This window comes from Akebia trifoliata, chromosome 2, assembly GCF_017979445.1.
Source record: "Akebia trifoliata isolate Shusen 1 chromosome 2, ASM1797944v1, whole genome shotgun sequence".
NCBI classification, from domain to species: domain Eukaryota; kingdom Viridiplantae; phylum Streptophyta; class Magnoliopsida; order Ranunculales; family Lardizabalaceae; genus Akebia; species Akebia trifoliata.
Window position 1 is genome coordinate 7,056,818 of NC_141376.1, and position 127,136 is coordinate 7,183,953.

The 127,136-nt window shown below is 34.6% G+C and overlaps 10 protein-coding genes across 11 annotated transcripts; 7 read left to right on the forward strand and 3 right to left on the reverse strand.

Moving 5' to 3' along the window:
- The first annotated feature begins 3,418 nt into the window (after positions 1-3,418).
- Positions 3,419-5,181, forward strand: LOC147409203 (U-box domain-containing protein 26-like). The gene has a single exon (XM_086426405.1). The coding sequence runs from the start codon at positions 3,706-3,708 to the stop codon at positions 4,948-4,950; it is 1,245 nt and encodes a 414-aa protein (XP_086282531.1). The 5' UTR covers positions 3,419-3,705; the 3' UTR covers positions 4,951-5,181.
- Positions 5,182-8,787: 3,606 nt separating this feature from the next.
- On the reverse strand, positions 8,788-14,608 carry LOC147409204 (NAC domain-containing protein 72-like). Its single transcript, XM_086426415.1, has 4 exons — positions 14,045-14,608; positions 10,520-10,843; positions 9,592-9,920; positions 8,788-9,470 (listed from the first exon to the last, which is right to left on the reverse strand). Exons 1-3 carry the CDS (start codon positions 14,510-14,512, stop codon positions 9,768-9,770), a joined length of 945 nt encoding a protein of 314 aa, XP_086282541.1. The 5' UTR covers positions 14,513-14,608; the 3' UTR covers positions 8,788-9,470; positions 9,592-9,767.
- A 21,437-nt stretch (positions 14,609-36,045) lies between these two features.
- LOC147409205 (caffeoyl-CoA O-methyltransferase-like) lies at positions 36,046-37,393 on the forward strand. Its single transcript, XM_086426434.1, has 5 exons — positions 36,046-36,224; positions 36,331-36,410; positions 36,515-36,659; positions 36,740-36,871; positions 36,957-37,393. Exons 1-5 carry the CDS (start codon positions 36,132-36,134, stop codon positions 37,248-37,250), a joined length of 744 nt encoding a protein of 247 aa, XP_086282560.1. The 5' UTR covers positions 36,046-36,131; the 3' UTR covers positions 37,251-37,393.
- Positions 37,394-46,665: 9,272 nt separating this feature from the next.
- On the forward strand, positions 46,666-53,224 carry LOC147409206 (F-box/RNI-like superfamily protein). Its single transcript, XM_086426446.1, has 5 exons — positions 46,666-46,838; positions 46,954-47,100; positions 49,713-49,848; positions 52,271-52,369; positions 52,584-53,224. Exons 1-5 carry the CDS (start codon positions 46,744-46,746, stop codon positions 52,782-52,784), a joined length of 678 nt encoding a protein of 225 aa, XP_086282572.1. The 5' UTR covers positions 46,666-46,743; the 3' UTR covers positions 52,785-53,224.
- Positions 53,225-55,241: 2,017 nt separating this feature from the next.
- LOC147409207 (small ribosomal subunit protein uS9-like) lies at positions 55,242-55,966 on the forward strand. Its single transcript, XM_086426460.1, has one exon. The coding sequence runs from the start codon at positions 55,307-55,309 to the stop codon at positions 55,757-55,759; it is 453 nt and encodes a 150-aa protein (XP_086282586.1). The 5' UTR covers positions 55,242-55,306; the 3' UTR covers positions 55,760-55,966.
- A 7,656-nt stretch (positions 55,967-63,622) lies between these two features.
- On the forward strand, positions 63,623-71,224 carry LOC147409208 (uncharacterized). The gene is made up of 12 exons (XM_086426471.1): positions 63,623-63,832; positions 64,060-66,643; positions 66,751-66,858; positions 66,960-67,060; positions 67,154-67,244; positions 67,334-67,444; positions 67,532-67,597; positions 68,973-69,032; positions 69,153-69,710; positions 70,287-70,406; positions 70,512-70,631; positions 70,779-71,224. The coding sequence occupies exons 2-12, from the start codon at positions 64,115-64,117 to the stop codon at positions 70,842-70,844; spliced, it is 3,930 nt and encodes a 1,309-aa protein (XP_086282597.1). The 5' UTR covers positions 63,623-63,832; positions 64,060-64,114; the 3' UTR covers positions 70,845-71,224.
- A 2,732-nt stretch (positions 71,225-73,956) lies between these two features.
- LOC147409209 (wax ester synthase/diacylglycerol acyltransferase 5-like) lies at positions 73,957-81,120 on the forward strand. The gene is made up of 6 exons (XM_086426493.1): positions 73,957-74,984; positions 79,648-79,720; positions 79,827-79,894; positions 80,037-80,249; positions 80,448-80,585; positions 80,661-81,120. Exons 1-6 carry the CDS (start codon positions 74,220-74,222, stop codon positions 80,823-80,825), a joined length of 1,422 nt encoding a protein of 473 aa, XP_086282619.1. The 5' UTR covers positions 73,957-74,219; the 3' UTR covers positions 80,826-81,120.
- Positions 81,121-81,253: 133 nt separating this feature from the next.
- On the reverse strand, positions 81,254-99,083 carry CLF (SET domain-containing protein). Its single transcript, XM_086426482.1, has 17 exons — positions 98,834-99,083; positions 98,302-98,403; positions 97,876-98,201; positions 97,496-97,657; positions 96,564-96,648; positions 94,080-94,235; positions 93,910-93,957; positions 93,650-93,721; positions 92,810-93,531; positions 91,023-91,179; positions 90,714-90,934; positions 90,117-90,248; positions 89,204-89,294; positions 82,680-82,727; positions 82,481-82,609; positions 82,323-82,400; positions 81,254-82,237 (listed from the first exon to the last, which is right to left on the reverse strand). The coding sequence occupies exons 1-17, from the start codon at positions 98,897-98,899 to the stop codon at positions 82,046-82,048; spliced, it is 2,787 nt and encodes a 928-aa protein (XP_086282608.1). The 5' UTR covers positions 98,900-99,083; the 3' UTR covers positions 81,254-82,045.
- A 4,155-nt stretch (positions 99,084-103,238) lies between these two features.
- On the forward strand, positions 103,239-107,625 carry LOC147409211 (protein IN CHLOROPLAST ATPASE BIOGENESIS, chloroplastic-like). Its single transcript, XM_086426522.1, has 11 exons — positions 103,239-103,456; positions 103,804-103,887; positions 105,438-105,512; positions 105,617-105,659; positions 105,817-105,874; positions 106,025-106,192; positions 106,273-106,335; positions 106,438-106,532; positions 106,624-106,705; positions 107,004-107,114; positions 107,245-107,625. Exons 1-11 carry the CDS (start codon positions 103,342-103,344, stop codon positions 107,383-107,385), a joined length of 1,035 nt encoding a protein of 344 aa, XP_086282648.1. The 5' UTR covers positions 103,239-103,341; the 3' UTR covers positions 107,386-107,625.
- A 647-nt stretch (positions 107,626-108,272) lies between these two features.
- Positions 108,273-116,124, reverse strand: LOC147409212 (filament-like protein (DUF869)). 2 transcript variants are annotated; one of them, XM_086426510.1, is made up of 6 exons: positions 115,557-116,124; positions 113,464-113,575; positions 112,298-112,439; positions 109,779-112,158; positions 109,607-109,667; positions 108,273-109,069 (listed from the first exon to the last, which is right to left on the reverse strand). In XM_086426510.1, exons 2-6 carry the CDS (start codon positions 113,560-113,562, stop codon positions 108,563-108,565), a joined length of 3,189 nt encoding a protein of 1,062 aa, XP_086282636.1. In that variant the 5' UTR covers positions 113,563-113,575; positions 115,557-116,124; the 3' UTR covers positions 108,273-108,562. The 2 variants fall into 2 exon arrangements, with proteins under 2 accessions (XP_086282636.1, XP_086282627.1); XM_086426501.1 differs by having other exon boundaries at positions 113,464-113,579; positions 115,558-116,123.
- Positions 116,125-127,136: the final 11,012 nt, after the last annotated feature.

The window sequence follows — 127,136 nt, forward strand, 5'->3', positions numbered from 1 at the left end:
ACATTTACATTCACTTTCCTCAAAAAATAATTATATTTTGAAAAATCCTTGACTGCTTTTGTTGGATACTGGGTTCAACACTAAGCTAACCTAGCAATGCATAGAGAATTGTTTATTTATCACATGTATCTCAAGAAAATAAATTTATGATTATATGTGCACTGTCAAATCAACTCAGTGTTCAATCTAGTGTTGAACACATGTAGTATAGTAACTCTTATATTTTTGATAGATTTTTTAATTTACTTACAATAATTTAATACTCTTTTTTCAAATACCCTAGTCACTCCCTGACTTAGCAGTTACAAAATCATAAATGAAAAAAGAGCATCAAATTATCACAACTTTTTTTAAAACATCACAACTTTTAGTTGGTTAGGTTGGTTAGTAAAGCTATATACCAATGACTTTAAAGTAATATTCATATTATATACTTAATTTTTAAATATAATATTATTATAATAAATTTCTTACTTTAAAAGTTCAAAGATTATTCTATCAATGCGTATATCTTCTTGTTAAATATTTTGATAGTATCTTTGAAAAAAATCATAGTATTCACATCAGCAACGCTGATGGGAAAAAAAAAAATAGAATGATTTAGACGTTCCCCTTCACGTTTTGGTCAAATATTAGACGTACCCCAATGTATTGGAAAATGAATGACTTGCATCTTGACCTAAGTCTTCTTGGCGAGACTACCATAAATAAAAAGTTCTTACCCTTGAATTCAACCTCAAAACCTGAAGAACAAGATAAGATTTTTACAGAAATAGAAAATCAATATTTGGGTTGAAAAATCAAAAGTTTCAATAAGAGATCGCAAACAATGGATTGAAGAAAAGTTTGACAAGGTTGATTGAAAACAATTGCCCCTAAAAGGTTAATAGGTTGAAAATGACAAATTTTTAAGACAGGTTTTTACCCTCATCATCAACCTAACATCAAGATAGGACTTTTGAAGAAGAATGATGGATTTTTGAGTAGAAATAATATACAGAGATTTCTACATGACATTAAAGACGAGGTTGAATATGTTAATAGTTTGAAAATAACTTTTTCTAGAAAAAACAATATGGTTTATGGGCTAAATACCGGAAAACACTTTGAAGGAACCCTGCTTGTTACAAGACACGTGACATTTTAAATTTATTTCACACCCTTACATTTTTACCAAAATTTGAAATACCTCCAAAAAAATGCCATGTGTAATCCAACGGAGAGGTTTTCTTCAAAATTTTGAAGCGGCCTGCCTGCTGCAAAGTTAGACTGCTAAAGACTAGGCATATAAGTCATTTTATTTTGTTAATCTCTCCTACAAAACTCAGGTCAAAGGGTATCTCATCAGTTTGAAAACACAGGAGCTTACCAAAAAGGACATGTCTAAATCACCACTCAAAATATTACTTAACGCACATGTGTTAACAAGTCACGCCCCGAAGCTTATCCAAATCCATATATGGATGTAGAGAAAAGCTGAGACGTTTGTATACCATAAATGGGGGAAACAACGGGAAGGCCACAAGAGCCACGCAGTACTTATTTGCTGATAAAATCAAAACTAGATTCTTTCCAACATGTTGGAGGAAAATGATTAAAAAATAAATAAAAAAATTTGGAACAAAAGACGATTATACTTTGAATTACAAATAATACATAATCATGTTAATAAAGATAGACAAATCATTTAAATTTAAGTAAGAGGTTATTTTTTAATTATTAAAGATTAGTTTCAACTATCATTGAACTCGAAAGTGAATAGTACCCTGTTTCGAAGTTGAGAACTTGCAAACTAGGGAGGAGTAATGATCATCTCGAGATTTGGTTATTGATCGTCTTCAATCGAGATGAGGTAAATAATTACCTTTGGAATCGAGACATAATATCGAGCCTGCTATCTTAACAAATCTCGATCATAATTAAATTTATGAATTTTTTTTTTCTTGATATATATATATATTCATGTATCGATTTAGACTGCAAATTTTTATTACTCGTATCTATTGATTTTATTGTACAATATGTTTTACTTTATAAGATTATTTAGATTGAGAAAAGTCAAAGGTCATAATATGACATTGTTGATTTAACCTTATACATTACATCACCTAAGAGAGAAGTGTGAATGAGGCAAATCTATATTAATTAATAAATTTTAAATTGTCAAAATTTACATTTATTAATTATTATAATAACTGAAGGGTGGGCATTCATCATGAAAATCCACATTATTATTATTATTATTAAATATAAAATTATTATTAGACATAACAATATAAGAAAAGATCATTTTTGTTATATTTTAACAAGCCATCACATGCCATGCCTCCTTATCCAAGTGAATTAAAAATATTGTCTGATGCAAATACACACTACTATTTTTAGGGAGCAGCTATTGCCACATCATTTCTTATGTAAATCATCAGAGAATTGTACATAATTGGTGTGGCAATAGTAATTCTCTTTTTTAAAATCGCAACGTTATTCCTAAGAATCCATCTGTACTCTGTAGTAATATAAGGAAAAGAAAAGATAATTTTTTATTGGACGAATCTTTACTATGGAATCACGTGCACAGCACGTGTTTTTAACCCATTGAGCTTAATGCATATATGTTCCCTTGTTTTAGGAGGATCCAGTTGCCAAACGACGTCTTTAGAGTCCAAAATGTTGGACAGTCCTAAAGGATTAAGATAATTTCTGTTTGTAAACCATCGTACGACTTAGACCTAAGGAAAACGTCTTCCTGAGGTGGACAACAACAGAAGGCGCAAATCACAATGCGGTCAAGTTTCAGCAGCAAATGGTCAAAATGCTTAGCTGGGAACACGTGCGAAGGAATTTCAGCACGTGCATTGGGAAGCAGGGTTGTAGTGTGGCCCGGCAATCTTGCCTGCTTGACTGGGGACATAAGGCACGTAGGGGCGTGGCTCGTGGGGCGCACTGTCGCTACAGACCGCACGCGTGTGTGCGCCGCTACACGACACTATCGCTCCTCCGTTCTGCACATGTGACTCTCAACGCGTGTAGATCTGACTCACTCGATTCACACTTTATCCACAAAAACAGAGGGTCCCACTTCTACTCACTAAACCAAACACTAGCAGTGGCCGTTGTTCTATCAGCAAATTTTGCTGTTTCATGACGTAGCAAATACTCTTTTGACTGTTTGACCTTTGACCACCACCTGTAGTAAATGTGATATTTAATTTGGTGGGATATGAAAGTTGATCCAATACGACCGATGTTTATTAATAAGTACCTACGAGATTTTTCAATAATTCCGCTGATGTAAACAGGAGTGTGATCTTAGGCAAATTAAAAAAAAAAAAAAAAAATCCAACTTTATTTAATTGGAATATAACTTATATTTAAAGAAAGTTGAACTAGGGTTAGAGTTAGGTATAGGGTTAGAAAAATGAAGACACGTGTGGGAGAGTCAGATAAGAGCAGGTCCACGGCTGTTGGTATATTTTGGATTCCATCGTATAAGAGAAGCGCGAGCAAAACACACCCAACATAGTGTGTGAGATAAAAGAGAATTTGCAGAGAGGTTTTCAGTGGTGGACTGGCAGACGTAAAGAGGTGTGTCCTTTTGGAATGTCTGAGTAGAAGAGAAGAGAAGAGAGAGAAACAGAAGTAAAACAACAACAACAACAACAATAACAGATCTCAGAGAGAGAGAGAGAGAGAGAGAGAGAGAGAATGCCAGGAAGCTTAGAGCCATTGGACGTTGGAGTCCAGGTCCCATACCACTTCAGATGTCCGATCTCATTGGAGCTGATGCGCGATCCGGTAACCGTCAGTACGGGCCAAACCTATGATCGAACAAGTATCGAGTCATGGATCGCAACCGGAAACACTACCTGCCCCGTGACCCGTGAACCTCTTTCAGATTTCACTTTCATACCAAATCACACCCTCCGCCGCCTCATTCAAGACTGGTGCGTCTCTAATAGATCTCTTGGTGTGGAGAGGATCCCCACCCCCAAACAACCCGCTGATCCGGTCCTGGTTCGTAGCCTACTCACTCAAGCTTCCTCCGAGTCTGGTCCTCTTCACTCTCGCCTCTCTGCACTTCGTCGACTCAGGGGTCTCGCTAGAGATTCGGATAAAAACCGTTCGATCATCTCCTCACACAACGCTCGATATAATCTCCTCCGTATTGTTTTCTCTAACTGTGATGAGTCGAACGAGTTGACTCACGAGTCACTCGCTCTTCTTTCAATGTTCCCACTCACTGAGACCGAGTGCGAGTCTGTAGCTTCACAGCCAGAACGAATCACCTTTCTTGCTTCGCTCCTCTCCCACAATTCGATTGAAGTCCGAGTTAACTCTGCATCACTGATTGAAAGCGTCGTCGCTGGGACTCGATCGTTAGATCTACGGATTCTCATTGGAAATGCAGATGGATTATTCGAAGGAATTACAGGAATTTTAAAGTACCCACTCGCCTATCCAAGAGCCCTCAAAGTTGGAATCAAATCCTTATTCGCTTTGTGCCTGGTCAAACAGAACCGACACAAAGCTGTATCGGCTGGAGCAGCAGAAGCCCTAATTGACCGATTAGCCGATTTCGAGAAATGCGACACAGAACGAGCTCTCGCTACGGTTGAATTGCTGTGCAGGATCCCAACAGGTTGCGCAGCTTTCGCCTCGCACGCGCTAACAGTACCTCTTTTAGTGAAGATTATTCTAAAAATATCAGAAAGGGCAACAGAGTACGCAGCAGGGGCTCTGCTATCTCTATGTTCCGTATCGGAACAGTTACAGAGAGATGCAGTGGCGGCAGGAGTGGTGACTCAGCTTTTGCTTCTCGTACAAAGCGATTGTACGGATCGAGCAAAGAGAAAGGCACAGTTACTTCTTAAACTACTACGTGATTCGTGGCCTGACGATTCAATTACAAATTCTGACGATTTTGCTTGCAGCGATGTCGTTCCATTTTGATTTAAGGAAAAAATAAAATTAAAGTTCTGTTATTTGGTATATAAACAAGTGTATTTATGTAATTTTGTACGTATTAAGTTTTGTTTGAAGTTTGAAAAAAAAAAAAAGATATTGAGCCCCAGAGTTAGAGCTGTTTATTTGTTTGATTGACTGAGGAGTGAGTGAGTGAGTGAGGGAATGAGGCAAGGATGATGCTTTAAATTGCTTAATAATAAGTTATTGTTGACATGTCATGGTTGTTTCGGTGAGATGGGATTGGTTTTGACTAACAATTAAAGTTAGAGAAAAGTAGTTCCACTTTGGTGGCTAATAATTAATTTGATTATAGTGAGAGAGAGATGGGGAGGCATATTTTCTATTGTGGGGTTGATGGTGGGGGAAAGGGTTTCCTAGCTTTTCTCTACTTGGATGTTGATAGGGTTGTGGAGAAATTATGGGTGTGTGAATGTGACTACTTTTGTGTTTAATTTGGATTAGCTAAAATTCATAGCGCAGAACCGCATGCATCTCTATCTATGTAGGCATGGATGATAGGATGTTTTAGGCTCCCAAGAACAGAGAAAACAGGGATTGGGTTGCGGGTATAATTGGTGGAAACTGAGGTGTGAGAACAAATTTGATTCATGGTAGGATGTAAGGGCCTCTTAACTAGTTACCTTACTATCCTTGGTAGCATTAGGTTGGATCCTCTAAATCTCCCTACTAATTTTAAGACCATCATATGTAAGGATGTATGTGGGCATGTCTATGAAAGAATGTAAAGGCCTTCTATTTTTTGATTGGGGTCTGCCTAATACCCTCTTAATTTTCAAAAAAATGTTTGGAAAGGAAAGGTGGTGGTAGTCACATGCTTATGGTCATGGTTATGGTTATGGACGTTACCCATTGCATCACATGGTTCCGTCTTTTCTCTTATCTTTTTTTTTGTTTTTTTAAGTTTGTCTTCTTTTATTTATCTATTGGTGGGACACATCAACTGGGGCTAGCACACGTAGTAATCAAACTTTCCTATTTGTCCCAAATAAATTCTTTGAAGAGTCGTGTTGGAGTAACACTGAAATTGAACTATAGATGCTTCTCATCGTGTATTGATGAAAAGCATTTAACAATGATAAGCACATCCACATCAGTAATGTATGAAACAATGTCACTTGAGAGCATTTTTCTTCTTTGAAAGAATTTATTTGGGACAAATTACAAAGTTTTATAGATATGAGATTCGCAGTTATGTCTTGCCAAAAAAAAAAATAAGAGAAAAAACGGAACCATGTGTTACTGTGGTTCAGCACAGAAACAGTCTTTTTAAGTCCTCCTGGTCCATACAAACAAGGTCTAAATGTGTTGGACCACCTAAAACATCTATCATGAATTATTGTTCTCAGTTGAGATCAAAAGAAACGAAGAAGAAAAATCCAGGGAACCTATTTTGTAAGTTGCCTTCCCTGAATTGTAGACCAAATCCTTTTAGTATACTTTTAAAGGAAATTGATGCTTTAACGCAAAAAGAAAAGGAAAAAAAAAATTCAAGAAAAGAAACAAAAGGTAAGTTTTTATTTTTTTTCTTGGAGCAGGTTTTATTGGTGGGAAGTAGGTCAATTCAAGCTAGTTTGCATTTGGAATCTGTAAATAAATGGTGTTCAAAATTAGATTGGAATCATTGAATGTTTTATGGGATTTAATTAGTTATCAAGAAGTGAGAGAAGGGAAGGTTTCACCAACATTCAGAGGAACACTCATCTAAGAATAGAGACCAAAAATTAGATGGAGGGAGACCTCTCCTAAGATGGCTTCAACACAAAGGAGTTCTAAATCCTATAAATAAACATCAACTTAAAGGCAAATGCATGTAATTTTTCATTTTGAAATCCTAAATTTTCCAATGAGAAATCAGTTCAAGCTCAAATCGGTAGAATTGCATAAACAAAAGGCTAGTCCACATTTTGTACCTAAAAGATCTGTTTAATTTAAGGGTGTGTTTGGAAGCGGTAGTTAGTTGAAATTGGAGTGGGAGTTGGTTGGAGTTGAAATTGTTGGGATTCATTCTAACTCCTTAAATAAATTCCAATGTTTGGTTTCATATAGGAATTCAACGGATGAATTGTTCACATTTGACTGAGATCCAATATAACTCCTCTATTACTTGAAAAATATTTTCATAGTTAATAAAACTCAATCGAGTGAGCTAGGTTTTATATATTTTGATAAAATAATTACTTTTTGATAATTTAAATATTTATTATCTTAAATAAATATGATTTTGTGATAAAATATATTCTAATATAGGACTTAAATGGGTTGGGTTCGGTTCAGGCCGGTTCTAAGTATATCCTTATCCAGATTTTTATCCGGATCCGAATCCAACTCAGGTCTTATTAGCTATAATCATATCGAAACCATACTAATTTCACTAAATCCGGATTTTGATCCACCCAACCAAATTACTTAATTCGGATCGAATAATTTTGAATTGTTCAACATTTATTTTGTTATGTTTTTTTTCTACTTACTATATTATTCAATTTTACTATTATTATTTATTTATTTTCAAAGAATTCATGTTATATTAAAGTAATAGATATAAGATATTTTGAAAAGTAAAAAAAATAAAAAATCAAAACAATATATCATTTGGATCTAGGCGGATATAGGGATGGATCCGTATATGACCCAAGTTAAGGAACATCAACATATATCCGACCCAGATTTTTATTTGGATCTACTCCAAGGGGTCGAAAATCACTAAATTTGAATTTGTATCAATAAAATTTCAGATAAAATCAGACCCATTTTATGCCCTTTTCTAATCACCTTATTTTATTAAAAATTATAATCATTTAAATGAAAATCTATATTATAACTAAGGTAAAGTGAGTTGACTGATTTATATACTAGATGTCTCAAGTGAGTCAACTCAATTTTTGTCTAAGAGGTGTAAATCCCAACTACACAGGTGAGAGTTGTAACTCCTTTAAAAATGGGAGTTGAAGACCTTCTTGGAGTTGCAACTCTATGAAATTGGTGAACCAAACAACCAATTAGGCTTTGGGAGTTGTAACTCCCAACTCCCACCAACTAACATTTCCGAACACACCCTATAGGAATTTTGTGATTCGTAGGATCTTCCCCCATTAGATTTGAGATTTGAGGAATCAGTCCCACCACCCTCCCTTAGAAATACCTTTAAATTTTAAAATTGTGTAGAGATGATTGTAGTCTCTAGATTTATTTCTGTAGAGAGATTTTATTTGTTTTTAGTTCAATGGTCTATCAAAAGTTACACATCCAGTGTAAAAAAAATCTAAAAGATTTTTTCACGTTAAAATTCACTTTTCTTTTTTAATTTAATAATAATAACTAGGATTGATCCAAGGCGAACCAACGCCCAGCCCAAAACCCGCTATAAAGGGTGCAGGCCAAGCTTGAGTTTGGTGAATTCTTATCGGGCTAGAACAATATTGTTTCAGCCCAAACAAATCAGGCCCAACCCAAAGTAAAGTGAGATTTGTCTGGATATTTTAAACATACCATGCGAGAAACAAAAGAAAAGAAAATAAGAAAAAAAAACAACATTTCATGTCGTATTCCTGTATTAAAAGAAGTAAAGATCATCCATCCTGCAAAGTGGAAAAACTTGTACTACAAATGAAAAATCCATCTTTGGACATTAGATAAGTCTCACAATAAACTCCATCAAGTGATGAAATGAATGCTGGTGGGGCCAAATGGGAATATGCTGTAGGATTGGCTCACATTATAAACTTTCAAAATTCAGTATAAACCCATGTATTGCACATCAAGCAGAGTAAAGATGGATGCCAAGTTGTATGAGATGGAGAATTAAGAAAATAAAGATAAAATAAAATATAAAAGTATGCACACAGCAATAGAAATATCAATTAAGATAGCTAGACCAGTGGTGACCCTATTTACAAGAAGTGCAAGTTAAAGTTTCTAAAAGAGAGGAAAGACCAAAGTGAGAGAGAGAGAGAGAAGGTTAGGTTACTGAGAGAAGATATGAACACACTTGGATTACCAGAGGACATGACCTCAGAATTGTAGGAAGGAACAAGATTTGTTTCAACCGCGAGTTTTGGAGACAAGGCTTTGTATGGTGATGTGCACTGCACATCATTACCACCACTGAACCGCAAAAAACCCAACCATATTAATGAAACATATATATAAGCCATTAGTTCATTTCTATTATCTGTTCCCAGTGAACCCTGCAACAGCCAAGAACAATGGTTTCTGCGATTCAGTGAGATGCTAATTCTGGAGCTATTTAATAAAATAACAAGACACAAGCAGGAACTATAGCAAATGGAGAACTAAGAGAGAGAGTTGTAGGAATAATAATAGGCTTTCCCAATAATGCAAATAGGAGAATCATAGCCATCGAGGAGATGCCCAATGAAATTGATCCAACAAAGGTGAAATGCTGTGATTTAGGATGTGTTCCGATCAATGTCCACGGTTGTATCAGTGATTGGATCTTCGACAGATCAACCAGAGCAAAGTGCCTACGTAATTGCGCAAAATATACACACACGTGCACAAAGAAAAAGAGAAAATGTATTAAACATAAATGGTTATCTTCAATAAGGCACGAAAAGAACACAATTAGTAGTACTAAATAATTACCTTAACATGTGAAATAGTCTTGCTGATACTCTGTGCGACTGCAAAGCTGCAATAATTTTTTTTCAATTCTTCCCATTTTTCTAAACTCGCGTAGTTTTTAAGCAATAATTTAGTCAAAGTGATCAAGGTGTGATTTCAATTTATCACTCAAAAGACGGTACTTCTATCTTTCTCCTTCATCCTGAAGAATTAATGTCTGGAAGAGGGGAGACCAGATCATCTAACTCAATGAAATCTCCCTCTAGAATAGCAAGATTGGTCATTAGCTCATCTCCCACGACATCACCAAATACAATGCCACCACCAATAAACGCGTCAGATGATTTCACCTGCATGTCAACCATTGCGCAGTAAGAAGTTGGAACACTACTCATGTCCACCAGAAAGAGGATACTAATATACTAATAGAAGAGCAGAATGTGTATTTAACATGAAAATAGTACAAAAATTTGATAGATTCAATGTCAAGAAAGCAAGCAAATCTGCCTGCGTTTGAGATTTACATCTTCCAATGCCTGGTAAGATACATCTATCAGTGGAGAAGAAACCATGTACTAGATGAAAGTTTTATACTGTTAGCCTACAATGACATCCCTCTTCCCTACAATGACGACCCAAAACCCTTTCAGTAACTAACCACATTAATGACTAAAAATTACTACAGAGAAAGAAAAGGTTCTGCCTAGAACTTATATTTTAAACACATGAACTGTAACAGGAGGGAAAAAGAAAATAAATTGAAAAAATAATAATAATAATAACATTTTCAAATAATAGGAAAGCTAAGAAGAAATCAAGGACATAAACAGGCGGTTCCATAAATTTGTCAAATCAAGCAACATGCAAAAAAGAAAATTAAATTAAATCAAAGGTAAATGTCACATTATAAGAGAACGGAAAACTTTCATTATTTAATTAAAGAGTTTACCAATTGATCAGACTCTGGAATAACCATAGATGATCGAAAACCATTATCAAAAACTGGTCCAGCCACGATAGGGTCATCTGGCTCACCACTTGGTTTCAATGGAAACTGTTCAAGATCATTATTTGTGTGAACCAAAGTGTCCTCATGCATTGCAACTCCACCAATTCTTGATGTTGAGGCCCCATCACGCTGTTTATAAGGAACATCAATATAAATGTTGTGTGTTGCAGCAATGCTTTCTTCAGCACAAGAACTTGGAACATGCTCTGCCATTCTGTTTCCACTGCAAGATTTGAGGAATACTCGACATAGGACAAAAGAAGCCTGAAAATGATAGAAAATCATAGGTTGAATGATAGAAACTATGAAAATCTTATAATATCCCTCCAAAAGAGTTCACTTTTTATGTCGGAAGGAGTAACAGCAGGCAAATTTATAACTTCCCTCCAATTGGATTGGGAACAAGTTAATGGAACACTAATGAGATTATTGATAAAAGATGAAAAAATTCTCTTCAGGCCTTCAATTACTGGAAAAAATAAAGGCTACAATTCTATTCCAACTGGCAAAAACAAAAAATAACAAAGCTTGTCCCAAAGATTTGGGGTCAGCTAAAATAATCATGTTCTTCCAGCCCACCATGTCCAAAGCCAAGTCGCTATTCTAATTGGCATAACAGAAAGTTATGGAGGAAAAAAGACTATGAAACTTATCCGTGTCTAGAGCACATGGTCATTCAAAAAGCAGATCCAGAAATGCTGTCATACAATACAAATGCAAATTGGGATGGAAGCAATGGGTGACAAAGATCCCTAATTATCTTTACTAATTATAATGAGAGAAGGCGCTGTAGAAGTGGTTCGACACCAAAATTTGGACCTCACAAATGCAACCTTTACTTTTAAACTTAATATAATCAGGGTCATTATGGTAAAAAAAAAACCAAGAAAATTGCAATCCCGCGATCCTATCATCACATTGGTTAGTTTTCAAAATTATAAAAATATCTTTTTTTACTATGTAATCTTGTAAAACCCTTTAATTAATATTTTAAATTACAAATAAGCCCTTCTGGGATACATGTGTATTTGAACATTCCACATAATTATTTTATATTTGAAAAAAAAAAATGGGACACAAGATTTGCCAAGGCCTATTGTCATTAGTTGATGGCTTGATGTCCATGTAAGGTTTCAGACTCTTACATGCAAACATCATCAAATTAAACCAGGAACTTTGACACACCCATTTTTTTCCACGCTAAGGTGGCTCAGATTGTGGAACTGGAAGAAGTGGTGAACAATCTTTAATGTTATGGGCGACAAAATGATAAGATCACCCCCATCCTAAGGTTCTGACTTTGTGATAACTAAACTGAAGTGAATTGGTCTTTAATCATTAAAGATAATGAGACATCTTTAATCTTTTGATACATTTGAATGTCCATGCTATCTGACACTAAAATTGCTTACCTGGGGATATTGGAATTTTGAGATAGTACGAGCAACCTTTTTCATGAGAGAACATGAAATTAGAAGCTTCTCAAGGGACGAATACAGTTTCACCATCTAATTAAGTTAAAGGAAGCTTCCCTTCAATAAATAAATAAAATAGAAGCAGAAAATCTCAAGGGCTGTTCTTGAAACAAGTGCCAGTCATCCAAAAATATTTGTTCTGGAAAACAATCCCAAGTAAACAGATAACCAATGAGAGGTTTAATGATCTTCCCATGAAAGCAGAAGAGCAATATGTTACCTACAGAACGAAGATGCAAAAATGTACTCTTTCAACACTTAAACAGGATGAAAACAAGATTCTGGACTTGAGGATCTAAGATTAGGCCTTTGCACTAGGGGGGAAGACAGAGAAAGTTCTGGAAAGTTTACTTAGCAGTTCTCTAGGATAGTTTGTGTGGAGGCATAATTCTGTGTGTAGCAGAGAGAACATCCCAACATACAATTATCTATCATGTGTAAGCACGTCTTTTGTGAAGGAAGCAAAAATACCAGCTTTAAGTTTCAAATAAAGAAGGATCCAGACGAAATGGCATTACCATGTTTTCTTCTATGACTTCTAGAATATGTCATTTGCTAATCATAGAGGATAAAATCGGTATTAGACACGTGATGTACATAAGGCAAATATTGGTCACATGAAATGCGTAACTCGAGGCATTGATTGATATATCTTGGATTAGATTTTATTTGGTTTAAGATTGTAATCTTATCTAGAAATAGATATTCTCTAGAAAGTCTCCTAATTGACTAGCGAATATCTATTTTTAGATTATGATAGATTTTGTAGAGAATTCTGAATGATTTTACTTTCTTTTTAGGGTTTGACTTTCTATTTATATAAAGAGAGCTATTAGGTAGAATGGAGGGGGCTCTAGGGAGAAGGCAAAAAGGGAGAAGAGGCTAGGTTTTGTAGATCTTGTAATGGCTTAAAGAATATCAGCATGGCTCTTCGGAGCCCAAATCTTTTTTTTGTCTTCTCTCTCTTTCCCTTCTTTTTGATTATTTTTGTGTGATTTTTTATCATTTGTGTGCATCAAGAACAATGAAGATTGATTGTTAGGGGTAAATCTCGAGGAATCGACGGCATCCGAGATTTTACCTCTACACTAATATAAAGCATCCTGCATAGTAACACTCAAACCCTAACTCCAAACATGTGGACAAAGACAGCTTTAAACTATATCTATTGTGGGGGGACGGTTGGTTTACCCTTTCAAGTTCAAACAATGGAGCCGCAGAATCTACAAGGGAAATGGGTTTTCATGGGGGAGATTAGATGTTTTATTTCAGTTGTGCTCGGTCACTAGATCATTGATAAGTATGTGAGTGGTAATACCATGGACCTGGGTTGAACCTGCCTTCACGGCTTCACCGAGTCATAAGTTGCTTTCTAAAGCGCAACAGAAATACTCCATGATTCACTACGAATACTCAATACCTAATAGCAGTGCATAACCCTCATGGAAACTAATCCAATGAGACCCACTTTTCTATTTATACTTCTCACACCGATAATCAATTCTATAAGAGCTGTGTCCAAGGAATTGGAAAATTATACTGTGGTTTTAGTTGGATCGGCATTCTAGACAGATTAGTTTCTTCAATTATTAAGTGGTTTGCAGTCTGGTGTGACCAATGTGTTTCACAATTCCCAACATAATTTATTTATTTTTATTTGTTTGGTGGTATGAAAACAATAGCCTAATTGTTCAACTTTAACTTGCTAAATTTATTTAAATTTTAATAGAGAATTTAAGGATACTTACTAGTTATAGATGAAAATATTGGAATGAAAGTGTTTCTTTCCAATAAACAATAACCTGCAATTCAACTAAAACATTCGAGAACACGTTATAAAAAGTGGCAAAATTCTTGTTCTAAGTGAAATATAACTAAAAACACGTTCAGAAGTACAAGAAGAAAAAAAAGCAAATTTGTTCCTCGAAGGCTCAACCAAATCACAAAAAACAAAATCACATTTTTAAGGAAAAAATAATAATTTTCATACCTTCTGATGATGATCAACAAGGGCGTACTCGATCATGACCCAATTAGTCCTGCAAGAATTCGAGAGATTGCCCCTATGAAACACAAATTTACTCTTCTTCCCCATCACAGCTCCTTCTTTTCCACCCAAAACATCCCTTGAACGACCCTTTCTCTTCCAGAACCCACTCTTCGCTTCCCGCTTCGAACCCTCACTCTTCACCTTAACTGTATAACAGTACCAATGTTTCTTACTTCCGCCATGACCAAATGGAAACGCTATGATCTCTGGAAGATCGCAAGGGTCATAGTTGTACAAATCGATCTCTCTAATAACATCGAAGCTGAGATTAGGATTGTTAGATGTAGAAGGGGAAGAAAGATCATGGTTGATGTTCTTGCAATTCAGATAGTAAGTAAAGATTTGATGTTCTGTGGGAAGAAATCGAAAACCAGGTGGGAGAGAGGAGGGAAGGTTCAGATCCCCCATGAATCCAGTGGGGAAGCTCTGCCCACTACTACTTTCTCTTTCATTTAAGGGAAAGAAAGGTTCTTTGTTAGAAGTCTTACTCTCTACACTTCACACTTTCAGTCTTCGAGGTAAAAGCTAGGAAGCTTCCTTGTCAAGTTTTAGGGAATTTTAGGATACCCCTTGGTTTCTTGACCAAAAGTCAATATCACTGGGACTTAGGAAAGTTGAACCCCTTTCTTCTTTTTCTTTGTTCTCTCTTTCAATCCTTGATTTTAGAATCGACCGATATTTAGATGAGTTGTTTGAATTATTTTGATATTTATAAAAAAAATGATTAATTTTTGTTGATTTAAATATTCATTATCTAGTTGATTTGTTTTGATTGATATTTTCAAAATATCAAATAAGTCATATTAGATATTGGACAAGTCAATGTGAGGGACCATTTGCATTGAAAATCTCCCTCATTGTCAAAGATAAGATTGTTTGGACAAATCATCTTCGATGATTTTTAAACTATGATAAAATTAATAGTGAAAAAAATTATATAAGAAAATATTTTTTTATTTAATTTTTTTTTACGAGCAAACTATGTGAATTAAAAACACCAATTGTGACAAATATATATATCTTCTTAAGAACCATATATAATCATTAAAAATTTTATATATATATATATATATATATATATCATTCTTTTTTTTTTTTAATCATCCACACATATTTTCTTGAGAACCAAAACAGTGAGAGGGAGAAAGCAAAAGCGATTGTAAGGGAAAATTGTGAAGAAGAAGAATGTTTGAAGAAAAAGAGATTAAGAAAAGAGAAAATAAAATAAAAAGAGAGGATGAAACACAACAAAATGTTTATATGAATAAAAAAAATATTAAAAGAGATGTATAAGAAATGTAAATAGATTTTAAGAGAAATAAAAAAACGAAATGTAAAAAAAGAAAGCTCTATATAAGAAGAAAGAGACAACTAATACGTAGAGCATATTGTGATTCCGATTTCTAGTTATATATATATATATATATTTCGAATTGATATGTATCAATTTTGCATGACCGATCAAGAGTGGTCATACTTTTTTCTCATTTAGAATTTGTTTTTTATGATTCTCGAAGAAGAATAGAGATTCTTCTTCTTCAAAGAGAATCCTAGAAGAATAAAATTCAGAAATAACAATATTTACAACACAAATTACCTTTGTAAGATCGTAAGACTTGTGGAGGTTGTACCCAAGTCCTAAGTTCAAATCCCTTGAACCCATACTTCTTATGTTAACTATAGAAGAAAATTCAAGTCTTACCTCAAGTTACTTAACTCTACTATTCCAAATAAGTGTATAGTTCCTCCGTGATGGCACTAGTGTGGTACCTGTTAATAAACCTCCAACGATCAAGTTAGAATTATAAAAAAGACTAACCAATATTAATTCAAATTGAGAGAGAGCCAAAAAGATCCTCAACTCTTGGTTCTCCCTTGAATATATAGGGCCTCCCCAGGATTAAGGTTTCTCCCTTATTCGAGATTTGATCATAGGAGATCTCACGATCACAAGAATCCTAAACTAAATTGGAATTTATCTTCTAATGCCCTTAGATCCTTGGGATCTCTATTAGAATCTAGGAGTTTGGTACACATGCCATGTGTGGCATCCCGCCGAACACTAACACAAAACCCCATGTCAAAACTCGAGGTACTAGGTGGCACCTCGAAATTTTAGCATGGTCTCCTCTGTTTATGTTAGCATTCCAAGACGTTTAACCTGCACCTGATAAACGACATACAATCCTGCATATAAACAAATAATATATAGTACTAATGGAAGCTTATATACATCTAATAACGTACAAAAATCAGAGTGCAGAAGAAGAAGTTTATATACACGATTATACAGGAATTCCTCACTCTAACCAGATTCATAACGCTCAAAATAGGATCCACATAACTACCTGGAGGAACTGACACCACTAGGGGTAATAACCCCAATACTCACCAGGTAATGGACTTTGGTCATCTATCTTACCCACCAGATGGTCCTCACTCGTTGGTTTTATGCCCGCCTCGCCAACTGCAGGCTCTGAAGCTAAAAAAAATATGAAGGAATGGGTGAGTAACGATGGTTACCCAATAAGGAAACAAATAATTTCTACCAACAACCTCTTTTAGCATGAACAAATAAGCATACTAAATCATTTTTACAATATAAAATTTTAAAGAATAAACTACGATTAACTGGTACATATAGCCAGGGATGAGCAACTAAACATTTTAAAACTCACATTACATCGATCATCATTACTCACTATAACATTCTCTTTTTATACAAATCTAATTGATCAAATGGAAACATTAAACATGGATTTCATTTTATATATCAATATAAGCAACAGATACATAATACACAATGGTGGAATATTAGAATTAGAGAGTTGGGATTCATGACTGAATCGCTCCCAGTTGGGATATTATGTTACAATTCTTCTCTGACTTTTAGTTCTTGATTTTGTGGCCGGTCGCTGCACTTACCACGCTTGGTTAACCATTTATCTGGCTCAGGCTGGCCGTTTGACGTGACCGTAAGCAATGGGTCTCTTTTCGATGTGTCAGAACGTTCGATTACTATAAATTGTTAGTGATCACTGACTAATCATCTTCGTCTATGCCTATCAGGCGTGCATGTGATTCCCAATTATACAAACCATTCGTATACGACCACCTTTACATTACAAGTTCACTGGTAAAGATAGAGAGGAATAACCCGGATTCCAGTTGTGACTCCACTCTCATACGCGTCCCATACCACGTATGAGCTTGGTGGTCCTTACCGTACATCCCAGGATAGTACACCACTCCGGATGATATGACGCACTATCCCTTCAAGCATTCACAGACTCTTTAACAGCTCACAAAATAGCTACATATATATTATTTTTATTTGAAAACAAAAGAGAAATTAACAATACAAGGTTGAGAATGGATATCCAGTTTCCTACCATGCAAGTGTGGCCACCGGGCCTAAAATAAATAACATAACGGAAACGTAAACAGTGCCTTGCGCTAACAGAAAGTAAATAAACATGCAACCAGTAATATTATCCCTGGATATCTGTTTACCAACCTACACACAACACAACAACGTAAAATGTTGACATCATCCCTCGGGTGTGACTGACGTTTTACCATTTCATATCCTTTTTCCCTTTTTTCAATTTTTTTTTTACAGTTTTCAATCTCTTCAATAAAATATCAATTTTCTGATATGCATCAACTCAATATGAGTTCATTGAATATTAAATCACATTTTCCAACTATAAAATTTATTTCTATCAATAATATTGAAACAGAATACGAAGTTCATATCAAAACGGGGTCCAAATAGTGCACAAGACCCAATTGATGAAAATAACCTGTTAAAATACCCTACCCACGTATAATTTGTTAAAAATATAATTAAACATATCAAACATGCAATTTTTGACGTGAATTTTTAAATAACAAAAAATTCTATATTTTGAAAATACATCAAAAAAATTTCGATAAAATTCTAAATGCAATTTTCACAATTTACGATTATTAATAGAAATTGGAGTTCCTTACCATCTCTATGTGAGATGATAGAAGCACGTGCGCGAAAATCGAGGTAAATAACACGAAAATCGAACCGAACTTCGAGACGGTTGATTTTTGAATTTGGCCTGAGACGACCCTTAAAATTGACGTCATTTTCGTTTTTGACGATAATTCAACTTCCTGATCTCCAAAAATAACAAATAAATAGTCCATGTTGAATAATTTTTCGTTATAAACCCAATGGTGTAATCGAATCTTAATAATTCTTGCTCTAGTAAAAATTTACTATTTTGGCATGGTCCGACTCGGTAATCTAGAATTTTGCAACTTTTATATTCGGACTCGCATTTGAACGTGTTTATAGGGTAAAGTATGTTTTCGATCATTTTGAATCCAATGGTGAGGTCATATTCCATTAAAAATGATCAGAAACATCCTAAAGTTTTACCCCTAAATTTCACTTTCAAGATTTTCTTAAAATTCCACTATTTATTTTTTTCTCGAGATACGAATTAAAAATTCGAGGTTTTACATTGGGATTGTGTGAATATATTGATTTACTCTACCATGCCATGTGTAGGGTTTTGATGAAGTATCAATTTTATCCTCTATACTAACTATTAATAATTAACAATATTCTTGTGCTAATCAAGCATTTACTTATAAAAAAATTGCCTTCGTAAATTTATGGATCAAGAAAGAAATAAATTTCCTAGACCAAAAATATTGCATTCATCAGTAATCATGTATTCAATCAAACATAAATTTTGTTTTCAAAAAAGGTGGCCATGGATATTGACTTGGATATTTGTAATTGATTTGTGAGTTGATAGCACTCATTCTAGAATTATTTTTTATAAGATATTTAGAATCGCCAAGAGGTCATATTTTCATTATAAAAATGTGTATTCTATAATTTTCTGAAAAAAGAAGATTTATTTACAATAATTTTTTTAGAGAGCTTATATTACCACACCAACTTTTACTATTGCCATCCCAATTCATATGTAAATCACCGAGAGTTAGCACACATTTTGGAGTTGCATTAGCAAAAGTTAGTGTGGCAATATAAGCTCTCTTTATTTTTGTTAAACATTACAATGTGGGGTTCTTTTAAATAGCTGAATATCTTGATTAGGTTGATGTCCATGGGTCATTCAAGATTATTGTACTTAATATATATATATATATATATCAATTTGGATAAAAATACTATCTATTCCAAGCAAAAGGTGCAATTCCTAGCTATATTTATATATGTAAATTGAATAACCTCTAGCTTCGATGTATCTAGAGTTGGAAGTTAGATGAACAATTTTCTAGGTACAACCATTAAACCAAATACAAGATTTCGACAAAAATTTAAGTTACCTTTGATAGCTAAGATTATGGCTGAGTAAGACCCTAAAATTCTATAGAAGGAAAATAAAAGTTAGGAAAAGTAGCTTTGTAATCTATTTTAGTGACTCCTCAAAGTATTTTTGCAAGCATACCAACTTAAATGATCTCAAATTGAGGTGAGATTAAGATCAAAAGTATATTATAAATCTTGAAATACTTTACAAAATTTTGCCTTTACAACTACCTACTTTTGCTTATCTATCATCCTCTCATTTTATTGATTAAAAAAAATGTTTAAAAAAAAAAGTTAAAAAAAAAGATAGGAATCATCTTTTCTTTGATGGTTCCTAACTAAGGGTTCACAACATCCATGATTCATGTAATGTACTTATAAAACCTCTTATACAAAACTAATACCAACCAAGAGTCGTGATAATCTAACGCCCCCCTTTTGATATATGCCCCCGTCACAGAATCGTAGATCATTTACCTTAGGATACGCAAGAAAATGATTTATAATTCTACGTATCCCAAGGTGAATGAACTATGATTCTGTGATGGGACGTATGTCAGAGGGGTCGTCAGAAAATCATTATACTATCAACTAATACAAAACTACACAAGGAGAAGATAGAAGTGACAAAGAAAAGTAAAGGAGGGGGTACATCTAAACTTTTTTTTTTTTTGACTTTATCTTTCTCTGATTTCTTCTTTTTCTTCTTATTTATTACATGACAAACGTGAAAATCATAAAGTAATGAAATCCTACCTCCTTTACTTTGTGGGAGTTCTCAAAGAATTTTGTAATATGATGGACTATTTTGCAATGATTTTTTATAAACCTAACGGGAAGGGTTTGAATTAATTGGAGAAGGTATTTATAGGTCAAATGTAAAGATTGAGGTAATTTAAAAATAAAAATTAACATAATTGGATCATTTGATAATTATAAAAATAGCTTTACTCTTCTAAGAAATGATAAATAATTATCAAGTTTAGAGAATTAAAATCTAGGTAGGTAAAAAACAGTTAATGAACGATATGAACCCTTTGGAATAACAATAAAGATGGGATTAAACCCTAAGGGGTTGGTGCAATGGCAATTTCGTACTGATAAATAGTTAATGCCTGTGGATCGAGAATTCAATACCCAATATGAGCATTAATTTCTTCTTAGGGGACACCCACGAGGGCACACCCTCACTTACCTGCTGCATTTGATGTATGGGCGTTGCACATTCCACAGGACTAATCCTTTGACAAGATCATGGTCAATGAATTGGGCAAAACTTAGATACAGGCATCGATACCCAATTATGATAAATAAAAAATAAAAAATAAAAATAAAGATGGAATTAGACCTAATTGAAAATCTTAATCATAGTAAATCAATTCATTAATATAATTAAAAAAAAATAGAAATTAAATAAACATATTCCTTTTAATAAATGAGAAATAATCAATAAAGATTATAATTGGAAAGATCTCCTCAAGCATTCTAAATAAGAGATTGTTAGGATATTTTGCTTGGGAATCCTTAGGTGTTTTCTCTCTATCTCAACCCTTGGCTTGATGGAGAGGAATCGTGATGTACTGCAGTTCAACCACGTGTACAGTTGATCTATAATGAGTTATTTATCACGTGGGCGTTAAAAGAATCGTTCGGTTAAATCCATTACAAACTGTCTGTCATGTGCTGTGTTAGTGCTGGTGCCACTGTACAGATTACAGAATCCTGAATCAACCTTGAATGTTGGGATTTGAGATCAGATTCCCGACAAATAAAGGGTGTCAGTCAGGTCCACACAAAGCGCAAATGAGAGCAACAGCTGCTCCAACAACAACAACAGCAGGTGTTGCTTATGGATTCAAGGATGTTGGCAGCCTTAGCGTCCTCCGTAGTCTCACAGGTACTCCTCCTCTTGTTCCTCCTCTTCCCTACCAACGCCAACACCAACACCAACGCCAACACCGCCACCATTAATAACCTCTCTCCACCTTCAACACTCTTCCCTCTCCTTCTCCATCTCCTCACTTCCTCAGAAATCGCTACCTCAATTTCCCTCCTCTCCTCCCAATCAAGAAAACGAAAAAGAACCCAACAACCACAATCACCATCATCATCATCATCATCAGATGAGATCGTCAATAGTGAAAATGATCCTGACCGTTCATTCTCCTCGCGGGTCCCTCTATCTCATATTGATTCCTACAAGGCATGTTTCCGGATGACCTCTTCCACCTTTGAGTGGCTCTCCGGTCTGCTTGAACCATTACTAGAATGTCGTGACCCTGTCGGTTCGCCTCTCAACCTCTCCCCTGAAATTCGCCTCGGTATCGGTCTTTTCCGGTTGGCCACAGGTTCAGGCTACACTGATATCTCCCGAAGATTTGGTGTTTCAGAACCAACTTCTAGGTTCTGTACTAAGCAATTGTGTAGAGTTCTCTGTACCAATTTTAGGTTTTGGGTTGCATTTCCCAACCCATCCGAGCTTGATTCTGTCTCCACAGCATTTGAATCCGTCGGTGGGTTTCCGAATTGCTGTGGCGTTATAGATTGTACGCGATTCAAGATTAAAAAAAGAGGGAATTTTCAAGAAGAGAGCATTGTCGCTCAGATTGTGGTCGACAATTCGTCAAAGATTTTGAGCGTTGTGGCTGGTTTTCGTGGTGATAAGGGTGATTCTAGGGTGCTCAAATCTTCGACTTTGTATAAGGACATCGAAGGGGGGAATCTATTGAGCTCTCCCCCTATTAGTCTAGAAGGGGCTGATGTTCCTCAATACTTAATTGGGGATAGTGGTTATCCTTTACTTCCTTGGTTGATGGTTCCTTTTATTGATCCTGTTCGCTCTTCCTGTGAAGAGGATTTCAACGTGGCACATCAAAAAATGCGGTTACCAGCCCTTAGAACACTAGCGAGTTTGAGAAATTGGGGTGTTTTGAACAACCCTATAGAGGATGATTTCAAGGCGGCTGTTGCGTTCATTGGGGCTTGCTCTATTCTTCACAATGCGTTGCTTCTGAGGGAAGATTATTCTGCTCTTTCTGATGAAATGGAGGATTACGCATTGCATGATCAAATCTCTCAGTACTATCCTGACAGTAGCTTGGAGGAGAATTCAATTGAGAAGAAGGCTTCTATCATACGAAGTTCATTGGCTGTAAAAGTGAGGGAAGTTAATGATTCGAAACAATCAACATGTTGATGTATCTTGGTGTTGCAGCCTTGTGGGATCAATAGTAATAGATGCCGTAGAACAGATTTTAGAAATGGTGAGATTGATTTAGCTTAGTTTAACTTATTTGAGATGGCACTGAAAATTGGATTTTGATTATTTTGTTAAGTTTTCTTGAAATCTTCCAAATTTATGCAGAGTGTGCACACATTAAAAGTTGAAATATCTATGGCATAATTCACTATGAATAAATTAGAGATTTGACATTTTTCTCAAGTTTTAACAGATACCACCATTGTTTCATGTTACTAGTAACTTCCTTGCAAGAAAACTCAAACAACTGCATACTTCACTTAAGCCCAATATACATGCATATGTTGTATACATCGTTTGAGTCAGTGACATGGCCTTCTAAGTCGATAACGCCTTTCATCTGATATGATATTTGATTATGCCAATAAAAAAATTTCTTTGTAATGGAAACTCTCTTAGAAATATCACTCATTTCTTTTGTTTCTGACATAATCGTGCACTATTTTTCTTTTGGAGATTGATAACTGATATAGATGTAATTTAATGTCACTAATGTGAGACTTGTAATAATAGAACATTCTACTGTCTTTGTTATCATTTTGTTCTCTACCAATCTTCTTGAATTTTATCATCCTTCATCTATATGTTTCACGATGCATTACAAAATGTCTCATTTTGCCTGTAAGCAAACTTGGTGAATTTAAATGCAATTAAAAAGATAACCAAATTTAAAACAAATACATGCTACAACTCAATGTCTTGGTGTTAGGAGAGCTCTTGCCAGAAGATTGATGGCAGTTGCTGGTTTTTCTGTGAAATTGAGAAGGAACTACTTCATTGAGTGCAACCAAAATTGGATGATTTCATTGTGGTTTCTTGAACTTTATTCAACATAAGCTTTTGAATGTTTCATGTTCATGGCAACTGCAAATGTAATATTGAGACATCTTGAATGTTTTATCAAGAAATTATGAGAGATCATGTCATTACCAACTCAACTTATTGTTAATTCTCTTATTGAAAAAGATATCTTTATAAAATCTTATTGTCTTTTTTCAGATAGCTCATCTGAATGCAACCTGCACCCTTTAGAGCAATATGCATATCCAATAAATACCATAGATCAAGAATTATTATCAACCCTTCACATTCGGTTCAATGAGCATTGGCAGTAAGCTTTCTAGCACGCCAAGTCAAAGTCCCAAACTAAACCAAAAATGCTAGTTCACAGAAACCAACTCTTTGTTCCCTTGTTACCACATGATCTGATCATTGCCACCCCAATTTAGAATATTATGTATGAAACTGTTATTAGCTTGTGCTATTGGACATAATAATAATGAGAGTGACCGACAATAACAAAAAATAGTCCCAATTTTATTAATTGATCTAATTCACGTTGCACAAAATTGTTGGCATTTGTCTATGTGTAAAGAACAATCAAGTTTAACATATATAATGCAGAACAACACCAAAACCTTGGAGTTATAATGTCCTTCAATTCAGAATTATGGTGCTTGATTGTCATCCTTATCATCTGTTCCCATGGAGATGAGTTCATACGTGCAGTCATTGCACAAAAGCAACAACGGCATTCCTAATCTATGTAAAATGAATAGCTAAGACTAATTGATCCACTAATCAACTTAGGCAAAAGCCAATTGGCCCAAATTGGTAGTCTTGATCACCTTTTAAGAAATTCCTCTTATTGGATGGGAACGTTAGCAAAGTGCCCATAGCCTGCCTAAGCATACCAACGAGGATCCTTAAGAGAGCTCGTCAAGTTTTCCTTCATTTTTCTGGACTCCCCTTTTCCTTTAGACATATTTTTTCTTTCCAAGGGCTAACAAGTACTCAATTTTGAGATTTAATGCTGCTTGTATTTTCTTGTCATTTTTTCAAGGCTGGTGTGATTGATGAAACCAGTCCATGTTCATAAACTTGATGGGCAGAGACAGATTCTCAAAAGGTGTAGATAAGCTGCAACTGAAGATTTATAGAAATACAATGTATTAAGCTCATTTACCCGAGCTTTTTCTGAGTGAATTGAGTGAAATGTATGTTCTCCAGAGAGCGTCTACTACCTTTATGTATTGAGCTTATTTTCAGTGCGTTTCAGGTGCTGAACCCTCTCTATGGCAAGCTAGATGGTTGGTGAGATCTATTAGGGGTCTTCCCTTTTTTGAAATGTTTGAGTTTTTCCATATCTATAGGGAGACTAACAGGGCTTCTGGTTTTTTTGGTGCCTTTTGTTAGATCTCAGAATCATTGTTGATGTGGATGCTAGTGTGCGTATATACTATTGTTTGTAATTTTTTCTTCTATTAAATTCTGATTGAGGTCCACCTAACCCCAAGCTTACTCTCAAAAAAAGAGAAAAATAAATAATAAAAAATTACTAAAGTGACTTGCACTACTCAAGAATGAAGTGTGCAGAAAACTATAGATTTTTTCTTGAGATACGAGTCTTATAGATTCGAGGAAAATTGATGGTTCTTTGCACACAGAGTGCTACTTTGAGCGTTATTTCGAATTATCCATTGCACGCAGTTTAATAAAACTGGTGCTTCATGTCATAATCGTGTCCAAGATCCCTGTGTGGTTATAATGTACCGACGCTACAATGTGGGTCTCTAAAGCTGTCTTTGGGTCTTTGAAAGTCCCGTTGAACCCACCTTTACCTCTGCTGACCACTAACCTCTTGCTTGCCTGGCAAAAAGAATAAAAAGAAGGGTCTTCGAGTCATGTACAAGCCATCAGCATAAGATCATTTTTGTAAATCTTCAGTATGCTTGACCTCTCAAATTGATGTTTCTTTTTGACAAGATGCAAAGGCTTAGAATGCTTTTTGAAAGGATGTAAATAAGCAAAGAATCAAGGGAGCATCCATGCTTTGTGAGTTGTACCCCTGTTTCCTATTAATAAAAGTTACTTTTAAAGCTTTGATTCTATCTGCTTGTTTCTCTCTTGGGCTGCCTTGTGTGGGTGGATTTGTTTTGAAGGATGGCTAGTGCCACACGGCTACAATTGCAACACTATTAATTCTTTTGTCGATCTCATGTTGAACCTTTTCTCAAAGGTATCAAGATCACTTCGGGAGAGGTGGGCACATGTTCATGGTCCTCCATCAGAAAAAACAGGCTTGTCCATTAGTTATTCTTTGCCCCATCCAACCCCCTTTTCGCTGGGCACCCATCATAAATCCCTCATTGACTTTACTAGTTTTGCACTCAATGTCGTTGTGCTTTCAGCATTGGTGAGCTTCTTCTGATAATAGTGGAATTATTTTTCGTTGTTTAATATACTTTTTGTGAGCTACTGGTGGAGTGGAACTTGCGTGTTTGGGTCTTTCGTGTTGGGGATGTGAAGAAATAGCTATTGAGTGAGGCTTGGTAGGTAAGCTGGTATTGAAACTTCAATTTGAAGGTTTTGAAACTGAAACACCATTTGATTTTCTTCAGCTCCTTTCTTATTATCTTGGGTCTCATGTATTTATGTGCTTTTGTAGAGGAGCCGTTCTAAACCAACTTCCTATGAAACTGCATTTGACCCTGTGATGATGCGGCAGTGCACACAGAACCATGGATTTTTTCCCTCTTATCTCGAGGAAAAACATATATGGTTCTATACCCAATGCCATGCCAGCACAATGTCATAGGAAGTCAGCTTCGGAACATTTGAAATTATCTTGGATGGTTACAAAGAAGTTGAAGTTTGATTAATTCATTCACCGATTAAAAAACTTGTGTTTCCATTTTTGTCAAATATTTCACATTGTCAGGGACAGTTTCTGAGCATTCATTTAATCACACTTCAATCATCAATTCACAGCTTCTTTTGTGCCCCTTAATATGCTGGAATTCTTTTGTACCACCCGTCATTCACCCTTTCATAGTGCTCACCGATACGAATCTAACAACATATTATAAAGAGTCGTGCTAGAGTGACCTAAGCGGGGGACACCTTGACGTGGTGGCACACACATGTCCGTAGATGCGTTTTACTCGTATCTCAAAGAAAACACATTCATGGGCATGCACGTGCCACCATGTCAAGATATCTCCCGTGTGTCCCCCACTGAGGTCACTCCATCATTAATCTATTATAAATTTATAATAGTCATTGTAATAAAAGATAATGAAGTTATGCCCATTTGAAGTTAAGGTTGGCATTTGTCTTTGGTCCATCCTCCCACTCCGTACACTCTTCCTACAAATCATTCTACATCAAAATATTCCATCTATTTGGGCAAATCTACAACTAAATGATGCTTTGCATCCATCTTGTCAACCTATAAAATTGAGTCAAGGATTCCAAGATTTACTTGTTTTGAGTCCCAATTGGTTGTCTGGCTATTGCAGTGTCATCTGCGGTCACCTCTAGCGATTTTTTTAATTTACATGCCATACTCTTGGCTATGATCATTTCCCCTAAAATAATGGCACGAAACCAGCCATCAAAATCTTAAAAAAAAAAAAAAAAAAAAAAGAGAGAGAGAGAGAGAATGGAGTGAACATCCATTCCATCGATGAATGTGAAAGGAGGGACAATGCTAAAACATTTACTCATCATCTAGACTTGAAACACTGGAGGATTAATTGAAATGGACTAACTATGTTCAGTCTTGTATAATCCACTAGAGTAAATAAACCTTGATGAAAATTTACAATTTATTGTTGTTGTATATAAGATGAAAAATGAGAAGTCTAACATCCCAAATTCACTAATCGAGACAAGTTCATCTTTGGTTGGTTGGTTACAACTTACAAAAGACTTTGACTTAAAAGCAAAGAAATGGTAAGAACGCGTGGGGACCACTTTTACCAAACTCAACTACATATAAAATCTTTTTTTTTTTTAAACAATTTTCTTCGTAAAGTTTGACGAAGAAATAAGTTGGTAAAATCTAAATGACTTTTCTATACCATAAAACAATAAATTTGGCCAACTCTGTCGGGCCAACAGACCGAACAAAAACAATCAAATTTCTTAATTTTTAAATTGGATTTTGAATTGGGTCCATTAAATTTTTTTTTTTTTTTATGAATCAAATGATTGGTGTGGGTGTTGAACTTCTTTCGATTTTCAATCTTCTTATATTTATTCTATCCATCGATTCTGATCGCCAAACTTTAGTTCCATTGGCCTTTTGAGTTCATTTAGATAAACAAGTTAATTGAAATTTTGACATAAATATGATGAAAAATATAGTGAGCTTCATCATCTATTTTAATTGAGGACCCCAAAGTTCGATTTATAGGGACAATCACGAAGAATGAATATTAAAGAAGGTCATGATTTCACTTTCTTCATATTAGAACGATAGATATAAATTTTCTTGACGTATAAGAGATGACTATATATAATTTTGAGACTTAGAGCATTTCACATGCCTACAATAAGAAATTATCACTTTCACAATATTATAAGGATGAGTTTGTCAAAAATTCACACCGACCGCTAACCCATAAGTACTTGATATTCCATTAGGTGTAGATTCATTGGATATCAATGACTTTGGTCATCTCAATTTTCTCTACTTTGCTCAAAATTGTGTCAAATGTAATCTCTCAAGAAACTAAAATGAAAAGTATCATTTCTTGGACTTTTTAAGGATGGGAATAATTTTACGAAATCTTCCAAACAGACCTTCAAAAGGGAATAATTATTTTGTGATTTTCAGAAAAAAAAAAAAAAAACAAAACAAAATTCTGTAATTAATTTTTCCTGAAAATTTTTGTCATTTAACCAATTTACATTATCCTATTCTTCTGAACAACAAAAATTCTGTGGAAAGACTCGACATTCATTTGGAAAATTTAAAATTTAAAAAATAAATCAACGTTAGAGAACACTTGGTAGTAAATTATTGGTGGCCACCAACTCTTTGCTATATATTTTTATTCGATTTGGTCAAGTGGTGGCCTCACTACCTACTTGGTTTTGCAAAGTTTCATAAAGTCATTTGTATCTCATATGTAAAAAAAAAAAAAAAAAAATTCAATATTTACAAACCATGACACGTGTTAATTGAGAGAAAGGTGTGGATGAAGAAAGTATGGTTGGTGGGTGGGTCCACGCTAACAAGTTTGATGGAATATGCACCTCCCTTGAGAAAACCCATATCTCATCATCTTCATAAGGAAAAATTACTTAAAGGACCTTTGGGGAGGGACTTCTTTTTAAATAATCTTTAAATTTTTCATGATAGCTTGGCAGGATATTTCATAAATTTTTTTTTTTCTAGATGGTCCCTCATTATCAGCGAGCTCACTGTTTTTTTATTTATTGTCGAACTCAACCTTTTTAATTTACTATCAAGTTCACAATTTTTTACAATTGAACTCAACATTATTTACTGGCGAGTTCACCACTTGTATTTACTATTGAATTGATATTATTTATTTATTGTTGAGTTCACAATTTTTTATTGTCAAACTCATCACTATTTATTGTTGAGTTTTCCACTTTTATTTATTGTCGAGTTCACCATTGGTAAAAAACTCACTCATTTTCAGTTTTCAAGTTTTTTTTTTTTTTTTACTAAATTACTTGGAAAGATTGATTAAAAACTTGAGATAACGACTTGTTTAGATGATTTCAACTCAAAAGAACTATTCTTGTCGATTTCCATCCAAAAACTAAGAAAAAAAAGTGAAAGAAAAAATCAATTTTCTTACATACATTTTCAAAATGCTAGAAAAAATTCTTGAAAATGGCTTCTTCTTCCTTTTTAACAGAATGAAGTCTCCAAAACTCAATTGAAATGCCAAAAATCTAATTTTTTTAATAGAATCAATGAGTTTGAACGGTTAGGACATTCAATTATGAAAAATGTGGGAGATGAGGTCCAAAGACCGTTAAGAAAAGAAAAATTTACTAAATAGACTCTTAAGAGACCGTCCAAAGCTTAAGAACTATTTAGAAAGAAATTCTTTCACGATGGTCCTTTATATAAATTTTCCTAATCATAAGCACAAATTTACTATTGTCAACAATTTAAAACATTTGTGTTCTCTAAAAAATATTTTGTTGCATACTTAACTATGTGATCAATATATCTTTTCTAGACCCATCATATTCATGATCATCAAAACCTTATCTGATGATTTTGGGTCAATTAAATGAATTATATCTCATCATTCAATTATATCAATAATTACATTTTATATTATTGAAAATGTGTTCATATCTGTTTTTTATCATCACAATTCACATTTTTAGATCTTCTAATAATTTATTTAATCTTCAACATTTTAGTTTTATGAACAAAAAATTTAAAAAAAAATTTATTTATTAAGTTTTGTGATAAAAAAAAAATATATCAAATCAATGACTAAGTACATACCATCCATGAAAAATCATATAATTTAGTAACCAAAAGTGGCTAATGTAGTTAGTATTTATAAGTCTACCACAAGATATACCTAGAGAGTATTTCACAATAAATTATGTGGGTTTTGATAAGCCTTTAGCTTGGAAAACAAAAAAAGTCTTATCTCAAAGTGGGTAGCTATTCCATCAAACTTGGAATCTCTTCCTAAAAATCAATAATCATAAAATAAAATAAAACATTATTAGAGAGAGAAATTGTCCCACCACAATCCTAATCCGAGAACTTAATAATTGGGTACATCAGGAGGAAGATCATCATTCTTGGGATAGGAAAGTAAATTTGTGAAGCTTTTCACGTGTGATTCTCGAGATTATCTCGATGAGAAAAATGTTGGAAACTAAATATTAGATACGACAATGGCGTTTACCCCAAATAATGATCAAGTAATGATGTAATCAACATACAGGAGTCAAGAAAGCGCAGGTGTGAAGAATTCCATATGTGATCCCCAAGATCATCTCAATGAAAAAATATAAGAATCTGGAGATCATTGACATTCACTCCAAATAATGATGTAACCATACGACCTGTTTTGAAAATTAGAAGAAATAGAGACATCACCACCACATATCAACTTGTTTTCATCATATTTTGATGCCACATGCTACGATTTTTAGTCAGAGTAAAGCACACAAATTCCAACATTGTAAAATCAAATAATTTCAAAAATTATATGAATTTTGCTCACAATGGGAATAAAAAAAGGTTTATGAAGCAAAAGTAAACGAATTCACACTAATAATTATTTTTTTTTAAATGTGGATTAATCTTTAAATTTGAGAGCTGATATTGCAACACCAACTTTTTACTAATGCCACACCAATTCTTATGTAAGTGGTGAATTGCACACAGTTGGTGTGGCAATTCCTTCACGATGGTCCTTTATGTAAATTTTCCTAATCATAAGCACAAATTTACTATTGTCAACAATCTAAAACATTTGTGTTCTCTAAAAAATATTTTGTTGCATATTTAACTATGTGATCAGTATATCTTTTCTAGACCCATCATATTCACGATCATCAAAACCTTATCTAATGATTTTAGGTCAATTAAATGAATCGTATCTCATCATTCAATTATATCAATAATTACATTTTATGCTATTGAAAATGTGTTCATATCTACTTTTTATCACCATAATCCACATTTTTATATCTTCTGATAATTTATTTAACCTTCAACTTTTTAGTTTTATGAAAAAAAGTTTTAAAAAAAAATATTCATTTAGTAGATTTTGTGATAAAAAAAATATCAAATCAATGACTAAGTACATACCATCCATGAAAAATTATATAATTTAGTAACCAAAAGTGGCTAATTTAGTTGAGTATTTATAAGTCTACCACAAGATATATCTAGAGAGTATTTCACAGTACATTATATGGGTTTTGATAAGCCTTTAATAGCTTGGAATACAAAAAATTCTTATCTCAAGGTGGGTAGCTATTCCATCAAACTTGGAATCTCTTCCTAAAGATCAATAATCATAAAATAAACTAAAACATTATTAGAGAGAGAAATTGTCCCACAACAATCCTAATTCGAGAACTTAATAATTGGGTACATCAGGAGGAAGATCATCATTTTTGGGATAGGAAAGTAAATTTGTGAAGTTTTTCACATGTGATTTTCGAGATTATCTCGATGAGAAAAATGTTAGAAACTAGATATATGATGATCAAGTAATGATGTAATCAACATTCAAGAGTCAAGAAAGCGAAGGTGTGAAGCATGCCATATGTGATCCCCAAGATTATCTCGATGAGAAAATGTAAGAATCTAGAGATCATTGACATTCACTCTAAATAATGATGTAACCAAACAATGTGTTTTGAAAAATAGAAGAAATAGAGACATCACCACCAAATATCAACTTGTTTTCATCATATTTTTTTGACATCACATGCTACGATTTTTAGTCAGAGTAAACCACACAAATTCCAACATTGTAAAACCAAAGAATTTCAAAAATTATATGAATTTTGCTCACAATGGGAATAAAAAAAAGAGTTATGAAGCAAAAGTAAACAATTTCACACTAATAATAATAATTTTTTTAAATGTGGATTACTCTTTAAATTTGAGAGCTGATATTGCCACACCAACTTTTACTAATGCCAAACCAATTCTTATTGCACGCAACTCATTTGGCTTTAATAAAAATTGGTGTGTCAATAGTAACTCTCTTAAAATTTATGTGGGCTTGATCGTGGAAATATAATCTTAGGACCACTGGGGAAAGGTATTGATAGTTGAAACTCAGCGTTAAGCTGTGAGAGAGAGAGAGGACATTAAAGCTGAAAGAAAATGTGGACCCACGAGTTTGATTGGTCCTAAATAACCTCCCAGTTAGATCAAATTAAGGAGATAGCAATCAAACTGTTAGATCATACTCGTTTTGGTCGATCATGGACCCGACTCCATGAAGGACGGTTTATACATTTTAGTTATTTTGTCAAAATTTCCACAAAATATCATTAAAGTGAATTTAGTACTGGGTAGACAAATAGTTTAAACTTCAATGATATGAACGGCTGAGATGAAAAGAGTTAAAAAACATTTTCCTAACTAGTTGTTGGGTCTTCATGGACTACATTTTAGATTTAAAATCTTACAAAGGGTCATAGGGTCCACATGGATTGCCATATTAGCAATCCAACACTATAGCCTTCATGATTTCATCGAAAAACTAATATTCAGAAGGAAAAAAAAAAATGAATAATGATGAATGCACGGAATCTTAAATACACAGCTGACATGATTATGTGTTCTTGCCATTTCAGCTGTGTACAAAAAGTTGCGTGCATTCATCATGATTCAAAAAAAAAAACGTTGAGTCGTGATTTTCTGATCCCCCCACCCTTATGACATACTCTTTCGTACTGTCATGCATGGTATGTGTTAGAATCATAGATTTTTTTTTTCTCAAAATATACAACAATATATCCTCATAAACATGAGCAGTTGTGTACCCGAATAAAAAAAAAATATGATTCTAATACATGCCATGTTAGGAGAGTTAGAAAATCACGACTCAAAAAAATTTGATGGGAAGGATTGAAAATAACTAATTCCTAAAATATAAAATTAAAATTCAACAGTCAAAAAAAAAAATATATATATATATATATATATATATATATATATGGGGAATGTTCAACACCCTAAGCTTTACCCTACACTTTAACAAACGTGTTTTGTCCTACATGGGTTAGAAGTTTTGGAATGGGCTGATTTTTAGTGAGGATGATCTCTATGATTAGAAAATTATCCTCACCAAAAATCAGCCCATTCCAAAAAATTTAGCCCCATATTTACAAGTTGAAAAATCGTGGACCGTCCATTTTTTGTAAACCATTTTTTATGGGGTTAGAAGTTTTGGAATAGGCTGATTTTTGGTGATGATGATCTCTACATCGTAGAGATCATCCTCATAAAAAATCATCTTATTCCAAAACTTCTAATCCATGTAGGACAAAACACATTTGTTAAAGTGTAGGGTAAAGCTTAGGGTGGCGAACGGGACCCTATATATATATATGGTAGCGTTCAATGGCAAATTTTTTGGCAAAACATGAGTTAGAAATTTTGGAATGGGCTGATTTTTGGTAAAGGATGATCTCTACGGTGAGGAGATTATCGTCACCAAAAATCAGCCCATTCCAAAACTTCTAACCCATGTTTACAAGCTGAAAAATCGTGGACCGTCCATTTTTTGTAAACTGTTTTTGATGGGGTTATAAGTTTTGGAATGGGCTGATTTTTGGTGATGATGATCTCCTCACCGTAGAGATCATCCTCACCAAAAATCAGCCCATTCCAAAACTTCTAACCCTATCAAAAATGATTTACAAAAAATGGACGATCCATGATTTTTCAACTTGTAAACATGGGGCTAAAAATTTCAGAATGGGCTGATTTTTGGTGAGGATGATCTTCTAATCATAGAGGTCATCCTCACCAAAAATCAACCTATTCCAAAACTTCTAACCCATGTAGGACAAAACATGTTTGTTAAAGTGTAGGGTAAAGCTTAGGGTGTTGAACATTTCCCATATATATATATATGGGAAAATGTTCATCAACAAACATTTTGGCAAAACATGGGTTAGAGATTTTATATGGCCTGATTTTTTGTGAGGATGATCTCTACGATGAAGAGATCATCACCAAAAATCAGCCCATTCCAAAACTTCTAATCCCATCAAAAATGGTTTACAAAAAATGGACGGTCCAAGATTTTTCAACTTGTAAACATGGGGTTAGAAGTTTTGGAATGGGCTGATTTTTTTTGTGAGGATGATCTCATCACCGTAGAGATCATCCTCACCAAAAATCAACCCATTACAAAATCTCTAACCCATGGTTTGAAAAATGTTTTGTCAAAATGTTTGTCGCTGAACGGGAGCCATATATATATATATATATATACATGGGTTCCATTCAATGGCAAACTTTTTAGCAAAATATTTTTCAAAACATGAGTTAGAAGTTTTTGAATGGGCTGATTTTTGGTGAGGATGATCTCTACGGTGAGGAGATTATCATCGCCAAAAAATCAGCCTATTCCAAAACTTCTAACCCCATCAAAAATAATTTACAAAAAATAGACGGTCCACGATTTTTCAACTTGTAAACATGGGTTAAAAGTTTTGGAATGGGCTGATTTTTGGTGAGGATGATCTCTATGGTGAGGAGATCATCCTCACCAAAAATCAGCCCATTCCAAAACTTCCAACTCATGTTTTGCCAAAAAATTAGCCATTGAATGCTACCATATATATATATATATATATGGGTAGCGATCAATGGCCAACAGTTTGGCAAACATTTTGGCAAACACATTTTTCAAAACATGGGTTAGAGGTCTTGGAATGGGCTGATTTTTGGTGAGGATGATCTCTATGGTGAGGAGATCATCATCACCAAAAATCAGCCCATTCCAAAACTTCTAACCTCATCAAAAATGGTTTACAAAAAATGGACGGTTCACGATTTTTCAACTTGTAAAATGGGGCTAGAAGTTTTGGAATGAGCTGATTTTTGGTGAGGATGATCTCCTCACCGTAGAGATCATCCTCACCAAAAATCAGCCCATTCCAAGACCTCTAACCCATGTTTTGAAAAAGTGTTTGCCAAAATGTTTGCCAAACTGTTGGCCACGGATAGGGACCCTATATATATAGGGTCCCGTTCAGCACCCTAAGCTTTACCACACACTTTAACAAACGTGTTTTGTCTTACATGGGTTAGAAGTTTTGGAATAAGTTGATTTTTGGTGAGGATGATCTCTATGGTGAGGAGATCATCCTCACCAAAAATCAGCTCATTCCAAAACTTCTAACCCCATAAAAAATGGTTTACAAAAAATGGACGGTCTACGATTTTTCAACGTGTAAACATGGGGCTAAACATTTCGGAATGGGCTGATTTTTGGGGAGGATGATCTTCTAATCATAGAGATCATCCTCACCAAAAATCAGCCAATTCCAAAACTTATAACCCATGTAGGACAAAAAACGTTTGTTAAAGTGTGTGGTAAAACTTAGGGTGCTGAACATTTCCCTTATATATATATATTTTCCGCAAGTTCTTAGAATTTTAATATCTACAAATTTGTGGCATCGGATCATGTTTTAGATGCCAAGATGTTAACTATCTATCCTTAGTAAGATTTCAAATCTTACTAAGTTATCAGGCTAGACTGACATAGATAAATACTGATTTTTTAGGAAAAAAAAAGAGAATAATATCACGTCATAAAGAGGCAAAACGACGTCACAGGCCGATCTCGTAATCTCGTTTAACCTCAACACTTTCCTGACAACAGTCATTATCATTATTATTTGGTGGAAGCCACGGCAGTATCATAGGGTTGATAAGTGGGCCCATTAATTTGAGTTGAGGGGTGGTCTAACAAGACTCACGCCCACGATGAAACCTCACCAACCCCAATCCCATCTGGAGGGCTGGGAGCATAATCATCCCATAGAGGAAGGCCACCTGCCAAGCCCACATGAATCCATAAATACCCCTTCTCTCCTCCTCCTCAAATCAGCTAATCTCCAAACTCTAACAAAGAAAACAGAGAAAGAGAGAAGCAACGATGGCGACCAACCAAGAAGTTCAGCAAAACCAGCCTGCAAGGCATCAAGAGGTTGGCCACAAGAGTCTCTTACAAAGCGACGCTCTCTATCAGGTAAGCAAACAACCCTCTCTCTCTCTCTTTCTCTCTCTCTCTGTCTTTCAACATTTTTCCACATATATCTCTCTCTTAAATTTCTTATTGTCTTTGTTTCTCTCAGTACATACTTGAAACCAGTGTCTACCCAAGAGAGCCAGAATGCATGAAAGAGCTTCGAGACGTGACAGCTAAGCACCCATGGTTTGTTTCATCACAGAGACTTAATTTCCTTAAATGCTCATTTTCATTGTTTTTTCTTATATATATAAAAGATCTGTTTTTTAACCAAAAAACAACAAAAACAGGAACATCATGACCACCTCTGCTGATGAAGGGCAGTTCTTGAACATGCTTCTTAAGCTCATCAACGCCAAGAACACTATGGAAATTGGTGTCTACACGGGTTACTCTCTCCTAGCCACTGCCCTCGCTCTTCCTGATGATGGAAAGGTATAAAATCAATTAAATTCCTAAAAAAAGCCATAAACATTCGAATTAAATCTTAATTTTTTGGGGTTATTTTTGGCCAGATTTTAGCGATGGACATTAACCGAGAAAACTATGAGCTTGGTCTACCAGTCATTAAAAAAGCTGGAGTTGCCCATAAGATTGATTTCAAAGAAGGCCCTGCTTTGCCAGTTCTAGACAAAATGATCGAAGACGTAAGTTTTAAATTTCTACAAAAATATTGTCCTTCATTGTAATATATATATGTTTGTGATTGGACTTATAAATAAATATAAACAGGGGAAGTATCATGGATCGTTCGATTTCATATTTGTGGATGCGGACAAGGATAACTATCTCAATTACCATAAGAGGCTTATAGACTTGGTAAAGGTTGGGGGAGTGATCGGGTACGACAACACTCTATGGAACGGATCAGTGGTGGCCCCACCTGATGCACCGCTTCGCAAGTATGTGAGGTATTACAGAGACTTCGTCTTGGAGCTTAACAAGGCTCTGGCTGCAGATCCAAGGGTCGAGATCTGCCAGCTTCCTGTTGGTGATGGGATCACACTCTGCCGTCGCATCAACTGATCATCAACAACTGGATTACTGGGCCCACTAAAATGGCGTGACCTTATAATGCAATCTTGAGAAGCAATCTATGCTTTATTATTATTTCTTTCTTTCGTATGTGTCTGTCTTTTTTGTGATTAAATGAAATTGTTTTTCTTTTATTTTTCCTATTTTTGGGGGTTCTTGGATGAGAAAATTTTCTTATTATGAATTGCTTTAAAAAGACCGAAAATGTCACAAATGGCTAAGAAATTTATTTGTCGAAATTATCAGTCCAGCCACGTTTCAAAATATTTATCAAAATGGCCCGTTTTGGTATTTATTTATTACCATTTTGGAAAAATGGTTCATTTGTACAAATTTGATAATAAATAATAAATAAATACCAAAATCGATATAGACCTCTTTAATAAATATTTTAGAGACGTGGTTTGACTGATAATTTTGACAAAGTCTATGACCTCTTTTGTTAGGAAATTTCTAGTCTCAATCCATTATTAATTCTCCATTAAACGGATGGTTGTTATAAAAGGAAGAAAAAAAAACACAAATTTCTTTAAAGGTCAATATTGCCCTTCTAAGGATCAATTAGAATAGACACTTCGAGGACACATTTTTTCTTGGAAATTTTTAACATCTCTTCCTTTTAGGTAAGAAGCATTTCAAAATATGGTATTTAAATATTTTCTTCCTACCATAAAAAATATATTTTAAATAAATAGAAAGGTTGATTAACTTATAAGGAAACTAATCGTATTAATAAAGGAATCAAAACCGTCATAGATTAAAGAATCTATCTAATTTAATATAGACCCATTTGAGTTGGTTAAAACTTAAATCTTACTTAATAATGCCCAAAGATTTCTTTTCTTCAAAGATAGCAATTCTTATAAATTATTTCTTCCATATCTTTTCAATCTCAAGAAATCCTAAGATTCCTCATCGGTTTTGTTCAAAGTACGTCAGCCTTTGTCTATAATCTCTTACAATAGATCATTGGTTTTCTAACCATATTTTTTCAACCTCAACATTTCAAATATCTAAAATAAAATAGGATTTTGGAGAGATTGAAACCAATGGCTAGTTTTAAGGGATTTTTTTTCAATAGGACGACTAGATTAAAACTTGAATAAAGATTTTCTGACATCCCCAACCCTCACTCTCATCACAGAACCCTAGATCATTACCTCGGGTATGTATAATCATATATCTTTTTCTTGTGTATCCCGAGGCAGATGATCTATTTTCTGTAATGAGGGGCATATGTCAAAGTAGGGGCGTCAGATTATCATGACTCTAAAAACTTATCCTAAAGATTAAAAATAATGGATTTTTAGGGGGGGAAAATTTAAGGATTAACCAACTAAAAGGTTGAAGATAGAGGCATTTTGGTTATTGTTTGTTAGTCCCTCAACAAAGATCAAGTTAAGGTTGATTGTAATCCGTTTGAAAATCTGGGGAAGGACAATATATATCTCTAATTTCACCAAAATCAATGAGTATCTCAAAATTATCCAAATTTAGGTGTCACGAAAACTAATCTAGTCATGCTTCCAATTCTATCTAAAGCCAAATTTTATGTTAATTAAATAATGTCAACTCTTGAATATTTCTTAAAAGGAAGCATTGAGTCATAACCATCAAGGGATCTTCTCGTACCTCGTCAAAGTTGGTAGCTAGAGTACTGCTACCACCTTCAAGAAATTGGGATGTATAGATTTTATTTTTAATTTTTTTATATTGTAGGTTTCCTCACCTTTCAGGTATGACTACTTCACGAAATTGGGATGTATAGATTTTTTTTTTTTTTATATCATGAGTATCCCGTTCTTTCAGGTGGGACTAATCCCGTAGTCATACGCCCCACCCCCTTGGGAAGACCCACGTACAACAGGTTGAGTCGAGGGTCAACTGGACCTGGAGGGAGGCCCTAAGAAACTCATAGCTTTGTAGGGTTTAGAATGGAGTTGGCATTAAATTGGGATGTACAGATATGCTTATCATTTCAAGGTCGAAAACAAAATTTCCCAAACAGTACTAATTAAATAAAAATTCCACTCTGACTTCACCGAATGGGACTTTACTCGTCTACCATTGAGAACCACTCCATTTACCAGAGAGTGGGTACATTCCCTTATGTCATGTAGCACCCTTTTTGGACTCCTTGACCACTATTGTTAGACCTACTCAATAAAAATAGATAAATTGGATAACATTGACAATTGAAATCAAACTTCTTTCCCTGACTATAGCTATTGTATTTTGTATCTTCTTGGAGTAATTGTAAGAACATCTAAGAATCAACAATAGATCTCATTTTTCTTGTATCGAAAACTTATACCACCGGTTTGTTTAAGACTTTTTTGACCCCAAATAATGTTCGAGGGAAAGTATCAAACGTAGGGTTGAGATGATCATGACTCTAAAAACTTATTCTAAGGTTAAAAATAATGGATTTTTAGGGGAAAATTTTTTAAGGATTGACTAACTAAAAGGTTGAAGATGGAGGCATTTTGATTATTGTTTGTTAGTCCCTCGACAAAGATCAAGTTAAGGTTGATTGTAATCAGTTTGAAAATCAGGGGAAGGACGATATCTATCTCTAATTTCACTAAAATCAATACAAGTATCTCAAAATTATCCAAATTTAGGCATCACAAGAACTAGTCTAGTCATGCTTCCAATTCTATCTAAAGCCAAATTTTATGTTAATCAAGTAATGTCAACTCTTGAATATTTCTTAGAAGAAAGCATTGAGTCATAACCATCAAGGGATCTTCTTGTACCTCGTCAAAGATGGTAGCTAGAGTACTGCTACCACCTTCACGAAATTGTTTTTTTTTATTATATTTTTTATATATTGTGAGTAGCCCCACCTTTCGGGTGAGACTAATCCTGCAGTCACACGCACCACCCCCTTGGGAAGTCCTACGTACAATAGGTTGAGTTGAGGGTCAATTGGACTTGGAGGGTGGCTCCAAGAAATTCATAGCTTCGTGGAGTTTGGAACGGGGTTGGCGTTAAATTGGGATGTATAGATGTGCTTATTATTTCAAGGTCGAAAACAAAATTTCCCAAACAGTACTCATTAAATAAAAATTCCACTCTGACTTCACCGAATGGGACTTTACTTGTCTACTATTGAGAACAACTCCATCTACCAAAGAGTGGGTACATTCCCTTATGTCATGTAGCACCCTTTTTGAACTCCTTGACCACTATTGTTATACCTACTCAACAAAAATAGATAAATTGGATAACATTGAAAATTGAAATCAAACCTCTTTCCCTGTCTATAGCTATTGTATATTGTATCTTCTTGAAGTAATTGTATGAACATCTAAGAATCAACAATAGATCTCATTTTTCTTATTTCGAAAACTTATACCACCGATTAGTTTAAGACTTTTCTGGCCCCAAATAATGTTCGAGGGAAAGTATCAAATGTAGGGTTGAGATGAAGAAAAAACAGTCATTTTCCTATTAATTAAGCAGATCATATTTTAAATCAATTTATTGTTTTTTGAAAATGTGTGCGATTATCTTTTCATCTCAATCATTTGTTTGATCTAGATTGTGTGTTTCATGTTAAAATTTCAGTTCCAAATTTTATATGGGGATATCATTATCAAAAGAACATATCCACAAAAAGTATGATCTCATGTACCATATATAATCAAGCCATAGTTGTCCCACATGTTGTTGTGTTTTGTGGAGCCTGATAGTATTGGTCAACAAGGAAGTATTGTAAATCAAGCCATGCTTTCACGTTGGTCGAACTCGGTGGTAAGCTCGCTAGGAGGTTTAGGGGGAGGGGGGTCCGAGGGTGAAGTCCTTGAAAGAAAATTTTTCAAAGATATTTTTATAATTTCACTAATATTATGTAAAACCCTAGTTAAGTTTCTTGGAGTATTTTTATTTCTTATTTTTTGGTGAAAGGTGTAATATGTAACTGCGAGGGGGGGTCCGAGGGTGAAGTCCTTGCAAGAAAATTTTTCAAGGGTATTTTCATAATTTCACTAATATTATGTAAAACCCTAGTTAAGTTTCTTGGAGTATTTATATTTCTTATTTTTTTGTGAAAGGTGTAATATGTAACTACGAGTTTTTTCCTTCATAGTGGAATTGGTGTGATCCGAAGACGTACCTCAATCTAGAGAGAACTACATAAAATCTTTGTGTTTCTTTGTATGATTACATCTTGTGTTTGGGTTTTTCAATTTGTTTTCTTATTTCGATTATTGCACCCGTTTTCTTAACACATATAACATTTGTTATGGTTTGTGGAGTATGATGGTATTGATCCACATGAAGTTGTTTGTTAATCAATCCATTTTGTTGAAATTGATCCCTTGTATTATGGAATCAAGCATAACTTCATTCTCCATGGTTATAGAATTTTTTGTCCTATAAATTTTTTTTTTTTTGAAAAGAAATGAAGGTCTAGTCATAGATGCTTTTCATTTAGATACAAGTGAAAAGTATACATGGTTCTCTGGACACCTCCATGTCAACAAAGTGTGAATCTATATAAATTTTATAGTCATTCATGCATGACTAAAAAATAAATAAAAAAATCCTCATTCTCCGGATTTTTCCGGCATTATAGGAAAAATGTATTTAAAAGTTAATGGCTAAAAAATCTGCTGCCCTAACTTCTTTTTTTTTAAGCAGAATTTTCCACCACTCTTTAATAAAGAAGCGCGATGAATGCACGCAATAAATCATACGTAGTTTGTACGCAGTTGATGAGGCAAGGGCACATAGTCATAGATCTTTTCTTCGGGATACACAAGGAAAAAGATTTGCGATTATGTGCCCTTACCACATTAGCCGCGTATAGATTGAGTATGATTTACCATGTGCATTCATCATTAGTCTTTCATAAATTGTAGAAAAATCCATCACCACAAAGAATAGCCCTTGACGACGGGTTTCCCAGTCATATGTATGGATTTTTTTTTTTTTTTTTTAAGAAATATGTTTTATTAGGCATAGTAGCAAATCATGTTTTTAATAATTATCGATTAAATTGCGATTTTTACAGAAAAATCGCCCAGTTTTTTTTTATTATTATTTTATTTTCAAAATCTTTGATTTTTCAAAACATCACGATTAATCAATGTTATATAGCTGTAGAAATCTACCGTTATAGGACATTTAAAGTTCTTATGTTATAGTGTGGGTTAATAAAATAAAAATTTACTTTTAAAAAATTTGAAACATATTATTAGGTTTTGGACAATAGTATTTTTTTTTATATATTTTATATTTAAAAGCAAAAGATGTTTAGTTGAAAAAAAAAATTACTTGTTGGACAACCCCTAAATTAAGCCTCAAGATCTTTATATTAAACTCTGTCTGATCCGGCAATTTCAAGAGAGATTAAAATATTTAAGGTAAATCATTATTAAAATAAATAGAATTTCTATTGATACACCAAATTTTACTAAAATTATACATCCCCCCTCCGCCTCCCACCCCCCCCCCCTCCCAAAAAATAGTAAAATAAATAAATAAATAAATAAAAAGGAACATGAACATCGTCTCAATTTTGTACTCAATTTCTAAATAATAATAAAAATAATCTAAAAGGAAAGGGAAGAAAGGAAAAGTCAAAGAAAAAAGAGTAGCGAGAAAAGAAAAGATTTATGGAGTGCCAAATATGGTTGGTGAAGCATGCCATGAACAAATGATTATATAGGAAAAACAAAACATGACATTCTTCTTCTTGGGGTGCACTATTTGCGCCTACCTAATTGCTCTTCTCACCCATTTTACTACTTTCACCTACTAAAGAGTGGGTGAAGGCAGTAATTTTAATTTTACTGCTTTCACCCACCATCTCCTACTGTATTTGATTCAACTCTCCTCCTCCCCAATTTTCCTCCTTTATATTCTCTCCCTCATTCGCTTCTCCCCTTTTTCCTATTCTTCTTCTTTGAACCTATGTAGTTTTCAACAAGGATTCCATGGTATAAGAAAGCAAATACCTTTAGAGCTTGCAAAATAGGTTAATAATGATTCTGGAAACCCCAACTCCTAATCTAGAAGTTGTTAGAAAATCTTAATAATGAAAAAAAATTTCAAATGAAGATTCATTCGTTAGGTCAATGCCAAATTCATCAACATAGATTCGGTAGGAACCTATCAATCTACTTTAAAAGATTCAGTAAGTTCCTACAATGTGCCAATCGATAGGTTCCTACCGAGTCCTTTCCAGGTGGATTCAATGTAAATTTCCAATAGCTTCCAACTGAACAAAAAATTAGTTTTTTTTATTTTTTTAAATGAGTGTGCTGAGTAATTTTGCTTTTTATTGGAAAAATAGAATTTAAGTGGGTGAAACGGACAAAAAAGTGGGTGCAAGTAGTCCGGCCATTATGCCTACTCTCTCTCTCTCTCTCTCCATCTCATTTTGCAGCTATGTTACCAAGTTGGCTCTAATCATGTCAAATTGCGAATAGGTAGAAAGTGAATTGGTTTGTGGTTCAATTCGTTCATGATATGTGATAGTAATGAACCAACGTACCCTTTATTACATGTGCTCAGCCTCTGTTTTGTCACTACTAGAATCCACTCGTTATTAGAGATACCTTTTAGGAAAATAACAGCTCCCCCCAACATTTTTCAAATTTAGAGAAGTCCCTTGAACTAGGTCATCTACTCTAAGTAGGGCTATCAACGAATGCTTATCAGTTCGGATGCAGTAATATCCGAATCTAAATCTGAAATTTTAATCTGATATCCGAATTCAAATTCAAATCTGACGGATGTTCTAAAACTCTATCCGATTATCTTATCGGTTATAGAATAATATCCGATTAGAATTTGAATAATTTGTATATAAAAAAAAATATAATTTTTCCTTATCCAACTGATTTTACACTATTAAAAAGAACTTATTATATGTAATATTATTTATTTAAAAAATAATATATATTATATTATTTATATAAAAATTAATCAAATAAAATATTATATATTATATATTATTTCGAATTGGATATTATCGGATTCAACATGTTAATATCCGAATCTGTATTTGATAAGGATTCGAATAGATAAAATTATCCGAATTCGAATCCAATATCCAAAAATTTTGGATAATATTTGATTTTTCAAATTCGAAGTTGAATTGGATTCGAATTTTCGACTATCCATTGACACCCCTAACTCTAAGTAATGTAAATGACCTAATATTATTTATGAAACTACCTCTATGAATTGTTTCAAGAGTGCATACTTTGATTTAAAATTCAAATCGAGCAAGCTAACAAACATGTAATATAACCTTTGGGGGATCTTTCGATTTAAGGTAGTGGACGAAGTATTTTCGTTGTAAGGGTAGATTTGTCTTTTTAATTCTAATTAACTTATATATAAACAAATGAGAAACATTTTCCTTACTAACTCAGTAAGATTTTAAGACTAAGGGTCATTTTCTCAAAGGGATTGTCACATTAGCAACTTAACACCATAACCCTTTAGATTGCATCGAAAAACTCAGAGCCAATTCTCTCTCTCTCTCTCTCTCTCTTTCTTTTCAAATATATATATATATATATATATATATGAGCTTGATCTAAGGTTTTGAAAATGGACAGTTACTGAACTTCCACCTAACTCTAAAATTCAAATTCAACAGTGAAAATAATTTCTTTTGAATTTTTTTTTCGAAGTTCATAGAATTTTGTCCTTTGCAACCCTGAAGCATCGTATCGTATTTTTGGATATCACAAGGTAAGCCGAGGGACCCTTAGTAAGGGTGAAATCCTTATTAACTTAGTAAGGCTATTTGATTTTAAACAAAATATAGTCCTAAGTAAGATTTTGTTGCCATTGGCCACCAAATTTTTACTTATTATACCCTGATTAAAAAAGTAAAGAAATAGGGATTTTTTCCTAAAACGTGCACAACTTATGTCCAAACTCCGATTTCTATATATGGTTCATTTAATTCCCAAAACATGCATTTTGAGTGAATTCGTCACTTTTATAATCAATGAATTTGTTGGTATATCTATGAATTCATAGATATTAAAAGTGATAAACTCACGAATTCATAAGTTATAAAAATGACAAAAACATGTTTTGGGAATAAAAATGAGCAGTATTATGAATTTGGAATTTTATCATATTCAATGCACAAAATGGAGATTCAATCAAAAAATAAGTGAATGATTGAAAATAAGTAAAAATTGGGGTGCCTAATTTATAATATGAACCATACCTTATTAATGTTTGAAGAGTGTGTTTTAATCTTTAATCGGGGTGGATAAGTAAAAGTTGGAGTGCCATTAGCAACGATCTTAAATAAATAAAGAGATATTTACCGGCAGACCTATCTTTTGCAATTTTATTACAAAAACTTCCCTACTTTATTAAGTTTGTTAGGCGAATAAACCTTACTTTGTAAATAAGACTAGCATGACTAACTTAGTTAGATTTCAAATCTCACTAGGGGTCATTGGCCCCCATGAATTATCAAATTGTCGATCCAAACCCACATCTTTTTAGATTTAAGGGAAAAGTTCATATTCAAAATAAAAACAAATTCATAATAAAAAGCCTTTTTAATTTTACAGGTGTTGAAAATGGATGGCTACCGAACTCCCAATTTAAAATTGAAATTCAATGGTGAAAATTAACATTTTTATTTTTATTTTTTATAATTAATGCTGAGGATATCTTGACGAGTGACGCGTGCGAATGTTCATAAATGCATTTTTCTAGAGATACACCTAAAATGTATCTATAGAGATGCACATCACTTCTTTAAGATGTCCCCCATTTGTCCCCCACCTTATCATATTAGATCATGCTTTTGGATGTTACAATTTGACTCGAGAAGAATCCACTCTAAGGTATGTTAAAGTAACAAATTAACCATCTTAATTTAAATTTTATGACGTGGATCCATGGTTTTAAAACTCGGTTTCACGTCTCGTCTCGTCTAGGTTAGATATCAAGTCATTTCAGATGAGTTTTTCGATATATTTGAGACGTCTCGTGAGACAAATAAAAAAATTGAATGTGAGTCCTAAATCTCAATAAAAAAAAGTTACTATGTGAGTTGGTCTCGTTTAACTCCGATACCGAGTTAACTTGGACGATACATCTTGGTCTCGGACGAGTTTTAAAACCATGCGTGGATCCCCCACTTGATTATAAAGTAAGGTTTGTTAGTTAACAAACATCATAAAGTAAGGTTTTTTTAGAGTTATTAGAATTTCAAGGGAGTTTTTGTAATAAAAATGTAATAGATAGATCTGCCGGGTAAATCTCTCGTAAATAAATAAATAAATAAATAGATTTGACATTCAAAATTAGAGAATAGCGTGAAAGTATGACAAGAAGATGAGCACATCCTTAGCCGTACGCAATTCTTTGTAGGAAGAGAGGACAACGATGACTCTTTCTAATTTATTATATTACCAAACCATCCATACCTCTCTCGTGTTCTCTTATGTTTTCTGTTGTTCGATAGCGAGAGAGAGAGAGAGGCGATATGGTTGGGGACGAAGAGGCTGAGATCGACTGTCTTCCACTCGATCTCCTCTCTCATGTCTTCCTTCTCATCTCTTCCTTCACTGATTTAGCACAGTGAGTTCTTCCAATCCAACTTCCAATAAACAATTGAAATTCCACAAATTAAATTAAGAAAATCTTCACCTCTATTTGATTCTCATTTTAAATTATTTTAATTGGTCATAATCAGGGCAAGCAGCGTTTGTAGGAAATGGAGAGAAGGCGTGAAGCAATCTTTGGCCCGAAGAGAGCGTCTTAGCTTTGCTGGTTGGAAGATGGGCGATGACTCCACTGCTCGCCTCGTTCACTACGCTTACAACCTCAAGGACCTCGACATGTACCTCTCTCTCTCTCTCCCTCTCTCCTTATTCGATCATTGTCGTTTTTTATGCAATAATGCCTTTGAAACACCATTTTTTTTATACTTAATCTTGGGAATTTAAAGGAGTCTTAATTCTAATGATCGCTATTTCACTGATTTAATTACCTTTATTAGTGTGTTTAAGTAGGCATGAAATTGTTCTTTTTGTTAGTGGTGGATACAAAGGCATGAAATTTGTATTTCTTCATGAGTTCCCCAAAAAAGTTTTCCGCGTTATAGATGACAAGGTGAGAGCTTGTAAACATTTTTATCTTTAATTAATAATTTGAAGTAACTCTGCCTGTTTAGTGCTTGTTTTATACTACATTGCCGACCCCAAGTAATTTTTTTTTCCAGTGATAATCAATAATTTAATTTCTAGTAAAGGTCTTGCAAAACCTGAGCGTTCCTCATCATCATTAAAGCATGTTATCCCAGCAATCAGGGTTGGGCTGAAGGGATGTATTTCTTCATTCAATTCTCTCTAAACCCATTCCCGGGCCCTTTTTTTTGCTGCCTTTTCACTCTGTTACGACCACTAATCTGCACATTTCTTGTCAATGATTTTATCATTGGTGTTACTTTCATACAATCGAACCATCCCAATTTACTCTTCCTTATTTTATCACCTATTAGGACTTCTGATGTTATTTTTTCTACTCCTAGGGGAGGGCTATGTTAGGTTGTCAGCAAGCGTAAAAAATATGCCATATTATATCATGATCCAGCTTGCCTTGCCAAAAAAGAAAAAGAAAAAAAAACTGTTTTGAACTGAAATAAATATTGATGCTTCAATTGGACATCCACATTGGATATTTAACGAGTCTATCACAGGTCAACTATGCAGAGAAGTGATGAGAACTATCCAACATCATTCATCATGTGAAATAGATTGAGTTAGGGGACACCAGGTTGGTTTTGATGTCAACACTTGAGGAGTGCCCATAAATGGTTGAATGAGGAACATACCCATAAGAAACTTTTGTACATTTTAATAACTTTTTAGTTGTTTGATGAACACTATTGGATTTGCTTATGTTTTGGAGAATAGTAAGGGAATTCAGTCCCAAGGAAGATAAAAGTAACCCAAAAATCTCAAACTAGAATGTTAAGAGACAATATTACCATAACGGCAAAGACGAGGCAGTCTTTCTTACATGGACTGAAACACTTCTTGTACCCATTGTTCTAAACAAAGAACCCCCCCTGCTTTGGATGATGTCTAGGCGTCAACCTCCCAAAATTTTTAACAGTGCCAATCATGAGGAGGCTTTCCAAGTCTCAAGATTACAACAATTTCAATGGTAAATAAAGGAATCTCTAGAATAAAATAGAACTTCTGAAAACGAAAAAAAATTGGAGCATGAAATATTTAAAGATTGGAGATAAAATAACCTCTGATGCTTTTGGCTATATTTCTAGAATTCTAAAAGTGTAGAAATAAATAGACTAACCAAGGGGTCCATTCATGTCTCAATAAAATACATTAAGACTCGAACAATCTTAGAAGGTCAAAATTAAACGATTGCAACTATTTTAATTGTACCCTTACAAAAAAAAGGAAACATTCTCAAAAAGAGGAAAAAAAATTTTGAGAAAGGGGGGGGGGGGGGATAGGGAGGAAGAGTTGGCCCTTGCCTGACTGACAAGCCTCACAAGCATACGTACAACAGGTTTGTCTCAACACACTTGCATGTAAATCCCTCTATCTACTCTCTTGTGGGTGTTTATCAAGGTCAAAACAAAGAAGCATATGCAAACTACCCGGTGCCCATTACTTGTCTTGTTTTCCCCTAGATAACCAAGTGAGTTGGTGTTTGGTTTTTTGTAGGTGAAGGCAGGTTTTGAATCCAGGTTGTGGTATCAACACTCAAACTTTCCCACTTAACTTACCAAAGGTTTCCTAACAGGAAAAGGAAATTAAAGATATGGAAAGCAATTCCAAGTGGGTTGTCTTGGTCATCATTTTCATCCAACACATGTTCTAAGGTTCATATGAACTTTTTGAAATCATGTACACACTCATGAGATGTGGGACCAACAAAGAAATCTAAAAATGAATAAAAGTAGAACCTAAGAAGGCCTATAATTCGCTCAAAAATAGAATTTTTTTTACGACATGCAACTTTATGTTATGCTTGGATAGTGTTGGAGAATCAAGTGGTCTCAACGGCCTAAACTTGTGGAGGTAGCTGATATTGTTATTATTATTATTATTGAAATTGATGGATGCTACATACAATGATCAACTTCTTAGGTGCATTTTTGTAAAACAGTTAGTGTCAGAACCTCCGTCTCATGGCCGTGTTGTGGCGCCTATTTGTTTAAAATCAAATTTTTTTTAATGTAGTTCTATACAGAAACATTAATGTAAAAATTAGACGTTTCTTTCTACTATAGAATATTATGTAAGGCTTCTTGATCTTGCAACTTTTGGTATTAAGAAACATCGTGAATGGAACTGATTGTACTTGTTTTGCATGTATGTCCATCATTTTCCAAGGAAATTAAATCATTCAAGATTATGCTCTAACTAATTCGATGCAACAAATATTTTGGTTAATTCTGTTTTGCTTTGTTTTTATTAGTTCAAGGAGGTGTTGGGGCTGCCAAATAACTGATGAGGGACTGTACAAAATATCTTTTGCAAAGTGTGTTCGCAACCTGACATCTATATCCCTGTGGGGAATGACAGGGATCACCGACACTGGTGTAATTCATCTGGTATATAAATCTTATTCACAAAAAAAAAAAAAAAAATTAATGAGAATTTATTTGAGATTTGATCTTATGTGTGCTACTTTAGAGTTGTATCTTTTATGGATATAGGTATTGGTATGTGAACATGTCCATTTTCTTTCTTTCTTTCATTAGTTCATTTTTTATTTTTCGTTTGCAAATGAACACTTATATTATGGATAGCTACTCTGTTATAAGAGGGAGAAATAGGCAATTAAATATATTTCTATAATTATGAAGACCAATGACGTAGCGGAAGTATGTGAATCAATAGATTCGATAGGTTGTGTTTAATGGAACACTCTAAATCAATTTGAATCAATAAATTCGATTGATAAACAAGTGATAGCTTGAAAGAAAATATAGCATAAAGCTAAAAAGTAATTAAAAGAGAAAATAAAATTGAATTAATTTTCGGATTTGAAGCTCTTTATATAAATAACTCCATCATAACAACTTAAAATCCTACTAAAATATTAAAAATTAACATTCCTAACCTATCTATAACATAATACTAATTTTCTAATCCTATTAGAACTCAAATTGGACACTTCTAATTATAGCCTAAATAATAAAAACAAATTAGAAACTAACAAGGAATTGTACTCCTAACATAACTATGAAATAGAAATAAAATCTAATAGAATTAGAAAACTACTTAGAGTTGTAGATGTCCTACATCAACCAAAGACCATCACCACTTCTGTCAATTTCTTCCCTCTGCTCTTCTGGGTTTTTTTTTGCTAGCCTTGTAGTAGAAGCCACATCTTTCTTATTTTACAGTCTGATCTTAATTTAAGCCTTATTGTAAATTATCTCGGGCTCCTAAAAAACTCCCTTCTCATGCAAGAAAAAGACTAGTATTTACTATTTAGTGCTTCAGCTCATAGATCCAAGCTTCACTCGGAAGCTTTGGAAGACTTATTTCTTTTGTTACTACCTGATTAATTTCTTTTTGTCCAACCTTTGCAAAGGTTCAATGGAATTTGGTAATACTGAGAATCACACTTAGATGATCCCTCAAGATGAGTATAAGAATAGGGGACACTTTTTTTCGTTCTAGTTTTCTTGAAAAATTCAGGCTCACCCCATTGGAAGCAATTATAGATTGTAGGCCGAGTTTTTTTTGTTTTTTTGGCCTCAAGAAGTCCCTTTTGCCTTTTTTTCCCTCTAAATTTATGTTGGACAGTGCCTGCACGAAAAACTTGGCCAAGCGAATTCATTATAGATTTTATGGATTCAGCAAGTGCCCTCATAGGAAGGTCCTATAGGAGTTTATCATTCTTCAGCTAGAGTTGGAGGCAGTGCTACCTAGTCATATGGCATGGGTGCCATTTGGTACGCCATCTTCTGAAAATTCAAATATGGAAATGCTGCCATACAAATATGTATATATATAAATCTGATGAGTACAATCCAAAAGCTATTTCTACACGACACCTATTACTCTTTTAAATAGAACAAAAGCATAATGAAAGAAGACAAAAAGAGTAAGATATGTGAATGTTTGATATCTTAGAAATGAAGCTTGCATTAACGTAACAGAACTATAAGGAAATCTTAGAGAGCTGAATGGAAAACCTACTTGATGAAAAGAAGGAAAGTTGACTATGCCAACACGTATTGGCACAGTTAAAATTTTCAAAAGTAGAAGTCCCAAGTTAACAGTGGTTGTAGGATTCTACTATGTTGTTCTGGTTGGTTGAGGAACCCATTGGCTTTTTTTTCGGACTGTTCCTTTTGGTTCATGCTTTGAAAAAAGTTAGATATCTCAGTTACTGTGGTCACTTACATATTTGCAGCTTACTCTCAGGGATATATCTTTCCAGGGCTAGCGTGCACTTTTGTGGAATCTTATCTCATCCAAAATAAAAGAATATGGCTAGAATCATCCACTGGGTTTATTTTTCACCTAAAAGATCCTCCAGACCAATCCCATTAAGCTGGACGTGCATCATCCATAAAATCTGTAGTATCTGTCTTATAGATTTACTTTATCCATGTATCTGATTATCTGGATATATATTTCTTATCCTGGTGTCTATTGCTCCCTTGCTTTTTTCTCTTTTTCTGGTTTTGGAGTCATTTTAATGGTCACTACATGCCTTTCATACTAGAATTTAGAAGCATCATCATTTCCTCCTTTGCATGGCTTCCATCTGTAGAATTTGTAGTAATCCTATATGTTCTATATTTTGCATCTCAATGTTCAAAATTTTTTGGTTTTGGTGAATCAAAGGTTTGTGTTGTTCCCTTTCCTTCTCTTTCTGTTTCTGGTTTTGGAGTAGTTTTAATACTCACTGCATGTCATTTTGTTATGTGAGGCATTGCTGTCTCCTTGATTACTGATATTTACTTTCAATGTGTTGAATATAACCTTTCTTAACCACTAAAAATGACTTGGCAGGTTTCAAGAGCTATTTCCCTGCAACACCTGAATATTGGTGGTACATTTATTACTGACGAATCTTTATTTGCCATTGCAAATAGCTGTCCTCGTCTGAAGGTACACTCTCTTGAAATGGTGTGATTTGAGTTTTATTTCTTGTTCACCTTTTGTGAATCTAATTACCATGAGCATGTATTTGGAAGAAAAAAAATTGAGGGTTTTCAATTACATTAAAATTTCCACTAGTTCAGTATATACATATTAATGAAAAGTTTCAATAGTCTTCTTGACAGAATTGAAATTTGTAGTCAAGAGTTTGTTCTTTTTACAGGCAATTGTTCTGTGGAGTTGTCGCCATGTTACTGAAAGCGGACTTGTCGCAATTGTAAATAAATGCCGTGAACTCGAGTCGATCAATGTTTGGGGGATGAGAGTTCCTGTCGATTGCTTCATTGCTTTGCTTGTTATGAGGCCTGCTCTTCAAATAAAGCCAGGAGGAATGCATCTCAATAATGAAGGGGTTCCTGTTTGACCACTCCTGTTTGGTGCCATTCGCTTAATTGCTTCAAAGAGCAGCTTTGTTTGTGTACATATACTATTTATATCATTCCCGTCACAAATATAAGTTATCTTCGTTGATTGTGGCTTGGCATATTCTCTGCTTCTCTCGCAGTTACTTGAAGGTAATAATGGCCTAAATGACAAATTATAAGACGGGTGTTTGAGTGCATGGGCAGAGGAGTATCCACATTCCGTAGCAGAAGTGGGCTTTTTTCCTCTCTGAAATACTACCATTGGGTTTGGTTTGAAATCTTCTAGATCGCAAAATTCATTCCACTCGCTTCGTACTTGGTATCAGTATAATCAGACCTCTAATGCTGTTTAAGAAACCGAAACAACATTAAAACGGATGATTTGGTCTTGTATCATGGACTAAGAATTTTAATTTTAGATTGGTATGTTTGTGTGAAATTACTCCATTTGATGCCATCTTTAGAGAGTGAATAGTAGAAGCTTAGGGCCCGTGTGGATATAGGAGCCAGAAGTACTTAGAACGTAAGTACTTTTTGAAGTACTGTCTGGAGTAGATGGATAGCTATTGTGTGTTTGGATATAGGTTCTGAAAAGTACTGTCAAAAGTACTTTTGATAGAGTTTTGTGTTTGGAAACTATTTTGAATTCTGTTAAAATGATCAAAATGCTCTTATAAGTATCAATTACTATTTTTAACATTATAACTCAACAAATTATTCTTCAAAAGAAATAAAAGTTATTGTTTTTATCTATAAAAACTAATATAAATATCCAACAATTATAAAGAAATAGAAGATATTGTGAGCAAATATATACAACAATTAAAAATATGAAGAAGCTTTCACTACATCAATGGATAATAAATTTGTGTGTAATTGTTCACATCAATCTTACAATAAAAAAATTTCAACCATGGTTGGAATGCTTATGGATAAATCATTGAGTGAGCAATTGGGGAAGGTAGAAATCCAAATTCAAATACTACACTAAAAGGCTACCACCACATCAATGGATAATAATAAAATATTAATTAATTGTATTTTTGAGAATATACTTACAATTTTCAAAATTTATGAGGGGCATACTTGTCCCAAATTCTACACCAAAAAGTTACAACCACATTAATGGATAGTAATATAGTATTACTGTAATTGTATTTTTTAAGGTATGCTTCTAATTTTCAAAATTTATGAGAGGTATACTTGTCTTAAATGTTACACCAAAAGACTATCACCACATCAATAGATAGTAATATAATATTATTCCAATTGCCTTTTTGAGGGTAAGTTTGTAATTTTCAAATTTTATGAGGGGCATACTTATCCCAATCCTGTCATTTTGACAATGTTTTGTGACTCCGCTCAAGAGTAATTTAGAGAATTAACACCATCGGTTCTCCATGAAAAATTACTAAAATGATTCCACAAGAAAGTAATTCTTTTTAGGAATTATTTATCCAAACACTTTTAAAGTGCTTCTGACTCTCTCGCAAAAGTTAGAAGTACTTAGAAAAGTCAACCAACACAGGCCCTTAAATGTTTCGACCCTAATTTTTTGTGAATTTTGTAAATAGCTGAAATCTCATACAACCTAAATCTATGGTTAGGCCAAAAACCTCTCAATCGCCCATAGTGTACTGCACCTCCTCAAAATCTTTCCAATCTAACAGTTCCATTTCAATTTTTTAAATATAACAATTAATAGTGTATTTTAATAAAATTAAATGATTATTAAGAAGAAAGATAACTAATATTTAATGATACTTTAGTGTTGGACTCATGGTTTTAAATCTAATCGGTTATCGAGATGACTCAGTATCGTTCAACAACAATACGGATATACAGGATGTCTCAACGATCACGTCATCTCGCAAGATAAACGAGATGCCTTGGACTTTATTTGGAAAATCTCGTCCGAGTCGGTAAAACTTGGCTGAGTGAATCGGGTTATTGTAAATTTTAATTAAAATAATTATTATTTTTAGAATTTAAATCCTTATTATGTAAATAAAATATAATTTTATGACTAAACATCTTCCAATCCACCTTATTTTATAATTAGTTTAAATTAAATATAGGTAAATCAATCATTTTCAAACCGATTTTTGAAACCACGGCTGGACTTGTATATACCACCAGAGTCTGATAAATTTTATGTAGGCTGTCAATGTTCCAGATATGGGCTATCCCAATTCATTTTTTTAGGGTGGGGCTTGGATTTTAGATCAGCCAGCCCAATAACATGTATAATATATTTACGTTAAAAAAATTGCGGCTAGGACGGGCTAGAGTTGGGCTTGGATTTTGAAGCCCAACTAGAACAACCAGCCCATTGACAGCCCTAACTTTATGCCCGTAAGGCCCTTAATGGCAGAACAGTAAATCTTTAAAGAACTCAGACGTATTTCAAGTCCAATAAAAAACCCTAGTCTCATATAAGTTTGTTTCCTTTCAACTTTCCCCAACTTAAAATAGTTAGTCTTCCCAATCTAGGGTTAGGGTTTAGGAACTTGAAGGAGATATGGAAGCTCATCAACCAGCAATGGCGGCCACCGAATCGGTTCAGTGCTTTGGCCGCAAAAAAACTGCAGTCGCGGTGACTCATTGCAAGCGAGGTAGGGGACTGATCAAGATCAATGGCTGCCCGATCGAACTCATCGAGCCAGAGATCCTCCGATTCAAAGCCTACGAGCCGATCCTCTTGCTTGGTCGTCATCGCTTCGCAGGTGTCGATATGAGGATTAGGGTTCGTGGGGGTGGTCACACTTCGCAGATCTACGCCATTCGACAGAGCATCGCTAAGGCACTCGTTGCGTACTATCAGAAGTATGTGGACGAGCAGTCCAAGAAGGAAATTAAGGACATCCTCATCAGGTATGATCGAACCCTCCTTGTCGCTGATCCGAGACGCTGCGAGCCAAAGAAGTTTGGTGGTCGTGGAGCTCGTGCTCGCTTCCAGAAGTCGTACCGTTGAGAGGGGGAAGAAAAGTGGTTTTTCTTCTTTTATTTTACTGCTTTTATCGTATCTGCATTATTGGAAATTTGGGATTATAATGATTTTTATTAGTTTTGGGATTTTGGATGTTTGAGAGATTAAGTTATCTTAATGGTTTGGATCATAAGTTTTGTTTTGAGATGTTTAGGATTTCTTTAAATTTCATATAAAATGCTTTGTTCTAAATCTCATTTGCAATGTTTGCTCCAATGGTCGTCATTACTTATATGTTTGATTTTTTGGTTTGGCACGAATGCTTGTTTCTTGATCTTAAGGCTTTTTTGTTGTGGATGTAAGTTGTCGTGGGAGTTTTGGTGACATCATAGTAGGGTTTAAGGCAAATGTTTTAAAAAACCAGACCCGAAAAGATTATAAATAAAAATTTAAAGATTTAAGAAATTAAATTCATTTAAATAAGATAAGCTTCAAATTTTAAATATAATTTACATTAATCAATGGAAATTAAAAATTTTCCCCAAAATTTTCTGTCTTAAAGCTTTAAAACTTCTTTAATGTTCAATCTTCACTTTATGTAAAAATTCCTTAAAACAAAACTTTTGCTACCTTGATTTTTAAAAAAATATTGTTAAGAGTTTGATTCAGAAGATCTCTTTATTTTAAAATCCCTAAAAATATATGATTTATTTATATTATATTTTTATTGTTTGTTAGATTTTTTATTTAAGTGGGTTTCTATATTTTCTTAATTTAATATCAAAACAACAATTTTACAGCTTTTAGTTGGGAACTTATCACAAATTGGCTGATCTCTAGGGGACTTATCACAAATTTTACAGATATGGTTGGACATGTATCACAGATTTAAATTTGGAAAACTGAATTTTAAAAACTGATGCTCAAATTGTTGGACCATTGGTCCGGAAAAAAAAACTTACAGTCTATGTTAAGGAACAGTTTTTATTACACAGGACCAAATATTATAAAATTTCTGATTGGACCGCTGATTTTTATTCAACCAGACCGAATACTTTAAAACAATGGTTTAAGGTTCTAGATTTATGGATTCAATGAGCAGGATTGGTGACTCAAAACTTCTGATTGGTAATTTAGCGCACTGGAAATTGATGAGATGATTTTTCTCTTGAAAATTATAGTCCTTAAAAGTTATTCGGAAGTGATTATAAGGTTTTAAAGTTGTGATATTAGAGTTTTCTTGTGGGTTTGTTGTTAATTTTGATAGAATGGACTTGAATTCGTGGCTCAATTGGTTGTACCACGAGCATAAGCAGTTGAAGTCCAATTTACTAACCAAAAACATAGATTTGGTGGTAGGGTATGTGGCCACACCAATAATGGGAACCATTAACCTAGAAAGGTTTCTCTCCCCCATAGCAACGGTAAAACCCTTTCCAACCCATGAAGCTATATAAGCCTTATTAAGGTTGTTTGAGGTTGAGAAGGGGAGAGGGTTTGAGACCTGAGAGTTGCCTTGTGAGAATGAGGCAAGGGAGGAATTGGTTACTTGTGTCTCCTTTTATCCTTCTCTCTCGTGTGCACTGCTACTAGAACCTAGGAAGCAAAATAGTTTTTTGTAAGTAAAGAAGTTGATATCCTTTTAAAATAGATGTTGGTGTTCTTTTCTGCCCCTATAGTTTTGGATTGATTATCTTCTAAATTACAAAAATCCATTTAAACATTTAATCTTTTGTTGTGATCTCTAAGTCATTATTTTTTACAGATTTTTTTGAGTTTTAGAACAAAAAGAGAAAGGAAAATCTCATTCTCCTTATAAAGATTTAAGAGAGGCAGTTGAGTAGGAGAGAGATTTGGAGAGATGAGATAAGCTCTTGGAAATTTGAGAGGCAATTGGTAGAAATTTTGGAAAGAGAAACTAGTTTTTAGAGAAGTTAACATGACAGAGAGAAAATTGGGGTAGGTGAGAATCCCATGTATTTGATGTGATTCCACTTCCCTGATTTTAGGCTTACGTTAACTCCTTCAGAGTCCACTATGATTTATTGTTACAAGCTTAAATGTGTAGGCTTGGGATAACATAATCAATCTCAGGGTAAGGCTTGTTGTATGTTATTTGTAGATGATGTATAAGCTGGTGAGATTGAAGGAGTTAATGAAAATTAAAATTATGGAGAAAAGCATTGGAGTCGAAGTGATTTAGAATAATTATAACTAAGATGGAGTATGTGGTATGTAAATTTAGTATGGACACATCAGATGAGGAATGTGCAGTAAAAATTGATGATTTTGAATTAAGATGAAGTGATTTCTTTGTCCCAACCCCAAGGATGGGGAGGGAAAAGGAGTAGGTACTTTAAGGGTGTCTTCTCTCCTTATAGTTAACATGGTGATTGAGGTTAAGTTCACTGCAGTTGGACCTCATAGAGGAGTTACTAGAAGTATCTAGAGGAAGTTCAGGAATGAACACATTCGAGAAAATGTAGAAATAGTCTCTATCTAATAGGCAATATACCAAGAGAAAGTCGACTGAAATGGGTTTGAGCGTGTTCAATGATTACAGGTTCAGTTAGAATAAATATTCAAATTGAAGGTTCTAAGAGGGTGAAAAAGAAGATTCTAAAAGAACATAGATGGAGATAGTGAAAGCATATATAAATTACAATCACACTTTCAATAGCATAAGACATGGATTTGGATAGAGTTTAATAGCAGAGCAAGATTCGTTTAGTTGACAGCTTGATGACAAATCTTCGGGATAAGGCTTTCATGATGATGATGATGATGAACTGTCTACTTCTTTCTCTACTGCATCATTTAATGGGGTGAATACAATGCACGATGCACCTATTGTTAAAACCTTTGCTTGGGTTGAGCTTGTTCGATTAGTTTAAAGTTTATTACAATTGGTCAAGTAGTATCCTCGGTACATGTCTGATGCATGTTAAGAAGAGGAAACTACCAATTATTCATTCATTCCTTCACATTCATGGTGGAGACTGGAGAGTGCGCCATGATACTGAGGGAATGTTCTTCTAAATCCATCAGGTATTATATACCCTCCTATTGGATGGTCAAATGCTTTTGCCTTTCATGAGACCTTTTGTATTCTTAATTAACATTTTTGGATCCTGTGGGGCATGGCTTTTAATCGGAGAAAACTGTAGTCAAAGAAGTATGCTGGGGCATATTTTTTTACTTGTTGAGATCAACTTCGGATCGTAGGAAATGCTCTATGCACTCTTAATTTTGATAATCTTCAATTGTTAGTTGGCCATATGAATCTAGAGTTTATTACTATTGGTATGCGCAGTTGTCTTCTTGAAGTTGTTTTTTGGTTTTTGTTTCTATGAATAAATCAGTTTTAGGTAATCGTCTCATGACTTGTTTCTTGGTATGTGCTTTATTTTTAATATTACAGCATCCATGCCATATACCATGTTGTCTTGAGATGTCTCGTTCAAAAATCAGAAAAATGAGCGTGAGGTTTTAAATCTCATCCGAAAAATTGACTTGTCCGTCTTGTCCATGCCTGATACCAAGACGGGACGGGGACAAGTTTTAAAACGATGTCCTAGATGCACCATTTTAAGTGCCTGTTTGGTAGCAGAGTTGGTTCAATCCCTTATTTTTAGGATGTAGTTTATAGCACCCCATTTAAATTCTTTATTTTTAGGATCAACTTCTTAGACTTAAGATTTTTCGAGTCTTCAGACTTCCGAAATGTCACCAAACATAGCAGTAGATTATTTATTTTAACGAACTTCGATCCTCCCCTGTGAAAAATATCAATCGGTCGAAACAAAATCCTTCTCTTTTATCTTTAGAAATCATATGGCAATATTTTTTTAAGGAATCAAGCATATTCTTAAATAAATTAAACCAAATCATTTTCTTATTTCTCTATTAATTTTCTAAAAGAAAGTAATTTTGGATGCCATTCAATATGAGCTGTTCAAATGTTCGATCACTGTTGTTGTCATCTGCAAACCAAATCGCATGTCTTACTTGCGGATACCCAATCCAATTGCATCCGTAGTCATTAAAGTGTGGAATGGATCTCTACTTTTGTGGATTAAATCCCTCACCAATTTTTTCTAAAATGGCGACGTTTGGGCCCACTGATTCATTAATGTTCAACCCTGTCTTGAGTGAACCTACACCGGAAAGAAGTTGAAGTGCAATAATTCCAATTTCCAAAGTGTATTTATTGCACTTTAACGTGTACCCTAGGGGCACCCATTAACAAAAACCCAAGAAGCTTCATTAGTGATTACGAACTACTGAATTTCGGAACGGAAAATGCTGAAATGACACAAAGAACTTACTGCGATTCTCACAAGTCTGATGTGGGATGTGCACATAATCATACATGTGTTTCCTTGTGATACGAGTAAAAACCATCTACGGTTATGTACGCATGTTCACATTAGAATTGTGAGAATCACAGTAAATCCTGTGTCACCCCAGCACGACTCGGAACAGAACTATTTTTTTTCACAAATTTGTAAATAGGCTGACCAAATAAAGGGCTTTTCTTTTCATTGGTTTTTATGAGCGCTTCTAAATGGACTTCGTATGACACTGCACTGATGTGGTAATATGTATAAAATCATATATATTTTTATCCTTAAGATAGAAGGAAAAAAAAATCTATGATTCTATGTTATTGTGGCTAGATCCCAATACACACAGGAAAATCCGATTATTAGAATTAATCCTTTTTAACACTAAAGCAATTAATTTCAATAATGTGTTGACAAGCAAATACAAATAATAATAAAGAAAGTAGAGAAATGAACACAATCACAACATAAAATATACGTGATTTATCCACAATGAGATTACATTTATGAACAAGTCGACAAGTAAAAATTCATTACTCAAGAAAGAAATTACAAGAATGGAGGTTTATACTTACCTCCAACTCTCCAGTGAAATGCACCAAATCTTTACACACAATTCTAATAAGAATTCAAATAAGAAATTGATCCTACTCCCGTTGTCACAAGTCTATGATTACAATGTAAAGATCATCCTTAATAACCTTGAATATCTAGGTTTTATAGAGATTTAATATTTTCTCACACTTAACAAAAAAAAAACTTCATTTTTTAGAAAAATCCCTTTTTATTTCTTATAAGTTAATGAAATAACATTATCTAAAATACCATAACATAAGTGAAAAAGTCCATCAATCTCAAAAAGTAAAGGAATTATGATTTTATATCACCAAACCCAACATATATAAACAATATGAAGTAGTATCAAGTGTAGTGTTGTAAAAGGTGAGTCCATCAATTTTAATTTTTTTTTTTTTTCCTAGTCACCAAAGCAAAGGCAAAATGAGAAGACAGTACCACATGGTAAAAAGTTGAATAATGTACTTCAAATTCCTATGCTACAGAACAAACAATTACCATTAAAATTCAATGACCGACCCCACTTCTAAAAAAAAAGTCATGGCAAATTAATTCCATGTATAAGTGATCCACACGTCAACAAGCAAATATGTTTTTTCTTCTTCCTTCGTGATCGAGATAAGATGAGATTAAAACGATGGCTTGAGTTTTTAAGTTTTAATGTAAACCCTTTTCAGGAATGGCTATGAATGTAATTCATACAAAATAAAATCTTTCAGCTTGTGCACTTTCTTCTTTTTAATTTTTTAATATTTTTATAACACTAAAAGTCTATCATTTAAATGGATTTGGAGTGGCGGAAAGGGCAGGTTGTCCCCACAAGAATTTCTAAAATCTTTAAAGAGTTGTTGTTAATTATAAAAAAATAAAACCACCCCCCCACCCCACCCCACCCCACCCCACCCCACACTCAACATGAAAAATAAATTTTTCGAATTTTTTTTCCAAAGTTCATAGAATTCTGTCTTCCATTGGATCATATTCTTGGATGCCAAAGAGGACCTCTACGATTTCAAATAATCTTCACGCTTTTTTTTTTTCTTCTCAAAACTAGTCATCTTTATCTCTTGGGTAAGTTTTTTTTTTTTTTTTTTTACTTTCATCTCAACCTGATCCTTGGAGAAAAATAAAATTTTGATAGAAAAACTAAGGTTTTCTACAAGGATGTAGTTGCCTTGATATGAGGTGGAAAAAAACTTCCCTCCCATGAATTTTTAAAATTTCTAAAGGTCTTAGTTTCCCCCACCTAGACAAAATCTTGGGGCTTGTGTGGATTGACTTTTCTAAGTACTTCTAACTTTTGCGGGGAGTCAGAAGCATTTTAAAGGTGTTTGGATAAATAACTCCTGGAAATAACTACTTTACTGTGGAGTCATTTTAGTGCTTTTTCATGGAGTACCGAAAAGTGCTACTTCTCTAAACTACTCTTGCGCGAAGCTACAAAACATTGTCAAAATGACGAGATTGTGACAAGTATGCCCTTCACAAATTTTGAAAATTACAAACCTATCATCAAAAAGGCAAATTGAATAATATTATATTACTATCCATTAATATGATGGTAGCCTTTTGGTGTAACATTTGGGACAAGTATACCCCTCATAAATTTTGAAAATTACAAACATACCCTCAAAAATGCAATTACAGTAATACTATATTACTATCCATTGATGTAGTAGTAGCTTTATGGTGTAGCATTTGAGACAAGTATGCCCTTCATAAATTTTGAAAATTACAAGCATACCCTAAAAAATGCAATTAAATAATATTTTATTATTATCCATTGATGTGGTAGTAACCTATTAATGTAGCATTTGAATTTGGATTTCTAACTCCCCCAATTGCTCACTCAATGATTTATCCATAAGCGTTCCAATTATGGTTGAAATTTTCTTATTGCAAGATTGATGTAAACAATCACACATAAATTTACTATCCATTGATGTAGTGAAAGCTTCTTCATATTTTTAGTGGTTATGTATATTTGCTCACAATATCTTCTATATGTTAATAATTATTGGGTGCTTATATTAGTTTTTATGGATAAAAATAATAACTTTTATTTCTTTAGAAGAATAATTTGTTGAGTTATAATGTTAAAAATAGTAACTAATACTTATAAGAGGATTTTGATCATTTTAACAGAATCCAAAATAGTTTCCAAACACAAAACTCTATCAAAAGTACTTCTGATAGTACTTTTCAAAACCTGTATCCAAATACACAATAATTATCCACCTACTCCAGACAGTACTTCAAAAAGTACTTATGAAAGTTTTGATGTTCTAAGTATTTCTGACTCCTGTATCTACACGGGCCCTTAGTTTCATCCTTGGGTGGACACATAGAAAGGAAACTCATATATTCACATACAATCCTGATCATGTACATGTGAAATATAAAGCATGGGATATACATTTTATTGAAATCTTTTTTATTAGTTATAAATTTTTTATTTAATTTTTTTTATTCAATTTTATTATTATGGCATGTGGACAATTGGATATTATTAATATGAGTTTTATGGATTTGAAGGTCATATGCAATTTTATTAATCAATAATTTTGTTTTTTATTATTATTTATGTTGTATTTTTTTTTTTAAATAAAAAATTTATTTGTTAATCAAAATGAACTTAGGGCTATTTAACAAACCCAATCCAATCAAATTGCCTAAAATTACCAACTTGGATTAATCCTAGTTCAACCTGATTTTAGAAAATCAAGCTCGGATTGAACTTGGGTTGGTGCATTTAGTCCGAAGGGTTGAGTTGAACTCGGGTTGCAGCTTCTATTACTTGAATTGAGCCTGGGTTTATACTCTCAATTCACAACTCCATCATTGCTAAGAGAGTCTGACACGGACGAGTAGGATCGGTTCGGCCTTTTAAAACCGGATTTGATTAGTACCTATCCGATTCCAACATCCGGTCCTTAAAACCGTGTACTAAACCCGCCACACACCCCTTTTTATACCCCCACAAAACGCTTATCCCCCACTCTCTCCTTTGTACGGATCCCTTCCTCTTTGCTTGCTATACGGTTCTTAGGGTTTTTTATTATTCTGGATTCCTAACAATTTCCATCGGTTAATATCATCAGTTGAACACATCTTCTTCTCATATTTTTATTACTTCAGATCAGTCCATAATCATCATCGCAACTGTATTTGTGGCATCCGACGGTCATTGAATCAGGTGAACTCTCTTTCTCTCTATACATCTTTCATAATATTACTGTATGTCTCTGTTTCTTCTGAATTAGTTTTTGTTTTTCTTTTTTCATTGAGATTTAAGATTTGTTTTGTTTCAACTTTCAATCTCAGATTAGATAAATCTCAATTCTTGTGTGTTTTTTTTTTCTTTCTGATTCTCTTAGTACCCACTTTTATTTTCTCATTATTCTACTTTTGTTTTTCGTTTAGGGTTTTCTTAGAAATTGGGTCTAGTATTTGTTGATTCGATAGAGGAGCAAATTCAATGGGTAAAAAGAAGTCCACCACTCGTGACGACGAGATCTCTGCTACTGCTTCTCAGATTGGGACCACAAAATCCAAAAAGAAGGTCACTGTCATTGATGACGATGAATACTCGATTGGTACTGAGGTTTCCGAGGATCAACCAGAGCCGAATCATGTAGAGGATGCCGTGCCCGCCCCCCTTCCTGGGAAGAAAAAGGGTAAGAAGGGCGGTTCTAAGGCAGCAAAATCTAAGGATGAAGAAGAAAATACAGTACTTGAAGAGGAAGACGATGCTCCACCGATCGTCTTCTCAGGTAAGAAGAAATCGAAATCCAAGAAGAGTGGTGGTAACAGTTTGTTTAGCACGTCTAGTTTCGATGTCCTTGAAGACGACGATAATAAAGATAGAGATGATGAATCAGATGTGCACAAAGAGAATGATGTAGACGAGGAGGGAGAGGACGACGTCCCCGTCGTTACTTTTACGGGTAAGAAGAAATCTTCTAAATCTTCCAAGAAGAATAATAATAGCTTGTTTACTACAACTGCTTTTGATGCCATTGTCGACGAAGGAGATGGAATTGATGCAGACCGGCAATCCATGGATGAAAATGAAGATGTTCCGGTAATTTCTTTTACTGGGAAGAAGAAGTCTTCTAAATCTTCCACGAAGGGTAGTACTAGTTTGTTCACAGCTTCTAATATTGATGCTCTCGATGAAGAGGACGACACTAAGGAGGAAAATAAAGCTGAGGAGGAAGATTCATCTGTGATTACTTTCTCTGGTAAGAAGAAATCGTCGAAATCCAAGAAGAGCAATGGCATGTTAACTGCCTCCAGTTTCGATACCAACCTTGGAGAGGAAGTTGCTGATGTAACTGATTTCAACAATGCTATTGATGCCAAAGACAAAGGAAGCGAGGACACAGCGGGGCCTTCTAATAAGAACAAAAAGAAAAAGAAGAAGAGTGGAAGAACTGCACAAGAAGAGGATGACCTGGACCAAATTCTTGCTGAGCTTGGTGAAACTGCTCTTGGTAAAACTACCACGCCTCCTCAACAAGAGGAGAAGGTTCAAGTTCAACCTGAAACAATTAGCCCGGCTGATGCTATGGTTGAGGAGAAGGAAACTGAAGCAGAAACTACTGGGGAGTCTGCAGCTGCAAAGAAGAAGAAGAAGAAGAAGGAGAAGGAAAAAGAGAAGAAGGCGGCCGCGGCTGCTGCTGTGGAGGTGAAGGAAGAAAAAAAGGAGGAAACTAAGAGTAAAGTTTTGGACAAAAAGATTCCAAAGCATGTGAGAGAAATGCAGGAGGCGCTATTGAGGCGTAAAGAAGCTGAAGAGAGAAAGAAGAGAGAAGAAGAGGAGAAACTGAGGAAGGAAGAAGAGGAGCGTCGTCGACAAGAGGAGCTTGAGAAGCAAGCAGAGGAAGCTAGGCGAAGGAAGAAGGAGAGAGAAAAGGAGAAGCTGTTGAAGAAAAAACAAGAAGGAAAGCTCTTGACAGGTAAGCAGAAGGAAGAAGCTCGTCGGTTGGAAGCAATGAGGAATCAGATTCTTGCGAAGGCTAATGTACTTCCCACTGCAGACACTGATGGTGTGTCAGGAAAACGGCCAAAGTATGAAAGTAGGAAGGCTAAGCCAGCTCCTACTGCACAAACAAATGGCGAGCCCTCTGTAACTGCTGTGGAGAACATACAAGAAAAGGAAAGCCAGCTGGATTCCGAAGCTGAGGCATTGGAAGTCAAGAAGGTCCAAGAAGTGGAGTCAGTGGAAATTGAACATGGGGTTGAAGAGAATGGAATCGAAGAAGAAGAAGAAGAAGACGAGGATGAAGCATGGGATGCGAAGAGTTGGGACGGTGCTGTTGTCGACTTGAATGTTAAGAGTGTGTTTGATGAGGAAGAAGCCGAGTCTGAGCCGTTGGTTGTGGTGAAGAAAGAGACCAAGCGAGTCATGGCACCATCTTCTCGAGATGCAGCAGAAACTAAGCCCACAGTTGCTGCCAAAAAGGTTGCTACTGTTACTTCACCTACAGAAACTGAAGATGTAGAGAGTAAAGAGGATCAACATGAGGCTGAAGTTAATGTGAAGATCAGGAGAACGGATGCGGCAACAATGAAACGGGAAGCACGAACCATGGAAGCTCATTCAAAACGGAGTGCTGACAACCTCCGTTCTCCAATTTGTTGCATTATGGGCCATGTTGATACTGGTAAAACCAAGCTGCTAGATTGCATCCGAGGTACTAATGTGCAAGAAGGCGAGGCTGGTGGTATTACACAGCAGATTGGGGCGACTTATTTTCCTGCTGAGAACATAAGGGAGAGAACCAAGGAGTTAAAAGCCGATGCGACGTTGCGTGTCCCTGGTCTTTTGGTCATTGATACTCCAGGACACGAATCGTTTACGAATTTACGTTCGCGAGGTTCAGGCTTATGTGATATTGCAATTTTGGTTGTTGACATCATGCATGGATTGGAACCACAGACAATTGAATCGCTGAATCTTTTGAAAATGCGGAATACTGAGTTTATAGTTGCGTTAAACAAGGTGAGCTCAGCTTTTTGATTGATAGTTTAATATTGTTTTCGGAAACTCTTTTAAGATTTGTTATTTCTCCAGTCTGATCATTTTCTTTTATTTTTTTGGTTTCAAAGGTTGACAGGTTATATGGTTGGAAGAAATGCCCCAATGCACCTATTGTGAAAGCTATGAGACAACAGTCTAAAGATGTACAAAATGAGTTCAATATGAGACTTACACAGGTCACTACATTCTAGCCTTTTTGTAGTCTTTGTGCTAGGGGTTGTGTCAGTTTAGCGGATGTAGTTACTAGTTACCATTGTCTTTGTTTTTCTTTTTACAGATTGTTACACAGTTCAAGGAACAGGGTTTAAATACTGAATTGTACTACAAAAATAAAGAAATGGGGGAAACTTTCAGTATTGTCCCTACAAGTGCAATCAGGTATGCATCATGGACTTCAAGGCCAAGCTTCTTATTAGATGGATTCAAGAATTGTGACTGATTTTGTATTTTTTTCTGGCTCAAATATAACAGTGGCGAAGGCATTCCGGATATGCTATTGTTGTTGGTACAGTGGACTCAGAAAACTATGGTGGAAAAGCTTATGTTTAGCAACGAAGTGCAAGTGAGCGTTCTTTCTGTTCATTTATTTGTATTTTATGCTTCGAATTAGTGGAAACTATGTTGTAATTTTTTGGATTGAACTGTCCCCAGTGCACGGTATTGGAGGTCAAGGTTATTGAGGGCCTAGGGACAACAATTGATGTTGTGTTGGTTAATGGTGTGCTTCATGAAGGAGATCAAATTGTTGTTTGTGGCATGCAAGTAAGCCTTCTAATACTTGTCTTTATTCCATATACATTGTCAATGTCATTAGTTAAAGTTTCTTACAAATCCATTTTTCAATGTCAGGGGCCTATTGTTACCACAATCCGTGCTATACTGACCCCTCACCCAATGAAGGAGCTTCGAATTAAGGTGAGAAGTTCTTTTTAATTGTTTCTTATGTTTTGTGTTCTGTCAAGTGTTTTTATAGTACCTAAGGAAGGTTGTTACTGGTGATAAGGAGTGTTTGATTGCATATAACTTTTTGTTTACAGTTTAGTAGGTGTACTCTGTTCAGTTCTTTTCTGTTCTAACCATTCCATTTCATGTTTGTTCGAAGACGATGTAGTCATGTAGGATCAATACCAGTCCTTGCATCTCATCATTATTGACGGCAGATTTAATCTCATATTTATAATATTCTGTATACCTCAGCTTAGTTGGTTTATTGCTTGGGGATTAGGGTAATTGAATTTATGGGCCATATCTTCTTTATCTCTCTTGGATATATATTCCATCAATAACTGACTTTTGTAAAAAAAATTAGGTGTGTTGATATTCCAATTTATTTACCATTTCTGCTTGTAACACAGACTTCTACATGCATCTGTCTTATTAGATGGCTATATATATATATATAATAAAAGATGTTTCAAAAAATACAACACATCCGTCAATCTCTATTAGGAGGCCATTGTGGTGGTATCTTAATCATTACATTTGAAACCAATATGGTCTTTGTTGTACAAAAAAAAAATCTGGCAAAAGAAGTCTTAAGAAATAAAAGACATACTCATAAGGCATATGCCTTAGTCAAGAGGCACCAAAAAGGTACGTGCATCTTCAAAGGCATAAGCCTTTTCAATGTCTCTTTGAGCGAAGCATAGGCCTTTCAATGCAAATGGGCTTTCCTTGAAGCCTTAAGGCGAGTGTCTCTAGGTTTGCATTGACTTCCTTTTTAGTCACCATCAACTAACACATCAGTTGCACCAAACATTTTCTTTATTGCCCAACTTTTCTCCTCATAAACCATAAATCTTATTGTTGTTGATGTACTAACCTAGACTGAATGTCGTTGATGGGACGGACAGAAATATAGGACTGATGGTTGGCATAAACTTAGATTCTATTATGGAAAGAGGTTAAAGGCTGGATTGAAGGCTTAAAAGTAGATTTGTATAGGACTATGGGGTGATGGGAACTAAGGGCTTATAGTGCTGAAAGAAGGTGCAGATGACTGATAAAATAAAGTCTATAACTTATGGTAGTAGGTCTGAGAAATTTGAACATTAACAAAATTAGATCTCAGAATAGCTAAAGTCTCCTCTGGTAGTCTCACCACTGGTTGAGACCTTTGGTTGGTGTCTCACTACTTGGGACAAGGAATCACACCACCGTAACATTCTTTTATTTTATTTATTGAACTTAGAGACATACAACTTATCCCAAACCTCTATGCTGCTTGCAACCACAACTTATCTGAAGCACCACATGATGACTGATGATTTTGTGGTTCTCTTACATCCAGGGATCTTATCTGCATCATAAAGAGCTCAAGGCTGCGCAGGGTATCAAGATCACTGCCCAGGTGAAGTTAGTTTCCAGTATAATTTTAGAAATGCGCCTATGGATACTTACATGTATACATTTCCACTAAATTATTGAGTGGGGTGTTCTAAAAGACTTCTTGTGTTATATTTACTTGCAGGGCCTCGAACATGCTATTGCAGGCACTGGTCTATATGTGGTGGAGGCCGATGATGATTTGGAAGACATCAAGGAAGCAGCGATGCAGGACATGAAATCAGTCATGAGCAGGATTGACAAGAGTGGGGAAGGTGTTTGCGTCCAGGCATCCACACTTGGGTCGTTGGAAGCATTATTGGAGTTCTTGAAGAGCCCAGCGGTGAGCATACCTGTCAGTGGAATAAGTATAGGCCCCGTCCACAAGAGGGATGTCATGAGGGCCAGCGTCATGCTTGAGAGAAAAAAGGAATACGCCACCATCTTAGCTTTTGATGTCAAAGTGACACCTGAGGCTCGCGAGCTTGCGGATGAGACCGGTGTCAAGATATTTATTGCCGACATCATTTATCATTTATTTGATCAGTTCAAGGCCTATATTGATAATCTCAAGGAAGAAAAGAAGAAGGAAGCTGCAGAAGAAGCAGTCTTTCCATGTGTTCTCAAGATCATACCAAATTGCATTTTCAACAAGAAGGACCCAATTGTCTTGGGGGTTGATGTTCTCGAAGGCATCGCAAAGGTATCTCTCATTTTTTCTATTTTGGACATCTTTTTGTTTGTTGTGTTCAACCTGACTTGACCAAGTCTTGTATTTGGCCCGTGCTAGCCAATAGAACCAGTAACTTTTGTAGTCTGCTCTTTTCTCTGAGCTCATAATCATCTGACAAGTGTCTGTCTCTAGATCCGGGACCATAGATGACCTCTATTTTCAAATCTGCACACATGCTCAAAACTAATTCTCTAGATCAATGTGACATTCAGGTGGTCATGCTCAGTTTCATCAAAAGTGGTTACCTAGGCTCACCTTAGGCAAATTTTCAATTTGATCTAATAAAAGAATCTGACTTCATAGGCCACCTTTTTTCATCCTTCAATTGAGGGTTTTATGGATGTGGAACTTTAAGGCTTTGATTAAATTCTTCCATCAGATTGTCATTTTGGGAGTTTGAGGTCTTTTGTTTTTATGTATTCTTCTGTCACATCTAAATCCAAGACAAGGGATCAACTGCTGGAGCATATCTCATTCTTTTTTATTAATATTGCTTGGCTTGCATATACCATGCCTCTGACTATATTTTGATTGCATTGAGCTCAGGTGGGGACTCCAATTTGCATTCCATCAAGAGAATTTATTGACATCGGACGGATTGCATCCATTGAAGTTAATCACAAACAGGTTGATATTGCTAAGAAAGGGCAGAAGGTGGCCATAAAGGTAATGGGCAGTGCATTGGATACTATAAGAAGATGCAAGTATTTGTTAGTTTAGGATCGAAATTGTTAGACAAGTTATGATGTACCCAAACTGTGTGCTTTTCAGATAGCAAGCGGCGATGCTGAGGAGCAGCAAAAGATGTTTGGCAGGCACTTCGAGATCGATGATGAGCTTGTTAGCCACATAACAAGGAAATCTATAGATGTTCTGAAAACAAATTATCGGGTAATTTCTACGTAATCTTGTAGTCATTTTTCTCTCCTTTTTAAATAACAAAATATTTTTTTAGGAAAAAAAAAAGATTTAGTCCCCCCTTTTCTTGGTGGTTGATCTAATGTTTTCTGTTTTGCTTGCCTTTATTAAAATGTACAGGATGATCTGTCTATTGATGAATGGAGGCTGGTTGTGAAGTTGAAGAATCTCTTCAAGATACAGTAGGTTTATAAATGTCCTACAATTGCTGCAATTGTCGAGAAGCTGATACTGAACCAGTTCCTTATACATATACAGCAAGGAGCTTCTCTGGTTGTTTTGATGTATAGTGGGAGACTTTTGGTTGAAGTTTGATTTTTGGAGGTCTGAATTATGGTACTTGTCGAAGAAAACGGCAGTAGCAGTGAAATGTTGGATGAGAGACCACAGTTTAGAATCGTTTTCTGTTATACTATTCTGAACTACAAATATATATATTTTTTAATTTTCTGGGCAACGGGAGAGGACGAGCGAGAAGGTGAGTTACTCTTTGCAACAGTTGAGAACTTGTAATGCATGGATAATAATTTTTAGAAATTTTGGAATTTGAATAAGCATTTCTTTAATTTAATCTTATTTACTTACAGAGAACGTTCCTTAGGAGAATGGGTTGGATATGGTTTAGGAAGAGTTGACCTGAATCGATTTGTATCTACCTCAACTCTGGGTTCTTTCTTTATTAGCAAAATTCGGCAGTGGTTTGCAGCAATTTGGAAAATTTTAAAAATTGGCAAATAAAATGAAGAATGGCAGAAATACGATATGAGAGAATATAATTTGGATTGCTCTTAAAAAATTGGACATGTACTAGAGAAACCCAACTCATGCGTGGATCCATATGGTTGTGTGCGCATCCCACATCAGCAAAGTGTGAATTGAGGTCAATCTGTGGTCACTCTAACATGATTATATTTCTAGTTTGTTTCTTCTTTGCAAGATGATTAATGCTGAAGTGACTTCAGTGGGGACACGTGGGAAACATCTTGACACAGACGTGCGCCAAGATGTATCTTGAACCTGTGTCTCCACCTGGTTCTTATCCACTTTGATGTGTGTCCCCCGCTGAGGTCACTCCGGTTCTTATCCACTTTGATGTGTGATGTCAAGAAGTGCAATATGAGATTACAGCCTGAGGTCACTTCAGTATTATTTTTTCATTGTCATATGCATAGAAGATTTAGACCCCAAATATTTTTCTTTACTTCAATTAGTTCTCGGCCAAACTACTACTTAAACATTTCCAACAATCAAGCAATGAGTAGGATAATACTGATAGGAATCGACGCAAGGGAAAGAAGTAGTAAGGACTCGTCTAACGATTCATCTCTTTCAAATCCTCAGGCACCCCAACAAAGAAATATTTCACTCATTAATCAGGGCGAAGCTTTAAAAAAGGTCTTAAGCTGCTTCAATTGCAAAAGAGTAATTGTCGCTAGCGAAACTCACGAAGAGGGGGGTTTTCACTTTCATAACCCTGTTGAGACCCAAAATACATTCAGGTACACGGCTACGAAAAAAATAAGAGAGACTTTCCCAAAATTTGACGGGAAGTAAATTGATGTAAAATTCTACAAAGCGTGAGACACCATATGTGCCTACGCAACAAAAGAGAATAAACAGCCCCAAGGGGTGGGGGTGATCTTTCCCTTGATTCGATTCTTATCCCATGCAAGTCCCAATCATATTAGGGATATGAGAGAGGTAAATGAAGTAGGATTATGAAGTTAGTGATCAGAACAAATTTGGGGAAAGTATATGGCATCATATCCCATATCTGTGTTCCTTCTGTCGTGGCTATTTATTACGGTACACACGTTCATCATCAGTTGATCATGGACTTATTAAATTGAATTAAAAAATACTGTCTTTATGACATGTAATCTGAGCCACGTCAACCTTTGCATCCAGGATTGATAATTTTCCACAATCATTAGGATCATTCCATTTGCTTCATGGTTCTATCTGCTTCATGCCCGTCTTAACATACAGCCATCTTCTCTTCTCTGTGCAATGCTCAGCCCTGTGTAGCAGGAACTAGGAAGTCAGTTCGGAACTACTCTTAATACTACTAGACATATGCTAAGAAAAATGCAATAATCACTAACCCTATACTTACCCAAAATAATAATAATAATAATTTATAATAGTAAAAATGCCAACGCGACTTTCTAGGATACTGCACACTGAAGTGACATAAAGGTGTGAACGGAAAAATAGATGTTTTTCTCGAGATACGAGTGAAATCTATGGCTTTGTCTGCATATCGTGACGTCAGCTTAGTGTCACACACTGTATCCTGCTAAGTCACTTGCGTATTACACTCCTTCAGTGATTTTTTAAGCTCAAAGTGCTCACAGAGTCTTTGTCAGTGCCACATCAAGCATGCAAGGTAATTTAGTAAATTAGGAATGTCATTCGGTACACGTGGGTTCAAGCTATTAATGGATCCCCGGATTTCATGGAGCAAATTTATTTTTTTTCAAATGAAGAGTCAATTTTAGAGCCTTAATTCATCACTTGTCAATACATATTGGTTTTGAGTTGTGATAATGGGATTACCCCCACATGGCAAACTCAATTGATTGCGTGACATCAAGCTCGGAGTAATAGATTTGTGCTCCTTGAGAAATCTGTTTTCCTCGAGATACATCTTTTCTCAAGAGGTGCATTTGTGTATCTCAAAGAGTGCAGATCTACAATTCTCAAACCGGTCAAATCAGGATCCTGACGATTGAATTTACCATATTCATTGATTTTTATTTAATATTAGCATAGACATGAAATCATATATCTTTTTTCTCGGATACACAACTACACATCCCATTAAAAGTATGCAGTTGTATACCAAAAAAAGGATTTATAGCTCCGTGTGAGTTAAGACTTTCTAATTAGAAAATCATTATTCTTATCATATTCGTTGAGTTGGGGTGGACTGCTTAACTTAGGGCCCCACCTAGTTTCCGTGTGGCTGTGGTTGTGTCCAAGACACTATCCTGTACAATTGTATGTTAAGTAATTAATTACTTAAGGGTTTCATTAAGTTATTAGTAAGAATTTCACCTTTACTAAGGTTCCTTAGGAAACTTGTGACATCATAAAACATGATCCAATGCCTGAACTTTGAAAAATAATTAATTAAAAAAAAAAAAGTTAATTTTTCCCTTTAAATTATGGAGTTAGTTTGAAGTTCAAAAACCTAGTATTATTTATTTTTAATTAAAGTGTAACAAGTAAAATTTGGAGTGCCAATAGCAACTCTTGAGTATATAACTGTCCTCAATGTTCTTTCCAACAGGCTCCTCGTGATTGAAAAAGAAAAATCCTCGAAACCAGGAGATGAATTGATAACTAACTACTAGAAGTACATAATCTTCACTCTTAAATAATTGTCTTGCCCCTCCTATCGCTTTTCGATTCTCACAGATGAAGATTTTAATTGCAGAAAACGCTTCCAATATCCCAACCACGAAAACCCAACAATTCTCAAACTAGGAAAATATTTTCAAAAATACGAAGTCCACTCTTTTCTCTCCAAAATCTCTGTTAAGAGATAGATAGATCATGAAACGAGAAGAAGTTGAAGAAGAAGAACAACCGGTCACACCGGCCGGCCGATTCTTCCTCCAGCCGGAGATGGATCAGGTTATCAACTGCGTTATTGGTATGAAAAACACCATCGACATAGAATCTGTAAAATCCGAAATCCGAAATTCTCTATTTATCCAACACCCCAGATTTAGATGTGTGTTGGTGAGAGATAAACACGGGAGGGAACACTGGAAAAGAAGCGAAGTTGACTTGGAGAAGCACTTTATCATTAAAGACGACATCGATGATTTTTATGGTGACTCCAATATTGATGATGAAGAGATTGTTAACAATTACGTAGCAGATCTTACAGTCTCATCACCTCTGGATACAAATAAGCCACTATGGGAGATTCACTTGTTGAGGGCTCACAAAAGTTTCATATTCAGAATCCATCACGCTTTAGGAGATGGGATTTCTTTGATGTCTTTGTTCCTTTCTTGTTGTAGGAAGATTGATCATCCTGATCAACCAGCTATCATCCCTTCTTTTTCTTCTTCTTCTTCTTCTTCTACTACTAGAAGTAGTAGTGTTTTTGAGAAGATGTGGAAGTTAGTGATGGTAGCTTTTTTTACTTTGGTTTATGTATCCAAGTTCATGCTTCGAAGCTTGTGGGTGAGAGATAGAAGAACGTTGATAAGTGGTGGTGCTGGGGTGGAACTGTGGCCAAGAAAGCTCGCCACCGCCAAGTTCATGTTGCAGGACATGAAATCGGTCAAGAACGCTGTTCCTAACGCGGTACGTTTTTTTTTAAATTTATTTAATTTCTTTACTTTTGAGCTTTGAGTAGTCCATGGAGTTTTGTAGTTACTTTATATGAGGGCCCTTTTCAAAAACCTGCAATCCCGTTCTTCATGTTTTGGGAATTAAAATGTATAATTAGCCGAAATGGAAATTTTTTCAAAAATTGATCACGTTTTTGTGAAATTTCTTTAAAATCTGTACACAGCGGTTTGCCCAATTTCATGGAAACCTATACACACAAATAGGTTGATTAGGCTAGGCAACTCCAACACGTCTAGGTAAAGACATCCAAACCTAACTCCAACGGATCTTTAAATTACCCATTTTGCCCATGTTTTTAAAATAAATGTTATTTTTGACTTCTATCTTTTTATAAAACATGATTTAATTATAATTTTTTTACACCACTTATTTTCAATTATTGTTATTCAAATATTTTAAATTACTTTCATTAAATATCTTTAAGATCAAATCAAATCAATTGTTATTTTAAAAAAATTCATTAAATATATATATATTTTTTTTAAAAGAGCAAATCAAATGTTGAATAAAGTTCAACAATTGACTCTTATTTTTTATTTTATTTTTTAAGATATGTGAACAATAATTTAGAAAATGATAGTGCTAAAGATGGAGTGGTTGTTTGCTCATAACGCTTTAAGCAAATTTGGTCATAGACAACCATCATTTAGACATGTGGCCCTGATGACATAAGTAAGAAAAGAAAATTTTCTCTTTCCTGTCCACACATCCACTCCACTGCCGAGGAATCTTTATTTTTAGATTTTAAATCTTAAAAAGTATTGTGAGATCCACATAGATTATCATATTTACAATCGAATACTACAACCTTCTGAATTTTATGAAAAACCTCAGGGTAAAAAAAATGAAAAAAAAAAAAAAAAAGTTCAAACTAGATCAATGGTATTGAAAATGGGTGTAGCTGCTGCTCACCCAATTTTAAAATTAAAATACAATGGTGAAAAATAACTTCTTTTTTTTGTAAATTCATAGAATTTCATCCTCTACAACACTTTTGTATTGGATCACATTTTTGAATGTGACAAGATGATCTTATCAAGAAATTTCAATTTTTTATCATGGGTAGGAGAGAAAAAAATATCTTATTATTGCTTATGTCATCACAGCCACATGTCAAAACGATGAAAGTTGTGAGCAAACAATCACTCTTTTAGAGGAAGGATTAGTTGGAGTTCAAATTAGTTAAGAAAGCATCTTCTCGAAATTAAGAGAAGATATCAATTTGAACCTTTCATCACAGAAAATGGTAAATCATGCCCGTGTATGTTATTACAAAATAAAGATGAGAAGAAAAATAATTTGATTTTGTTTTAGCTCAGGAGCAGAACTAGTAAGGAGCTGGTGAGGGCAATTGTCCCCACAGAACTTTGAGACACCCCTATATTTTCAACTAATTACCTGCCCCATTTGTCCCCACTCCCTCACCTCTCTCCTCATTTGCTTCCACACCCTCACCTCCCTCCAATTTTTGCCTCTCCCTCCACCCTCAATTTTTTGTTGATGACATTACCTCTTGACCAGGCCTTCTCATATACCAATTAGAAATTATCTAAATATCATTTTCTTCTACTTCTAACCAAAAACCTATGAATTTTTCCCTAAAACTATTCATCTTCAGATTCTTCAACTATATAACTAACCATAGTTTGCTCCCACTACAAGAAAATCCTAGTTCCGCCCCTGTTTTAGCTCCACTTGTTTCTTCAGAGTAAAAGGGACGAATTCATTGCTTCTTTCTACTATAAAGTGACGACGAATTTACTGTTTTATTAATGTTTCAAAGTAATGAAATTATTGTTATTTTGTTTAACAGCATTGGCTATTTATCAACTTTATCTACTTCTATATTTAAGAATGATTACAGTCCTGACTTGTTAAAATTACAGATTTTTCAATCCAAAAATAAATCTCGCAAAATGTTATATTTTTCCTTGCACCGAAGTTGAATACAAGTGAAACCCTAAACAACGTAATTTTACTAATTTGTCACCCAAAATTTAGGGCCAACTTAGTGAAAATCTCTACATCCTAGATCCGGATATATTAAGTAATTCTCTCTTTTATTTACTTACTTTTTTTTTTAAAGAAAATAAATAAAAGAGAGCATCTGGTGGCGAGTGGTGACTGGCAAAGTAGACTGTGATTTGGAATTTTGGATTGCTACGGCAGCATAGCACAGGATCTAAACCCTCATTTGCAAATTAGTTGGGTATCGGAGGGGGAGGGACCACAAATTGAATATCACATTTAATTTGGAAGAAAATGTTTAAATACTTCGGTACTTGCATTCGGTGGAGATTCGATTTTTTAGTCGTGAACTTTTTACTGTGATTCTCACAATTCTAACGTGGAGATGCATACGTAATCATAATTTTTACTCGTATCGCGAGGAAATATTTGCAAATCCCAAGTCAGATTTGTGGGAATCGCAGTAAATACCTTGTGTCATTACAGCATTTTACTTTTTTTTTAAGGATTTAATAATTGTAAGCGCACCCAACATTCTTTTACGTTCCACCCACGTGAAGAAAAAGCAACTAAACGAGTTGCACATGGAATGGAATGGAATGTGCACTATTGGATGTTAAATAATTCGTGCTAACACTGTCTGCGTTGAACACTGGGTTCTAACACTAAGGTGAACTGGCAGTATACAGATAATCATAGATTTATTTTCTCGAGATATAAATTAGAAAATTAATGCTTCTCTACTACTGCGAGATCAACTCAGCGTTGGAGGCAGTAAAGCATTTTCCTATCATAAAAGTTGAAGATAAGAATTAATATACATGTATATAGGGTCCCGTTCAGCAACAAATATTTTGGCAAAATATTTTTCAAAACATGGGTTAGAGGTTTTGGAATTAGCTGATTTTTTGTGAGGATGATCTCTATGGTGAGGAGATCATCCTCACCAAAAATCAGTCCATTCCAAAACTTCTAACCCCAGTTTACAAGTTGAAAAATCGTGGACCGTCCATTTTTTGTAAATCATTTTTGATGGGGTTAGAAGTTTTGGAATGGGCTGATTTTTGGTGATGATGATCTCCTCACCGTAGAGATCATCCTCACTCAAAATCAGCCCATTCCAAAATCTCTAACCCATGTTTTGCCAAAATGTTTGTTGCAGAACATTTCCCATATATATATCCCGAAGAAAATTTTTATTTGATCAACGATGTGGCACTTGCACAGAACCGTGGATCTTTTTCCTTATGTATCCCAGAGAAAAAGATCTGTGATTCTATGCACTTGCTAGGTCGACTGTGTACACATCGAGTAAGAATATCGTGACTCATATTAATCAGGCGGGGGTGCATTTTTTCAAGGTATTTATTTGTCTTGGTTTTTTTATTGCATTACATTTATTGACCACTAGTTTAATGATACCACCTGCTATGACATGACAGTGTGTACAGAATCATAGACGCTTTTCCTCAGACATTAGTGAAAAGCATCTATGATTCTATGCACACTGGCACCTCAGTCAGGGAGTGTATCCTCTGTAGTTAATTTTTTTTTTTTTTTTCCTATAGTTCCCTGACGATGAAATAAAAGACTGATACGTAAGACATGTAATGCCTTGGATGAGATTTGGAAGAAAAAAAAAAAAAAAACCTTCTCTAGCCTCATCTCAGGGGCCTTGGAAATGAACGGTAACCTAACTCCAAAGATTTTAACGGAGGGATTTCAATGAATGTTGGTGCCATGTAGTGCTCTCTCAATCGCTAAACTCCACTACAGGAAAAAAAAAAACTAAAGAGGATCAGCTCCTTGAACACAATGTTGTAGGAAGTCAGTGTATAACACCTCTTTTCACAATTGACCATTATCTAAATTAAGTCAATGGTAGTTGATGCGCTATTGTAAACGACGAAAGAAAATACTTGGGAGAGTAAGGATAGGATGATCATATGGGAAGAAATGATTGTGATATAAAATTTCATCTGTTGAATAAAGTGGGTAGGACATAGGTGATTCTAATTATTTTCTCATGCCATGGGTCAAGTCTATATGGATGCATTGACTTCATCATCATGGTCGCGCTACCTGTCTAGTCGGCTTTGCCATGGATGTGTGTAAAACCCTTATTACTCAAAGCATCCCATTTTGCACCAGTTATAACTACCATCTATTTATTTTAGAGTCACTATCCAGATTCCAGGATGGTGTCCTGTTCCTATAGCAACATACAGTGTCTACGTGGCATGTTTTAGTTGGAGATTAAATACATTGGGCTGTGTGCCATCTAGAAAATGGCTGGGTTAGGAGCCCGGCATGTTTTAAACTCCAACCATAACGTGCACGTAAATACTGTTCCTATTCTATAGGAATGGGACACCTTACCTAATCCTGATTCTTAATCATTTAGAGCAGAAGTTTTGTAGGTTTACACTTGGACATCTTCCCTGCATTGACAGTTCTTTGTTCGTGGATGGTTGACTTGGCCAATCTAAATTGTCCTTCCTAACAATGACACTCACTATTGCCGATTTTGATATTAGACTTGAACATCGCTCCATTTAGCATGTATTGGGAAAATATTAAGGCAGAAGTGTGAATTAACCATCTTGATTACCTTATTGATGAATTTTATTGCTATATAACATGGCAGACAATCAATGATGTTCTTTTCGGGGTGATATCATCTGGACTGGCACGATACTTGGATACCCGATCAACCAAAAGTAAAATTATTTTACAGTATTTATGTTTTGAGGAATTTATTTATCTAAGATAACATCCATCACTTCTGATGATCCTAACTCGATACGTTTCAAATGTCTTTGCTAGAACCAACTGAGGGTCTTCAAATCACAGGATTAGCTATGGTTAATATAAGAGAACAGCCAGGATTGCAGGTTTTACTTACAACATTTCCTTCATTCTTTTTTTCCTAGCATCATGCCTTCTGTTAATTCAAGTGTGTTTATATCTACTCCGCTTATCTGTTGCTTTTTTTATTTTGAGGAATAATAAATTCAATTGTGTATCATTGAGCAGGATCTATCAAATTTGATGAAAAACAAGTCCGTTTCCAGGTGGGGAAACCAATTCGGTTTCATTCTACTTCCTATTTATCATTATAAAGATGTTGATGACCCTCTTTGGTATGTGAAGAGAGCTAAAGCCATGCTCGATCGTAAGAAGCTTTCTCTAGAGCCTCATTTGTCTTACAGAATCGGAAAATTAGTAATGACACTCTTGGGTCCAAAGGTGATGATCAACCATACCAACACCACACTCCATTTTAGTAATAATTCTTGAGTTTGTGCGTCAATCTTCTGCTTAACATTGCATATCAGCATTAATACTTGTAAGGTTGAAGTCATTTGTCTCAAGTAGAGTCATGTTTGGTTTATAACCCATCAAAGATGAGAATATGAACCAATAGAAATCTGTCTTGTCTTGTAGGCCGCAACGTTTCTTAATTACAGGGTTGTTTGTAACACAAGCTACACTATATCAAATATTGTTGGCCCACAAGAGCAGATCATGTTTGGAGGGAACCCTATAACTTATGTTCGAGTGACTTCATCTAGCTTACCACATGTAAGTTTCTAATGCGCGCGTCCATTTTATTCCTTTCAAGGGTAGGGAAGAGCTTATTATTGGTTAATGGTGCAGGCAATTACAATGCACATGTTGAGCTACGCGGGAAAGGCAGAAATGCAAATCCTTGTGGCTAAAGACATCATACCTGACCCCCATATTCTTGCTAAATGTTTCCAAGATGCATTGCTTGAGATGAAAGATGCTGCCACTGCTACTACTGCGACCAAGATCCAGTAGGGAAGTGACTCCAGCCTCCTAATTGGTCACTTCCCAGCATTCGTGATTTGAGGAAGATATTACTTTGTTTGCAAAATTTGTATAATGGACACTAGCCAAGTTCTCCTTTAAAAAAAAGGGGGGGGAAAGAGCGTAGATTTGAAGAAAATAAATTTCTAGAACTGAAACATAGCTCGGGGCTAACCCAATATTGTTAAGGGAACAATCAATTCCTGTTCTAAAGAACGATTCAGGATGTTACCAGCAAAATATTACGATCATCCAGGTAGTTTTATACTTCTTTTTTTTGTGATTATGTCCACTAATTGTTATCATATAGAATTGATCTGAAGAACATAATTAATTAATGTTTTTAAAACCATGGCATTATTAAACCATTTTTTTTTTCTTTGTACCCCCTTTTAAGCTTCATGATGTAATTTTTTTATCCTAGAGAAAATCTGCTGTCTGGTTTTTCCAAAGATTTACATATCTCAAGTAGGACCCATTAAATGGTTCCCAATCATCTGCATACAATTATGGCGTCAAAATGATGTTATTGAGAAGGATAATTTGGTATTTGGATATCCAAAACACCATATTTCCCCAGAAAATGCTGGAGTACCACTACAATCGACATCAATTCTCACATTGCTGGTGTGGATGTATGTACGGAACCGTAGATGCTTTTCATCGAGATACAAGTGAAAAGATCTCGGTGAAAAGCATCTATGGCTATGTGTGCACCTCCACATCAGCAATGTGAATGCAAATCGATGTCAATTTTAATATTACTCCAGCATGATTCTATCGCCCCTTCATAATAATATTGGTGAAATTTTTTTTCACTTGGGTACAGAAGCTACCGCCCAAGGTGGGTAATAACTTGCTAAGTTGGTAGCCTTTAAAGACTTGGGAAAGCAACTTTGAGGTGTGGGTTGAAGTCCAGCTTACCCACCAAAAATAAAAAATTCAATTCAATTCAATAAAATCTCTGAGGGTAATACAACAGACCTAGGTTTAAATACCCATCTTAACCCCCAACAGCCTAGCCAAAAAATGAATAAAACCAACAGAATTTCTTGATGTAATGATACTTCTTTCAGGGTTAAAAGAATGAAAAAAAATGGATTTCTGTTTCAAGGGGAGACTTGACTCAAAAATTACATCTTTGTAGGGTCAATAAGGAACAACTTCACCACTTGCCCCCATCCTTAGGGACTCTGGAGGAAGATTTTGATTCAAGCAAGCTTCTTAGCACGACCATTGGAAGGGACAACATCCTCCTTTTTCGACCCTGAAGTTTCAGGTTTCCTTGCCCAAGCAGGAGCTCGATCTGGTTCATAGCGATAATCGTAAAAGAGTTCTTCTCCTGCACTTATTCGTTCCTTGGCAAATATGCCTACTCTGTGATCACCTGCTGCCATGATAACCTGACACCACATTGGAAAGAAACGGCAATTTGCTTCAAAATTTAAAATGGATTGATCAATCATATCGCATGTGAAAAAGAGATACCTTTGCATAGCAGTTTGGATCAGGGGAATGGTTTGCGAATTTCAATTTATCCCCCTTTCGATAGGCGTCAAGAACAAACTGCATCCAACAGAATTTTAAAATAAATAAAGAAGGATTTTTTTTTGGCACCAATAAGTAATCGTATCTGTGGAACATACCTGATCATTCAAATTAAAGAGAAATGATGAGTTTTCCCGATCATAGATCTTTCCACGCTTGTCAGCTTCTCGGTGTGAGATTAATTCTCCAGTATACTCCCCAAGGTATTCATGTTTGCCGACACTATTCTGAAGATCGAATGGAAGAGTACTTAGCAAGATGAAAACAAAGGAAATGAGCATTGTAACTGAAAATTACCTTCAGGAAAGCTCCCCAACCAGAGACATCAGATCTTCCGAGTAAGACCTGTACATAAATGTGAATCAAGCTTGAGTCCTAACCAAAATAACTCCAGTTAATTAGCTTTAACTCTGCTCTTCACAAGTCAGTTTTTCTAGCATGTTATTTGTTAGAGGAAAATCAATAACCAAACCTGGCCGGAAAAGTAATCCGAATATTAGGGTCTTGGATCTCTTCAATATGTTGGAATACGAACAGACACGACATGATAGGATGCTACCTTAAACTAACAAAACTTGGCAAGCAAAATGATGATACCGCATATCGAGCATAAATGGTGTGGTTATCTTCACTCAGAGTCAGGGAACTGATTACAAATAGGTTGTCTAGACTAGAGAAGCCAAGTATGTTAAAGTGGGACCCATGGATGCAAATGTAGGAACCATGCTTATGCATTGTACAAAGCCATCGGCATTGTTGAAAAGAGGCCCAAAGTTGGAAATGGAACCAAATGCTTATTCAGATTCAGATTTTAAGTAGCAGCATAAAACTCAAACGAAATCCATAGCGAATTGGACGGTTGCAAACCAAGGTGTAATAACGATTGCATGTACCAGAGGTAACTAGAAAGAAGGAAGAAATGAGAACCAAGGAAGATACAAAACCAGTAAATGATTTCAATGACATATCATACAGCACAAGAAATAAGACTTGGTATCAATAACCTACACCACAATTAAATTTGCTCAAATAAGTTGATAAGTAGATACAAAGATGATAAAGAGAGAGAAAGCAGGTGCTCAGTCGCTCAGACGCTCAAATAAGATGTCAAGTAGATGGGAAAAGTAAACTATAAATGAGTTGCTTACCTCAGTTTCACCACTCCTATTTATAGATTTTTCTACTTCTGTACAAAATGGTAAGTAGGTAATATTGCTATCCTACGTTGTGTAAAGATGTCAAGATGGCCCTCCTCTGGGGTGCACTTGTGAAGGCGCTCAGAGTTCAAATAAGATGTCAAGAAGTAGGCCATATGGGAAAACTAAATTATAAATGAGTTGCTTACCTTAGTTTCACCACTCCTATTTATAGATTTTTCTAGTTCTGTACAAAATGGTTAGTAGGTAATATTGCTATCCTACATTGTGTATATATCCAAAGATTGTGGGCAAGTGATTGGTTTGCATTTTAGATACAGCTCTTTCTCCATTAGCCACTATGTCCATCTAGCAGCAAGAGAGATCTCTGGTTAACAGTCCCAAAAATCACAGCATGAATGTTGGTCGTGCTGTTGATGAGAATCCATGCCTTACGAAACAGGGGTGCCCATCCTCATTGAATAATTGTTCTTCTGTCTTAGGATCTAGTATATGATCATTTGATCTCAACCCATTCCTAAGAGATCTTCCCTTTATCCATACTTGGGTCCAAGTGTTTCTATGGCGAGATGGTAAACAGAGTCAAAACACATCTCACGATATCTGATACTATTCCAATACTTACTGAGATGCGAAGTCTCTCCTTTTTTCTAAACTTCTTGGGGTGACATGAGTACAATTAAGATCTATAGTGTATATGTGGTACTCTAGACAAAAAAACAAAGTAAAAAAGTTTAATCTTCCAATATTTTATATTTTTTTTACGAGTATTGGAATTTTACCAAGGGAGAAAAGAAAGATTATGTGAGGCATAATAGGTCCATATGACCTACAACACTAATGACAAATTTTACAAAAGCTCTTTTAACACAAAAAATAATGCCATGATGGCCTTATTTTCCTGCAAAAAACATTATGTTTATTTCCTTCCAAATACTCCAAATCAAAGCAAAAAAGAAAGAAAATCTGCAAGATTAGGCCTCTAGGGGACAAAGCCATGATAGATCAGTACATAACACATCTCTAACAAAACTCGGCGTAGTCCAACAAATCTCAAAATAGGAAAAAAGGATTAACTTTTAGATCTTTTGGGCCAGATTGCAATGACCAAACATTCATCAAGCTAATCTTGCTAATGCACGGCAAAAGATCATTTTAATTGAAGAACTGTGAAATATCACTATTTAGTTACTTTGATCATCATCCTTCTCTATGCCTTGGACCAAATATTGAGGCCGGCAGCACAAGTCTTATTTCACCACTCAACTCTATCTAGAGTCATCTTCTATCAAGGCATAATTTTTTTTCTCCCTATCGTCTTTAAAGCTTTCTCATTAGCACCAACATTTGTCTCCATTGTTTATGCCCAAACCATCCCAATCAACTTTCCTTCATTTTATTTATTGTTGGGGCTATTCTTAAATTCCCGCAAACATACCTAATCTCTGATTTTGTCTCTACTAGTAGTAGGGTCTTACCATCCATCCACGGCAACATCCTCATTCATGCTTCAAAACTAGTCAACATTCAGTTCCATAAAACATAGATGGTTCTATTGGTGTCTTGTAAAACTTTTCCTTTAGTTTGATTGGTACACACCAATTGGATAATCCTTAAAACTGTCTCCACTTTAGCCACCCGACACTGGTTCCATGGTTACATCCACATCAACCTCTCTTATCTTTATGGATAATGAACTTGAACCACCGGGTGTGAGGATGTTTGACAACCCAAGTGTCTATAAATTAATATGATGTATTATAATATTAATATTAATATTGTATTATATAGTTGTATGTTAAGGAATGTGTTTCAGTCTATTTGTTACAGTAACATTAAAAAATAGAGACGAGACAATTTTAGGTTTAAACGTAAACGGTATGTAAACATAGCTTTCGACTTTGATTTAAACATATTTCAGACGCGAATTATGACTCAGCACTGAAGAACAAAATATCCACAACGTCGAGATCTACATAGTCACCAGAATATTTTGTTGAATCACCGAGAAAATTACTTAGAAAAAATTATTGGAATTTCGTAGAAATACGTAAAACCCAACTGCAAAGGTAGGAAACTTATAGTTTCAAATTCATAATATAATTTTCAATTAAATTTGTTTTATTTATATTTTGATTGTTAATTTTAAATTTATTATAATTTAAATTCAAAATCCATGCATGTAACTGTAAAATGGGTTGTTTTATATAATACATTAAGGTTAAAAAAAAATTTATGAATTTGGTTGAGTTACCGAAAAATCAATTCGAGACAAATTAAACTTCTAGGTATTTTCATAAGGTATTTGTTTCAAAATCTGAAAAATGGAAGTAATATTAATTGACGTTTTTGAAAATGTATTTTAAATGGAGAATATTTTATGAAAAATAGAAAGTTTAATTTTATTTGGAGTTGAGAATGAGTGTCGACTGGTTGGAATCAAGAATGAGATTTTCGATTGTACACGCTTGTGTTGATGAATTTCCAGGTTTAAAGTGTTTTTGAAAACCGTACAATATATGCATGAGATACAATTAGAATGGTAACCGTAGAACGGTGTATATGCATGTTTACTGCTTTATGATTTACTATTTTACATACACTGCTTCATATTTATAATTCTAGAATACCTAAAAACATCATCACACTCGCAAATTTGTTTTGATTTATTTTAAATAATTTTTGAAAGAAATATTATTATTTTTGTTATCCATTAAAGGGGTAATGAATATCTATACAATTAATCAATAGTTCTTTCCGAAAGCAACTAATTAATTTAAAATAATAGGAGTTTAATATTCTCTCCGATAATATAAAATACCACTTGAGAATACCATTGTACATACTATTCAGGAAATTCATATCTTATCTTTATTGAAAAATAATAAATTGTAATGTAAAGATGGTTTGCAGACAATTAAATTGATTGAAGACACATGTATACCACAAAGATAAGATAAAGTTAATTTGTCAAATGATCGTTTACACTTTATAATGGTTAAACGATTGATCTCCGTTAGGGATCAACGGTCAAACTGAGCCAAAAAACACGATCACTCAATTATGATAAATTGCCCGACCGATCATAAAATCAGGAACTAACGGTGAGTTCCACACAGGTTAAATATTGGAACTTCGATATACAAATTGATACTTTTGTAACGATCGTGAACCTCATTATTCTTATCATATACACCACCAGAATTGATATACTTATATATATTTATGTTTATTTTATTTTATTATGAGATGGAAAAATCTAGATCCTAAATCAAAGACATGACAATGTAGATCTCGACATCGTGAATATTTTGTTCTTCAGTATCGGGTCATAATTCACGCCCGAAATACGTTTAAATCAAAGACAAAGACTATGTATACGTATCACTCACGTTTAAACCCAAAATCGGTTCGTCTCTATTTTTTAATGTTATTGTAACAAATTGATTGAAACTCATTCCTTAACACACAACTATAGAATATAATATTAATATTATAATACATTATAATAATTAATAGATACATGGGTTACCAAACATCCTCACCCCCATATTTTATATAATATATTTGCCATAGGAATTTCTTATCTACTAATTATAATAACATCACGTCATATGAATGTCTTATCCTCCCATTGTTTCACTTACCTTTATACATCCACTCCCTCTCCAATTTCATTGACTACTATTACATCACAAGCAAATAAAAGAAACCCCATATATGTGACGACCCTTTGGTTGTCAATTTCATTTTTTCTCATCATTTTGATACTCACAAAAGGAGGAAAATCACAAAAATGAAGGGACCACTCCTTGAATACGCAAGTTTTATCTATCCATAACAAGTAGAAAGATATAGATTTTAGGATCAATCCCTAGTGTGTGCCAACCCATCATAAATCAAAACTCCCTTGTCCAACCACCACTTTTTCTCACATTAGTTACATGTCTTTCATAATGTTAATATATCCATTCAAGCCTCTCTTTATTTTCCTGATATGTACCAAATTAACTCTCTAGAGACTATCTTATGCTTCTTCGAAGTCAATAAAAACTTACGTAGATTCATCTCTCTTGCCCATTAGTTGTTTAAATGTTAAGATAATCTCAATGATTAAACTTCTTAACATGAAGCCAAAAAAAAAAAATTATGCAGTAGGGTCTCCCCATCCCCTTTGAAAATGGGTCTAATCCGGATGTGCCCTGCTACCAACAAATAAGCATTTGTGTAATCTAGGGTTTCATTCCTGATTCAGCAAAAATGAAGTAAAAGATTTAGATTTTGTAAATCAAATTAGTTGTTGTTTACTCAACAACACTGACAAACTTGTTTAGGGGAGTATGGGAATCAAACCCATTGTTAAATAATAGCACTACTACACTCATCAACACTGAACTAATTAGATGTACACCTTCGTATAAGCATGTGATAAACATGTGCACTCTTTCAAGTAGAGCCATAAAGTCTCTCTATTTGACCCTTAGGCTGGTGCCAAGGGACTAAACATCCAACTGCAGATACATATTGTTCTATATCATCATATTGTCAGAAAGATACTCTCCTTACGGAAGAAGAGTTAGATATTGTATTAAATTGAATGTTATAATGGGGTCAACGTCATTAATTTTAAAGATTATTAAATAATGATATTACAAGCAAAGAGATAAAAGGAATAAAGAAATAGAACACATCCCCATAAAGCATGCACCTTAGTCAAAAGTTGTCAAAAAGGCATGTATATGCCCCCTAAGGCATCAGCCTTTTCAATGTCTCTTTGAGTAAGAGGTAATCCTCTGAGGGAAAGAGAATTTCCCTGATACTCAAAGAGGCAGTGAAAAGGTTCACAGCTTATAGGACGCACACCTTTTGACTAAGGTATACACATTATGAGAATGTGTTGTATTTCTTTCTTTTTCTTGTAGCATCATCATTACATAATAGTCTTCATAACGATTAAGTCATCCATGTTATAACATTCAATTCACATACAATTTCCAACTACTCCTCTTCACTAGTTTTTGTTTGTTCCTATTTCTATTGTCCATCTGCCTTGAAACTACGTCTCTACTTCTTTTAGTATTGTAGTGGTAAAACTTTGGTCTATAGGAGCTAAGGAGATGAAAGAACTCAAGTCTATGAGAGCTACAGAGATATGTTTTTACTTAGAGTGGTTGTTGCACTCAAAAGTGCAGTTTTTTGTCCAAGGATTAAGACTTCAAAAATAAGTAACTATGGATGCAGTGTAATATAATTTGATTATAATGAATTGGGAATTGGACTTATCAAAAAAATAATAATGAATTGGGAATTGGGATTTGGGATTTGGGATTTGGGATTTGGATATTGAACGTTGCAATGTGACATTGTGACTCGTCATAATTCTTTTCCATTTTAGAGATTTTTTTTACTTCTCTTTTATCAAAATTTGTACCATATATTATTTGTCTACCTTTTATACGTAATTTGTATGTAAATTTAATTATTCATCAATTTAAAAATGCATGTGTGTAAGGTTTACACCTTAGACCTCAAGGCATTTCTCTTCACTCAGGAAGGATCTTCTACACTAATTTAAAATAAAATAAAAAACCACATAAAATGAAGAACATTGGCAGAGATTAGAACCATCGGCTAAAAACAAACAAAATTGGTGTAAAATATTACCCTTTGCTGTTGTTTGAGAAGAAGCTTCATATTCCTACACTCGTAATTATCACCTCTTTGGGAAGGGCCTCCAAAAGTACCATCGCCGCAACTGTGAGGACAATTCAAACAGCATAAATGAGGGAAACATAGACATCAAGTTCAGAGAACATATAAAAACTATGTAGGAGTTGCATTACTTAAATGTAATGTGGACATTTACAAAGAAAATCCAGTTTAAGGAATCAAATACCAGTTACCCCAAAGAACCAGAAAGCAAGGGCACAACAAGCGAAGAGTAAGGAATTTAAATGCATACAAACTTCATCATCCGCCCACCCATTTTTAATAAAAATGCAACCAAAAAACTCAAGTCTTCCCATTTACATCATCTATAACATACTACAACTCTACAAGAAAGAAATGCAAGTCTTTTGTGGGTTATTTTGATGTTTCCAGTAAGGAATCATATTGTTTGTTAGTGGGGATCATATGAAGTTTTGAGAGAGTCAACAATGTCGTCGTCGTCACCATCATCATTGAATCCTTAGGGATAATACTAATCAGCCATAATAAAACAACAACAAAAACGACAACAAAAGCAGCGGTGGCAGCAGCAGAAACAGTAGTAATAAGCTATTTGAGAATGTAGCAGGTGTGTCAATGACTTGAGCAACTGAAACCATGTCAAAGACCTAGAACCCAACAATTCACCAAATCCCAAATCACCACAGATAACAGACAATTGAAAGACCAAAAACTAAAGAGAGTTAGGCTTAGAATACAAGAGAAGATTTTGTCAACAATAACAGGAGAAATCAATAAAATTTTCCATACTGAATTCTTTAAAGTGGTACAATAAATTGGAGCACAAAAACAATTTTGAGATTATAAAGTCCAGGAGTTCATAAAGGATTAGCCGCTAGAAACCAACCTGACCCAGCAATTTCTACAAACGTCTGGATCACATTCTCTATCTGCAGCAAAGCATGGGCATTGACGACTTCGACATTGACTTTTAGCACAATGACAGCCTCTAAACCGATTCTTGCAACTCTTAGGACACCTACGTTGAGAAATAAAAATCAGTTGTGAGTATTGCTTACAAAATAAATCAAGTTAGTACCACGTAAGTGAAACATCATAAACAAAATAGACCATATATGGTTGGAAGTAGTAGATGATTCCTCATGGAACTCAAAACAGAAAAATGTATAATAGCGAAAATATCAAACTGAGTGGCTAGCCTAAAACATACTTGTGTGGATAATCACACATGCAAATCTTCGGCACTCAAATATTGAAGAGATGGTTTGCTTCGCTTACCATTAACTTGAATACTCATAATTATAAGCTATCCATTAGAAGAAGAAAAAAACCTCTATGAGTTCACTTGTATATTGTTTCATATGTTTTCTCTATCAGTTTCAGGATAAAAATCAGGAAATCAAAAATCTAGAAAAAGTACAGATATTTCAATAGTTTTTAGAATTTATAGTAATTGATTTAATAAAGAATAAGAAATGCTCACCCACAATACTTTTCGCAACAGGTACCATTTACAAGGCAAGTACACTGCTTTCCACAAGCAGTTTGGCAACTACAGGGGTTGTACTGTCGGCATGGCTGATCCTTCCTCTCAGTAATGCGTTTCCTAATTGAATGGTAACCAGCAGATTTCCAAGTATACTTCAAGCGACGAACCCGACCCCTCCTACGCACGTACCTTGATCTTGTTCGTAGTTCACTACCCTGAAATGCAATTAAAAAAGCCATTCACTGGGTTTATGACAAGAATGGTCCAATGCAAAATGCAAACAAGCATGGAAAGTATACTGACCATAGTATCATTGTAATCAGTCTTCAAATTGCCTTCAATGTGAAAATTTGTCCCGTCACCTGCTCTAGAGAATAGCTTATTTTCAGAGAAATTCATGTATTGAAAGATCTCCGCACATGTCTTCATTCCATTCAAAAGATTCCTGGCAATCAGACAGCTGTCCAGACAAACAAAAGAACCCTTGTTAGATGCATGGCCACAGTCATGACTGGGTCAAAAATCTGCGTAAAACGCGTTGGAAGCCAATTTCTTATGTAGGGTTAAACCTATCAAAGTAAATAATTATTATTATTTTTTTATTGTTGTTGTTAATATTATTATTTAGTGCAAAACCATGATACATAGAATTGAGCAATTACAAACATGTAACGTAGGTCTAGGCCACATCATAATACAATCAAGAATAAGAAAACAGATAAATTGTAAAATCAATGTGAACAGAATTCCCCATAAAACCTAATCATCCCTTCTTTTACAAGTGCATCTCAACAAGCTTTAAGAAAAGGTAATATTGCAATCATGCATATTAGGGATCTACCCAACCTGAAAATAAAAATATCCAACTCAATATGAACCAATATATATATTTATAGAGGGGCGTTCGGCTGATCAAACACTGCCAAAACTGTTGTCCTATGTGGCTTAAAAGTTTCGGATTGGGCAGATTTTTTTTTGTGAGGATAATCTCTATGGTGAGCATGGTTTTTAAACTCGTCCGAGACCGAGACGTATCGTCCGAGTTAACTCGGTATCGGAGCCTAATGAGACTAACTCACAATGTATCATGAGACGACTGCGTATCGTGAGATAAGCGAATCGTCTCAGACAATATTTTCGAAAAACTTAGGTGATACGAACGAGATGAACAAGACAGCGCAGATTTTGTTTTAACTCGCGAGATAAACGAGTTGTATCGGACTAGATTTTCAAAATCTCGTCCGAGTTAACCGAGTTTTGCCTCAATCTTCAATTATTTCACCCCCAAATCAATTTTCCTCCATTATTTCTTCATCTTCTCCACCAAGTGAACAACCAAGTTTTATTTTATTTTATATTTTTTTGAAGATCTTCATGCCATGCCTTCAAATATTTAAAAACATTCTTACAAGCAACATCAATGTGCAAACATTTATGGATTGCATGCTTTGTTTCTAGAATGTAAACATGTAATATATTCCACAGGGCCAGAAATGCCATTTAAAGAAGCATGACAAACAACACTGCATCTGTGATTGTTCATCCATCAACACAATAAACACTTTTTTTAGAAAAAAATATGGAAATCGATTTATTTTGATAGGTATATTATGATTTTTTTTAATTTTATATATTTTTTTTGGGTTTATTTTTTAATAGGAATCATTTCTGAATTTTTCAGATTTTTTAAATGATTAAAAACCATTGTCTCAATGTCGAACGAGACGAGACGTATCGTCCGAGTCAACTCGGTATCAGAGCTGAACGAGACGAGACCAAATACCAAGTTTAAAAACCATGATGGTGAGGAGATCATCCTCACCAAAAATCAGCTGAATCTGAAATTGCTAAGTTCATCAAAAGTGGTTTACAAATTTTCAGTAAAAAATTGATGGTTCACAATTCTAAACCACTTTTGATGGACTTAGAAATTTCAGATTTGGCTGATTTTTGTGAGGATGATCTCTACGAAAACATTTTGGGCGGCATTTGGTCATTCCTATGTCGGTCAGCTGAACGCCACCCATATATCTATATGCATATATATATTATAAAACTGGTTGTCTCCAGCAAAAATGGAATGCACTGACCTATTTCTTCCAAAGATCTCTACGCCTTTGGTGAAAAGGCTCTTCTCAATAGTTCTCCAAGATTTACTACCTTCATGCTTACAGATGTTTTCATCAACGAACTCCTCTTTCTTTGAAGTGTCCTCAACAACAATCGTGAGCGGGTCCTTAATAATCTCATTAGATGGTTCATCATGTACATCAACCATGGGCATTTTGCTGACGTTTCCCTTACCTAGTAATTCCTTCTTCTTAGATTTTCTAGATGTTGGAGATTTTACTTTATGTTGTGAAGATGAACTGGCGTCCTCGTTATCCTTTCGTGAATTAGACCTAAGCTTCATATCTCTTGGCCAAGGGCATCCACTAACAACTGAATCAGAATCAGACGCTGCCATTTTCTTCTGTCTCTTCCGCATACAAACAAGAACACGTTCAGCAACTCGCTTGCTATTTCTCTTACGAACTCCGCATTTACCAACGAGTTTGTTCTTGGAGGGTGATGAAGAATGTTGAATCGAACTATTGTCCTGCCGAGGTCTTATCTCTGACTCACTGCTTTCTGATATATTTCTTGCATTGGAAGAAGCACTTTCACTCTGGTTAGACTTGGATTTCCTTCCAACAGCTTTCTTTCTAGGCGGTACCTGATCCCCAGCACTACCAGATGAAGGGATTGGTTTTTCTTCAGAACCATTAGGTATGGAAGAGCTCGCCATAGCTATGCTTTCTGACTTAAGAGCCTGATACATAAGTCAATTTGAAGCTTTAAAAAAAAAACGGGACAAATATAATACTAGGAGTTTATTGTACTAACTTCACGATCAAATTCACTGTATACCCAACATATTGAATACATACCAATTGATAGCAATGAGTGCCACACGGTACTTTTTCCTCATTTGAAGGATTCCATGGAAGTAGTTTCTCAGCCTGATATTAAACGAATACATGAAAAAACTAAATACTTGAAGCATTTAGATAATGTCATTTAATGGTACTATTTCCTCATTTGAAGGATTCCATGGAAGTAGTTTCTCAGCCTGATATTAAACGAATACATGAAAAAACTAAATACTTGAAGCATTTAGATAATGTCATTTAAAGACACATCAACTTACAGGAAAAACAAGATCCTGAGAACATCCATGTAATCTACAGTCAAACACCTGGCATATTAAAAAAGGAAGTGAATCAGAAACCTATTATTAGAACAAAACGCTGCAGAGATTAAAGAATTCAGAAAAAAAGAAAAACAAAAAGAATGCATAGTTAGAGAACTGGTGCATACAAGACATCGTCGACAGAATAGATTGTCAAAAGAATCCAGAGCTGCATCTAGATCCTTGTCAAAAAATGCGTCCTCCAGTCGTGGGCCGTCTTCAGTATCCCCCTTTTTAGAACAGGGGTCGGCTTTCTCCCCCTTCTGAAGTATTTCATATCTTGCCTGTATAAGATGTTTGATGTTGGTTCATACCTCTGTAAAGCCAGCAAAAAAAAAGAATGGGAAACAGCTGGACCAAAGTTCACACTGTGACCAGTTCTTACCAGACGAATGGAGAATTATAAAGTGGGAGAGAAAATAAGAATCATAATATGCATCAATGATCAAACGAGGTAGCCTCGAGGCTGTCAAGGCTTATGCCTTGAAGTGCGTTGCAGGTATATAGCTTCCAAGGTAAGCCCCGGGACAGTAGAGTGAGGCTATAGTCTCAACAGGTCAAGGTGTATAGCCTCAATGCTACAATGGTGGCCCAACCCAACTTTTCAAGTGATTTTTTTTATTTTGCTATCTATATAAAATACAACCCCCCCCCCCCCCAAATCTTAACCAAAAATGAACTTAAAGGTCTATGTTTTTAAACTCTGCTCTCATTTTATTTAGAGAAATCACAGATCTAGCTCTCAAGCCCATTTTTTTTTATAAGTAAATAATTTATTGAAAGGAGGACAAGGAGTCCTCGAGAAAAGGACAGGAAAGAAGAAAAAGCAACTACTCCCTAATTACATTTTCCCATCTAAACAAGAAATCTTCAAAAAACCCAGCCCCTAATTTCTGCTTGCACCAATAAAACAAGAAGCCGAGGATACTAAAAATTAGCTCCAAAGTATTGCTCTCTTTGCCATCGAACGTGAGCATATTCCTCTATTTCCACAGACCCCAACAAATTGTGAAGGGTGTTAACGTCCACAGAATCTTTAACCTACCAGAAAGGGAAGGAGGCTTCCAACCGAACAAAAGAGACATAACCGAGCAAGGATGAAACTATGAAACCTTAAACAAAGAGAAGAAAAAAGACCACATGCCCCAAGCCACATTGCAATGAATAAGAATATGTTCCACAGACTCCCCACTCAATTTACACATGCAACAATAATCAATCAACACAAAACCCTTACGCTTTAGAAGATCGATCGTGGGAAGTCTATTCAAGGCCGCCAATCACATGAAGAAAGACGCTTTTGTAGGCACCTTTGAAAACCAAACGGTTGAGTAGGGAAAACAGATACGACTTGACAGAAAAGTGAGCATTGCTACTCCCTTTCCAAATCCAGCGATCTGCCCTATCCAGCGAAGGACCCGTGGAGGCTAACAAGTTAATAATAGAGATGGCGTCCTCAATTTCTCAATCTTCTTATAAGACCAAGATCCCAAGACACACCCCTTTCATTGGGAACCACAAAGCAAAAACATTTATTTCTTCATGGATAAAGAGTACAAACCTAGGAACAAGAGATGTAAAGGAGTCTCGATGCATCAACACTCCTCCAAAAAACGAATACAATCACCTCTTCCCACTTCATACCAAATATGCTCAAAGCTCACTAACCCCCCCCCCCCCCCCCCAACACACACACACACACAACGCTCTATTCACAAATCTAAACCTCCTAATACCCAGACCTCTCAAGTTTTTAGGCCAACACACAACATTCCAATTCACAAGATGAAGTTTGCTATTACTCGTTCTATCGGAATACTTGACAGAGTACTTATAGCTCTCGAGCCCTAGATTTCTCAACTTGAGAGATTACAAGCAACTAAACAAAATTTTGGGTGAATTTTTTAGGTTAAGTACTTGTAAATATGGCTTTTTGTCTTGTTTACAAAATATGAGGAATGTTTTTCTTTTGTTTCTTTGTTGTTTCGTCTTGTGATTCCCCTTTGTTATTTGTTAAAAGATAGTGAGAGTTAGGTTTTGAAACTTTAGGAATTTCAGTCATTTGGTATTGTTTGCTTGTTACTTGTTAGAGAATGGAATTTGGCATGCTATTTGAATATTTGATTTATAATTTAAGATTTTATGGTTGATACATATTTTTAAGGAATGAATCGTGTCGATGATACAGTAACATCAGCTGTGTTGCTTGAAAGAGTCACCTGGCAAAGGTAAATCATAAGAAAAGAAGAGCTACAATGTTGAAGTGCCAAGTTAGCCAAGTTGGTAAGATGTTTGGAGTGGTGTTCCCACGTCCTAGGTTCAAACCCCCTAAAACCCAACTTCACCTTGCTAGCCACCACCCTTTACCTAAAAAAAAAAATTATACTCATCTTGATTTCCCTTTATTTCTATGATGAGTTCATTCTAAAGTTACGATTTTAGAATTTTTTGAGCATTTTAAAAATCTGAGGCTTATGCCTCGCCTAGTCTCACATAAGCAGGCCTCCTAAACTGCGCTGCTAGCCTTTCTAAACAATACTTTGCATAAATACAAAACTAGTAAACATCATTTCACAGACCTGTATAACATTGACATATCATAAGAAGCATACCTTGATTTCACAAGGTCTTCTGGAAAAACATTGTGCCAGTGAATCCAGCACTGCATCAGATAAACCAACTTCTTGGATGGTCATCCTGCCATATTACATAAAAAGCACACTTAAGTATCTTATGATTGCAACAACAACAATGATCATGATAAGAATGGGCTCGGACCCCTAGCTCAAATGGTTAACATAATATAATGCAACTTTGGGGGGTCATGGGTTCAAGTCCAGCTCATCCATCAATAATTATAATTATAATAATAAGCGTTATCCTAATTATATGGGATTGGTATAAAAGAGAGGGTACTATATGGGGATTGGCAAAACAAAACATGTTCATCCATTCAATTCGATCTAGAACCATGTCTTCCATTTAGACACATGTCCTCCTAATCTTTCTCACTACTTCAATCCATATCCTTTTCAGCCTTTCCATCCCTCCTTTATAGCCTTCCATCTCACTAGTGCAACCATTGGTCTTCATTGCAAATGACCAAACCATCTCTCAATTGTCTGTCCTTCATTTAATCAAACCTTAACAGTTACTTTTTATTTCACCATCATTTTCAAAAGCAGGCAAATTGACTCAAATCAGACAAGCAATTAGACCAAGCCACAAGCCATAGTTTCTGAACTTGGGCAACGCTACAAGTCCAAAAGATGCAATGAGACCTACCCCAAGCTACTTTATAAGGGACATATCACATATATAAGATTAATAAAAGAATTATAATTCTAGTCTAGAAGAGTATGCTGATGGCTTATTGTAGAGCATACGGAATGCTTAAAACAAAGTCAAACACGAAATATGCATTAAACTTTACAGACACTTAGCAAAACAATTAATAGTGAATGCGACAAAGTTCTAAGCCAAAAAATGAATAGAAGAAAGAATAAACAAGCATATAATTCACAAGTATAAGGTTAATACCAACCGAAGAATATAATCTTCACAATCCCCGAATTCTTTTTTGTCTTCATCATCCTCAACAATTTCTTCCTCGCTATCACTGCAAATTAGAGCTTCCCCACCATTTTGATCATAGTAAATCCTCCTTCGGCCAACCACGGACTGATCCTCTGTCATTCTTTGGTTTCTGCACCAGTTCAATAACAATCACTCACATCTACACCTCTAGTAGAAGCTCAAATGTATGTAGAACAAAAATTGAAATTTTCAAAATAACTCTAAACAATCAAAAAGTAAAAAAATATTCAAACCTTAAAACCAACTGTGCACACAAAAAATTAAACAATTAGTTTGTCAAATGAAAAGGGCCATAATGCAAAAGGCTTCTCATGCAGAAACTGATACCTATCCAAGAAAATCCATGTAGTGTACGGGGGAAGCTTTTCCACTTCGGCAAGCTTGATGGGGCGAATAACATTCTTTACTCCAAAACTAGTCCCTAAAAGAACAGCTGATGAGGCATGACCATCTTCTTCACACCCAACGCTTTCCTTTTCTCCATTACTTAACTCGGAACCATTTAGCATACAAACTGCATCTTGTTGCCTCTTTGTCAATAAATCTACATTTTTATCGGCATCACTTATTGCGCTGTTTCTTCTCGACTTTGATAATATATAATTCTGACTTGTAATACCAATCAGCTTTTGCCTGTTTTCTTCAATTTTTTTCTGAAAAAAATAGAGAAATTCCGTAAATCTACTTAATTGTGAGATCTCAAACCGCATTATAACTAAAACAATAATATCAGTAGATACCATGAGAATGTACCTTTATAGAAACGCATCGGTCGGCATAAACTTTTTTCTTCAAAGAATCGATAACAGATAGAATATCACCAGACCCACGACTTGTTTCTTGCAATTCTACCATCTGCATAAAAAAAAGGCAAAAATTGGAACAATTTATAGATTATGACGAATGTAGATAAAGATCAGCTTTCAAAGTGTCCGATTCATGCGTAAACTTGGATCTATAACATGAAATGTATAAATTTTAAACCCTTCGAATGGTTCTTATGGCTACTTGGTGATCATTTCTTCCAACAAATTATAATCTTTCTTCGTCCACGATTAAAAATGTTCGAAGGTCCGATCTAGAGTCGCATTACATGCCGCAGATAGAGACAAAGATAAACTCTTTTGCATAGGTCCTTGTAGACGAAATACTCGATTCACTAAAAAAATAAAAACCCGGGAATGCCCTCTAGAGGACAAACACTGTAACCACGGAATTGCAGTGAAAATAGAAGAAGAATGGAAGGGCATTTAGGTCAAATAACAATAAAAAAGGAGTAGAATACCTGGGGAGGATCCTTGTGATTGGACGGCTCTGAAGATCTAATCGCTGAAGCAGAAGGGGTAGCCATTGAGGGGGTTTAGTTCGAATGTGAATCCATGCAGGACGAGAGAGTAGGTTTTGGTCTTGAAACCCTAATGTGGGGATGGAGAAGGAGAGAGGGGACAAAGCAAAGGGCGCTCTCCGCCGCTCGAGGAATTTTTAGTTTTAAAAGAAATAAAAGTAATAAACAAGCACACCACGCGTTGTTTGTTGAACGAGAATTGTACACAACAACGACAACACGCAATGGGGGGAAAGAGCAAAAACGGTCCCTTTTGAAATCTCTTATTAGTCTATTTCTAGTACATTATGTATGTACCTTTTCTGTATGTATTTTCTTCTAAATTATTATTAGAAACATAATAATTATTATTATTATTAGAGTTCGCCCCAAATTACCAAGCATCATCTTTGGGTTTACCCAAAATATAAAAGAAGAAAGGTGATACATAAAATTGAAGGCATATACCTAAAAAGGGAGTAGTTGAAAATTAAGGGTGGTTGTTGAAAAGTAAAAGGTAATAAAGTTGAAAATTATCATTACGATGTATACAAGATTAAAGTTGAATCTCTTTTCATGTGAATATAAACATTGGAAAAGACACGTATTGTATTTTATTAAATAGACTTGGGGCTTAAGGGGGAAAAAAAATATAATAAAATTATAAGGGTATTATTGAAAAAGATGGAGGATAGGAAATACACTAAAGTTGATGGAAGAAAATAAAAGACAATAAAATGGTGTTGTTTGAAACACATTCATTTGTCTTGATCTTTATGCACTATAAGATTGTATCTGAATGGAGTCCATCATTGTGTTTTATTATATAGATTAAAGTTTGCTCGTACAATTTTTTTTTTGTTAAAAGGGTAAAAGAGAAAATATATTAAAATATTATTAAAAATAAGGGAATAGAGGAAAGACAATAAGTTAGAAAGGTTATCTTGAAAATAATGAGAAAATAAATGACAATAAAGTGAGGTTGTATGGACCCCATTCTTTTGTCTTAATATACATCCTTACAAAATTGTGGTAGAGTGGGGTCCATCGTTGTGTTTTATTATATAAATTATTTCTAAAAATAAAGAGAAATCATATTTATAATTAGATTTATTGTATTTAGTAAGTTTTTGGACTCTTGGAAACTTCAAATTTTATATTTTAGAGTTATTAACTTCTTATTATAGGAAGATTTGATCCATCCAATGAATAAAGAGAAATTCTACAGTAATGGAATTTTACTTATACCACCCCAATGTTGAAAGTAGATCATGGTTCAAATCTCAATTTGACGTTCTGTCCCATTCATGGACAAGACCAAATTGTCTTAAACAAGTCATCTAGTCTCGTACAAGATAAATAATTTAGCTCGATTTACAATTATTTGTATATATGGGAAAACAATTATATTTGTTTTGGAAAATATGATAGATTAGAAGATGCTTAGTCATAAAAACATATTTTATTTGAATAATATATATATATATATATATATAGTAAAAATACAAAATCCCAATTGACGCAATTGAATTTGATTGACTCAATTGAATTTTTCAAAATATTATTCGAGTCATTTTGATTGTCAAACGAGACAATGTGCAAGATTATAAACATTAAATATTTGCATCATCCGTGAACGATACCCAATTTTGAAACCATTAATTAAATAGATTTCAAGTATTTGGGAAGGATTCAAAAAAATATTATCCTCATTAGGTTAAAAATGAAAAAATAATAAAATTAGAAAGATATTATTAAAAATCTATGAGGTTAAGAAAGTAAAAGAGGAAATATAATAAAAGTGGAGATGTATTATAAAGAAAGTGGGAAAAGATGAAGACAATAAAATGGGTTAAAGGGGTAAAAGATGAAGGATAATAAAGATAAAAGGGTATTATTGGGAAAAAAAGAAGAGATAAAAGAGGAAATATACTAAGATTGAAGTGATATTATCGAAAAAATGAGGTATGAGAAGGAGAATGACAATAAAATTAAAGGTGTAAAAACGAAATGCAAAAATAGTGTGGACCCTACAAAACTATAATTGAGTGGGACCTACTATTTATTATATACTAAAGTGTGCTTATGCTTATGACACAGATATTCTCTTTAAGATTAAGGGAGGTAAAAATAATAAAAATAATAAATTTGGAGGGATATTATATAAAAAATTAAGATCAAGGGGTAAAAGAGAAAAATTAATATAAAGTTAAAGAAGTATTATCAAGAAATGAGGTGAGGAAAGACAATATAGTGAGTTAATAGGATAAAAGAGGAAAGAAGGTACATATGAAATATAGTAAAATTAGATGAGTATTATTGAAAATAGAGTAAAAGAGGAAAATAGTAAAATTTAAGGGGTATCATTGAAAAATGGAAGGGGGGGGGGGGGGTGAGAGGAAAGACAATAAAATAAGACTTTTATCCATCACAAAATTATAGCAAAGTAGACTCTACAATTGTATTTTATTATATATATAAGACAAGATAAAGAACTAACTATTTGATAAACATGTTTTCTTTTATATGAGTTATAAGTTTCAAAATGAGCAAAATTTTTGTAAGGATGATCTCTATGGTTTACAAAACTTCTAACCCCAAAAAGTGGTTTACAAAAATATAGATAGCTCGCGATTCTTCAACTTGTAAGTTGAGAAGAGATAGAGAGATAAAAAGACAATAAAATAAGACTTTTATCCATCACAAAATTATAGTAAAGTAGCCTTTACAATTGTGTTTTATTATATATATAAGACAAGATCAAGAACTAACTATTTGATAAACATGTTTTGTCTTATACGAGTTATAAGTTTCAAAATGAGCAAAATTTTTGTAAGGATGATCTCTATGGTTTACAAAACTTCTAACCCCAAAAAGTGGTTTACAAAAATATGGACAGCTCACGATTCTTCAACTTGTAAGTTGAGAAGAGATAGAGGGATAAAAAGATTGGATGGACCAGGTGAAAGCTACCACATTTGGTGAATCCGTGGATGCAAATGCAAATGAGATCAATGTGTTAATTTAACATGATGTTGGAGGTTTACTTCTACCATAAGATAAAAGACATGTAATATATATCTTCCTCATAATTAATATAGAAATTTTCATTTAATTTATAATTAAATGGATTATTAGATAGAAGACATTCATTAAGGTCTGAAAAATGGAGTATTCGAGCAAATATTTTAGGAGAAATGGAAGCATAATTGACGAATAGAATTAATCAAAAGAAGACGTTTTTGAGCAAGTTCATTAACTAAAATCATAAATACTTTAATAAGAAAGGGTATTTTAATCATAAAGTATTAAAGTAAGAATAATGATAATCTAATGCCCCCCTATGACATACACCCTCATCACAAAATCATAGATCATTGCCTCGGGATACACAACAAAATATTTTTGGTTCTACGTATCCTGAAACAAATGATCTATGGTTCTACGATGGGGGAGTATGTCAGGTGGAGGCATCAAAAAATTATTATTATTATTAAAAAAAATCAAGAATTAATTAAAGATTACAAAATGATCCAATCAATACAACTCGAAATCATAATACTTGACCATAATTGTAAACTTAAGAAAGAGTAAAGACTAAAGTAGAAGCTACTTGAAATAAGTTTCAAGACTTCTGTTAAAATCAGTTTGGAATGAAAATTACAAATAAATAAAATAAAACTTTGCACCACTCAAACACTGGCATCAAAATAAACACGGTATCAATATTAATTATATTATTGATACTCACATAGCTTATCACACAAGCCATTCAAAGAGAGTGTTTTTTAGTTGAGCATAATATTAAAACATTTAATGATTTCACACTTAAACTCACAATCCTATCAAGAGGGATTTCTTATCACGCCCTCACACACGCATGGGTGGGTTTACACTGGGGACACTTGCCCATCACAAGAATTTTCAAAGTATATTAATTAGTGAGCTATCAACATGGGGGATATCTTGACTTGGTGGCGTGCGCATACCCATAGATGCTTTTTCCCAAGAAATAAGTATATGGTATATTTAGGATCATTGCCAGCTTAGGTACTAGTATATTCCCCTCAAAAGTCCAACTAGCCTTACTATGATGGTGAGATAAAAAAAAGATCATCCACCATAAACATATCGAGATACGCAAACAACTCCTCAAGATTTGTAATAAGTCTTGAGATATTATTTGCACATCTCGAGGTCTTTTTTTAATGGTCCATGATGCTTAGTAACGGTTTTTTTTTGTTTTTGTTTTGGTTTTTCTCCTTACTATTATAGTAAAGAAAGGGTTTCTGTCCCTCAAATATACACCTCATCTCTCACATCCTTAAATATCCTATCTCCATATCGAGTATTCGACAAATGTTTGGTAGACAGTTCTTACGGTCTAATTTGCTCCATACCACAGAGATATCAGATAATAAGATGGTTCTTCAGACTTGAGAGAGAGAGAGAGAGAGAGAAGTTGTGGAATGAAGGTTGGTGGGGGAGTGGTGAGCGGAGGTCCATGTGCGACCGCACTTCCCAAACTATTTCTCCGCCGAGGCATACCTAATATTAGATGCTCTTCTACTTCCGTATCTTCTGGTCTCTCTCTCTCTCTCTAAATTGCATCTATGAATGTAGTAGATTAGTTTTAGATTAAATTTTGATTGATTGATAACTCGGAGAAGCAATTAGTATACTAGTCTCATTTTCCAGGATATTTTCGAGTTTTCATCTAATTTCATTGTCACAATCACATATGATGATTTTCTTTTAATATGTTACAATTTGTCTGCATAAGTAGCATCGTATAATAATTATTTTATTCTAATATAACTAACTGATCTAGTCTTAGTCTTGATAATCATCTAATGTACCATAGTATACACAGTTATCTTAATTTGATTAGATCCATAACATGAATTTAACATTAGTGAAACAAAATGCAGATCATATATCGTTCGTTAAAGATGTGGCGGCAACTAAACCTCCCGAACATCTGCATTGTTTGCTCAAAATGCTTCAAACAAGAGGTATGTGATGTGCTGCTCAACACTCCCTTTTTCTCATCCACATTGGTATACAATGTGATGGCTACTAAGTTAATTTTTCATTTTGAATCATCAAACATTAATTCAAGATGAACTTATAGTGGCTGCCCGCCTTTTGGCCTCGTAACTTCATCATATCCAAAGCACACCCATTTGGTGTGGGGTGTTTTTCGATTGTGTCCAGTGTTAAATACCAAACTAGGAGATTTCTTGCTTTGTCGTTTAATTCTAAACTTAGTCCATGGTTAAAATCAATGTAATGAAAGGCTATTGCATAGATGCACATTTTATGATTGAATGAGCTACATTAGCATGAGAATCCACAAACTAAGAAGCTAGTTTAGCTTACCTCAAGTTCACGTGACAGGTCACTAAATGGCATTCCCCATAGTTTTTCCCAAATACTCGTTGAATTTTTAGGTAGATCTGATCAAACAAGGGTCTGCAGAGGAGTTCATGGGACATTTGTCGAATGTTTCTGGATTGCCTTTGCCTTTGCCTGCTCATTGTTATATCATTATAAATTTCACTTATGTTTTCATTTCCTTTTCCTCCTTCACGCACTAATCCTTGAATTCTTTAGAGGCTTGTTCTTAGAGGATTTTATCTTTGGATGGGGCTTTGTTTGTATTGAGAGAGTTAAGAGCTCTTTTTGTACTTCCTAGAATTCGAAGTTCTATTAGTTAAGATTGTATGATTTGTTCTCTGACTTGGATTTTCAACTCAGCAAAACACAAAAGTTACATGTCAAAAAAAAAAATAGTAAACAGAATTTTTTGCTTCTCCCCGATAGTTTAGTTAGGGCTCACATTTTGTGCTCTCCCAATATATAACATGTGATGTACAGAGGTCAAACACCTAGTACCTATGAAATGTCAAGTCTTCATTGTAATTAAAGTGAGGGCTGATTCGTTCCTTGTGATATAGGTCTCCAATAAAGGAATACAATATTTAATTACCATAGTACGATGATCTGCTCCTGTGCATTTGAATTGTAGGCAACATATGTTTGTATTGAGTTGTGAATCTGCCCGAGTCTCATTTGTTGAATCATATTTGGCTCGTGACACGAGCGGAACCAGGATTTTCTCGTAGAGGGGTTGCCTATAGTTGCATGATAAGGTTGAAGACCGCGAAATTGAGGAGAAAATTCAATTGTTTTTGTTAGAGGTTGAAGAAGATAGCATTTAGGTCACTTCTCGTTAGTCTATAATAGATGACCTAAGTCAAGGGGCAATATCGTCATTGGGGGTGGGGGCAACTGCCAAATACCAACCAAATAGAAGGGGCTCTAATAAACCTTGAGTGGGCTGGATGTGGGGGCAAACTTAAAATATATCCAATTACCAAGAGGACAATGTTGTTTTCAAAAAAAAAATTGGGGGCAAGGCTCCCACTGTAAATCCGCCCGTCGTGATATGTATATAACTTTGAAGATACAAAGCTTTTTTTCTCCTTATGTTAACATACTTTCATTGTGAGGAAAACCTTTTTCTTCTGTTTCAGTAATTTTTTTTCTTGTCCTGTAACAGGTGAAACCATCGTCTCTCCTGGAGCTCGGAAAGGGTTGATACCCCTTGTTATTCCTATATCAGAAAACCACTCAGGTTCAGATGAAACACTTAGCACTTATGTTATTAGCTACTCATGCCCACTGATATAAAATTGAAACTATTGCCCAAATACCATTCTATCTACCTTTTGTTAATAGGTGCTGTAACTGCATTGCTGCGATGGCCTACAGCTCCTCCTGGGTAAGTTATCCAATCTTTTGTCTTTTATTTATTTTTTTCTGATGTAGTCAGACTATTATTTTTAGCGGTTACTTCAGCTCTACTCAGAAATAGGAGTATTTAGCTTCATTGAAGTTGGTTTTGCATAATTTATCTCCATTCTTTGATATTTGCATAGGATGGAGATGCCAGTTGTGGAAGTCCGTAAGCATGGGGTGTGGCTTTTAGCCAAGAATGTAAGACATTAAACTGAAAAAATAACAAAGTCATTGTTTTGCACGAAAAGATTGCTGGTTTTCATTTTTGAATCATTTGGAGGCTTTTAGGACTTTTGTTATTTGTCCAGGAAATTCTAACTTGTATCCTTCTGGGTCCTCCAAATACAGGTAAATCAATACATACATAGAATCCTAGTTGAAGAAGATGCCAACAACTTTCATGAGAGTAATAGTCAGCTATATGATGCATCATCTGTGGCTGGTAAACTGCTTTACAGAAGGGGTGACTTCGCCGAGTCTCAGATTTCAAATCTCGATATCTATCTTTTGAAAAAGGTACAATAAGGGATATCTATTTTCTATTACATCCCGAACCCACTAGATAAATTATCTTAATCTATTTTGTCCTTTTTCAGGTTGGTTTGTTTCCGGATGTCTTAGAGCGCAAAGTGATGCAACATTTTGAGAAAGGTGACCAGGTGAGGCCTTCTAAAGAATCCATGATTTGGGTTATTGCATGTTCAAGAACATTGGTTTAATTAGGTTACTTTTCTTAATAAATTTTTCTTTATGGATGGAAGGTTTCAGCATTGGTGACTGGAGAATTCTATACAAAGAAGGAGCATTTTCCGGGATTTGGACGGCCTTTTGTGTTTAATGCAGAGGTCTTGCTGAAGTTCGTAGGAGTCTTGTCTGATTAGATCTAAAAAATGCATTTTGCATGTTCTGTGAATGCCTTCAAATTGATTTCTAACGCTTCCTTGTAGGGTTGGGCGTAAGATAGAAGCAAAGGATGCTGCAAGAGGGTCATTGAAATCACCATGGTGGACATTGGGCTGCAAATACCAGGTATCGAATCCGTTAACGACCATTTCTTTTTTCTTTCCTTCTATATCTTTTGAGATCCACCCTACAATATGGGGTCAAAAAGCCAAAATAAGTGATTTTAGCCCTTAAAAAAGAAAACTAATTCTTGAACCTTTCATGCTCCTGTCACGTTGCGGTACTGCAGAAAAAACTGCAAAATCTGAACCAATTTATCATAATCGATTAGTTAACATGTTGGTTAACCGTATTCTAAAACACACAGAAAAATCATTGGTTTATGTTCTTCTGTTTACAACAATTTTTGGTTAGCCTTGTTCAGGAAGTCGCGGAAATTGCACAATGGGATGACGAGCAAATTGAATACATAAAGGAGAAGGTAACGGAAGAGGGAAGGCAAGAAGATCTCAAGAAAGGGAAGGCACCCGCTCAGGTTTTATTCTAACACATTTTTTTTCTTAATTGGTTGTCAAATTTCGGGCTTTGAAGCTAGGAGAGAGTCGGTAGGAGAGTACATTCTTTCATAGATATTTGTTAGTAGTTGTGTTTGGTTGCATGTGCAGGTGGCACTGGATGTAGCTGCATTTCTGTTGGATTTAGCCTCTATTGAAGGGACCTGGTCCGACTTCGAAGAGCAAATCGCTGAATGTTATAAGGAGGCTGGGGTCCATGATATTGCTAGATTTATACTGTACAGAGATTGATTACTGATGAAGGGCAAGATCTATGACTTTTGTTACTGGGTCAATAGAATTAGTTGGGAAATGTCTAGTCTCTAGTCCTGATATTTTATTTGTGAGATTTTACCATTACTTGTTCTCTTTGCCATTGTATTTAAACAAAGATTTGCTCATATGTGCGGTTAGCACTTGATGGAGAGAATGCCCCCAACATGTTATTACTGAGTTTTTTCTTTAATACACTAACAGTGGATATTTTGAGGATGACTCAAATCTATTTCTCACCCCACAAGAACTCCTTTCTGCCTGCTATGTAGAAATCACGAACATGAGATGTTTTGGCTTTATTAATATGGAATAATATAAGTCTTTTGGCGCCATATTGGTTTGTTTTGCCATGCAGTCCACTGACTTGTAAATCGCTCGAGTCAGTTTGTCGAATGCCCGAGCCAAACAGTTCACGTCCCTCAACTTTTGACATTCCCATGAATGGTTCCAACTTGGATAGAAGTCCTGGTGAGACCCTCCAACCTTTTCTCTATGTTTGGAGGTCTGGCTTCTGTGCAATAAAATCTCTTTACAAACAGGCCCCCCCAATGTTTCTTTCATTTAGTGCCTGTCTTAAAGGGGAGTGTTGGCATGGCGCTGGGTAGTTTAAGACAATTGGATTTCCATCATTTGGTCTTTATGGCCCTTTTTTCCCTCTTTCGATCACCTAGTTTTGAAAGAGAATGAACTCTTTCCACACCCACCCAGAGAGATGGATAGAGTAATATGCCATTGCAAAACTGCAGAATACATATCCTAGAACAAATCACTCCCAGAAAAGAAAAAAAAGTGTCACAGTAACCATGATGAGGGTCATCCCTGCAACCAAACACACCTTTAACTCACACCTCACACCAGTAAAGTTACACAAACAATATGACTAAGTTGTATTTGGTTATTTATCCATATATATATAGTCTCAAGTATCTTGCCCTCAAAAATATATACACCACAAATGCATACAACAAGGCAATACAAACACCTCACATAATTCTACACAGCTCGCAGGCTTCAATCGGTAAAGAACCTGTGAAACCACCTTTCATTATTTCCTATTCCTATTCTAAAGGTGCAACAACCCAACACAGAAGTCAGCAAACCAAACCACAAATACTGCCCCCCTTTTCTTTGTTACTATTCCAGTGTGGGTGAGTCATGCAACCATGGGGAGAGACATCTTACTGTTACTTTTCTTCCTTCGCATCAGTAGCTTCCTTAGCAAACCCCCACCACCTCCTCCGCGTTTCTTACTAGGTACAATTGCCAAGGTACTTCTTGCAGTGTTATCGGTACGGTATTTTGTTTCGTTTGAATTAAAACGCTCTAGAGGTTTCTCGGGTTTGCTGGGAGCATGGGCAGCATTGAGGCTGTCTAAAGGATAAGAGGGAGGTTTCCGAGTGTCTGTGGTACATATAATTTCCTTCATTTTGGGGGATTGGAGATCCTCAGCTTCAGCATCATCCTCTGCTAGCATTTGATCAAGTAAGGAAGCACGGATGTTCTTGTTATCGGTGGTGGTGGGGGTGGTGGGGGCGGAGATAACTTTGTCTAATAGGGAAGCTTCCCTTGGTGAAGCCAAAGCCTTCAACTGTTTACCAAGGTTTAAGATGGTTTCCTGACACTCTGCCAACTTTGCTGAAGCTGCTGTGATCTCCCAGTCCTGCAAAGTTGATTAACATATCATCAACCAATTTGAATTTTTAAGTACAACTTGTAACTAAGAGCACTTAACCATGAGTGTATGTGAAAATTTTGGATTCAAATCCCAGCAAAGATTAACTCATAATTTGAATCACCCCTAGCCAGTAATTCTGCAAATGTATAATTAATAAATCTGAACAACCAAGCTTTGACTTAATTTAACATTTTTCCTTTTTATTCTTTTGGAAAAGAAATTCAATTTTTTCTTCTTCCAGTAAAACAAGCTGGTTTTAACAAATTCTTTTACCTATAAAAAGAAAAACTGAGGTAAGAATGGGAGCTTTGACACTCCCTTCTCCATACTCAGCCAAGTACAACAGCCATCGCTTTCTGTTTTTTCCCAAAACATATGAGTTTTTCTCAGGTTTCCTAACCATGAAATTACATATTTTAACAATACAAAACATCGGAGAATAAATATGAAAAAAATATTCTAACTTGCTGCATGTTTCAATCATCAAACCAATATAGGTGATTTAAGAAGATGGAATCTTACATTTTGAAGTTGCCTTCCCTCTTGATCTGTATCATACTTCGGAGTTTCCTTCTTTGCCACACTGTGAATCATATAATTAAGATAATTTAGAAATCTGAGAATTTTCATTAATGGAGGAAAAACTCGTGTTTAGTTGTCACGCAAGTAAGATAATATGAAGTCAGTTATGTACCTTTCTAATTGGAGCTGTAGTTCAAGGCATGTACTCTCCAACTCTTGACAAGAGTTACTTTTATCGTCCAGCTCTACTTCCAGAGATGAAAACTTTTGGCGTGCCTCATTTAATTCAACTTTGGCAACTGTTAGCTGGGTATTGAGATCTTCATTAAGCAACTTCAGATTTTCAATTTGATCCTCAATCATCCCCTTTGTTTCTATCGAAGTTTCTTCTTTTTGTAAATCAACAATAGCTTTTTCTGATTCTCTAAATTGAGACATCAACACATCAGTCTTATCAGTTGCTGACTGGAGACCCCTTTCCAAATCTTTCTTTCCAGATTCCATTTTCCTTAGCTCATCCTTTAATTTCTTATTTTCTTCTTTCAGATTTGATTGTATTACCTCCATGTGGGATAAATAATTTCGGCTGTTCGTATTCTCTCCTTCTGAAAAAGAACCACTCTTTCCAATTCCAAGTTCACTTTCACCTCGTGATTCATCCCAATCAAAATGCTTCTTGATTGTATCTTTCATGCTTGAAACATCTTGAAGTGAAAAGCAATGGTTCATAATCCAGTTTAAAGCTGAAGTCAATTCTCGGGCAAATTTCTCAAGATCAACTTTTCCATTCAAGAGATCACCACAAGTGTGAACAAATTGTTCTAGAACTGCATTGAGTTCAAAACTTTTCCATTGGAAAACACGAACCATGTAGCCTGGTAAAGAACTCCCATTATCTTCTGACAAGATTTGTTGACTACTATAATCAGTTAAAGATGATTGACTAATTCCTTCAATAAGCTCGATTATTTTGCAGATTGATTCACTCAGACTTGGTTCATGCTGTTGAGCACTTATTTCCTTTGAAGAGACGTTCATAACAGGCATTGTATCAAATGAATCCACCACTGGAGAGGCATTTGGAGATCTCCAAGAGATGTAACCACTAATATGTGGGGACTCTGATGGGCTGGAAACACTTGACTTCTTCCTTGCATCAATAATTTTGATATCTGCCAAAGCAAGTCTGATATCCTCAATAATTTCATCAGGAGTTCTCAATGTGACACGATTCTGCTCCAAAACTGTTCTCAATATAAGTTGCAGCCAACTAGGATATTTTTTCAGTTGTGATTCCTGGTTTGTGTCACTGAAGCCTGAGTAACTATTAACAACTGGAACAAGTTCCTTACCAGTTGCTTTCGAGTGATTCACCTCGAGTTCAGTTTCCAACGAGGCCAAAAATGTATTGCTTTCACTTGAAGAAACATGGGAACCTCCAACAGGTTTATCGACAGAAACTATTGCTAATTTTTCCATCTCAAGAAAGTCATCCATCAGACTAATGTCTGAACCCCCAACAGTTTTACATGACGGTGGCCCCCTTGGTTTCTCACTTCTGAAATGCTCCAGCTCTGAAAGTAAAGCAGAAGCCCATGATTCAGCATCTTCATTGCCGTCATCCTTAGATATTGAAGAAAGAGACAATTCTGTGGTTGTTTGACCTTTTGACAATTCTGCAAACTGAACCTCGAACTGTGACAATTTGGAAGCTGTGCGTGCATACATGGTTCTTGAAGATTGGAGTTCGCTGTTTTTATGCGATAGTGTTTCTTTCAACATGTTGTTTTCTTCTTCCATAGCACATAACCGCTCGATTAGATAATTGATCCTCTTATTGGGACTGTCTTGCAAAACTTCTTTCACCATCAAAGCACCCATCGGAGGATTCGACTTTCTCCTCCTTGTCTCGCCTGGTTCCTTTTCCAGCATCCCAACTTCATTCTTCATTTTTGCCAAAGCAGCCGGTCCTGGCAATCGTTTTCGAACCAAGAGACGCAATCTCTGACATTCTGTTTCTAACCTTGCAATCTTCTTCACACTTTCCAAGTGTTGTTTATGTGATGCATCAGCTGATCGACGATTAAATTCTCTCTCTTCACTCCGAATCTCAAGTTCCTTCTCAAGCATGCAAAGCTCATATTTCATAGAGGCGTTGTCTTTCTCAGTGGAATCTAGTCTAGCCATTAATGCATTAAAATCTGCTTCTGCCTGAGAATTGTGTTCATTTAAGTCTTCAATCAGTTTCTCCTTGGCTTGAAGGGACTTACTCCAATTCATATTCTCAACTTCTAATTTGGAAAGCCTCTTATTTGTTTCTGCTAACTTCTCCTCTAAAACCATCTGTGTTTTTTCATGTTCTCCTGTTGTCTTCGTAACGGCGTCGTGAATTCTTTGCTCCTGCTCCTCCCGAACAAAGCGTAACTGCTGCATACATTCCTTCAGAGCCGCATCCAAGTGGACTGCCCTTTTTTCTGTGGCTACTCTCTGCTGCAAAGCTTCATCTAATTCTTTCTTGAGAGACACTGCTTCTGCTTCTGCTTTCTCCCAGCCTAAATAATATAATATATGAACGATATCAACTAATTAAAAAAAAAAATCTAACAAATTTCTTTATCAATCTGCACACACGACAACAGGAATAAGTTCCATGAAAGAATCGGGTAGGGTGAAATGGTGCAATAAAATAACCTGCAAGGGCTTCTTCTGCAACTTTTGCATGTTTTGTCACAAGATCATCTCTGGCATTACATTCAGAGAGGGCAGAAGATAGCTTCTCATTTAGACTTTTCACTGATGTCTTCCATTCGATTTCTTTATCAGTAGCAAGTACCTGAATTTAATTAAAGAAACATTAGTACAGCCTCATAGCAGATATATTTGATTATGGTGTTTCTCATGTATAAGAAAAAGTTAATCTTGAAAACATTCAGCTAATTAGCACATATAAACATTAAATCTGATCCAATCCCAACAATGACTAATGCATAAAATTTAATTTTCTCAACATGTACTTCCAAGAGTTCATGGAAAAAGTAGGTCAAAAGCTGTCTTAATGGTACATATAGTATGGAGATGAAGAATAGGATACAGGTAGAAGAGATGTGTTCAGTTCTCATAGGGAGAAGCAGGCTTATGGAATCATCAACATAACATGATACAACCATCCACAGAAGTCCATAGCAACCAATTTTTTTCTAGTCTCTCCTTACAATGTAAGGGCACATAGAAGTGGTATAAGCCACCCATAGAGCAACAAATGTTGTCGAGAAGCATAACATTTTGCAGGGATGAAGATGATAATCCCCATGAACAGAGCGGAAAAAAATGTCAATTTTCAGCCATAAACTGGACGATAAAAAAGAGGAAAGAAGAAAATGCTTACTAAATTGGGTAGCCAAGAGTATGGAGGTCTTCCTACTAATTGCATATGAAAACTAAGGATGCAATGTATCCTTAGCATGATTGGAATAGTTGAGAGTAGAATTAATGGTGCAACAATTGTATTAATGCACATAAAAAGTGATATCCTTGGGATATATATACTTTATGCAATCTCCCCTCTTAATACCTTAAAAATACATCCCCTATGTCCTGAATGAAATAAATGTCAGGGCAGCAAGTAGAGAATGAAAAATGAATCATCCCCAAGTGCCATCAATCAAGATGACCTCAAAGCAAACATGTGACTTTTCAAAGCAAGATTGAGATTTTGCCTTATAAAATCCACCATGGGTAATAATTTTTTTACGTTGAAAATATGCAAATATCTAACATTTGTGTATCTGCATAAATAAATAAAAAAAGCAAGTTAAAGAATAAAAATTAATTGAATATATAGGAGGCGCTTCAATTACCTCTTCTCCGTTACTTATCAATGAGGGATTAACTTTATCATTTACAACAATTGTCTTTTCTGAAGATTTTTTCCTCCAAAGCCATGACTTGTGGTCCATGATTTCACTAACTCTTGCTATTCAAATAAAGCAGGGAGAATTTCATGAGAAAGAAACCAGACCAAAGAAAAGTAAAATATTTATTTAATATCTAAATAGGCAAGCTGAATGTTGAGTAAGTAAACAATCAAATGAGAAACACCATTCATGTGGAAGAACCATACATTCGACAAGAACTTCAAAAGAACCTTTTGAGAAATCTACTGCATTTAATTTCCTAATAAAAATTTAGGCCCTGTTTGAAATTGTTGCCATCTTCTGTGCTGGGAAACGTTGGAAACAAAAGCTGAGAACTGCGTCTGGGTAAAGTATCATTTGGTAACCAGGCTAAAGAAGTGGTGTGCTATGTGTAGAGGCTGAGATTATTGTTTGGTAAAACAACTTCCAATTACTGGATTCTGTTATAATGATAAAAATTCTCTTTTATGCATAATAATGAGATTAGGGTACAATTGAAATTATTGACATTTTATGAGGGCATATTGTCCAACATGTAAAATTGAAAAATTATGTTTAGAAGGTCGGCTACCAGCCGGCATGGGACAAATTAGTTAGATTATTTCATGATGAATCGGCAAATTATTGGGCCAAGCTGGATTTGAACCAGCGTAGGCATATTGCCAATGAATTTACAGTCCATCCTCATTAACCACTCGGGCATCAACCTGGAAGAATAAATTGTAGATTTATTGATAATCCATGATCAACTTCCTTTCATAGTACCTACCCCCAGAGGAAGTCGAATCCAAAGTTGGAAGCATTATTTTTCCGCTTCAAGTGGTCTTGATTCCCGCAAAAGCGAGAATCAGGAGTGAAACACGTTAACAAACACTTCTTTTAGCACACAGAAGCGCTTCCCAGCTCAAAGTGTGCTCAAAGCAATGTGGTCAGATTACCAAACAACAATTTAGTTGAGAAAGATGCTTCGTTCTATAAAATGTATGGTGTTGGAGTACCTAAGCTAGGAAAAAAAATATTTGATGCAGCATTTCTTTCTAGTTGGTCATCTCAACCGTCCTTTTATATAGTGAAATTTTACTTATAAAAAAAAATATATTGAACTGCATCGCTAACAATTGTTAGCTATTTGAGTGCATTTTGACTGAACCACCACATGAGAAGGAACTTTCAATATTAAATCCACATGAATAATTCAATTACTAGAAATTATCTTTTAACATAATGGTATAAAATATCACTTTGTATAAATAAATAAATAAATTCATCAAGAATGTACACATCACATATATTAATTAATTAAGGATCAATCAGCCTAAGTCCGTATTAAGGAAATTGTATGCATAGCGAGTGAATGTTAAGATTCGTCCGATTAATGAAGAAGCCAAAAGAAGAACACTTGTGTACAGTTTACTAATTCTTTTGATACATAAAATCTTGTCTAGAATTCTAGATTAAGGAATAAAGTCGTTTTCTAAGTTTTCCGATTTGTGAGAGTTGAAGATAGGAGGCCAACAAGAAATGCACAAATTTTAGATTTTTAATTAAGACATTATATAATGTCCTAATGTACAGAAATTTCCGTACAAAATTCTGCCTTTTATAGAAAGCTTTTACTCTGAATCGGGAAGAAACAGAGAATTAGAAAAAAATCCTGATTTTAAAGATACTAATCCATGATTCAGTGTAAAAGATTGCAAGGAGCCATGTGAGGTTTTGAACACTGAACAATTCAAGATCAAGAGATTTATGTTTCATAATCAACAAAACTAAGACACAAACCTCTGCATGAGATGAAGAAATTGCAGAATATAACAGACAATTTTATAGGGAAAAAGATGAAAAAATTACATTCGTGTTTTTTATTTTGAAGGAAAATCAGATCGTGCATCAAAAGTATAAAAAATATAAAGAAACAAACAGTGTGATTAGGCTTTGAAAACAAACGTAATAAATAAATTAAAAAAATAAAATAAAAATTGAACAGAAACATAATCAAGTGGAGAAGAGTTTTTTGGAGTTATTGTAGCTCCTCACCTGGCGCAGTTTAGCAGATACTGCTTACTGTTCATGGATCATACAATTAAGCATAAGAGCGAAGATTGAGACCGAAAGGTAAACTACAGTTGAAGCTAAGGTGCGTAGAACACCATTCGAGAGACATGAGAAGGTGAAGTGAAATAGTCTCTTATTTAAGAGAGATAGAGAGAGAGAGAGAGAGTTGTTGAAAATAAAGAAAGTAAAGAAAATGAGGTCAGAAGAGAAGGAGAGAGAGTGAGAGAGTGTCGGCTAGGATCTGCCACGAGTGACGCGTGCGGAGAGATTTTGCAGATGTTTGGCTGTTGCTTTGATGGGATGGAGCGGAAGCGCGGGTGTCATTATCGTGTTACATGAAGACCAAATTTGATAGACCATTGGATACCAAAACCCTTTATGTCACTTTCTATTAAAGTGACACGTGGCTGTTGACTAGTAACCCCTTTATCCAGTACACAAATGCAACGGCTCTAATTCAACAACTAAGAAAAACTTTTAAGATTGATCCAAATCAAACGGCTAAAAACCACACTTATCAAACCGACGATATCTCGTGGGACCGAAGTTTGGTGTATCTAGGTTTATTGTCTTCAATGGAAACCAACAGCAGACCCCATCGTCAGGTCACACTGAAGGCCCTCCTGAAAGGGTTCGGTTGTGGGTTAAGTGATCATATATTATTCTAATTTAGAGCGAATCACAATAGGAAGCTTTTGAATCCTTATACTTTAATTAACTCAAGTTAGGGCCTTTAGGTTATTGGCATTTTCTTCTTTTTGTCAAGTTATCAAACAAATATGATACTTTTTTTAATATCTTTTTCTACTTTGTTTTTTATTGAGAGGTTCTTCCAGCTTTTATTTTATTTTATTTTATTTGGTACTGAAATGATGATTAATTTGACAAATGGTCCCTACTTTTCTTTGTAAGATTCTTGGGTGGATGCCAACTAATAACAGTAACAATAATCTCCTTTTTAGCTTTGATGATCTCTAAATAGCTTCTTGTTAACGCCAACTAAATGACTAATATGATAGATATTAAAGAATACTTTCTATATTTTTAATGTACACTTTTCTTCCTACATTTAAACTTTGGTGGTTTTAACTAAGGGGTCTGTTCATAATCGAGTTGGATTCCATGATGGTATCCTTTAAATTAGTGTAAAATTATAGAAAATAGGGTCTAAAATTTGAAAATAATAATGAAAATATATTGTAAATAAAAAATAAAAAGATAATGACACAAAATTAACATTATATATATATAAGAGGGCGGTTCAAGGGCCATATGTAAAAACATATGAAAAAACAGTGGTTTTTCAAAATATGGATTCGAGGTTTTGAATTGAGCTGATTTTTTGAGAGGATGGTCACTATGATGAGAATATCATCCTCATAAAAAATCAGCTCGATCAGAAACTTCTAAATTCATCAAAAGTGATTTACAAATTATTGATAAAAATTAACAAAAAATCGACGATCGACATTCTAAATCACTTTTAATGGGGTTAGAAGTTTCAGATTGGACTGATTTTTTTTTTCCGGATGATCTTCTCATCATAGAGATCATCCTCACTAAAAATCAGCTCAATCCGAAATTTCTAACCATATTTTGAAAATTTATTACTGTTACATTGTTTTTACATATGTTTTCTCATATGTCCCTTGAACCTGACCCTATATATAAAACCAAGGTTAAAATCTTATAATCTTACTTTCCCACAGATAGTTAAAAACCCTTCATAGAAATCCTACAATGAGTTTGTTATTAATGTAGAAGTCATTCATAGATAAAATTGTCTCTAATAGTCATAAAATTAAGTAAAAAAAGTCAACATAAAAGATTGGGACCACGATCTTGACTCCTTGACGTTTAGTCCTTTTGCCATTAAATATCATAAATAGAATACAAGACCACAAACTAACAATTTACAAGGTACAAATATAACAAGAAAAAAATATATAAGAAGAATAAGAAAAAGTAAAAGTGAGAAAAGAGAACGAATCATGTATTTTACATTTTTTTTCTTTTCTGTTATTTGAGTTTTCTATTGATCAAAATCTAAGCACTACTGACATAGACATATTCTCTCTTAAGTTTAAGAAAATTATTGATAAATCTTACTTTTTCAATTTCAAAATAAATTTCTTATTTATTTTATTTTTACAAAATCATATATTTTGAAATGATAAAGAGTACACTCCGAGGATGGTCAAATCTACAAGTCTTAATATGAGAACACATGTCACTTGTGAATAAAGAACTAAGATAAGGACAATTTTTTTTTTTCATTTATAAGGGAAAATATGGAAATAATCTTCTCTACCCTGTAACACGTCAAGCCTAACAAAAATGTAATTTTGTTAATTAGGAATGCCATTCAATACACGAAAATGAATGTGGGCTCATGTGAGTGGTAAGATCTGTTATGAAAAAAGTCGGTAAAAAAATATTTCAATTAAAACATTGGATTTTGTTTACATGTGCCCTTAAAGTGTAATAAATATACTTTGAAAATTAGAATCTCAGTGTATTTCGGTAAAAGAAATTTTTTTAAAGAATATTTTCAGGACAAAATTCAATCTCTAAAATGTATTTATTGCACTTTAATGCATGCCCTTAGGGCACACGTTAACAAGACCTTAAAACATTTTTGTTTTCCATATGTACGGCATACAACCAAGCAACACTTGCGGTGGGGTGGGGTCGCAGAATTTGGTGGTCCAAATTAATAGACTGTAAGGATAGTTGTGCAGTGTACGCTGTGAAGGACAGTGCCCCAGTCAGGGTAGAAATATACACCCACGGACAACTTTTCCAACTTCCAATGTGTCAAAATAAATGAACATAGAGACACAGTTCCTTTGAGGTACGCATGCTTTTATGTTGAAAATTAGAGATATCTTGTCTTATATATTTTTTGACTTTGATCTCCTTTAAAGAAAATATTACTTTTTGCTCCTATTTTGGTCACATAGTACTTAATAAAATCTTGATAATAATTCAACCATTACACCAAAAACACGAATTAAAATTCTTTTGTATGTGGGTTCATAACACACCACCATAATCGTGTAACCACTGTTTGTGATGGATTGATGGCTTATTATGTGCCAAATTTTATTTTAATACCATGTTCATGAGATCCTCCAAGTAAGCTTTTCACGATCAATGTTGCTCTTTTTGAGGTTTGAACCGTAATGTAAATGTGATGCTGATTTTGATACCGACTAATGAGATGAACCAACGTACCATAAGCACGTGATAATGGTGTGGAATATTGAGTTTATTCCATTTCGTTGAAATAATTATCACGTGCTCTCGTTTTCAACTTCTTGTCATAAATCCACAGATTCTGAACTCCATTTCTTTCTAAATTATCTTATAAGCTACACAAATATGATGTGGCTTGTTTTTTAGTAATTGGTAACCTAATTTTCAAGTAACTCTAAATGCAACCAATGAAACCAACTAATATGCCATAAAGCATATATGTTATTGTAATCAAACTCTCACTAAAATCCCTTGATTTCCCTCCTAAACTTCTAACAATGGTTTATTCCATTTCCTTGTAATAACACAATTAACTCAAAAATCCTTCGTAGATCTTATCACTCACCTTCAACTTTAACCTCACAAAATAAAAAGGGTGAATTACCATTTCATGAGCTGAAAACGAGTTATCTACGATTCCAACTCACTATTCATTTTAATTATCAAAACGTGAATGATCATGTTTTCCTTAAAAGAAATTCAGAATGATAACGAATTCAAAAGTTTTAAAGTGTCTATTTCCATTTAGTCACTTTAAACCTGCGAAATAGTCAATTTATCCGAATTCGTTATCATTCACGTTTTGGTAACTAAAATGAACAGTAAGCCGAAATCATAAATTCATCAAAAGTTGATCACTTTTCCATAAAGATCCACAAATTCTAAACTACATTTCTTCTTCCCTACTTAATTGTTCTTACAAGCTATACTAATATGATTTGGCTTGTTTTTCAGTTGTTGGTAACCTACTTTCAAGTGATACTCTGCTTCCAATCAATTTATTTATATATTCTTGAATACTTTTTCTTATATCTTACCATTTCAAGTGATTTGTGTCCTCCATCCTAACAACCATGAGAGACCCACCAATTTTAGAAACACAATGAGATTTTAGGGAAAATTTAAGTAGAATACCTAAATTACCCTTTTAGAACTTTTAAGTGGATGCAACAAGTAGGGGAAGAGAGTGTCGCTGTTGAGCATTGTTTTACTTTTTACAGTTTTACCATCTTAGTGTGGGTAAGCAGTAAACATTGGATTCTTCTCTTGAATGGGGTTACTTTGTTACCTACCCCTCCTTTAATGGTACTTATCCTTTTCTAAGTTTTGTTTCTAGTTTCTACACCAAATGGTCCCACTTGTCATATTTCAAAGGCCACAGAGATTGCCTGCGATCTCCGTTTCTTAAAGCAAGAGTCCAACAAAATTTTCCACATGTAAATGCCAATCAAAGAAAAGAGAGTGACATTTGATGAATTTAATGGTAATTTTAATAGGTCGCGTCGCTTTTCAGGAATGTTAATAGAATATTTGATCAAAATTCATGTTAGGGATTGATGGATTTTAACATCGATTGCCAACCTGATGTAATCCTTCTTGTTTTCGAGCTTATTTTGTATTTCTTATACAATTTCGAGAAAATCTAAGTAAAAGATATTATTCTCCCTAACATAGTAATAAAGTAGGGGTCGTGAATAATTCGACAAGAGAAAGTTTTGGAAAAAAGTTGGCAAAAGTTGAAGTTAGGAAAACATCAAATAAATTTAAAAGTAAAAAATAATTGTTTTTAAGTATAAAAACTGTATTAAAAAAAGTATTTTATATATTAAATAAAAAAATAATATTTAAAAGATGCTAAAATATAGAATTCGTGCTTTTTTAGAAAATTCAAAGAATTTTTCAAAAATTTCGTGATTTAAAAAAAAAAATTATGACTCAAAATTATGCTCTCAATTTTTTTTTTTTAAAACCTAACCATTACTCTGTTGTTGAAGGAGTGATCTTTATCTTTTAACAAGATTATTGAAGCCATGAATTTGTGATTCTTAGCAACTCTTACTCCTTTGAAGCTGTTGAAAAGGGGTTCATTTCATTGACCCAATAACTGGATTAAGGCATAATATACGACGGTGATGATAATATGTTGTGGATAGGTGTGTAGTGAATGAGAAAGAATTTTGTTGAATCTCTTAATTGTATTATAATAGACCTTGGTAGGGTTTATATGAAAAATAACGAACAATCCTAACTAATTAGAAACAAACTCTAGATAAGAAAATTTAATCTAATCCAAGTTCATTGGTAAGGATCCTAAACTTCACGAATTAAATATGATAAATCACTATAGACATTATTACAATGCATTGCATCATAATACTCTTAATATATAATTGGATCCACCATTTAATTTGAACCACATCGATTATCTTTTTATTGAAATACATCAAATGCAATGATAGATCAAATGATCTATCAAATAGTTTTGAATGCTTAGAAAGTACGGTACTAAATGTAAAATGCTTTTTATTAGTCACTAATTTGAATTATGCATGCAATAATAATGATTCATATTTGGGATAGAGACAAAGTTTCATAAAGAGAAACAAAGAATATAAGAATTTGGAGAAAAAAGTTGGCGTGTCATACAGTTTTAAAGGATGGCAAAAGACAAACGTGAAGAAGAGACGCTAAAGAAAAAGAATAAATAAGAGAAATTTTCCAAAACATGATTAACTTTTGACAAAATTCCCATACGAAGAGTGAGATCATAGGTATTTTGAAGTGACGATCTCGTTGATTTAAGGTAACAAGATTGCTGACATTTATTTGAAAAGTGACAATCTCGAAGGCTCGCTACTTCTTAACGAGATTGTCATTTTTCAAATAAATATCAACGCTCTCACTATTTTATATAAGTGAGATCGTCACTTTGAAATATATGTGATCTTGCTTTTATGTTTTGAAAATTAAAATGACCAATGAGACAGAATCAAAATTTCATCGTATTCAACTAACGAACTGGTAATTTACCCCAAGAATAAAAATGAGAAACTTCAAACAGGTTGTAATTGATTATACTATCTATAAAATAACTTAATTCACTCATTTATGCCACCTAATAATTGAGTCAAAGGACAACTGACTATATGGCCTACTTAATATTTGAGTAGAATTGAAAGGCTGATTTAGACTGTGATTTTTGTAAGAGTCCCCCTAGCCTTGCTAAGTTAGTAAGGATTTCACCCTTATTAAGGGTCCTTGGGTTTATCTCTTGGCATAAAAAAACATGATTTAATGCTTCATGATTGCAGAGGACAAAATTCTATGAATTTTGAAAAAAAAGACAAAAAAAAAAAAACTCAAGAAAAAGTTATTTTCATCATTGAATTTTATTTTCAAGTTTGAGAGTTATTTGGAAGTTCAGTTTACGTCCATTTTCAAAACCTTGAATCTAGTTTAAAAGAAATTGTTTTTCTTTTTGTTATGAGTTTTTCGATGAAACTTTGCCGTGGTGTTGGATTTCTGATGTGGTAAATCATTTGAGCAAAATGACCCTTAGTAAGACTCAAAATCTTACTATGTTAGTAAGAAAAGAGTTTCACTTTTTGTAAATATTAGGTTTAGATGTCTAGCATGCTAAACTATGGAAATATATTGAACTTGATTTTTCTTGTGTTCTTGCCTTTGTACTTGCATTCGCTCAGGGTTTTGGTAAGGCCAATGGGAGGTGGGTTACCAATTCATGAATAAAATAGCTTTACTAGTGATAATACATACTAGAGAAATAGGAAAAAAAAACCTTGCTTTCCTTTTGCCTATTGGTATGATGGTCCTATTGCATCCTAGAACCCACCACTATGCTTATTTCATAAATAGTATAAGTTCAATGCCTGGATTTAAGCATAACGTGCATCTCTAATGCTCTCTCCACTAGCATTTTTAATATGTATTATTTGAGGTAGTTTTCTAAAGAATAGTGATTTTCTGGCGCCCCCTCTGACACACACCCCTATGATGTGGCATATGCTAGAATCATAGATTCTTTTTCTAAAGATACACAACTGCACATATTTATGGGGATGTACAATTGTATATCCCGAGGGAAAAATCTATGGTTCTAGCCCATGCCACATCAAGGGAAGTGTGTCAGAGGGGGTGTTGGAAAATCACGACTCTTTTCTAAATCTTCGGGGAGTGGAAGACTTCCAAAGTTCAATTGTACAACTCTGAGACAAAGAGAGCTTTATTGGATTAGTTTAACCAAATCAAGTGTTTATAAAGTCCTTTGGAGCAACTCCAACATGTCTTCCAAAATCGATGCCATTTCCCTTAACTGTCATTTTGAAATGCAGAATCCACTAGAGGGGTCTCTAACATGGTCTTTCAAAACCTCTTCCATTCTGGAATTTTAAGTTTCCAAATTCTAAAATGGAAGACAAGTAAAGCTGCTCCTTTTTTTTTTTCTCCAAAAGATTTCATATCCCAACTACTATTTTGAAGTGCCAATTTGAAATCTTAGGTCTCCAATGTAGTCAGGCATCTCAACTCCATTTCGGGTTGAATTAAAAAAATATTAAAAATATTTATGAAAAAGTATTTTGGAAGGCACGGTTGAAGTGCAAACCCATTGAATATCTACAATGGTGGTCGATAATAATGCTCTCTTTCTCCATTATGGAATATCATTATGGACTTTCCCCTTGGAGTTGTTCTTACAAGAGTCTAAATATAGGAATTGCACTTAAATCTAATCCAACCTACTCTTAATTGATTATATAAAGCCATAATTAATGTTGATCAGCAATCTCATTCCAACCGTGATGAGATACACTTGTACACAGAGTAGCTCGCCAACACCCTGATGTAAGACGAGCTGCAAAGCCATATAACAAAAAGAAAACGTGTCGAAGAACTAACGTACCTTAGCTTCAAACCATATTAAAACTTTATGATAATAATTCAGAATAACTATTATTATAAAGATTCATAAAATTTGTGATGAGCACTACGACAAGAAAATTAAATAATTAGGCATGTTTTATGATAGTGGAAAAGCCATTTTAAGGGGTCCAACCATACTTTTTCTAGTTATACTTTTGTATTTTTATTATTTATTTTAGGTCATTATTAAGTAGTTTAATGTTAGTGGGAAAGTTTTAGTTGAGTTAAGAATTTATACTATTATTGAAAAGTTGCATATTGGATGAGTCGAGTGATAATACTAATTAGGACGAAATTAGAACTCTAATCTTTTTAAAACATAATTAGATGTATTTTTCACCACTCAAGACTATTTGTTTGATCATTATTAGACTACATTACACCCTCTCAATCTTATACTGAATGAATATTTTCACAAGTAGTTGTTGAAAATTAATCAATTTAGAGGTTGATCACGAATGAACATGAGGAAAAAACTATAGAAGAGAAAAAAAAAAAAAAAAAAAAAAAAAAAATCAATTTAGATAGGAGGAGGACTGAAACAGATAAAGAGCAATGAAAGAGAGGAGAGACGAAAGACGGGATTGGGTCCAAACTAAACAAAGAGATAGACTTGGGTCTCTTATGGGCTATCTGGTTGGGCCAGGAAGGAATTGAGAATATGAGGAAAGGTCAGTTGCTAATGAGTATTTGGGCTTGGACATTTGCTCAATTGATGTTTCCTGCAGCTATTTATATGGGCTTCAGCTCATTTGTTCTTCGCAAATAGAAACCCATATTATAAATCAGGAATGGTAATTTAGCCAAGAAATGGTCCATTTTGATTCCAAACTTGTTCTCTTTGTAATTTTTTTTTGGTAGAATTGTAGTACCATCCTATGGAACTTAAAAATAGGGCTGGGACTCCTAATTTTTTTTTTTTGTTGTAATTTTGGTATCTAGAACTGGAACCTATTAAGTGTCGCGATTTGGGTTTGGTTAATTTTGGTTCTGGTGCTGTTAAATGAGTCCTTAAGAACTCTTAAAGCAAGAAACTTCCAGAAACCAACACACTTTCAAGCTTTTACTACAACTATATATTAATGTCACAACATTATCACGACGAAAATAAAGCGACATGGCTCAAGTAACCTTGGTGTTATTGGATAACAAACATATATATATATTTTTCTTCATTTTGAGGTAATATTTTAGTCATGAAAAATAATTAAAACTGTCTCGAACAAAGCATTTTGAAAGTTCTGACATATTTGCAAAATATATATTCAATGATTCAGGATTGGCTAATGTTTCAATCGAATCTTGCCCAAAATAAAGATGTTTCAACTAAACCTTTGAAATTCTAGATGTAATTAATTACATATTTACATTGACCCTCCTAGATTCAAGTAAACTAAAAATATTGTGGTAATATGAAATCTATCTAATTTATAATAACAATGATAAAGTGCATCCCACACACATTATTATAATGCACCTTCTATCCATCATCCATAACTTATCTCTATAAAAGATCCAATGGTCATGGAATAAAATTACTTAACATTCTTTTGCAAAGTGAGTAACTCAGTCCAGATTCTCATCCTTGTAACATAAGGGAGGTACTCTTTGCTTATTATAAATATATTCTTGCTTGTTCAGCACCAAAAGAAAAGAAAAAAAAAACAACAAAAATTTCAACTTAAGGTTGAGCCTTGACTTTTTAAGCCTTGAACCACGATTTATAATTGGATAAGGTCCATTAACTTATGTTGGAGTTCCTATGTGTGAATATATACACAAGTGGGATAAGGTTGAGGAGCACAATTGATACTTTTATTTAGTATCTTTTTACAAAAATGTGTCTGTGGCAGCTAGTTGGCCAAGGGGTTTCAATTGTTTTAAACTCAATAAGTATCTTTCTTTTATTTTGAAAAGCTTTAAACCTTGTTGCACTCAATAGAAGGAATATTCAAAGTTGGAGGTATTCAAAGGGCGGTAGAAAGATCTAAAGAACGTGGATTAAGATAATGAAATGGAATGATGGCAAATCGTATGTTTATCTCATCAGATCAAATTTAGTGAAGGCACAATCAACACGAATACAACTCAACAGGCAATTGATGCCAAGTCATGTCATGTCTCCGTCACCTCATATAAAGTTGATGGCATCGATTGCTCGATGGCAACCTTGTTCTTGTATATTGCACCACAACAATTTTTTTCTTCTTTGCTTGGATAAATGAGATGTTTAAAAAGAGAGATTCTATTGGTACACCAGCTTTTGCTAATGCCACCCCAATTCATATGTAAATAAAAAAGAATTAGCACACATATTGGGTTGTCGTTAGTAAGAGTTGGTGTGGCAATAAAAGTTCTCTAAAAATAGGTAACACGAGTGGAAAAATATATAATGAATGGGAAATTGCTCTAAGACACCTCGGTCACTATGTTGTCGAATAAACAACAAATGTCCCCACTCCCTTGAAAACAGGATGTTATTGGGTCCTGTTGAATTTACCTTCAAGATACAACAAAGCTCAATTGTTGATCAAAATGTACGCTCTATCGAGTTTACACAAAATAACAAGAGAACATGTCATATAATTAAGTTCTTCGATACACCGTCTAGATTGGATAGCTGAAATTATTAGTAATTTGACTTTTAGGACCATGTCCCAAAAGAGGTTGTTCACCATCAAAGAAAAAATAAAGAGAATCCTTCAAGAATGACTAAAGATATAAATTACCACTAAACTTGGCAAATGAATAATAGAAAATAATATAATGCATCCCATCTATACAAAGCATAAAGATAAAAAATAAAAAAGAATCAAAATATACCTACAAAATGCAAAACAAAAGAAAAGCATAATATATAACGTTTTTTCTATAGTTAGCAAATAAGTAGAGGTGGAAACTTAAATGAATAGCATATTTATAAAGGGATTGCCACTAGCTCTTGGTTGCACTCCAACCTAAAATATATCCCCTTTTATTTTAAAAAATCTCTATTATTGTAACCTATTAGTTGCACTTCATGTGTTTGCACGTGCTTCTACTGGACCTTGGTTGTTTGACTTGCATAGAAGAGACTTGTCCCCCATATTTATAATTTGTAAGTGTGTTTTTATTGTTATTTCGATCATGGATCCCAAAACATTCAAGTTCATACTCTACTTTTCATAAAAAGTGCTTATTTTTAAAGGACCTGCTTCAAACTTAGATTTCAAGCACTCTTCAAGATTGTAATCATGAATATGTTTGGACAGGAATATTATGTAAGTAGAGAAATTAAATTTTTTTTTTTTTTTTTGTGAAAATGTTTAAGAAGAAGAGTAATTTTTATTTTTTCCGGTGGCAATCATACAAAAAGAGTGCAAGGGAAATTTTTTAAGTGATGGAGTGCAACTGATCATGGGTGTTGTGTGATATGCAATTAGTCACTCCCAAAAATGTACCACGTGGGATCATAATTAAAGGGATTTGTTTCTCGCACAAAATCAATCCAAGATTTCATAGAATCTAAGATGATCAATCCCAATAAAATTAGGGAGGGTAGTTTTGTAAATTAGAGATGCCCTCGTCATACATGGGTTCAT

Excerpts from the sequence above, each read along its gene's own strand:
- LOC147409203 (XM_086426405.1), top strand. The coding sequence starts at position 3,706 with ATGCCAGGAAGCTTAGAGCCATTGGACGTTGGAGTCCAGGTCCCATAC.
- LOC147409204 (XM_086426415.1), bottom strand. The coding sequence starts at position 14,512 with ATGGGGGATCTGAACCTTCCCTCCTCTCTCCCACCTGGTTTTCGATTT. Across the intron at positions 10,844-14,044 it reads TTGTTGATCATCATCAGAAG|GCTTCTTTTGTCCTATGTCG; the intron begins GTATGAAAATTA and ends TATCATTTTCAG. Across the intron at positions 9,921-10,519 it reads TTCCAGAGTCTGATCAATTG|GTGAAATCATCTGACGCGTT; the intron begins GTAAACTCTTTA and ends GTTGACATGCAG.
- LOC147409205 (XM_086426434.1), top strand. The coding sequence starts at position 36,132 with ATGGCGACCAACCAAGAAGTTCAGCAAAACCAGCCTGCAAGGCATCAA. Across the intron at positions 36,225-36,330 it reads AAAGCGACGCTCTCTATCAG|TACATACTTGAAACCAGTGT; the intron begins GTAAGCAAACAA and ends TGTTTCTCTCAG. Across the intron at positions 36,411-36,514 it reads GTGACAGCTAAGCACCCATG|GAACATCATGACCACCTCTG; the intron begins GTTTGTTTCATC and ends CAACAAAAACAG.
- LOC147409206 (XM_086426446.1), top strand. The coding sequence starts at position 46,744 with ATGGTTGGGGACGAAGAGGCTGAGATCGACTGTCTTCCACTCGATCTC. Across the intron at positions 46,839-46,953 it reads TCCTTCACTGATTTAGCACA|GGCAAGCAGCGTTTGTAGGA; the intron begins GTGAGTTCTTCC and ends GGTCATAATCAG. Across the intron at positions 47,101-49,712 it reads AACCTCAAGGACCTCGACAT|TTCAAGGAGGTGTTGGGGCT; the intron begins GTACCTCTCTCT and ends TGTTTTTATTAG.
- LOC147409207 (XM_086426460.1), top strand. The coding sequence starts at position 55,307 with ATGGAAGCTCATCAACCAGCAATGGCGGCCACCGAATCGGTTCAGTGC.
- LOC147409208 (XM_086426471.1), top strand. The coding sequence starts at position 64,115 with ATGGGTAAAAAGAAGTCCACCACTCGTGACGACGAGATCTCTGCTACT. Across the intron at positions 67,598-68,972 it reads TGAAGGAGCTTCGAATTAAG|GGATCTTATCTGCATCATAA; the intron begins GTGAGAAGTTCT and ends TCTTACATCCAG. Across the intron at positions 69,033-69,152 it reads GTATCAAGATCACTGCCCAG|GGCCTCGAACATGCTATTGC; the intron begins GTGAAGTTAGTT and ends ATTTACTTGCAG.
- LOC147409209 (XM_086426493.1), top strand. The coding sequence starts at position 74,220 with ATGAAACGAGAAGAAGTTGAAGAAGAAGAACAACCGGTCACACCGGCC. Across the intron at positions 74,985-79,647 it reads AGAACGCTGTTCCTAACGCG|ACAATCAATGATGTTCTTTT; the intron begins GTACGTTTTTTT and ends ATAACATGGCAG. Across the intron at positions 80,250-80,447 it reads TGACACTCTTGGGTCCAAAG|GCCGCAACGTTTCTTAATTA; the intron begins GTGATGATCAAC and ends CTTGTCTTGTAG.
- CLF (XM_086426482.1), bottom strand. The coding sequence starts at position 98,899 with ATGGCTACCCCTTCTGCTTCAGCGATTAGATCTTCAGAGCCGTCCAAT. Across the intron at positions 82,610-82,679 it reads GTTGGGGAGCTTTCCTGAAG|AATAGTGTCGGCAAACATGA; the intron begins GTAATTTTCAGT and ends TTCGATCTTCAG. Across the intron at positions 82,401-82,480 it reads TCTTTAATTTGAATGATCAG|TTTGTTCTTGACGCCTATCG; the intron begins GTATGTTCCACA and ends TGTTGGATGCAG.
- LOC147409211 (XM_086426522.1), top strand. The coding sequence starts at position 103,342 with ATGAAGGTTGGTGGGGGAGTGGTGAGCGGAGGTCCATGTGCGACCGCA. Across the intron at positions 103,457-103,803 it reads TTCTACTTCCGTATCTTCTG|ATCATATATCGTTCGTTAAA; the intron begins GTCTCTCTCTCT and ends AACAAAATGCAG. Across the intron at positions 106,706-107,003 it reads CATTGGGCTGCAAATACCAG|GAAGTCGCGGAAATTGCACA; the intron begins GTATCGAATCCG and ends AGCCTTGTTCAG.
- LOC147409212 (XM_086426510.1), bottom strand. The coding sequence starts at position 113,562 with ATGGACCACAAGTCATGGCTTTGGAGGAAAAAATCTTCAGAAAAGACA. Across the intron at positions 112,440-113,463 it reads TGATAAGTAACGGAGAAGAG|GTACTTGCTACTGATAAAGA; the intron begins GTAATTGAAGCG and ends AATTAAATTCAG. Across the intron at positions 109,668-109,778 it reads CTACAGCTCCAATTAGAAAG|TGTGGCAAAGAAGGAAACTC; the intron begins GTACATAACTGA and ends TATGATTCACAG.